The sequence below is a fragment of the Moschus berezovskii genome, chromosome 11 (genome assembly GCF_049115385.1).
Source record: "Moschus berezovskii isolate FMDL1 chromosome 11, NW_MosBer_1.0, whole genome shotgun sequence".
NCBI classification, from domain to species: Eukaryota; Metazoa; Chordata; class Mammalia; order Artiodactyla; family Moschidae; genus Moschus; species Moschus berezovskii.
Genome location: NC_142470.1, coordinates 28,260,981 through 28,405,159, shown reverse-complemented (window position 1 = coordinate 28,405,159; position 144,179 = coordinate 28,260,981). Strand labels below are relative to the sequence as shown.

The 144,179-nt window shown below is 38.6% G+C and overlaps 1 protein-coding gene across 8 annotated transcripts; it reads left to right on the top strand.

Moving 5' to 3' along the window:
- The first annotated feature begins 24,288 nt into the window (after positions 1-24,288).
- On the top strand, positions 24,289-127,290 carry PUM2 (pumilio RNA binding family member 2). Of its 8 annotated transcripts, none has more exons than XM_055400873.2 (21): positions 24,289-24,313; positions 50,172-50,240; positions 57,784-57,892; positions 60,671-60,858; positions 61,417-61,586; positions 64,549-64,819; positions 65,065-65,158; positions 74,039-74,164; positions 77,420-77,562; positions 79,034-79,163; positions 94,837-94,980; positions 95,094-95,384; positions 99,430-99,666; positions 113,543-113,810; positions 114,653-114,782; positions 117,318-117,452; positions 120,999-121,136; positions 121,771-121,896; positions 122,139-122,260; positions 122,979-123,171; positions 124,343-127,290. In XM_055400873.2, the coding sequence occupies exons 2-21, from the start codon at positions 50,190-50,192 to the stop codon at positions 124,472-124,474; spliced, it is 3,198 nt and encodes a 1,065-aa protein (XP_055256848.1). In that variant the 5' UTR covers positions 24,289-24,313; positions 50,172-50,189; the 3' UTR covers positions 124,475-127,290. The 8 variants fall into 8 exon arrangements, with proteins under 8 accessions (XP_055256848.1, XP_055256849.1, XP_055256851.1 ...); XM_055400874.2 differs by lacking the exon at positions 24,289-24,313 and adding an exon at positions 24,410-24,428; XM_055400876.2 differs by lacking the exon at positions 24,289-24,313 and adding an exon at positions 24,492-24,646 and having other exon boundaries at positions 117,318-117,446.
- Positions 127,291-144,179: the final 16,889 nt, after the last annotated feature.

Below are 144,179 nucleotides of genomic sequence, written 5' to 3'. Positions count from 1 at the left end.
CTGCCAAACAGATGCATTTACCTTTTGAATCAGAGAACTGTGAAGAAGTAGGAAACCCATTTGGTTTATTAGTGGTGACAGTTCTAGGGACAGTGTCAGTATCATTGGTGTAGGCAATGCAAACTTCAGAGTTTCTCCCAGTATCATCATCACATAATTTCTATGTTATGATCTGGAATATTGTCCCTGTCTTCAGATCCTTCAAGCCTAGTTTTTCAGTCTTCTCTCCTTCCTAACACACACAACAATCCTACCACCAGTTCTATAGAGTTTAATGGGCACAGAGAAGCTCTGTGGTCCAACTGCCTGGGTTTAAACCCGAACTTTATCACTAATTGGCTGTGTGACCTTGAGAAAGTTCCCTAACCTCTCTATGCAATTTTTCCATCAAAATGTGCGGTTAACCATAGTATCATAGTACCTACCGTAGGATCAATCACATACTATCAATGTGGGGTTAACCATAGAATGGTAATACTATGGTAATAGATATATTACCATAAAATACATAGTAATAGACACTATGACAACAGCTATTATTGTTGTCATAAAGGTTGTGGTAAGGATTACATTGGTTTCATACAAGCAAAGAATTTCAAATGATAGTTGGCAAAGTTTAAATGCTTAACAAATGTTGTGTGTGTGCTCAGGTCACTCAGTGGGGTCCAACTCTTTGCAACCCCATGGACTGTAGCCCACCAGACTCCTCTGTTCATAGAATTTTCCAGGCAAGAATACTGGAGTTGCCATTAATAAGTGTTAATAAAATGAATAAAAGTTGCCACTAATAAATGTTAGTATTGCTTTATTACTTAATGTCATAGCAATAAATCCTTTTATGTATGAATCAGTTTCTGTTGCTTACAACTAAGAATGCTGCCAAAAACAATGTCGCCAATAGAGAGTTTATATTATACCTTGCTAAACAAGAGTTGTAAGATGCAGCTATTTATTAAGTTTCAAGTGAGCCACTTGGCTGCTGAATGCTCTCTTGACAGGGGGGATTCACTTTGTCCAGGTCCTCCACAGCCATTGTTGGGATCTGCTCTGTCTTAACAGCTCACCTGCTATTGCTGCAGGCGTAAGAAGCATGGGGAAGGCTTTGATACTCCAGCACTGCTCTGGAGCCACAGGGCACCAGAGAAGATGTCTTGAGGCATTTTGCCTAAATGTCTCATGCTGGCATTTCTACATTTCTATGCTGAATCATGCTGTCTGCATGATGGGGGAATTCTATGACTTGATGTGCTTTCATGGGCCTTCCCCATGGAAGTAAACACAAGTTCCTCCACACTCAGATCCTCAAACATATCTGGAGTTCTCTTGTCTCCACATGACTCTGGTCCCAATATGTGCATGTATGTGTTACTGTAGGTCCTCCAAGGAACAGATATGAAAATGAAATGTACAGAAAATTTATCAGAAGAAATTTCTGTGAAAGAAAATGAGGAGGAAGTCAGGAAAGGTGGGAAGAGATGTCAATCCATGATATATGTCTGACCTGCTGTGAAGGAGAAAGTCAAGGAAGGAAGAAAAGTCGGGAGGAAGTTTGCTGTTCAGTTAGAAGGAAAGTTGAGTGGGGATTTCTCAGACCACAGTCCTGAGGAGTCCTTCAGGAGTCCTCTGCCTCCCAGGAATGGGCCTGAACTCCAGCTTACTCAGTAATTGGCTGGGAGAAGCTGTGAGAAGCACCGCTCCACGGACCTGCAGAAATAGATATTAGAGGAAGGGGGAACTTTACAATATAACATCCTGCTACAATTTCCAGTACTCTTGCCTGGAAAATCCCATGGGCGGAGGAGCCTGGTAGGCTGCAGTCCATGGGGTCGCACAGTGTCGGACATGACTGAGCGACTTCACTTTCATTTTTCACTTTCATGCATTGGAGAAGGAACTGGCAACCCACTCCAGTGTTCCTGCCTGGAGAATCCCAGGGACGGCGGAGCCTGGTGGGCTGCTGTCTATGGGGTCTCACAGAGTCAGACACAACTGAAGCGACAGCAGCAGCAGCAGCTACAATTTGCTAGACATAATGAGAAAAAAATCTAGTTCCTTTACTATATGTGGGGCTTCCCTGGTAACTCAGGTGGTAAAGAATCCACCTGCAATTTCAGGAGACCTTAGTTCGAGTCCTCCTAGGGTGGGAAGATCCCCTGGAAAAGGGATAGGCTACCCACTCTAGTATTCCTGGGCTTCCCTTGTGGCTGAGCTGGTAAAGAATCCACCTGCAATGTGGGAGATCTGGGTTCGATCCCTGGGTTGGGAAGATCCCCTGGAGAAGGGAAAGGCTACCTACTCCAGTATTCTGGCCTAGAGAATTCTAGAGTTGGACATGACTGAGTGACTTCACTTTCACTTTACTCTATGCCATTCATTAAAAATCCAGATGGATTAAAGAGATAATGCAAAAAAGTTATAAAAGAATGTGAAGAAAATTTGGAAGAATTAAAAGACAGAAATATATGGGAAAAAAAGATGTCTGAATTCTAAATAGAAAAAAGAAGACATAGCTATTAGAGTCAAAAGTGATTCTGAGATAGAAGTGAGAGGAGTGGGAAGGAGTGGAACCAAGATCTGTAATATTTTGACTTTTTAAACAATTAAATAAAAATAAAGTTAATTCATGGACTTCCCTGGTGATCCAGTGGTGACTCTAGGCTTTTAATGCAAGGGGCACAGGTTTGATCCCTGGTCAGGGAACTAAGATCCCACAAGTGGCATGGCAGAGCCAAAAAAATTTATTTTTAATTTAAAAACTAAAGTTAATTTTTTAAAAAAAGAGAGTAAGAGGACATTACATACTACTTTTTCAACAAATTTAAAATTTAGGGAAAATAGATGACTTAAATGCTAAACCATTAAACAAATTAAAGCAGAAGTTTAAAAAATTATAAGAAAAAAGGTCTAGGTGGCTTTATAGCAACATTCTGTCAAATTTCAAAGAATAGATCATTCTAACACAAATTATTAGAGAAAAGGGAAAACTGGAAACATTGCCCAAATTATTTGATGAGGTTAGAATAGCCTTACCACCACGAGATGAGAACAGGTCAAGAAAGAAAAATTTTCAAGTTAATCCCATCTGTGAACACAGATGCAAATTTTCTGAAAGTAACGTTAGAAAATTGAATCCAACATGTGTCTTTTATTTTTTTGGTTTATCATGATAAAAATTGGTTTATCTCACCAATGCAAAGATGTCTAAATTTCAGAAAACTTATTATAATTAATTTACCATATTAACTCATTAAGTGAAAAAAAATACTATCTCAACAGTTGCAGGAAACCAACATTTGCTAGAGTTCAATACTGTAAACTGGGGCTTCTCACAACCCCTCCTCAAGTTTGATAGTTCGCTTGAACAGCTCACAGAATGCAGGGAAGCACTAGTTTACCGGTTCATAATAACGAACATAACAAAGAGCGCATATGAACAGTCGGCTGAAGAGGTACATAGGCAAGGTCTGGAAGAGTTCCCAGTACCAGAGCTTCTGTCTCCATGGAGTTGAGATGCACCACCCTATCCCAACCCAGGAACTCCCTGAAGCCAGTACCTTAGGGATTGTTATGGATGCTTCATCACCTAGGCATGATGGATAGTTCACTCAATCTCTAGTCCCTATCCCCTCCCTGGAGAATAAGGCTTGGGGCTGAGTTCCAAGCTTCTGATCATGCTTAGTCTTTCTAGTGACCAGTTCCCACCCAGAAGCTCACCCAGAGTTCACTGCATTAAAACAAAAGATGCTCCCATCACCCAGGAAATTCCAGGGGATTTGGGAGCTCTGCTAAGAGGCTCTTATCAACCCCCATCACTTAGGAAATTGCAAGGATTTTAAGAGCTCTGTGTCAAGAATGGGGTCAGAGACCAAAGAATAGCACAAAAGATGTTCTTCACACCTTTACCACTCAGGGAATGACAAGGGTTTTAGGAACTTTGTGGAACTGGGATCAAAGACCAAATACTAGCAGAAGCTGAAAGCTGAGACCAATACATGTTTTTCTTAGTATTTCACATATACCATTCTTCTTTCATCCTTACGGTGATTTTATGTAGTTGACAATCCTCCATATTTACTTTCTAATTATTTCTTCTTTATTTATTTTTATTATGTATTATAATTATTTCTTTCTATTTATTTCTAGTTACTGTTAATAAAATTGCTGTGTGGTTTCTGTCACCTGATTGGCCTCTGACAGACAATCTGGGACTTGCAATTGATAGCTGGAATGGGAGGCAGTCTTGTGGAACTGAGCCCTTACCCTGTGGGGTCTGTTAGTGTCAGAATTAAATCAAAGGACACCCAGTTGGTGTCCACCAAAAACTGGAGAATTGCTTGGTGTGGAAAATCCCTCACCTTTGGGGTCAGAGGTAGTATAAGTAGTAAAGGAAACAGGAATTTTTTTAGCATAAAAAAAATTACTTCCATTATGAAATTTCATGTTCAGCCAAACTAAGAGACATAAAATCCACAACTCTAAAATGCATAAATGCTACCAAAAGCTGCTAAATTTACTTCAAAATCTTTATGAAGGTAATACACTGTGAAAGCCTCTAGAGTATGGAAGTGAAATGCAAACCAGCCCCAGGGTAACAGATCCCAGAAACCCCAGCATGAAGATTTCCTTTAGGTAAAAGGCTCAACGTGAGGTGAGGAGCTGGTATCCATCACACACAAGAGCTATGATACTTACAGGCTTCCCAGGAGGTGCTAGTGATAAGGAATCTGTCTGCCAAAGCAGGAGACATGGGTTCAAAATCTGAATTGGAAAAATCCCCTAGAGAAGGAAATGGCAACCCACTCCAGTATTCTTGACTGGAAAATTCCATGGACAGAGGAGCCTGGCAGGTTACAGTCCAGGAGGTCGAATAGAGTCGGACACAACTAAGCATGCACACATGCATGGTAGTTAATGGGGACAGGAGAGAAACTTCTTTGAGACAAGTGAAAAACCTAGTAACAACTAACACGAGAAAAGCATTAACAAAACTTTGTCCCTTGAAACAACCTCCAACAAATAGGTCAACAAGGGAAGTTCAAGGGCTGCTGCTGCTGCTGCTAAGTCACTTCAGTCGTGTCCGACTCTGTGTGACCCCATAGAGGGAAGCCCACCAGGCTCCCCCGTCCCTGGGATTCTCCAGGCAAGAACACTGGAGTGGGTTGCCATTTCCTTCTCCAATGTGTGAAAGTGAAAAGTGGAAGTGAAGTCGTTCAGTCGTGTCAGACCCTTAGCGACCCCACGGACTGCAGCCTACCAGGCTCCTCCATCTATGGGATTTTCTAGGCAATAGTACTGGAGTGGCTTGCCATTGCCTTCTCCGAAGTTCAAGGGCAGCCAGCATTAATTCGAAGGACAAAAAAAAAAAAAAGACAGGAAATTGCAGCAAAACTTACCAGCTACAAGGAATCACCTGTTTGCCAAGAAACAGGTGAAAATTTTGACCAAACATGTGGCCATTACTTTCAAAGACTTAACAAAGAAATAGACTCAATAAGGAAGAATGAATAAAATAAATATGTACTCCCAGAGAAGAAATGGTCAGAAGACAAGAGAAAACGATCTGGCACATTTGCAGAACTCAGAAAAGAGGCACAAGAAAAAAAAAAAAAATCACAGAAATCAAAACAAAAGCAGAGACGTAACAGGGGAGTGGGAGTAAAAATACAGGAAAAGTGCTTGAGAATAGAGATCAAACAAGCATAGAAAATGTGAAGAAATAATTTCTGGATAAATCCTAAAGACACTGATACACAGAGAAGACAGTGGAGATGCAAAAAGCACAGAATTGGAGTCCCCAAAGAAGGAAAACAGTATCAGCGAGCTGGACAAATTGTGCAAGAAGTTCCTGAAATAAAAGGCAACTTGACACACTGTGCACCAGGGGAAGTATACACAAAGTGGTCAGTAAGTGCTGGGACATATTCAGTTCAGTTCAGTTCAGTTCAGTAGCTCAGTCATGTCCGACTCTCCGCGACCCCATGAATCACAGCACGCCAGGCCTCCCTGTCCATCATATTACACATTAAAAATAAAGTAACAATCCCTCTTCCTCTTTCTTTTCCCTTTCCCTTCTCATCAGTTGGGTCCAGAAGTCATTTGGTGGCACTGAGCAAAACAGGCAAGCACAGTGGTGGTTGGGGGTGGTGGGATAGGCCACTGCAGCAGTAGCGTTGGAGTATCAGCTGAGTAAGGACATCTGGGTGGAACAGTGCAGTAGACAGTGTGTGTCCTCCCAAATTCATATGTTGAAATCCCACTCGCAATGTGGTGGTATTAGGAGCTGGAGCTTTGGGAGGTGGTTAGGTCATGAGGGTGAAGCCTTCATGAGTGGGGTTAGTGCCCTTGAAAATAAAAGGGACTCCAGAGAGCTCCCTCCCTCTGTTTCCATGACACAGTGAGAAGCAGGCAGTCTGCAGTCTGGAAGAAGTTCCTCACCAGAACCAACCCTGCTGGTACCCTATCTCAGACATCCAGTTTCCAGAACTATGAGAAACTCGTGTCTGTTGCTTACATGCCACCCACTCCAAGGCACTGTGGACTTCGAAAAAAAATATTCACAACCTAAAAGTTGAGAGTTACATTGCATTCAGTGGGAATTTTTAGGACTTTAGCCCAGGAAGTAGCATCTCAAGCAACCCTGAGAAAACTGATCTGAGGAGGTGAAGGGGGGACATAGGTTATTTAGAAGTTTTGCAACAAAGGGCAGGTAGTCTGAACATCAAAAGATTATTGCTAATTAAAGAAAATGGGATATCCCAGGTTAAGGAAATTAGCACTTTTGTACATATGGGGAAAGATGCAAGAGTCTGGGTTCACTGAAATCATTCCTCTGATATGCACTTCACCTGTCTGAGGCCAGTATCCTGTGTTTTCACATCCTGAGTTTCCTCAGGGCTCACCATAGGTAGTGATTGCAATCTGATGGCTGCTGCTGCTGCTAAGTCACTTCAGTCGTGTCTGACTCTGTGCAACCCCATAGACGGCAGCCCACCAGGCTCCCCCATCCCTGGGATTCTCCAGGCAAGAACAGTGGAGTGGATTGCCATTTCCTTCTCCAATGCATAAAAGTGAAAAGTGAAAGTGAAGTCGCTTAGTCGTGTCCGACCCTCAGCGACCCCATGGACTGCAGCCTTCCAGGCTCCTCTGTCCATGGGATTTTCCAGGCAAGAGTACTAGAGTGGGGTGCCATTGCCTTCTCTGCTGATGGCTGCTAGATAGCAAGTATTCTGTTCCTTCTTGAGTGTCCTCAGGGCTCACTGGCTTACATTCGGTTCAGTTCAGTCACTCAGTCATGTCTGACTCTTTGTGACCCCATGGACTGCAGCACGCCAGGCCTCCCTGTCCATCACCAACTCCTCGAGTTTACCCAAACTCATGTCCATTGAGTCGGTGATGCCATCCAAACATGTCATCCTCTGCTGTCCCCTTCTCTTCCCGCCTTCAATCTTTCCCAGTATCACGGTCTTTTCCAATGAGTCAGCTCTTCACCTGATAGGTGCTTACATTGGAGGGTTACAATCACTGATGACTGTGATATCCCGTTTACCAATATGGCAGGAAATATTGCATTTCTCAGCACTTTGTTATAGCAGCCTGATCTAAGACAAAAGGTGACTAGTCCTGGGAGGTTTGAGCCTAAGGAAAGAGCCACACAGGGAAGAGCTGTGGAGTAAGGTGAGGGTCCATGCTGGAGCCTAAGTAGATGTGGTGGGACAGCTCAGCACTGGGTGTTGAGCCCGAACAGCATGAGAATGGCCTCAGCAGAGATGAGAGGCAGACAAGTATCATATGTTTTGTCCTGCCCGGGGCCTGGGGCTATGAGGCGCAGGCGGGGTTAAAGGGCTATGCATACTCAGCAAAGTGCACACATGGCAGCGCCAACGTGTAGGTGACAAGAAAGGCAGACGTGGAGCCATGGATGGGGAGATGTAAATGGACATCACCTCTGACCCCTGGACTCAGGAACCCGGGTGCCTAACTCAGCACAGCACATAGCGCCCAGCGTGACCAGGAGGCCACAGACTGCTCAGACCATGGGGCTGGATCAACACAAATGCAGAGACATGAAGGTGCCAGAGTTGATCAGGAACGCTGCGCTGCAGGCCAATTTCCATCCCGCCCCAGGGTCCCACCCCCAGGCTCTTGTCTGCCACCCTCTCACTTTGATTTCTCCTCCCCATCCTAGGACTTCAGTAGAAATTGCTTTGGGTTGATCAGAAGCAGATGATTTGAACCACCTGCAAGAGTTAATGACCACAGCAGCCCAAGGGCGTTTGAATCAGAGATAAGCAGGTGACTCTGAAGACTCTGGTTCCTGCTCTCAGGTCTGTGTCTGGCACCTCACTGACTCAGACTTGTGTAAACTCAGCACACAGGTTCCCAAGACAACTCAGCCAAGTTCCAGAAAGGAGAGGTTTTCATACAAGCTCCCAGGAGTCACTCTCTATAAAGCCATTGGTGAAGAGCTCCTTGAAGAGGATTTTGAACTTAAAATGTAAACTCCAAACAATCACAGATGGAAGGACAGAGTTCTTTGTAAGGGCAAATCAGCAAAGATATTAGGAGGCACTCCTTCCGGGTCAGATGGCATGGAATGAGGGTCGCAGGTGAGAAAGCTACAGACTCAGTGATGAGGAAGATATGGACAGGACTGGAAAGGGATGTTTTCATCACCCGGATAAAGGTTTCAGCCATTTCAGAGATTGGAGGATTCCAGAACAGAGCGGTAATAAATTTTCTCTGCCATGGTGGAAATGTTCTCTGTCTGCACTAATACAGCAGCACTAGGAACACGTAGCTAATGAGCACTTGAAATGTTACTGGTGCAGCTGAGGATCTGTATTTTTTATTTTATTTAACTTTCATTCATGAAAATATTTAAATAGGCCCATGTGGCTAGTGCCAACCACAGCAAACAGCTCAGCTCTACTGCATTGGTGACCATTGTATAATTGACTGCTGGTGTACTAGGTGAGTTATTTTGGTTATTTTCAATTGTCTCAGATAATAATAATTTTTAAAAGTATTTCAGATACAATTTTTACTTAAAGAATCCTTCTTAATTCGTACAAGTCAAGTCTGCAGAGCTCTGGAGTCACCTGTAGGCAAGTTAAGTGAAGTCATCTGCTGCTAATGGTCCAGACGGTGGTGTCCAGAGAGGGGGGAGTAAATGAGGAAGTGCTCCCCAATGGGCATTACTGGAGCACAATGATGACCAGTCCCTGTCTTGAGTAACGAAGAAGCTTGGTAAATAGGTAAAGTGCCACGGAGACTCCCCAGTGGAGTAGAATTCCCCAGGGATCCTGTCCCCACCTACACCTGCAGCGAGGGTACCTCTCCCTGGCCTCAGTACCAGTGCCCCTCGTGCAAAGGCCACAGCTCCCAAGAATGTTCTCCCGTGTCCAAAGCTGCTGCCTGAGGTCTTGGAGGAGCTGGGTTCCAGGCACAAACATCCCTGATTTTGTGAAATACTTTACCACCCCAGCCCTGGAGCAACCCTACTTGTTTCACCCAAATGCTCAGACTTCAGCAACTTCTGGATGCCATGAAAGGTTACTAAAAACAAAAAAATCAAACTAATTTTTAACAATCATGAGATCTTCCTCTACCTCCACGCTTCCCTCCCTCTCTCTTAGGTGGAAGCCCTTTGGGTAAGCCTCCCTTCAGGTATTTTGAGGCCCTCTGGAATGCCTTATTGTCTATGGTTTACCCTTCCTATCACTCACTAGCTTCCTTCATCTGGAGCACTGAGGTTCAGGCACATCCCCAGTGCCCAGATTCTGAAAATGCCAACCTCTGGCCAGGCCTGTTACGGATCTGGGTTCTTGCTGAAGAATCATATATAAATATGGCTTAAAAAAAACAAAGTGCTGTGCCCAGAGCTGAGTGTTCTTAAAGAGAAACGGAAAAGGCCAAAAGCCCAGTAGACGCCTCTCTCCTCTCTGAAGTCAGAGATAGCAGGACTGGAAGCTTCCCCAGAGATGACCCAAAGTAATGCCATTGTTCTCCTTGTGAGGACAGCCTCAGACTCACTGGGCTGGTCATTGTCAGAACTCAGGATGGGTTGCATGGGCCCGGCAGGGAGTGCCATATTCTGGAAACCAGATCCACCAGCCATGGAGTGTTCTTAGTCTCACCATCCGGTTTCAGACATCCACCCAAGTGTTTACACCTCCTCTCGCTACCAGGGAGAAGACAGTTATCACACAAGTGCTCTCACCCCCAGAGTCCTACAGAAGTCTGGGCTGATCCCGAGGCCCCGTGCCTGACGGTGAATGAGTGAGGCCAGCCTGTGACACCTCAGGGTGGTCACGCCCTGCTGGAGACTCTGTGGATCTCCCACTGCCTTCCAGGCCTGAGTCAGGACTGGGTTCTGGGTGTCAGCAACTAGGCACCATTCTAAACTCCCAACACCATTGACTGGTTTATAAGAAGGCTCCCGAGATATCCTCACCCATGACCAGCACCCCCAAACCTCCTGCCCTGAAGAAACACACCTTGTTCCATTGTCTGTGTCCCCACCAGGCACATGCACGCGTGTTTAGTCACTCAGTCATATCCGACTCTTGCGGCCCCATAGACTGTAGCCTGCCATGGGATTCTGTCCATGAGAATCTGTCCATGGGATTCTCCAGGTGAGAATACTAGAGTGGGTTGCCATTTCCTTCTCCAGGGGATCTTTCCAACCCAGGGATCGAACCCAGGTCTCCTGCACTGCACTCAGACTCTTTACCGACTGAGCTACGAGGGAAGCCAGCAAACCACAAATACAATGCCAAGGCCAGGTTCCCGGGCAGTGAGGGGAGAGTCCATCAGCAGGTGGAGCTCTGTGTACAACACAAAGGGCAGCAGGTGATGAAGCTGACCCTCTGGCATCCGGGGGTGAGCAGCAGTTAGGGGGAGGGGCCGAGGGGTCCTCCTGGTGAGGAGCACTGCTAGGAACCTCCAGAGGCTGCGTGGTGCCTCCTTGGGTCAGCAGAGCCTCGGTGACCCAGGCAGCGCCGATCCCTGCTGGAGGAAGGGAGCCAGCCATGATACCTCAGCTGCTTCCCTCACAGAGAAAAGGGAGACTGAGGGGGTCTGAAACATGAAGGGGGTCTAGGCACTCTCCTGAGCCAACTTGGGTCCCTTCCTGTGGTTCATATCCCAGAATCTTCAGCTCCTAGAGCAATCCTCCAAGGCAACGGTTCTCCACCTTGTTGGCACCAGGGACTGGTTTCGTGGAAAACAATTTTTCCATGGATGGGGTGGGGTGGGGATGATTCAAGTGCATGGACTACAGCCCTCTAGGCTCCTCTGTTCATGGAATTCTCCAAGTAAGAATACTGGAGTGGGTAGCCATCCCTTCTTAGGGGATCTTCCCGACCCAGGGATCGAACCCTGGTCTACTGCATTGCAGGCAAGTTTTTTGGTTTTGTTTTTTTTTTAACTGTCTGAGCCACGGGGGAAGCCCCTATTATTACATCAGCTCCACCTCAGATCATCAGGCATTAGATCCTGGAGGTTGGGGGGCTCCTGCTCTAAGGCTTAAAATCGTGCTTGGCGCATAGCACATACTCAGGAAATATTTGCCCAATGAATGGGTGACTCTGAAAGTTAGGCTCTACTCACCTGCTGCTGCTGATTTCCTGGCAAAACTAGGTTGCAGCTTCTATCTTTGTGTGTTGGGACAAGGTCTTGTCCCCTCATTGTCTCAATCCCTGGTCCCTGGGCCTTTGCAAGAACTCTGGGACCATCACAGTGCCCTCTCTGCAAGTCTCACTCGGCATGGACAGAATCGGGACTTGGGAAGCCCCCAAGATTCTCTAGTGTGGGCAGAATTTTGACAAGTCTGGGCAGAATCCTGGCGTCACCCCTGTCAGACAGGTTTAGATGACTCCGTTTCACAGCACCTGCACTCTAAAGAGTGGCATAAACATCTCACAGACCTCCCTCATCTCAAATGCCCTTTCATGGGACAGCTGCCAGCTGCAGTGAAGACAAAAGTAGAGCCAGACAGCACCCTCCTTGACGGCTTCCCTTCAGAGGGTTGGGAGGAAATCCCCATAAAAGCTTTCTCCCAAGACGCTTAGGTGAGCATGAGCAGACACTGCCTACGATGAATTCATCCATTCACTCCACACACTTTGCTCATGAGCCTTCATGTCAGGCACAATCCCAGGAGCTGGGGTCCAGCACTGAAGACAACAAGGTCCCCACCCTCATGGAGCTTACATTCTCGTGTGGGAAGACCGATGATAAATAATTCTTGGGACAGTGCTGTGCTACACGCCAAGAAGAAAAATCAATCAGAGTAAGGAGATACAGAATGGCTGCATGGGAAGTGTGTGTGTGTGTGATCTTAGGAAGTGTCTTCAGAGATCTTCCAGAGAAAAGTGAATTTGAACAGAGACCTGGAGAAAGTGAAGAAGTGAGCTATCAGTGTATCTGGGGGGAAATGGTCCAGGCAGAGGAGTTAAAAACACAAAGACCCTGAAGCAGGAGTGTCTGGTGTGTTTTAGGACCAGCCCAGCATCCAGCGTGGCTTAAGTGAGGGTGAAAGGAGTAGGTCTGAGACGTAGCTGGGAGCCAGATTACGAATGGCATGGTGAAGATTTTGGATTTATTCCAAGTGACACAGGCAGCTATTGAAGGGTTCTGAGTGGAGGAGAGACATGATCCGACTTGAGTTATGAAAGGGACACACTTGCTGCTGGGTGCAGAATAGACTAGGGCAGGGCAAGGGTGAGGGCAGGGAGATGAGGTTTTGTAATAATCCAGCTGAGGGATGATGGTAGCCCAGACCACAGTCGTTAGCGGTCATGATGGAAAGAGTAAAAAATGGGTGGAATCTGAGTATATTTCAAAGGCAAACCGACAGGATTTTTCTGATGGATTGTGTGTGTGGTATTAGAGAAAGATAAAACTCAAAGATGACTCCAGGGATGACTCAGACTGTTGATCTGAACAAAGAGGAAGAAGGAAGCTGCTGCGAGGAATTGCCTTGCATCCTGCGATCTTGTATTTCTCTGAGAAGGAAATGAAAATCAGGACATGCCAAGGGTCTCGGCTTAGCGATTTTAGCCCACTGAAGGTGATGACCCTGCAAAGGTGTTGATGGGCATGCAAGTGCAGTAGCGGCACAGTGAAGACAGGACACTGCTGGTGGGCACACGGGTGCAGACGCAGGTTAGCACATGCACACGGGTGTGTATCATGAGATGCATGTACCGTAAGGCACACTCAGAATCTCATTAAAGCAGGAGCCTGAAAGAGCACTGACTCATCTTAATTTTAACCAATGTATGCACTAGCCTTTGACTTGAACAGTCCGATAAGATTCACTCCCAGCTGTGTATTATCTACAGCAAAATCTTGAGATTATGTGAAACTGTGTGTAGACACTAAAAGGATTAGCTGAAAGTGAGGAGCACAAACTGCAGAATGAGAACCACAATCCATTTACTCTAGATTCCCATGGACATTGAATTATGAATACTGACCAGAAGGTTCTGATCTTTGCCCTCAGTTTCTCCTCACTTAGAAGCTGGTAAAAATGTGTAATTAGTGGCCAAGAGATTAAGTTCTTCCCCTCAGGTTTCCTCCATGTCCAACTTTGGGCCCACTGGATGTAGTTTGCTCCAGGGTGTTTTACCTGTTTTTTTTTTTTTTTTTTGCCACACTGCATGGCATGCAGGATCTTAGTTCCCGGACCAGGGAGTGTCTGGGGTCTGGCTCCTGGTGTCTGGACCGGAGATCCAACCCATTCCCCACTCCCCTCCATTCCCCCTGTGCAATGGAAGGGTGAAGTCTTTAACCACTGGATTGTCAGGAAAGTCCCTGGGACGTTAACTTCTTGCTTCAAACCATTTGTTACTATTCATGGCCAGGGATTCCTGGTTTTTGCTTATGTATGTATTTCCAAGGGGAATTTGTTTCTTTCTAATATGTTGTACGAAATGCTGAATGTTGGCTCTATTTATTGACCAGGCAAGACAATACAACAGGGTAGTTCGGTGTTGGATAAACTCTCTAGGATCAGCTCTCTCTGTGAGCATCAGAGATGTGGGTGGGTGCAGGGGGAACTTAAAGCCCCTTTGACAAAGGCAGCACACAGGGGACCATGAACACTGAGGATGAGTGAATAGGAAAAATTCTTTGTTTCCTGTGCGTGTGTGCTAAGTTGCTTCAGTTACATCCGACTCTTTATGACCCTACGGACCGTAACCTGCCAGGCTCCTGTCCATGGGACTCTCCAGGCAAGAATACTGAAGTGGGTTGCCATGTGCTCTGTCAGGGGATCTTCCCAAACCAGGGATTGAACCTGCATCTCTTATGTCTCCTGCATTATCAGGCTGGTTCTTTACCGTTAGAGCCATCTGGGAAGCCTTTGTTTCCTTTATGTACCAACTAATGAAAAAAACTCTTTTCTCCCTCTGTTACTCTTAATATTTCACTTCTTGTCACCAAATATATGTGTGTGAGGTGAGGGGTGTAGTTCTTACACCAAGCAATTCTCCAATTCTCTCTGGATGTTAACTGGTGTCTATTAACATAATTCATTCAATTCTTACACTCTCTACCCAGTGTTAGGGCAGACTGTAGGTTAAAGGCCAGTCCCAGAAGACTTGCTCCACCCTCCCCCACTTCAGGTGTCAATCACTGGTCCAGGTTGTCACCTGTGTTTCTGACCTACTGGCTACAAATCAGAGGTTTCCAGGTTTCCACAATGATCTCCTTGGCTTCGATAATTTGCTGGAGAGGCTCACAAAAGTCAGAAAAATAGTTTACTAGTTTTACTAGTGATTATTGGTAAATAGAATACCAGTTTATTTATAAAGGAATAATTCTCAGAAAGCCAGATGGCAGAGATGCCTAGGATGGGGCACAGGGAAAGGGGTGCAGAGTTTCCACACCTTTTCCATGTGTGCCATCCTCTGGCACCCCAACATCTTCACCAACCCAAAATTTCCCCAAACTCCAGTTGTTTAGGGTTTTTGGAGGCTTCATATGTAGACAAGATTGCTTAAATCATTGGAGTTGGTGATTGAATTCACTCTTCAGTCCCTCCTAGTTCTGCTGGAGATCAAGCGGTGAGGTTGAAAGTTTCAATCTTTTATCTTGATTACCCAGTCAGTTGCCCTGGAAACCAGCCAACCTCCACCCTTAGAAGTTTTCCAAAAGTCACTTTTGTAAATGTAAACTCACGTGTGGTTGAAAGAGACTTGTTATGAATAGCCAAAGAAACCTTTCTCTTTTCATGTAGAAAATTCCAAGGGTTTTAGGAGCTCTATGCCAGGAATGCGGCCTACAAGCAAATATATATTTCTTATTATAAATCACAATTTCACAGTGAGCCTGGTGTACTACTAGAACGTTCTCAATAATATTCTGTATATGTTTTTTTCTCATGGAAATGCATCTCTTGTTTAATGACAAAACGAGAAAATACAATCTACTTTCAAAATCTCCATCCCTGGCAGTCTATAAAGCAGAAGATTCTAGTAGATTTTCATAGACAGTATGGACAGATGGTTATTTATTTTTGAATTTATGAGCATAGTTTGACTCCCTGACTCACCTCACTGCCTCAGAAATCACCCCAATGGAATGCAAGTCAGACTCTGGGAATTATGGAAGTCTGAGATAGTACAAGGTCTCTTGTTCCAGTTCTGCCCTGGCCTTGGTCAGAGACATTGGATAAAGTCATAGATCTCACAGTCTCTAGGATCTACCCTTCTTATTTCAAGCCAAGAAGACTGTTACTCTCCACGATGCCCAAATGGTCAGGATTTCCCTCTGAAAAACCATAAAAAGCTGGGAGAACCCCACCCTATCCAGGCATGTTTATATGCAGGGATATGCTTCTGGCTCTCCTTCTAATATTCAGTTGGCCTCTCCTTCAAGGGCAACAAAATGCATGAGATCACCACAGCCTTGGCTTTAGGCACAAACATTTAGAGAACACAAGCGAATAAACTCATAGCCACCACAGCTTATCCAAGCTAGAACAAGTGTTCCCAGAACCCAAAACATACCACAGTCCAGATCTCCATTGTTTAATTGCCTGTCATGGAAGAGCAATTGGCAGTCAAGGTTTAGTTGACAGCAGCAGTGGGGGTGGGGGGGATGGGGGTGCTGTTGGGGGCTTGAGGGGGGAGCATGGAGTGTCTTTATTTATTTTGTACCAGCTTTAGAGCAAGGAGTGGAATTCAAGCCACGTGTTCCTTAGAATACCACTGTGGAAACTATTTTGAGATTGGAAATAAAAGCTTTGGAGAAATGCTATGCTTGAGACTGGAGGCTTCACTTTGAGAGCAAGGGATTATTCCATGCTATGGAAATTCACCAGATAAAGAACATCTAGGAAAAATTGCTCCTCATAATTTTGAAAATTAGAAATTTTTGTAAACCATGCCTCTTGCTTGTGTACTCATGCTTAGTCACTCAGTTGTGTCCAACTCTTTGTGACCCCACGGACTGTAGCCTGCCAGGCTCTTCTCTCCATGGAATTTTTCAGGCACGCATACTGGAGTGGGTTGCCATTTCCTTCTCTGGGGGATTTTCCTGACACAGGGATTCAACCTATGTCTCCTACATTGGCAGGCAGATTCTTTACCTCTGAGCTACCAGGGAAGCCCAAACCCACACGTCTACAACTATACAATTCCTTAAGAAATTGGGCTCTGTCCTGGAAGGGGAAGGTGGCTTATTTCAGCTGTGCATGGGCTGGTCAGGGTCTTACTCCACTTTAGTGGTGAGACAGGACTCTAATAGATGAGGATGTAATGATGGGGCAAGCCAGGAAGCAAAGTGGTTGTCACCATAGGTCACCATCTTCGGGACACTCTTAATTGACAGAACAAGCTGAAGCCGAGTGGAGTGGAATAGACCTCTCACCCAGCGTCAAGGGCCTTAACAGAGAACATTCAAGAGACTCTCTACTGAGTAACTGGAATCTAGATCATGCAGCAAAAAAAAAAACAAACATCAACTTAGTGCTGACTGAGCTCTCCCACCATGGTTTTATGGGGCTACAGAAAAGTGGCTTCAAACTATACCCAGTACTCAAACTAGTTTTGAAGGGAAGACATCTTAGTCCCAGATGAGTGAGAACAGTATCAGAGATTTTACTGACAGTCACTCAAAGCAAAAGAGAGCCTGCCAGGTGTGCCCAGGGTGAGCATGAATAGCAGGAAAACAAAAGTGGTCTTTCCATTAGGCAAATATACCACAAGGGGGCAAGGCAGGGAGGAATACATCACACATTATGTAACCATAATCAAAGAACAGAAGCACTACTTAATAAAAACTTGTACATGAATGTTCACAGCAGTGTATTGATAAAAGGTGGAAACAACCCAGATGTCTATCAATTGAATGGATAAATCAAATGTGGTATATCTGTGCAATGGAATATTCAGTTCAGTTCAGTTCAGTCACTCAGTCGTGTCCGACTCTTTGCAACCCCATGAATCACAGCACGCCAGGCCTCCCTGTCCATCACCAATTCCCGGATGGACATGTCCATCAAGTCAGTGATGCCATCCAGCCATCTCATTCTCTGTCATCCCCGTCTCCTCCCACCCCCAATCCCTCCTAGCATCAGAGTCTTTTCTAGTGAGTCGACTCATCGCATGAGGTGGCCAAAGTATTGGAGTTTCAGCTTTAGCATAAGTCCTTCCAATGAACACCCAGGATTGATCTCCTCCAGAATGGACTGGTTGGATCTCCTTGCAGTCCAAGGGACTCTCAAGAGTCTTCTCCAGCACCACAGTTCAAAAGCATCAATTCTTCGGCGCTCAGCTTTCTTCACAGTCCAACTCTCACATCCATACATGACCAGGGGAAAAACCATAGCCTTGACTAGACGGACCTTTGTTGGCAAAGTAATGTCTATGCTTTTTAATATGCTATCTAGGTTGGTCATAACTTTCCTTCCAAGGAGTAAGCGTCTTTTAATTTCATGGCTGCAATCAGCATCTGCAGTGATTTTGGAGCCCCAAAAAATAAAGTCTGACACTGTTTCCACTGTTTTTCCATCTATTTCATATGAAGTGATGGGACCAGATGTCATGATCTTCGTTTTCTGAATGTTGAGCTTCAAGCCAAACTTTTCACTCTCTTCTTTCATCAAGAGGCTTTTTAGTTCCTCTTCACTTTCTGCCATAAGGGTGGTGTCATCTGCATATTTGAGGTTATTGATATTTCTCCCGGCAATCTTGATTCCAGCTTGTGCTTCTTCCAGAACTACTGCACAATTGCACTCATCTCACACGCTAGTCAAGTCATGCTCAAAATTCTCCAAGCCAGGCTTCAGCAATATGTGAACCGTGAACTTCCAGATGTTCAAGCAGGTTTTAGAAAAGGCAGAGGAACCAGAGATCAAATTGTCAACATCCGCTGGATCATGGAGAAAGCAAAAGAGTTTCAGAAAAACATCCATTTCTGCTTCATTGACTATGCCAAATCCTTTGACTGTGTGGATCACAATAAACTGTGGAACATTCTGAAAGAGATGGGAATACCAGACCACCTGACCTGCCTCTTGAGAAACCTGTATGCAGGCCAGGAAGCAACAGTTAGAACTGGACATGGAACAACAGACTGGTTCCAAATAGGAAAAGGAGTACGTCAAGGTTGTATATTGTCACCCTGCTTATTTAATGGAATATTATTTGGCCATAAAAAGGAATGAAGTGTTGACACAGGCTACAGCATAGATGAACCTTGAAACATTATGCTAAGTGAAAGAAGCCAGCCACACACACACACACACAAAAACCCACAAACATTTATATAAAATATCCAGAATAGGCAAACTATATACACAGATAAAAAGTGAGTTAGTGGTTGCTTAGGTCTAGGAGGTATGAGGGTGTGTAGAGTGGTAGACTAAGGGTATGTTTTATTTTTAAAGTGAAGTAAATATCCTAAAATTGACTGTTCTGATGATTGTAAGTATCTGCGGATAAACTAAGATCTACTGAATTGTACACATTAAACAGGCAACCTGTATGACCGGTGAGTCGTAGCTTAATAAAACTGCTTTAAAAATAAGAGCCAGCAAAGTTTCTAAGAAGAGACCCTTTAAAACAAAAAATAAGATTCAGAAAAAACTGACAATGAAGGCATGAGAAAAAAGAGTGTTAGAAAGAAAAGAAACAGCCACATTTTCTGTAAATGTTTATATTTTAATATCAGGACTTCAAGAAAATAAGTTCCAGATGATGTATCAACTCAGGCCCAGTCAGGAAAATAGAGACCACATTAATTACTTTAACAGAGAGAATTTAACACAGGGAATTGGTTAAACTGGCATTCAAGAGCTGAAAGGGTGAGTGAGGCAGTACAGAGTTATAAATACCAGGGGACTTGGACCTCCTTGGAGGGTGAACCCCAGTTACTCCTACTGAGGAGTTTAGAAAAGAGGCCCCGGGAACTGGACCTTAGACCTCTGTCTGAGGCGGGGCCCTGACCAGTGGCTGTGTACAACTTTGAAGGGTGAACTGTCCAGTTCCGGGAGTGTGCAAAGGAGTTCAAAACTAGAACCAACTTCTACAGTTGAACTGAAGTGCTCTTCTGAGATCATTCTGACAGGAATAACATGAGAACTGGAAGGGGCAAGAAGCCTCTCCTTTCTCTGACCTTCTAATCTCTCTCCAAGTGCCCACAATTGGCAGTGTCTACCTGGGGGAGCCAGCTGGTAAAGAAGTGCTGTTTGCAGGATCCCAGCCTAAGCATCATAAAGTTTGGAGCTGAAAGACAATAGATTAACACTCAATATAGATGAGGATAACAGTCTAAAATGAGATGAAAAGGAAGACTGAAGGGTTAAGGAAACCCTGAAACCAAAACAATACTGAAACACTGCACCATTGTACCATTGACTGAAAGCTGAATTAATAACTTGATGAAAAGGCTTGATTTAAATATAATGGATTTTCAAGAAAAAGACAAAGATACTAAAGAAATTAGTAAGGAGATGATGCATGTGGAGGACAAAAAGTTTTTATTTATTTTTCAAAAATTCTTTATAGGGAATTCCCTGGTGCTTCAGTAGTTAAGATTCAGGGCTTTCACTGCTTGGGGCCCACGTTCAATTCTGGTTGGGGAACTAAGATCCTGCAACCACATAAATTCTTTTTAATAGTATCTTTACATGAGCTTTACAATAGTAGTGGTACAAAATGTTTCAGATAAGAATAATCATTGTCCCTGAAGTAGAGAATCCATCAAAGATCACAGAAATAATATTCAGAGCTACTACACACAAAAATTTCCCTGAAATGATTAAAAAATCTCAACTTCCAAATATCAAGGTTATGTTTTAATATCAGGAAAATATGTTAGAGACTGATTGACACTGAAACACACTGTTGTTAAGACACTGAAGTTCAAAAGTACAGAGAAAAATTTTAAATAGGTTAAAATCAAATCAGCCTCAGGTTTTCCACAAGACTTGTCACTAAAAGCAATGCTTGCAAAGTCCTGAGGGGAAAAACAGCAAGAACCAAGAATAGTTGTTGCTTGAGTTTAAATAAAACAGGAAGACATTTTCAAGCATGAAATAACTTAGGGAATAGGAAACTATCATGAAAAATTGAAAATGGACACAAATTCTTTGAAGCTTCTCTCATCAAAAGGTAAAGTCTATTTCTTTATCTTTTAAATCCATGCTGGCTTATAATTTGCTTTGACCAATAACTTGGAAGAGACACTATATAAGGTCCAAGCCTAAGCCTCAGGGGACAGTGCCACTTCCAAACTCCCTCTCTGAGGGATGAACATGTCTGAGCAAGCCAATGGAGGGGCTACAAAGGGCCTTGGCTGACCACCAGATTGGAGCCCAGGTTCCCTGGTCAGCCACTAGCCAACCACAATCACATAGGTGAGTCCAGGAGACATCAGCTGAAACTCCCAGTTGAATGCAGCCCATCTGACTAACCCACAGAACTGGGATATAGGAAAAGGTCATTGAGGGTGGTTTATAACCCAAGGAGAGGCTGATACGGGCTTCCAAGGTGCCTCAGTGGTAAAGAACCTGCCTGCAATGCAGGAGACATGGGTTTGATCCCTGAGTTTGGAAAATCCCCTGGAGAAGGAAATGGCAACCCACTCCAGTATTCTTGCCTGGGAAATTCCTTGGACAGAGGAGCCTGGCATGCTACAGCCCATGGGGTCGCAAAAGAGTCAGATATGACTTAGAGACTAAACAACAACAACAAGAGGCTGACCCATGACAAAATCCATACTACTACATCAAAATGAAGTCAGAAATGAAGAAGCAATGAACAATAAATACATTTAACTGAAAAGAATGTAGAAACAAAGGAGCCCTCTTAAGACTGTTGGTAGGAATGTAAATTGGTGTAGCCACTAAGAAGAACAGTATGGAGATTCATCAAAAAACTAAAAATAGAGTTAGCATATGATCCAGCAATCCTGCTCCTGGGCATATATATCCAGAGAAAACACTAATTAAAAAACATACATGCACCCCAATGTTCATAGTAGCACTATTTACAATAGCCAAGATATTGAAGCAACCTAAGTGTCCATTGACAAATGAATGGGTAAAGAAGATATAGTATATATGTACAATGGAACATAACTCTGCCATGAAAAAGAGAAAAATAATGCCATTTGCAGCAACATGGATGGACCTAGAGATTATCATATTAAGTGAAGTAAGTCTGACAGAGAAAGACAAATATCATGTGATATCACTCATATATAGAATCTCAAAAAGATACAAATGAACTTATTTACAAAGCAGAAACAGACTCAGAGACATCGAAACAAACTTACAGTTACCAAAAGGGGGGGGCAGGGGGGAGAATAAATTATGAGTTTGGGATTAGCAGATACATACTACTATATAAACTAGATAACAGGATCCTACTATATAGCACAGGGAACTATATCCAGTATCTTGTAATATACTATGAGGGAAAAGAATCTGAAAAAAAAAAAAAAAACACAACATATACATATATATAACTGAGTCACTTTCTATATACCAGAAACTAACACAATATTGTAAATCAACTATAATTTAAAAATTAAAGAAAAATACATTTAAATGCTGAAATTAAGCCAGCATGGAAATGATGGATTAAAATAGCATGTCATTGTTATAAACCCTGACAAAGTGAAAAATCATATAAGCAAAAGATTAGGAAGTGCAGGACAGAGGTAGAAGGAACTGAAATGTGCAGATCTTCTTTCACAGCAGGGAACTCAGTAGTGACCAATATTGAAGCGTGTAGTTCGAAAAAGTTACTCTGTCCTATTAATGATTTTTATAATTGTGCTTAACCTTTGAGAAACTTCTCACGAATCAATTTCTCGTGCAGTGAAGAAACATGCATCTGAGTAGATCCTTCAGTTAAATTCAAGTTAAGACTAAATTCAACACTGGACTTTAAAAACAACATGCGCAGATTGAGCTCACCCCTGTTACAGTCACTCTACATATGTAGCTCTCTATCCACCTTTCTATCTGTATTTATCTATGTAATAATGGCGTTCACCAACCGTGGTTATTTGTAGTATTTCTGCGATATTAAAATTGGGGTGATTTGAGATTTTCTTTAGGCTTCCCTGATAGCTCAGTTGGTAAAGAATCTGCCTGCAATGCAGGAGACTCTGGTTTGATTCCTGGGTCGTGAAGATCCGCTGGAGAAGGGATAGACTACTCACTCCAGTTTTCCTGGAGCTTTTCTTTATTTCTTGAAGCTTCTATAAAAGGCTTAAATTATTTTTATTAAAACCACAAAGTTATAAAAGGAGTTTACAAGAAGTTTCTTGAGTGAGCAGTCCCACTGGAAAGCAGGTATTTGCATAGGGAATACTGAAATAGCATTATGCTGTAAAATGTGATCTAAGCTGGTGGTTCTCAATGGCTACACAGCATAACCACTGAAGAGCATTTTAAAAACATCAGTGTCTCCGCTCAGACCCATTAAATAAAAATCTCTGGGATTGGGCCTGGAAATCGAGATCTTTAAAATGTTGACCAGGTGATTCTGACATGCAACTCTGGTTGAAAAGCACCTGTCTCAACAGGCCATATAGACATAACCCTTAGATGCAATGTATGTGGCTGGAAAGCGAGGGACAATTGTTGATCCGATGCCTCCTCTGTCCCACCAGAACGTCCACGGGATCTGTTAGTTACTCAAAAAGAGGAGAATGAACACTCTTGAGTAAGCTACTTGACCCCAGTCTAGGTTCCCTTGTGGTCATAAGATGCCTGACAGCAGGAACTGAGGCAACATGCTTTCTAGCTGTCTTTTTTACATTCCGAAGGAGGGACTGACTCCTTACAGAGCACTCCCCGCCAAAGCTCTGAGTTGGCACCTGTGTGTCTCACTGGCTTTAAATGGATGACACACCTATTGCAGAAACAGTTCCTATTGAGATGGAATTATTGTGACTGGATCTTCTTCAACTTCATTGTGTAGAGGAATTGCCTGGGTATCTTGTTAAAATGCAGATTTTGATTCACTAAGTTCTGGAGTGGGGCCAAGATTCTGCACTTCTAACAAGCTTCCAGGTGATTAAAAAGTGTCAGGCATCACTGTCGGTGACACGTACAATGAACACCTTAAATATCAAGCACACCTGATATTTACAGCAGCTGAGGCTGAACACAGGAAGGCTAATAAAAGAGCCTGCTACAGAAATCCAGACGTGGGAAGCAGCCGCGAGAGAGAAGCCCTGGCCTAGCAGAACACCCGAGTTTCCTTTGTGTTTACCGGGCCAAACAGAGGCTACAGGGGTGGGGGGCAGCGCCCCGCGTAAGTCCACTTAGGGGTTCACTTTTCCATACTTGTGTCCCCGCCCCTCGCCCGCCACCGTCTTCCTTCGGGGTGAGGATAAGGGTGAAACCTAAAGGCCTGGGTTACTGGCCCGGGTCTTGTGGATGCCGGCAGCCCGAAACGAAGTGCGAGGACTACACCGCGGTGGGGAGGGCGCTGACACCCTCACAGGCAGTCGGGGTCGGGGGGCGGAGAACAATGAGCTGCGGGACAAGAAGCGCAAGGCCAGCGAGTTCGGAAGACTAGGCCCCACGCGGGAAGACGGACACGAAAGCAGCGTTCCAAAACACCACGCCTGCGCCGCCCGAGCCCGGCGCGCGCTCCCGCCCGGCGCACCAGCCGAGCTCAGGACCAGCCGCGAGCCCGCAAGGTGAGGGCGGGGACGCAGACGCTTGAGAGGCGGCCGAAACGCGCGAGCGCGGAGAGCGTGCGCAAGCGCAGAGCTGCCGCCGGCGGGCGCCTGGAGCGCGGGAGAAGCGTCGGAAGCCACTGAGAGGAGCGGCACCTTGGTGAGCACTCCCCTCGCCCCGCCGCCGCCGCCCTCCCATCCCTTTTCTCCCGGAGTGCTTTGCGCGCGCCCGGCGGGCGGGGGGGAGGGGAGGCGGCGGTGGCAGCCATGTTGTTGTGAGTCTCTGTGTCTCACCCTCGGTACTTCGGTGGTTCGGAGGAGGAGGAGGAGGGGGAGGAGAAGGAGGAGGTGGGGTGGGGGGGAGGGAGGTAGGTGGAGAAAGAAGATCTTGCCGCCACCGAAGGCGGAGGAGGGGGAGGACGGCCAAGAGCGGCGCCGCCGTGTGCCCAACGGTCGGTGTCCCCGGCTGAGGCAGCGCGGCCGCAGCAGCCCCGTAAGTCAGTCGCGCTTGCACGCCTCTCCCCGTGCTCTGGCGCCGCGGGGCGGCTCCCCGGGCTTTGTGTGGCGGTCTCGGCTGGGGGCAGCCCGCCGGCGGGAGGGCGGACGGGGCCCGCGGGCAACCCAGGACGGCCGCGGCCTGCGGCCCGCTCGCACAATGCAGGGGGAGGAGGGGTGCCGGAAGGGGTGTGCGCCCGGCGTGTGTGTGTGTGGGGGTGCTCACGCCTTTCCCGCTTCCTTTTCTCCCCGCGTCTGAGCCTCGCGGAGCCTGCCGGGGGGCCCTCCCGGCTCTTTCTTGGTCCCGGCGCGCTTGGGGTTAGAGATCAAGCTGTCCGCCTGCCCAGCCCTTAAAGGCTCGGAACGTGAGGGGGGAGAGAGGCCGGGTGGATCCCGAGAAGCATGCGAGTTGGAAGTGGGCGAAGAGGAAGGAGCGGGTTTATGAAAACAAGTGTGGGGATGAATGCTTGAGGTCCCGAGCGTGTCCAGGAAAAGCTTCCGGTAGACAGGTGTAGGAACGAAAGAGACGGCGGCTTGGGTTTGTTGTGTTCGGTGCCATTGGTGAGGCGTGTTGTGTTTTTGTTAACTGGAACTGATTTCGAGACTCGGGGAAATGTGTAAACATTAAAATCGAAGAAGAGATTAAAACTTCACACATTGTAGCCATCGTTTTGTATCTGAACTGGGCCTAGTTTGGGAAACATGTTAAAATTTTTTTTGCCCAAACACACGTGTAAAAGTTAGTGTTAAGTTCCGAGACCACAACTAGGGAAAACCAACTTTTCTTAGCTTTTCATTCTGACACATTTAAACGTTTGAATGGGATGGGAATTGCGGGGTTAATCATGTATAATAAGACAACCGTGTTAAAATCTGGACTTAGTACTTTGTGCGATTTTAGCTTAAAAATTGGTGACAGACTTAGGGGCAAAGGTTTTTTCCTGTGGGGGGAATCTGTACTAGAAAGAAGCTTTTAAATGTTTGAGAGAAATGTAGTACTTGGAAAGGTATTGTATATCAAGAAAATTTTAATAAAGGGTGTTACCTAAGAATTTCAGAAGACTTGTTTACTGCTTAGATTCGTGTTTAAAAAAGGTGACTCTTCACCATGTGACCTGGAGCATTGGAGGATGATTTAAGGATTTCTGGCAAAGAATCCGGTTAAAAACACAAACATAAATATTTTAATTGGCTAAGTTTCTATTCTTAGTTTTTTAATACCCTGCTTTTTAAAAAATGATTTGCTTTATCTGCACAGTCGTCTTTAAATAGTTACTGGCATTTCCCTTATTTCAAGCATGTCTTTAAAAGTCCAATTTCTGGTGACATTGGGGTGTTTAGAATTGTCTTTTGGTGTCCCGGAGGGCGGGTTTTGTATGAAATAAGCCATATTTTTTTTAAAAATTTTAAAGTTATATTTCAGAATCCTGGTTCTTCAGGTTTTAAAGTTCATTTTTGTTATTTGCACAATAACTTTCATCTTCAAGTTACATTTGCAATTAAATATCCTCAAACAATTTAAACTTTAATTTTAATACATAATTTTCTTATTTTGAGTCTAAAGTTCTCTTAGATGTTTGATATTAATAAAATTTCAGCTTTTTAAATTCTAAATACTGCCATATTTAAATTGGTCATACAAGGTTGTCACTTTAATAGGTCAATTTTTTTAGGCATTACAAGTATATAATAAGTCAAATAAGCAGTCTTAACACAGATACTAATATTAGGATTTTGTTTCCCTAAACCTTCCATACTTGTTTATAAATCTTTCCGGTGCTGAAAGATAATTTATATTCCTATATAGTTACTTCCTGTGTAGGTACTATCCAAGTTAACAGAAGTCATTACTTTCAGAGATTAAGGCCAGGTGTGACATCCAAAGCCAATCTTCTCTGTGACCAGACTGCTTCCTTTTTATTGATACTGATAGGATCTTCATAGTTTTAAGTGGAGGTTGGTTCTGTCTTCTGGACTCAAGTTCTTTGTACTTCGTAATTCAGCGACCTTTGAATTTGTTGGGTTTCTAAGACAAGGAAAGCACTCTGTATTTTTACATGTTTTTAAAACTTTTGCATACATAAACTTGAAATATCTGAATGGTTGTACCTCATGGCTTTGTTCAGCTTGCATTCACAGTTTGAGGCCATTTTACTGACAGGTATGATTAAGATAATAATTATACCTGTAACATTGTAAATTGACTCGTTACATACTAGATTTTTTCCTGTTTTTAAGAAAGCATAAAAATAGTCTGACTTGCTCCTATTGTCCCACCTTCTCACTCTTCCTTTGGATGGGTTTGTAAGAAGGAACTGATCAAGTATGGCTCAGCCCCTTTCCTCTTTCTCTTTGGGAGCCGGTCCCTCCCAGAAAGCACTTTGCTTCTTCCTGAGGCCACCAGTGATAGACTCTGTCCCTTTCTGGAGGAGGACTGTGGTTGTACAGTGCTACCTGTGACTGCTGCTGCTAAGTCACTTCAGTCGTGTCCGACTCTGTGTGACCCCATAGACGGAAGCCCACCAGGCTCCCCCGTCCCCGGGATTCTCCAGGCAAGAACACGAGTGGGTTGCCATTTCCTTCTTCAACCTGTGACTGGGTTAGGATAATTATGGAGTGTGGTTGTTAGGATGCTGTCTTGGTCTAGGTTTAGATTTTGCTTTTCAGAAATAAAGGAGCTATTTGGATTACCATCAGTCTTTCCTATGTCTCTCCTGAATTCTGATGTGGCGGGAAAAAGGTTTCTTCAAACCCTATTATTTAGAAACTAATACTTAAATAGTGATTTTTATATTTAGCAATATAGATAGAAGACATTTTTATTTAAAAGTTGTTGCTTTTGTAGTAGAAAAAGTGAATTTACAGAGAAATAATATTTTCACACTTTTCCAATGAAATGCTGTATAGAATTACTACATAGGTAGGTGCATGATACATGCTGCTGCTTCTCAGATTTTCACATAGCCGTATGCTTAGAGACATATCACAGATTTTCACTTCTTATTCTGTTACTATTATCTTGTGAAGAGATAAAAGATTTTACAGTACTGGAAAACATCCAGATTGTGTCCACCTTACATACATATTCCAGAATTTTACCGTAGCTGCTAGATACAAAAGCAGGTAAGAAGTATGAAGGGAAAAGAGATAGTTAGGGTGTCAGACACTTTAACTGGAAATGGGACAGAAAAAAAAAAGGGCAGACATTTTCACCTACCTGGGATGATATGTGTATTTGGATTGCAAAATTCTGCTTCCTGGAAGAGTTCTGGTGAAATTGACTATAAAGTGACAGTACAAAACCATCTACTCAGTGCCTGCCTAGGAGAATAAAATCTGTAGCTGACTTCCAGAGTACGTAAAAAATAGTGTGAGAAGGGGTTGATTTTTTTTTTTAAAATCCCCCCAAAAAAGTATGTGAGACTTAATTTTAGAGATGTCTTTGTGGTGTCTGTGGGATGTTTTATGTCAAGAGTAGCAAGTTCTAGATCTCTGATTTTACGCACTGTTTCTGAAAGGCTTACTAGGGAATCAGTGGGAGATAGTCTTTAACTGTATAAAATGGTTTTCTTCATTCTGACATTAAAAGAAAGTAAATGAAAAGCTTCCCGGGTGGCTTAGTGGTTAAAAAGCAAAAACAAAAAAATTTTGCCTGCCAATGCAGAAGACATGGGTTTGATCCCTGGGTGGGGAAGATCCCTTGGAGAAGGAAATGGCAACCCACTCCATTATTCTTGCCTAGAGAATTCCAGGGACAGAGAGGAGCCTGGTGGGCTGCAGTCCATGAGGTCGAAAAGAGTTGGACACGACTGAGTGACTAAGACACACACACTGTATTAGCACTTTTAGCGTGATTAAATGCAAAAACATTACACTTTCCATGGCAAAACCTGAGTCATTTAAAACTGATTCAGCATGACCAGAATTAAGATTTGAAATGTAGAGAATTTAGAAATTCAGGTTTTCCTACGATGTTTTCTTGGACCCCCTTGCAATAGAAATATGATTGATTGCTTTTCATCCAGTTTGTGTTTGTGCATGCTCAGTCTTTATTTAAACTCTTAAGTTATGTGGTACCTGTACAAGCAAAAATAGAAGTACTCAAAGATAAATCATTTGCTGATTTTTGTCCTAAGTCTGGTTAAGAAGGTACTCATGGAGTATTAGTTCCCATTCAGTCCATTTGTTATTCTGGATATTCTAAGTTGTATCATTTCATCAAGCTAGAGTATCAGAAACTTGCATTCATTTTTGAGGTTTGCATGCCTGTCATATGCCACAGTGTTTAGATGTTGGTGGGGCAGTGGTCTCTGTCATTACTGTTTTACTTCAACTATAAGGTTATGTTTATAGTGGAGAGGAAGTTGATAAAACTCATGTTTACATAGTGCAGTACACTAAGTGCCACCCTAGGTGGTGTTGCAAAAGTGCTGTGGACTCACGTAGGTAAACACTGCAGGGGGTCAGGAAAAGCTTTCCAGAAGAGGTAAAGTGGACTGTAAAAAGACTTAGAAATGTTAATTTAGTCAAGAGATGGGTGAAATGGCATTTAGCCAGAGGGATTAGTGCGTGTAGTGACCCAAATAGGGACAATGGCAGAGCTAGAAGGGGCGGTAGGGAGGAGAATTGAAAAGATTTGACTGCAGATATAGGTAGAGACCCACTGGATTTAAGGGCCATTTTAAATTTGAACAGTTCTATGAAGACTTTGGAGATAATATCTTGGAAAGATTTAGACCATTATTGTCCAGGAACCCTTAACATAATTAGATGCTTTCTCTGGATTGTGTTAGAGGAGTTAGACACATAACTTTCTTTGAAGGATTGACTGAAAAATGAGATTATGAAACCTTGCATCTGCTAAGTAAGTCGTTGAGTATATTTTCTATTACAACTAATACTGTATATAACAATTTTCTTTTAAAACTTAGTGTTAGAAATAAGGTTATCTCTTAAAAAAAAAGGAAATAAGGTTGCCTTCAAGGAATTGGATGCTAAGAATTTCATTGTAGTGTACTGTGTCCCCCCATCTTTATGACTTTAGAAGTTAAACTTGAGTATACTTACTATTTTTGTTATTTAATATTTGCTTAGGTATTTTCCTAAGATTAGTTTTTGTTGTATACATTTCCTGTGAGTCACTTGAGAGTGAATTTCATTTAGATTATACTTGACTATTTTCTACCACAGGCACTTTTTTTGGTATGTACCTTCATAGTCCTTGGGGAACTTCCCTGGTGGCTCAGACAGTAAACCATCTACCCGCAATGCGGGAGACCTGGGTTCAATCCCTGGGTCAGAAAGATCCCCTGGAGAAGGAAATGGCAACCCACTCCAGTACTCTTGCCTGGGAAAATCCCAGGGATGGAGGAGCCTGGTAGGCTACAGTCTACGGGATCGCAAAGAGTTGGACGTGACTGAGCGACTTCACTTTTGACTTTCACTATTCATAGTCCTTGAAACTAACATACATTTGGTTTCTCTTTTCAGACACTACAGTGTAGGTATTTTTGAGTTTTTGTTGTTTTCTAAGTGAGGGCTTAGGTTTTTTGTTTTGTTTTGTTTTTTAACTTTTGTATCTTTAGGAAATTGGTATGGTCACCTCAATTTAAAGTGATTGGGAAGCAGATCACCAATTCAGGGCTTGTTCTTGAATATTTGAGGAACCTGTGAAAAATCACAATTCATACTCATCACCTAAAAGATTTCCTTATATTTAGTTCAAAAATTTGTACTGCTCATAATTTTCTTACACTATTCATTATAGTCATAATAAACTGAACATTTTAAAAACTTAACTGTCACGGGTTATGACTTTTCCTAGAGAAAAGTTAAGAAAATTGAAATAGATAACTTGTTCATTTTTCTTTTTTTTGGGCTAGACTAGAATGACTGGTTCTCAAAATATCATCTTTTGTGTTAACATGTTTATAGAAAGTTACAGTCATACTAGGTTAAAGTGAAGCAGATTTATTTATTTATACATGTGTACATGCCACACTTCAGGGCTTGTGGAATCTTAGTTCCCCAACCAGCGATGAAACCTAGGCCCTCAGCAGATAAAGTATGGAGTTCTAACCACTGGACTGCTAGGGGATTCCCAGTTAAGCAGTTTTAATTGTGGAACATCTCAGAGCCTTTACTATGCTAATATCACAGAGAGTGGATTCCAGAATAAGCATGTGCTCTGAACGCTGGGCTGGAAGAAGCACAAGCTGGAATCAAGATTGCTGGCAGAAATATCAATAACCTCAGATATGCAGATGACACCACCCTTATGGCAGAAAGTGAAGAGGAACTCAAAAGCCTCTTGATGAAAGTGAAAGAGGATAGTGAAAAGGTTGGCTTGAAGCTCAACATTCAGAAAACAAAGATCATGGCATCTGGTCCCATCACTTCATGGGAAATAGATGGAAAAACAGTGGAAACAGTGTCAGACTATTTTTTTGGGCTCCAAAATCACTGCAGATGCTGATTGCAGTCATGAAATTAAAAGACGCTTACTCCTTGGAAGGAAAGTTATGACCAACCTAGATAGCATATTAAAAAGCAGAGACATTATTTTGACAACAAAGGTCCGTCTAGTCAAGGCTATGGTTTTTCCCGTGGTCATGTATGGATGTGAGAGTTGGACTGTGAAGAAAGCTGATTGCCGAAGAATTGATGCTTTTGAACTGTGGTGTTGGAGAAGACTCTTGAGAGTCCCTTGGACTGCAAGGAGATCCAACCAGTCCATTCTAAAGGAGATCAATCCTGGATGTTCATTGAAGGACTGATGCTAAAGCTGAAACTGCAATACTTTGGCCACCTCATGCGATGAGTTAACTCACTGGAAAAGACTCTGATGCTAGGAAAGATTGGGGGCGGGAGGAGAAGGGGACGACAGAGAATGAGATGGCTGGATGGCATCACCGACTCTGTGGACATGAGTTTGAGTGAACTCCGGGAGTTGGTGATGGACAGGGAGGCCTGGCGTGCTGTGATTCATGGGGTCGCAGAGAGTTGGACATGACTGAGCGACTGAACTGAACTGAAGCTTGCAAAGATGTTCAAGCAGGTTTTAGAAAAGGCAGAGGAACCAGAGATCAAATTGCCAACATCCGCTGGATCATGGAGAAAGCAAGAGAGTTCCAGAAAAACATCTATTTCTGCTTCATTGACTATGCCAAAGCTTTTGACTGTATGGATCACAATAAACTGTGGAAAATTCTGCAAGAGATGGGAATACCAGACCACCTGACCTGCCTCTTGAGAAACCTGTATGCAGGTCAGGAAGCAACAGTTAGAACTGGACATGGAACAACAGACTGGTTCCAAATAGGAAAAGGAGTACGTCAAGGTTGTATATTGTCACCCTGCTTATTTAACTTCTATGCAGAGTACATCATGAGGAATGCTGGGCTGGAAGAAGCACAGGCTGGAATCAAGATTGCTGGGAAAAATATCAATAACCTCAGATATGCATATGACACCACCCTTATGGCAGAAAGTGAAGAGGAACTCAAAAGCCTCTTGATGAAAGTGAAAGAGGAGAGTGAAAAGGTTGGCTTGAAGCTCAACATTCAGAAAACAAAGATCATGGCATCTGGTCCCATCACTTCATGGCAAATAGATGGGGAAACAGTGGAAGCAGTGTCAGACTTTATTTTTTTGGGCTCCAAAATCACTGCGGATGCTGATCGCAGCAATGAAATTAAAAGACGCTTGCTCCTTGGAAGGAAAGTTATGACCAACCTAAATAGCATATTAAAAAGCAGAGACATTACTTTGCCAACCAAGTTCCGTCTAGTCAAAGTGGTTTTTCCCGTGGTCATGTATGGATGTGAGAGTTGGACTGTGAAGAAAGCTGATTGCTGAAGAATTGATGCTTTTGAACTGTGATATTGTAGAAGACTCTTGAGAGTCCCTTATACTGCAAGGAGATCCAGCCAGTCCATTCTAGAGGAGATCAATCCTGGGTGTTCATTGGAAGGACTGATGCTAAAACTGAAACTGCAATACTTTGGCCACCTCATGCGACGAGTTGACTCACTGGAAAAGACTCTGATGCTGGGAGGGATTGAGGGCGGGAGGAGACGGGGACGTGAGAATGAGATGGCTGGATGGCATCACCAGCTCGATGGACATGAGTTTGTGTGAACTCCGGGAGTTGGTGATGGACAGGGAGGCCTGGCATGCTGTGATTCTAGGGGTTGGGAAGAGTCGGACACGACTGAGTGACTGAACTGAACTGAAGCTTGCAAAAGAACAAGTGGGTGCTGGGGAGCAGCGTGTTCTAGTAAGTGTATTGGACAAGGAACCTCTTATTTTAAAAGAATACTGTGCATTGGTGATTAAGAAACACACTTTGGAAAATTTTTGTCTGAAGAAGAAAATCTTTTAAAAATTGCAGTAAAATCTGCTGCTTAAAATGGTTTTTGCTTTTTCCAGTTGTCTCATACCATGAATTCAAATGATTTCCTTTAATTCTCTGTTACAACCTAATTAAGATTTTTGAGTTATTTCTCCTTGGTGTTATGTCACTTCTAATTGATAATGTGTAACAATTGAAAATTTCTAGATTGGAGACAGGTCTTCATTTGTTGGGCATTCAACCTAGTACTAAAATGAAAATAGCACAAGATTGTTTGTACTCTGTTTTGTGATAAAGTTTCTAAACTTTAATAGATTTAAATTGTATTAATATAGAACCTTTTTTAAAAAAACAATTTATTTCGCTAACAAGCCTTAGAACATAGAAATAAAAAAGCATGAAGCTGGCAGTACCCAGTCTCCTACCAAACTTGGGTGTTTATTTTTTCATATTCCACACCAGCATATACATTGCCCCTCTTTGGTTAAACAAAGCTTGGATCAGATTACACACCTCAGGCAACTTGGTGTCTTTAATATCATGGATATTGTATTGTATTAGTACATGTAACTTTAATTTTAATAACTATAATAGTGCATAGCTTTTTATTTTTGCTAACCCATTTTTTTTATTTAGGTTCTATTTTTGAATTACTGCAAGCAAATGTTGCAGTAAATAACCATTATTCAGCTCATCCTTCTATGTTGTTTGTGTAAGTTAAATTACCAGAAGAGAAATAACTGTGTCAAAGGATTATATATTGATTCTCAAACAGAAAAAAAAATATGTTCACTTATTACTATGAGTTAATACACTCAGTTCAGTTCAGTTCAGTCGCTCAGTTGTGTCCGACTCTCCGCGACCCCATGAATCACAGCACGCCAGGCCTCCCCGTCCATCACCAACTCCCAGAGTTCACTCAAACTCATGTCCACAGAGTCGGTGATGCCATCCGGCCATCTCATTCTCGGTCGTCCCCTTCTCCTCCCGCCCCCAGTCCTTCCCAGCATCAGAGTCTTTTCCAGTGAGTCAACTCGTCGCATGAGGTGGCCAAAGTATTGCAGTTTCAGCTTTAGCATCAGTCCTTCAATGAACATCCAGGATCGATCTCCCTTAGAATGGACTGGTTGGATCTCCTTGCAGTATAAGGGACTCTCAAGAGTCTTCTCCAACACCACAGTTCAGAAGCATCAATTCTTCGGCGATCAGCTTTCTTCATAGTCCAACTCTCACACTAATACACTGGAGAGGACTTATATTGCAGTTTTACATGTTATCTAGTCTCCACAATAACCTTGTGAGGGAAACATTGTTACTCTCATTTGCAAATGGGGAAACAGAGAGTTCAAGTGCTTTGAGTTCATTTAGCTACTTAGAGGCAAACATGGTGCCATATTCTAGATCTTTTAGTTCTGGTTTCTGTTTCTGTTATGCCATGATGAATGATACAAAACTTTTAGTTGGAAAATCATTAGGGTCCCTGTGAGTTAAACCCTTGTATAAAAAAGATCTTCACGACCCAGATAATCACGATGGTGTGATCACTCACCTAGAGCCAGACATCCTGGAATGTGAAGTCAAGTGGGCCTTAGGAAGCATCACTACAAACAAAGCTAGTGGAGGTGATGGAATTCCAATGGAGCTATTTCAAATCCTGAAAGATGATGCTGTGAAAGTGCTGCACACAATATACCAGCAAATTTGGAAAACTCGGCAGTGGCCACAGGACTGGAAAAGGTCAGTCTTCATTCCAATCCCAAGGAAAGGCAATGCCAAAGAATGCTCAAACTACTGCACAATTGCACGCATCTCACATGCTAGTAAAGTCATGCTCAAAATTCTCCAAGCCAGGCTTCAGCAATATGTGAACCATGAACGTCCAGATGTTCAAGCTGGTTTTAGAAAAGGCAGAGGAACCAGAGATCAAATTGCCAACATCCACTGAATCGTGGAAAAAGCAAGAGAGTTCCGGAAAACATCTATTTTTGCTTTATTGACTATGCCAGAGCCTTTGACTGAGTGGATCACAATAAACTGTGGACAATTCTGAAAGAGATGGACTTACCAGACCATCTGACCTGCCTCTTGAGAAACCTGTATGCAGGTCAGGAAGCAACGGTTAGAACTGGACATGGAACAACAGACTGGTTCCAAATAGGAAAACGAGTACGTCAAGGCTGCGTATTGTCACCCTGTTTATTTAACTTCTATGCAGAGTACATCATGAGAAACACTGGGCTGGATGAAGCACAAGCTGGAATCAAGATTGCTGGGAAAGATATCAATAACTTCAGATATGCATATGACACCACCCTTAGGGCAGAAAGTGAAGAGGAACTAAAAAGCCTCTTGATGAAAGTGAAAGAGGAGACTGAAAAAGTTGGCTTAAAGCTCAGAATTCAGAAAACTAAGATCATGGCATCTCGTCCCATCACTTCATGGCAAATAGATGGGGAAACAGTGGCTGACTTTATTTTTCTGGGCTCCAAAATCACTGCAGATGCTGATTGCAGTCATGAAATTAAAAGATGCTTACTGCTTGGAAGGAAAGTTATGACCAACCTAGACAGCGTGTTAAAAAGCAGAGACATTACTTGGTCAACAAAAATCCGTCTAGTCAAGGCTATGGTTTTTCCAGTAGTCATGTATGGATGTGAGAGTTGGACTATAAAGAAAGCTGAGCGCTGAAGAATTGGTGCTTTGGAACTGTGGTGTTGGAGAAGACTCTTGAGAGTCCCTTGGACTGCAAGAAGATCCAGCCAGTCCATCCTAAAGGAAATCAGTCCTGGCTCTTGATTGGTAGGACTGATTTTGAAGTTGAAACTCCAGTACTTTGGCCACCTGATGCGAAGAGCTGACTCATTTGAATAGACCCTGATGCTGGGAAAGATTGAGGGCAGGAGGAGAAGGGGAAGACAGAGGATGAGATGGCTGGATGGCATCACCGACTCGATGGACATGATTTTGAGTAAGCTCTGGGAGTTGGTGATGGATAGGGAGGCCTGGCGTGCTGTGGTTCATGGGGTCGCAGAGAGTCGGAGACGACTGAGCGATTGAACTGAACTGATACAGGTGGTGTGGTATGTATAAGGGTCTCAGCCCTGTCTGCAAAGGGAAGCATTACTTGGAGAGTGGAAGGAAAGAAAGGAAGAAAGTGAAGTTGCTCATTCATGTCCGACTCTTTGGGACCTCATGGACTGTATAGCCTACCAGGCTCTTCCATCCATGTGATTCTCCAGGCAAGAATACTGGAGTGGTTGTCATATCCTTCTCCAGGGGATCTTCCCAACCCAGGGATCAAACCCTGGTCTTCCACATTGCAGGCAGACACTTTACCCTCTGAGCCACCAGGGAAGCTCCCCCAAATCTATGCTTGTCTCCCTTCTAGAACTAATTCAGATTAGTCTTAGATAGGTGGGATGTGTTTTTAGTTTTCAAACCTTCTATCTAGATTCTCATGCACTATGAGAATTTGATAACCAGTGACCTTAACATTGAGATGCTCATATCCCTGAGGGGTACATGAAGAATTTTCAAAATGTTAGTACATTTGGTTTTCTGAGGGTCAGTTAACAGGTCCTTGCTCTATGTACTGAAAAAAGCACATCTTTGATCCATCCCAGATCCTAATGTGGTGTATTTTACCCCAGGTGGGCTTCCCTGGTGGCTCAAATGGTAAAGAATCAGCCTGAAGTGCAGGAGACCTGGGTTCGATCCATGGGTTGGGAAGATCCCCTGGAGAAGGGAATGGCAGCCCACTCCAGTATTCTTGCCTGAAGAATCCCATGGACAGAGGAGCCTGGCAGCCTAGTCCACGGGATCGCAAAGAGTAGGACACAAGTGAATGATTAACACCTAGGTAATTAAACCTTTGAGACTCCAAACTTATAGCTAGCTTCCTGTAGTGATTAACCTTACTGATTCACATTGATGATAGAATGAGATAATAGCCAAGAACTTGGAGTGTTTTGACTTTCTTTGGGAATTTCTGAATTAGATCAGTGATAGTCTTGAGTGGTAGGAGTAATTGTGAATTTTTTTTAAGCCAGTTTCCCTCTTCTTCCCTAACGTTTTGTCAAAGAATACTTACAAAGCAAAGAACAATACTGTGAAATGTTTTGAAAACTAGAAATATGTAAATCAGACTGTAAAATATGTTGAATTTAAATGTAAGGATTTTTTTGCTCAATTTTTTTTTAACACTTTGGAGGAGTATATCGAAGAATTAGGGTAAAAAAATAAGTTCTATCCAGAAGTACAGTTCCTTTAAATCAGATGATAGAATATTTAGATTTACAAATTGGGTTTCCTTTTTTTTTTTTAAACCCAAAATGTCATGACGGTGTGTCTAGAGGTAATTGCTATAGCAAGTATGGTTATGCATGTAAATTGCTTCATAACATCTTTAAAACCCTTAGAGGTTTACAGATAAGGAGTGGGATTGAACTTGGGCCCCAGATCAGTGAAAGCACCAAGTCTTAACCACTGGTTCTTCAGGGAATTCTGGAGAATATTTTCTTTTAAGTGATGCTTAATTTACTGAAAAGATGTTTTTCTGTTACATTTCTTTATAACTCATGATACCTTTTTCATGTATCAGTTCAGTTCAGTCGCTCAGTCATGACCGACTCTTTGCGACCCCATGAATCACAGCACGCCAGGCCTCCCTGTCCATCACCAACTCCCAGAGTTCACTCAAACTCATGTCCATCGAGTCGATGATGCCATCCAGCCATCTCATTCTCTGTCGTCCCTTCCTCCTCCCACCCCCAATCCTTCCCAGCATCAGAGTCTTTTCCAGTGAGTCAACTCTTCGCATGAGGTGGCCAAATTAGATGTATGTATATTTGAGTTTTACCATATAAAACCATTGATTTCCAAGCTAACTTACCTAGTGATTTTTAACATGTATATATTTTAAACATGTTTAAAATACAGGTATTCAAGGCGTATAGAACTATAAAAATCATGCGTATCTCTTTCCTGACATGACCACTGTTAGCAGTTGTTTCACTGTATTTTCCATGTATACATATGTATGCGTGTGTCCTGCTTTTACAGAAGTGGAATATCACTGGTTTTTACTTTGCCTTTTCACTTAATAGTCTAAAATTTTTTTCCATGTATATATAAATATACCCATCTCATGCTTTTAACGGGTGTATAGTTGATAATTTTATCGTTTTCTTTCCTTCCTTATTACAGGATTTAGTATCCTTTTGGTCTCCTCCCTCATGACTGTTAACATTTCACAGAACACTGGCACAACCAGACAGTATGCAAAATTTTGGTACCTAATTCTGATGAGGTTTTAAATTCTCACGAATAAGATGATATTAATACATTGAAAAATACAAATTAAATGTCAGGACAATTGAGAAAAAGATTATTTGGAGGAGGTTTTAATGGAGAGAGTGGCATTTGAGCCAAACAAATCCAAAGGAATTTGTTGGATTTGCACATGAAGAGATAAAATGACAGAGCTGTCCAGGGGACCGGAATAGTTCAACAAAAGGAAAGTTGGGGAAGAGGGTGATGGTTTATGATTGGTTGGTGTGGAAAATAGCATGGAGCTTTTGGAGTCTTCATATTACTGAATCCTCTGCCATTTTAGTAGATTTGTCTACTAGGGTAGGGACGTTGAGCACAGTTTCCTTGTTAGTAATTAATACAATACCTCTTTTGCTGGATTGTAGTGAGAATTAAATATAACATGCCTACTGTGATCACTGGCATAAAATCAAGTGCTCAGTAAATTCTGTTTTCTCTTTAAGAGATGGTGTCTGATAGAAATTAGTCCAGAGAGGTTTATGCTCATTTGGAAATTGTTCTTTGTTGTTGTTTTTAATTTCATATACTCCTTGTCAAAACTATGTTTGAGGAAATAGGTGATACTAGGTTTAAACAACAACTTGGATCATAAGTCAGTTAACCTTGTAGAGAGTAACCGCCTTTACAAGCTGCAGTTGATAAATGTTTTGTTTCAAGGTGTGTGGGAGGGTGTCCAAAACTTGCCTATCCCTCAGAGCCCAGCTTAAATGCTTCAGTTCAGTTCAGTCGCTCAGTCGTGTCCGACTCTCCGCGACCCCATGAATCACAGCACGCCAGGCCTCCCTGTCCATCACCAACTCCTGGAGTTCATTCAAACTCATGTCCACAGAGTCGGTGATGCCATCCAGCCATCTCATTCTCTGTCGTCCCCTTCTCCTCCCGCCCCCAACTTTTCCCAGCATCAGAGTCAAGGCTCCTGGTCATATTGTTTGTTATCTTGTTAAACTTACTATGGAAATTTTCAAACTCAAGTAGAATAGTATAGTACACCTTGGAGTACTAGATCATCCATGTTCAACATTGTGTGAAATCTTTATACCTATATTTTACTTTTTTAAAGTATTTTAAAACAAATCCCAGACAATAGCTAGTTTAAGCATAAATTCTCATGCTTATGAGAACTTAGTAAAAAATACAATCTTACTATTATTACTGCTAACAAAATTCCTTAATATCATCTAATATGATATTCTGTATCTAGAATTTATATCTAATTCTATATCTAGATTTCTCTTGATTTTCTCAGAAGTCTTTTTTGTAGTTGGTTTGTTAGAATCAGGATTCAAGCAAGATTTATACAATATATTTGACTTTTAAGCCTGTAATTTATATAATAGTGCTTCCTCTCCCCTCCTCATAACAAAATTTCATAGATAGTTAAATGAGGTGAATTTTTTTCTTTTTTCCATATTCTGGATTGGGCAGTTGCGTCCTTGTGTTATGTATTGATTTTGCATGTTCTTTTCTCGTATTTCTAATAAATGATTATTTAGATCTAGCAGCTTTCTTAGATTGATGTTCACTGATTTACTTGTTTTAAAAGACTTCTTCATTGATGGTGGTGCTATTTCTTATTACATATATCATGAGGTGTATAAATGCTTGTTCCACTTTCAGAATTTATATTGTATATAAAAATGTTAACTTAGAAATACTGCTTTTTTGAGGGAATTCATTTACTAATTTACACTGGACATTTCACATGTATCTTGGACTGATTAGAACCACTTTTAGTTATCTAATAGTTATCTTCATTTTCTATCTAAGTTATTTGACCTGCTGCTCACAGGTGATATGTAAAAGCATCAAAAACTAGCATTGAGTTTGTTTTAGTGTGATTTTCTCTGAGCAGTATTCTGTTTTTCAAAAAGAAATTTCAGTAATCAATGTTTTATTTCTTAACCAATTGAGAGAATGCCTTGTAATATAAGAGACTTTGTAGGGACTATATATAGTGATTCTCCTTTGGGAGAATTCTAAGGAAAAAATACCTTGCCTTACAGCTGCAAGTATGTAAGTATGTATTTATCCCCATTATGTCTCCTTGAGAGTATATCTGAGATTGCGCCTCAAAGAGCTAAAAGTATTCTTGCACATAAATGGTAAATTTTTATTTAATGTTTTAATGCTTGTGCTGGAACAATCTTATTTTCTAATCTTAGAAGATTTAAGCTAGGGTCTTTGAAGATTTCTAGTTTCTGGGAGTCTGTATATTGATAACACATTTTTTTGGCCAGGTTTTATTCAGAACGTAAAATTTGACTTTTCCTTAATATTTTTGAGTCAGTTATACAGTACTGTTCTTAATGGCAGTAAAACAAGTATGTCATTCCCCCATGAAATACATGGACAAACGAGTAGCATATATAAAGAAAAAATCTGTGACTCTTGGCTCAACTACCACCTAAGTGACTTGTTCAACACCACTAGAAAAGTGTGTGGTTCAGTTTGTTCCCCCAGATAAATAACAAATGACTAGATGTTGATGGTGATTCCTAGAGACTTCAAATGTTAAGTTGGTGAAAGCTAATAGTCTACCAGAAATAAACACAAATCTGGATTTAGTTTATTTTTGTCATATGGATAAAAGGAATTGCTAAACTAATTTTGTTGAAAAATTTGCAAACGTGATTTCCTATGCTGAAGAGACTAAGGTATTCTAAAGGACTTTAGTACCTGTTTTCAATGCTCAGACGCTCATTTGTGTCCAACTCTTTGTGACCCCATGAACTGTATAGCCCACCAGGCTCCTCTGTCCACGGAATTCTCCAGGCAAGAATACTGAGTGGGCTTCCATTTCTTTCTCTCCTGTTTTCACTGGATACTACTAATTAAAGCTAAATGATTATGTTTGTTAAAATCAGTCCAAGGAGTTTGACTACTGTAGGAATATTTTTATAAGCAGCTTAAGTTACTCTTTGTGTATGTTGACTTATGTCAATCAATTAAGTTTTCATGTACTTTGTTCTTGTAGTTGATTCTTGGGGTAGCTTCAGCCTCTCTGTATTAGAGGACAATTTGGAGACGTAGTGCCAATGGGAAGTTGTACTAATTTTATGTTGGTAAATGTTTTTAGTTGTACATAAAGTCTGAGGAAGAGCCTTGTTCATGTCTCTTAAAATGAACATTGTGTATAAATGAAGGCACGTAAACAGTCACTGTCCAGATATTAGATGATTTCATGATCTGAATTTTGGGCTTCCAAGGTGACGCTTTATTTTTTGGGCTCCAAAATCCCTGCAGATGGTGACTGCGGCCATGAAATTAAAAGACGCTTGCTCCTTTGAAGAAAAGTTATGACCAACCTAGACAGCATATTAAAAAGCAAAGACATTATTTTGTCAACAAAGGTCCGTCTAACCAAAGCTGTGGTTTTTCCAGTAGTCACGTATGGATGTGAGAGTTGGACTATAAAGAAAGCTGAGCGCCGAAGAATTGATGCTTTTGAACTGTGGTGTTGGAGAAGACTCTTGAGAGGCCCTGGACAGCAAGGAGATCCAACCAGTCCATCCTAAAGGAAATCAGTCCTGAATATTTATTGGAAGGACTGATGTTGAAGCTGAAACTCCAACACTTTGGTCGCCTGATATGAAGTGACTCACTGGAAAATACCCTGATGCTGGGAAAGATTGAAGGCGGGAGAAGGGGATGACAGAGGAAGAGATGGTTGGATGGCATCACCGACTCAATGGACATGAGTTTGAGTAAACTCCTGGAGTTGGTGATGGACAGAGAGGCCTGGAGTGCTGCAGTCCATGGGGTCGCAAAGAGTCGGACACGACTGAGCAACCGAACTGAACCGCCTGCCAATGCAGGAGACAGAAGAGATGTGGGTTGGATACCTGGGTCAGGAAGATCCCCTGGAGAAGGGCATGGCAACCCACTCCAGTATTGTTGCCTGGAGAATAACATGGACAGAAGAGCCTGGCGGACTGTAGTCTTTAGGGTCACACAGAGTCAGACACGACTGAAGCGATTTAGCAAGCATGCATGATGTGAATTTACATTTACTAAAATGAAGACTGATGCTGGGAGGGATTGGGAGCAGGAGGAGAAGGGGACGACAGGGAATGAGATGGCTGGATGGCATCACCGACTCTGTGGACATGAGTTTGAGTGAACTCCGGGAGTTGGTGATGGACAGGGAGGCCTGGTGTGCTGTGATTCATGGGGTCGCCAAGAGTCGGACACAACTGAGCGACTGAACTGAACATTATCTTAGGAGCTTCCCTGGTGGCTCAGCGGTAAAGAATCTGCCTGCACTTCAGGAGCCTCAGGAGATACGGGTTCGATCCCTGGGTCAGGAAGATACCCTGGAGAAGGAAATGGCAACCTACTCCAGTATCCTTGCCTGGAGAATCCCACGGACAGAGGAGCCTGGTAGGCTACAGTCCATGTGGTTGCAAAGAGTCGGATACGACTGAAGCCACTTATTATCTTACATGTAAAATATATTCATAATGCTTTCTTCAGGATTGCAGAATAATGAATCCATTTTTATAACTGTTTCCATCCTAAGTAACAAAAATCTTACATTTTTTGGACCTAGTGGAATAATTAATCTTAAAAAGGACAGTCTGTTCTCAGAGGATACAGATAAGTAAAATGTCACATAGAAGTTTTTTTTTTTTAATACCTGTAATTGGTATGGTATTTGTGTATTGAGCCCAGACTTCAGGGCTTAATATCATTTAATATATGTTCATAAATTGAATTATGAAGTCAGAGTTATATGGCTGCATTGTCATATTGGTAGGATTTAAATGGAAGCATTTCTAAGAAGTTAGAACACCTCTTTGGGTGATTGAAAATACTTGATTCCTGATAGTATGTTAGCAGTATCCCGAAGCTTTCAGATGGTTTGGGAAACAGTTAATGCTTGGAAGAAGTTGAGGCTGTAATGGGATGGGAGATCTGAAAATAAAAGGTCTGTAAGATACATGGTATAGGAGAAAGTAAAATCACAAATGTACCACTGAGTTTAGGGCTATGTGGAGATCTTAAAGAAGCACTTGCAAAAAAATAAAATGGACCCTTCCCCAATTTAGGAAATTTTAAAGAAACAGTGGAACTCAAAAGATGGTTTGAACAGACCATAGTAGACATTAGAGTGAATTGTTCAGTTCGATGTAGAACTTTGATTGCATGACTGAGAATTGTAGGACACATTTGGTCCAAGATTCCCTTTACTTATCAGATAATTGGGGTCCCTCCAAAATATGTTTATAAATGTACAGTTGTTCATCAGTATCTGCAGGACATTGTTCCTGGGGTCTCCCCAGCCCAATACCAACTTCTGAAGATGCTCAAGTTCCTTATGCAAAGTGGTGTGGTATTTGCATATAATCTGTGTTCACACTAGGGTGTACTTTAAATAATCTCTAGATTACTTATAATATGTTACAATGTCAGTGTTATGTAAATAGGTGCCAGCCCTCAGGGAATTTGATTTTGGGAACTCTCTGGAATTTTTTTCATACTTTGAATCCCTGGTTGGTGAAACATGCAGATGTGGATGGATATTGAGGGCCAGCTGTAGATGTTGGGTGATAAAAGAGTGCTTTGATCTCGAACTTCTGTTTTAAATCCATGTCATGATGGTATGGCTAGAGATATTTATTATAGTTAGGTATTGGATGTGCGTGTAAATAGTTCATCTAACTATTATCAAACCCATAATGAGATTTTTGCTTTAAGTGGGGATATATATTTTGAAAAAATAAAGAGGGAAAAAAAATAGTCCTTTGTACTTATGCACATACTTAGCATTTTTGGTGCTCTTCCTTCCTGATGATCTGAATTTCCGTCTGATACCCTTTCCCTTTAGCGTAAGAATTTTTAAAGGATTTTCTGAGATGGAAATCTGTTTAGCAGCTTTGTTTCTTTTTATCTATAAATGTCTTTTAGCCTTTATTCTTAAAGGATATTTTCACCAGATAAAAATTCTAGGTTAGCATTTTTTCTGTTTTTAGCCCTCTAAAGTCTGATCCTTTTTATTCTGGTTCCCATTGCTTCTAGTGTGAAGTCAGTGGTCATTCATCATTTTTTTCCTTTTTGTAGTTTTTTTTTCTTCTGCCTTCAGGATTTTCTCTTTGTTCATCACTTTTCAGTGCATAGGGGTGAGGTCTTGTTTTTGTTTTTCCTATTTATTTTCCGTGGAGTTCATTGAGCATCGTGAATCTGTAAATTTTTCTTTCATCAAATATAAGGGGATTTCTGGCCATTATTTTTTCAAAAAATTTTTCCACCTCATTAATTGTTTCTCTTTCCTTTTTTTTCCCCCCTTCTTGTCAGATTGGAAATCACTATTGATCTGTGTTCAAATTCACTTTTTATTTTCAACTTACTGTTAAGTGATCAGTCCTAAAGGAAATCAACCCTGAATATTCATTGGAAGGACTGATGCTGAAGCTCCAGTTCTTTAGCCTCATGATAGGAAGAGCTAACTCAATGGAAAAAACCCTGATGCTGGGAACGGTTGAGGGCAGCAGGAGAAGGGGGTAACAGAAGATGAGATGGATAGCATGTTGAATAGCATCACCAACTTAATGGACCTGAGTCCATTAAGCAAACTGTGGGAGATAGTGAAGGACAGGGAAGCGTGGAGTGCTGCAGTCCATGGGGTCACAAAGAGTCGGACAGAACTTAGCGACTGAACAACAGCAACTGTTAAGTGCATCCAGTGAAATTTTTAAAAGATATTTTTCAGTTTTAGAAGGTCCATTAGATTGTTTATAGTTTTGCTTTTTTCTTTGCTGGAATTTATGTTTTCATTTATTAGTGTGTTTTTCCTTTCATCTTTGAGCACAGTTATAATAGTTATTTTAAAATCTTTGCTAACCTGGAGGTCATCTTGGGGTTGGTCTTTTATTAGTTGACTTTTTCCTTAGTCAAGGTCACATGTTCCTGTTTTTCTGTGTGTCTAGTAATTTTGGATTGTGTGTTAGTCTTTATGATTGTTTTTGTTCTCATGGAACTCAAACCCCAAATTTCCGTAACTTCTGTGGACATCAGCAGCAGACATTTCTGCTTAGTCCTCTTATCCATAATTGGGCTGCTTGGAGTCAGCCCCACACAAATGCAGTTCAGGGATTGTTTAAACATCTGAGTTGAATTTATGCACAAAATTCAGTTCTAGACTATCCTCCAGTTTGTTGTTTTCCATTGCCTTCAATTTGTTTTTATATTTTTTTTAGTTGTTATTTATTTACTAAGTCATGCCCAACTCTTGTGACCCCATGGACTATAGCCTGCCAGGCTTCTCTGTCTGTGGGATTTCCCAGGCAAGAATACTGGAATGGATTACCCTTTCCTTTTCCAGGAGATTTCTGACCCAGAGATTGAACCCACGTCTCCTGCATCGGCAGGTGGCTTCTTTACCACTGCCACTAGGAAAGCCCATTTTGTCCAGAGTTAAATGCAGGAGGGTTTGGCCTGATAGGAGCTACTCTTCCAATTACCAGAAAATGTGACTGATTTAAATTCTTTGAGGACAGTGACCATATTTAATTCATTCTTTTTCTCTGTAAAATCTTGCACATTGAATATGCTCAGTAAAAGCTTATTAATGGGAGGATGAATAAAGTTATCACTTTCTAAGAACTGTTAATGAATCCAGCTCTTCTAGCAAGTTAAGAGAAAAGGATGGCTTATTTGCTTTCCATACATCTTCCATGTATCTTCTTTGATGTAATACCTGTTTAGATCTTTTGCCCATTTTTTAATTGGGTTGATCTCTTATTTTTCTTAAAGAGTTTTAAGTATATCTTGCACACAAATCCTGTATCTGACATGATTTGCAGATATTTTCCTCCTATCTGTAGTTAGTTTTTTCTTTATCAGTATCTTTTGTAGAACATTTATTGTTGATGTCAAAATTTTAGACATAAATTTTTCTTTTGTGGACTCTGCTTTGATGTTGATCTAAAAACTCACTACCAAATGCAGGGTCACACAGCTTTGCTGTTTTCCTAGAAGTTTGATAATGTTAAGTGTTGCGTTTAGGTGTATGATCCATTTTGAGTTAATTTTTATATCATGGTGTGTGTTGAAGTTCATATTTTTGCATATGGACATCCAGTTGTTCAAGTACCATTTGATGAAACAATTGAAGAATTTTCTAATAGCTAACTTTTGAATGTTTACGTACCCAGACTTTTGTTTTATGTTACCTAATTCACTTTTCACAGCGTGCCATGTGGAAGCAGCTGCTGCTATTTTTCCATGCAGAAATTGAGAAAAAATAATTTAGGTTAGTTGTTTAGAGTTACAGAACTACTACCTGTTGGAACTGTAATTTGAATCCAGTTCTCTCCCCTTCTAAGCCACATTAAAGAGAAGTTAAGGATTAAAATATGAGATTGATATGGTCAGAGTACAATTTAGAAAAATGGTAGTTTATTACATTTTGGAGATTAGATTGTAGGGTGGGAAGATAGAAGTTTGCAAGAGATGGTAGTGGTCTGACCAACCAGACAGCTGAAAATCAGATTTAAAGTAAGTAGGAGGTTGACTTTAGTGATTGGATATTGGTGTAAGAAAGGAAAGAATTAATTTATAAGTGTAGAATACAGAAGAGTAAGATTGGAATTTCCTATGGTACCTCCAGGGAATGGGAGAAAAAAATACTTGGAAAAACTGAAGAGGAGAGAGATTTGGTTTATAAATACAAACTGGGAGTGAGGTCCTGTGGATATACCATTTAAGTATCAGAGCACTTAGACTGGATGAGATTGCTTGGGCTAAAGGATAGAATTCTGAGGAACACTGACATTTATGAGTTGAGTAGACAAATAGGAGTTTGTGAAGAAGCCTGAGAAGAAGTAACTAGACACATAAGAAAGTAAAAAGAATTGTAAGAGAATGCCTAACAACAGAACAGCATTATAAGAAGAGAGGAAGTGCATTGTAATGTCAAATACTATGGAATTGTAAAGAGAGAGAACTGACTGGGAAAAATACTAAATAGGATTACATTGTAAGGCTCCAGAGTTTGAAGGCTGTGAATTGTAGTGGCTTCAGTTTTGAATGGTTTTCTCCAGCAGTACTTAACATTAGGAGGCAGAGAGACTATGGCTTAAGAACAGATTGTCACATGAAAGGTAAAAAGCAATTTAAACTGTTAGAAATGGAAAAAGAAAAATATGCTGTAGTTTTAGTTTGAGGAGAAGGGAAAAGAATTATTCTTGTTTTAAATTATGGTTGATTTACATTAGTTTCAAGTATACAGCATCAGTTCAGTCGCTCAGTCGTGTCTGACTCTCTGCGACCCCATGAATCACAGCACACCAGGCCTCCCTGTCCATCACCAACTCCCAGAGTTCACTCAAACTCATGTCCATAGAGTTGGCGATGCCATCCAGCCATCTCATTCTCTGTCATCCCCTTCTCCTCCTGCCCCCAACCTTTCCCAGCATCAGAGTCTTTTCCAGTGAGTCAACTCATCGCATGAGGTGGCCAAAGTTTCAGCTTTAGCATCAGTCCCTCCAGTGAACACCCAGGATTGATCTCCTTTAAAATGGACTGGTTGGATCTCCTTGCAGTACAAGGGACTCTCAAGAGTCTTAAGTATACAGCATAGTGATTGATTATTTTTATAAATTATACTCCACTGAAAGTTACTACAAGATAATGACTAATTGCCTGTGCTGTACAGTATATCATTGTTGCTTATCTGTTTTATCCATAGTAGTTTGTATCTCTTAATCTTACACCCCTGATTTGCATCCCCCCTTTCCTTTGGTAACCAGTAGTTTGTATCTGTGAGCTTGTTTCTGCTTTGCATATATATTCATTTGTATTATTTTTTAGATTTCACATATAAGTGATATCATACAATACTTTGTGATTTATTTCACTAAGCATAATACTCTCTAGGTTCATCCACATTGCTGCAGATGGCAGAATTTTGTTCTTTTTATGATTGAGTGATATTCCATTGTGTGTAAACACCACATGTTTTTAATCCATTTATCTGTTGATAGGCATTTGGGTTGCATCCATGTTTTGGCTGTTGTCAATAGTGCTTCTATGAACATTGGGATAATGTATCTTTTCGAATTAGTATTTTCTAGTTAGATACCCAGGAGTAAAATTGCTGGATCACACTGGAAAAGACTGATGCTAGGAAAGGTTGGGGGCGGGAGGAGAAGGGGACGACAGAGAATGAGATGGCTGAATGGCATCACCGACTCTGTGGACATGAGTTTGAGTGAACTCCGGGAGTTGGTGATGGACAGGGAGGCCTGGCGTGCTGTGATTCATGGGGTCGCGGAGAGTTGGACACGACTCAGCGACTGAACTGAACTGAACTGATGGTGGTTCTATTTTTAGTGTTTTGAGGAACCACCATACTGTTTCCATAGTGGCAGCTGTACCAGTTTATGTTTCCACTAACAGTGTACAAGGCTTCCCTTTTCTCCACATCCTCCAACATATATTATTTGTAGATTTTTTGATGACAGCCATTCTGATAATTGTGAGGTGATATCTCATTTTGATTTGCATTTTTCTGATAGTTGGTGGTATTGAGAATCTTTTCATGTTAACCATCTGTATTTCTTCTTTGGGAAAATGTCTATTCAGGTCTTCTGCCCAATATTTGATTTGAGGTGTGGGGTGTTTTTTTTTTTTTTTGCAGGGGGTGGGTTTTGGTGTTTTTTTATGTGTGGTGTATGAGCTGTTTGTTTTGGATATTAACCCCTTGTCAGTCATATTATTTGCAAATATTTTTCTCCCATTCTGTTGGTTGTCTTTTCAGTTTGTCAGTTTTCCTGTACAAAAAGCTTTTAATTAGATCCCATTTATTTCTGCTTTTATTTTGTCTTAGGAGACAGATCCAAAAAGTACTGCTGTGATTTATGTCAGAGTGTTCTGCCAGTGTTCTCTTCCAAGAGTTTTATGGTTTCAAGTCTTACATTTAGGTCTTTAATCCATTTTTAGCTCATTTCTTATGTGATGTGAGATAATATTCTAACCTCATTGTTTCATGTGTAACTGTCCAGTTTTCCCAGCTTGTTAAACAGACTGTCTTCTTTCCATTGTATATACTTGCCTCCTTTGTTGTAGATAATTGGCTATAAGTGCATGGGTTTATTTCTGGGCTCTTTATTCTGTTCCATTGATCTCTGTTTATTTTTGTGCCATTTCCATGCTGTTTTGCTAATTGTAGGGGAAGGAATTGTTTTTAAGGGAACCTTTGAATATTAAAAAATATCAAAGCTGATTAATTTTTTATCATTGGTATAAGATCTACAAATAATAAAATTCTGAGAAATTTTGAGAGCTGAAAAAAGTAGTACAAAGTAATAATTTTGTAATAGGAACTACAACATTTTTTTTTAAAGAAGATAACTGTTGGGACTTCCCTCATGGTGCAGGGAAGATTCTGGGCTGGTTAAGACTCTGTGCTTACCCTGCAGGGGGTCAGGGTTCAATCCTTGATCTGGAAACTAAAATCCCACCTGCCTCATGGCACAGCCACAAACAAAAAAGATAACTGTATTATAGTACTCGAGCTCACTTTTTCTGTTCTTTACTTCCCAAGTATTCCTTTGCTCAAGAAACTAGTAGTGATTTCTTTTGGCACACAGAATAATCCAAGAACCCTTGAACCTCCTGGTTTTCTCACAAATTTTAGGGTTGATTGCTGTGATGCTCTATTTAGGAAAACCTATCTTTATAGAGAAACAGATTCTTGTCCATCTCAGCTCATGCTGTAACATCAGTAATAGCAGGATGAAGAGTCGGACACAACTGAGCGACTGAACTGAACTGAATATAAAAATAGTTGATGCAGTCTAAGATATTTTTTTCTAATTTTGTTTTTCTTATTCAACAGGTTTGATCTGTGGATGAAATGAATCATGATTTTCAAGCTCTTGCATTAGAATCTCGGGGAATGGGAGAGGTAAATATTTATGAATACTAAGGATGTGTATCTCACTTTGAGTCTTTGAGCCATTGAAACTTGTTTATTAACCATAAAATCTTTTGAAAATAGTGGTGATATCTTCCAAATGATGTGGGCTTTTAAAATCTATAGTTATGGAGATCTCAGCCTTTTTTTTTTTTTTTTTTTAACTTTTAGCAGTAATGTTAGTGGGATTATTGTGTCTAGTTGATTTGATTGACCCGGTTAGATAATGTTATATTTGGTAATGGACTGTAATAACTTTGATCAGAAAAGAGCTCTCCTTGATCTTTGTCCTGCTGTTTTATATATGTATGCTATGTTTGCTTTAGCCGCACTTAATTGTTCACTATTCTCTCACAAAAATTTTTCCTTGTTCATTGTTTGCTTAATAACTTCTAATCCTCTGCAGGACTCTACTGTAAAAAGGCTCTTTATCGGTTTGCTATTTGCAGTAACATTAATTACTTCATCTGACTTCTCATGGATCTTTATACATACTTTTATTATAATACTGGTTACAGTTTATTCATTTTATATTAGTCTCCTCTGTAGATTGTTAGCTTTGAATGACTAGCACACAGTGAGCACTTCTAATACTTTGGATTTTATCAGTCCTGTTTTATGATTTTCATTGGAGTATCCCATTTAACCTCCTCATTACATAGTTTAAGGCATCAAAAATACTTAGTTTTCCATATACCTAAATGAATATTTAGAAAACTTTAATTGGTTATGAAAACCCTTGTTGGTCACATTTTTGATTTGTCATGTTCTGTAGTACTAACACAGTGTGAACAGACCTAAGATGTGTAATTAACTGCTTGCTCCTGGAGATTATTTTACTTTGGTAGACCTTCATGAGACTCACTCCATCCAATGCTGTGCTCTTCAGATGCAGAAAAAGAGTCCAGTCACTCCTCTGGGCCACAAGAGGGCACCCTGCACTAGCTAACCCTCCCCTTCTTCAGAACAGCGTTTTCCAAAGAGTTTGTCATTTTCAGAGGACTGATTTAAGGGTGAGTTAAGGTGCTTAAGCATAAGTATTGCCAAAGTAAACTTGTTAGTCCAGTGCTTAAGGTAAAACTCTGGGCCCTAAGAAAATTTGAGAGAGGAAATAATTTTTTGGTTAAAAGAAGACCTTGCAGCCTCACTGCAGTGCAGTGGCCGCTTACACATTGTTTATACTCTGGGTGAACGAAAAGAAACAGTTCAAAGGGCTTTTGTTTTTTTTCCTTGTTACTTGTTTTCTTTGGTCTTTAGAAAGTAGGATAACATATCTTAAAAGCAAGTTTGAACAGTGTTTCAGCCTAGTCTGTAACAGACTTGAACTTACTTTTTTTTAGTACCAAAAAGAGTCACACCCTTACCTTAATTCTGTTTAGAGCCTACAACACTTTACTTTCCAGATCTACATTATGTGTTTACAAATTGACTTTTTTCCTCCCTTTCTAAGGAGTAGTTGATAAACCCAAAGACATCTTTGCAGTTTTAAAAGGGTGTCATGATCAGAAGTAGTACAGAGAGTTCAGTTATTTGGGGGATAAGAGGAGGGGTATTTGAGGTTTCTGGGGAAAAGAGGCTGGGTTTTTTTAATGATCTAAAGCTTAAATCCAGGCTTTTCTTAGTTGAAATGTCAGATATACAGAGTAAAAGTGGTTAGGGTTAGGCTCTCTGGTTTTTTGGCAGGTAGTTAGAAGGTCATGCTTCTGTGACCATCTAGTAAAAATGTATTTTTTTTTAATAAGCTGTTATTCACTAATTAAGTTTTTTTCTTAACAGTTTACCAGCTAATTCTGTTACTCTAAGAGATAGTGAGAAACCTTTTGAGGTTTCTGTCTTTGGGTTCCCTCTCCCACAAGCCTTTCTATCTTTCCTCATCTCACAGGCAGCAGGGAACCTTCTGGGATTTCCTTCTTTGCCTGTCTCTCTCTCACCAGTCTTCTCCTTTCCTGACAGGTGAGGCTTGTTGTTTTATCCCAGAATTCATTCATTTTAATAAACTAAAAGCAGGCTTGAGTTTTCTAGAATTGCTTATTTATTTTTTCAATGCAAAATTCTTTTCTAATATATTGCTCTATCTTGACCTTTTTTTTTTTTTTTAAATAAAGCTTTACTTATTTATTATATCTTAAGTTGTAAATCTAATGTACAAAGCACTGCATTGCATATAGGGTTATTTTCAAATGTACTGGGTTATGTAGACCATGATAGCTTTTACTGACTCATCATCAGAAGGACAGTTTCTTCTGGTTGTTCATCCAAAATAGGACTAGATTTGTAATCATCCATTCATAAACTCTTCCTTTCCAATTTTTTCCATAGCACGTTTTTGCCAGAAGGCCTACCAATTTGTATTATGTCACGTGGCTTAAAAAGAGCAAAGCTAACCCATAGGAGGTTGAACTCATTTTCATTAGTATGTTGTTTTAAAACTATACTACAGAGACACATACCTACCTGTTTTTATATATAAAAATTAACAGGAATTCGGTGTGTGGGTGTGTATATATACATACACTTTAAAATAAGAAAAAGAGGCTCCTGCCTGAAATTCTTTAGGGAACCCAAAATTTAACTTTAAATCATTGAGTTAATGTGTTTTGGGGGAGTATTTCATGGCTTAGTATGGCAAAGCTCTCTCTTTTCTGACACAGTAATATTTAAAGAAAACGTTAAAGAAAATTTGTGTAGTAAGATCCTAGATAGTATGGTGAAGTGGAAAACATATTGGAGAGAACATTAAGGAGACTTCTGTTTTCTCTCAGGTCTATCACTAGTGCTATATGACCTTGAGAAAGATTGACTCTTTGAAGGTAGTGATAAGAATAGTATTTGTATGAGTCACATATGTCTCTCAAATGCTCCGATCTGTTAGGGATAACTGGAGTGGAAACCAGCTGATTATAGTAATGTCTGTAAATTCCTATCTTAGCCATTCTGTCTTAAATTTTATCCACTCTAATGAATACCCACATTATATGGTCTGAATATCATGATAGTATCTTAAGCTTTTATTTTTTTCATTATGGTTATTGTGGCCTAATAACTGTATATTTTTAGAAATACTGATAAATTAGACTATGATTGGAAAGAAACATCTTCTGTGGTAGTTAAGTGTAAAGAATATGGGCTTTGTAATTAAGCAGTTATGGATTCAACTCCTAATGCTGCCGAACTAACTATACATGTATGTAATATTATATGTAATCTTGGACTGCTGCTACTGCTAAGTCACTTCAGTCGTGTCCGACTCTGTGTGACCCCATAGACGGAAGCCTACCAGGCTCCCCCGTCCCTGGGATTCTCCAGGCAAGAACACTGGAGTGGGTTGCCATTTCCTTCTCCAATGTGTGAAAGTGAAAAGTGAAAGTGAAGTCGCTCAGTCGTGTCTGACCCTTAGCGACCCCACGGACTGCAGCCTACCAGGCTCCTCCATCCATGGGATTTTCTAGGCAATAGTACTGGAGTGGCTTGCCATTGCCTTGTCCTAACTCTTGGACAGTTATACTTAAACTCTGATTCTGTGTCCTTATGCAAAATATAACTGCTGGGCAACTGTTTTTTATAAGTGTAGTTTCATGGTCCCCCTAGGATACTCAAACTAAAAAAGAAGACAAACAGCTATAGACAAGTTATTTGTAATGAATATTATTATAATCATTTAAAATAATGAGCCAGTTAAATGTTACTGGACAGCATGTTATTCATGTTTGGTAATATTAAGATTCATACTTCTGGTTGTGAAGATATTTACTACTTATTTTGTCATATGCTCGATGCTCTTCTAAATAATTTATTTATGTTCTTGTATTCTAACCTCATAGAAACTCTAAAACAGTAGCTTTATTATTATCTACTTTTCAGATGAAGAAACAGGCTGAGTTAATTATCTGGCCCAATACAGTGTAATAGTGCTTTAACAACAGATTGAACTCTTGAGTGCCTTGACTGTTTACAGTACTGCTTCCCACTGGAAGTGATGACATCTAATACTATTTGCTGTGATATTAAGGGGTATTGAGAATGTAAAAGATTTGAGAATAGTGTGATTTGAAAACATTAAATATTGATATCTTTTATTAACAGAGAGGACTAAAGTCTGGAAAAGCACCATTCTGTAGTTCTAGAGAACTGTCTTGTGGCTTTTGTTTTCTACATGACAAATTGTTAGCATCTGTACCTTCTTTAACTTCCATTGTAAATAGGGTCACCTTATATCCTGATTTGTTCACACAGTCCAGATACATGTTTTCATGGCATAATTGTTATTAATACTCTCTTTCTCAAAGCTGTCCCAGTTTGGATGTTATATGAACACTATAATGTAGACATAGAGCCTTCAGTTCAGTTCAGTCGCTTGGTCGTGTCCGACTCTTTGTGACTCCATGAATCACAGCACACCAGGCCTCCCTGTCCATCACCGACTCCCGGAGTTCACCCAAAAAAGTTCTCTTAATTCTTAGAGTTATGTTAATTTTTTTGGTTTGGTGATTTTACCTGACAGTTTGTATTAGAAAAATGTAAAGTGTAAATGCAACTCATAGTATAAATTCTAGCAAGAATTTTATTTATTTATTTTGAAGTAGTATAGTAGTTTACTAGAGTGTTGACTGATTTCTTTCCAGATGAAAAGGGCAAGGCATAAGTCCTTCTTTAAAGAAAGAACTAATGAAATGGTGGATAGTGGGGATTTGAATCTGTATGTCCATCTAATCATTTCTGAGTTGGAAGGACAGGGGAGTATTTTCTTGATAAGAAATACCAAGTTGTTTGACCTGGTTTAGAGCTTTTGAGAATTAGGGAAGTAATATAAAGCAGTATTGGATAATGTATTTTACAGATCTTCAAGGTCTCTTAGCCTTTTCTGTAATATGCTTTCCCATTTCTGCTACAGTAAAAGAGTCTCCAGGGGCAAAACGCTATTTTTATTACTATTGTAACCACTGTACCCTTTAATCTTTATTTTTTTTAAGCTGTTCTATTTATTGCCTTCCCCTGTATTTAGTCCATTTTAACTTAATTCTTGGCTAGTAGTTTCTCTGAAAATATTTGAAATCAGTGTCTGCATTGTCACAGCTGTCTGGAATGGTGATAAAGGCCTTTGTTAGGAGAAGTGTTAATTTTATTAACTACTAAATTGTTTGTCCATGGTAATTTATAAATGGTTGCAAAATGAAGAGATAGTCATAGCACAGTGCTTGGCAGAAAGTAGGCACACTGAATAAGTCCTTGGCATAGACTCCCCTCTAGGTTTTATAGTTTGGGTGTCAAAGCAGTGATCTGTGAACTATTACAGTACTACATGGAATCTTACCCCAAAAGACTGGAATAGTCTCCTCAAAAAATTCTTATTTCTACTACTTCACAAGATTAGATTAATTTGTTTCAGCTGCTTCTATGTCTAATAAATGCTTCTAATTAACTTATTATGACTTAATTTTTGATTACTTGTTATCCTTATTTTGATATTAAAACACTTATCTTTATGAAATACAGGATAAAAGTCTTATTCTTTCAGGAACCATTTTCTTCTGCCTGAAATGCCTTATTTATACAGTACTTTAAAGGGATTAACTTGGGTTTCACTGTGAATAATTGTTCAATAATTTAAGCATATCAAGAGCAATGTTTTAGTATTGTATTATCATCTTTACATTTTGTTTGAATATTTGCATGAAACTTTATAGAGATATTTTTTTTAAAATCGGAACAACCAAGGTTGTATTTTACTGGAATCTTTGTTAGTATAGATTATTGTTTAAAATGCCTATACTTTAGGGAATTCCCTAGTGGTCCAGTGTGTAAGGCTCTTACCTGGCCTCGGTAAGGTTCAATCCCTGGTCAGGGAACTAGAATGCCACAAGCCACGTAATTGTGGCCAAAATAAATCAACAAAATCTCTTAAAATAATAATAGAAATAAATAAAATGTCTGTACTTTAAATACAAATCATTTGCAGTTCAGGAAGATCCTAACATGCAAAAAGTTTTTTTTTTTTAATAGAGAATTAAGTGTCCTTTAAAATTAACAGTGTTTAGTTTAGCAAAAGATCCATAGATTAGGCATATACCCAAATTGAATCCACCCTGCTCCCCGCAAAAGCTGCTTATCCTATTTTTGTGTTTGTTTTGGTTGGTAGTACTATCATTTACCTTGTTACCCAGATTGTAAAGTTTTATTCTTTTTAATAAGCCTCTTATTTTTGTTTGTATTCTATTGACTCTCCTGAATGTTTCTGAAATCCATTTTATTTTTTCAGTTCTTTTTGTCAGTGCCCTGTTTCAGTTCTTGTCGTCTTGACTCTTGTAACTCTGCTGAATGATTTCCTTGCCTCTGGTCTAGAATACCCATTATTCTTAGAACTTTGAGGTTCCTCATAATCTGTCTAGCTAGCTTTCACAGCATCAGTTCCCACATCTGTTCCTCCATCTCACACCCTGTTCTACAAACTATGTGTTTTCTCAAGTTGTGCCTTTGTTCATCACTTCTTGTGCCCTCCCCACCTTCCATTCACAGTTTAAACCCCTGACACACACACACAGTCTTATCTTTCAAGACCCCATATAAGTTTCACTAAATTCATTTTATTATGGGTGGTATATATTTGTGAACTCTCTGAAGATAAGGTCACCATGCCCTTAGGGAGGCAGATACAGGTAATTTAGTATTTTAAGTGTAGCAATAGAAGTATATACAAGCTTAATTATGAGGACCTAATTATGGGCTGAGAGGGATGAGTGTCTTACAGATGCTTACTTAAATATCACATGCATGGTTTAGAAAACCAGTCTATTCTTTTCAAACAAACATACCCTCAGTCTGGTTCTTCTGAGTGTCAGGAAAGGTAGACAGGAGAGACCTGGATGAACGCTAAAGTCTCATTAGGAATTGACCAAATGTGCATTTTTATTAATCATCAAATGATTATACCAACACAGTTTTTATATTCTTGTGTGTGTTACAACATAGGATTGGACACAGGGCTTTGAGATTATCTCAAAAAGTATTTAAGGGTCTTCTTAATATATCTCTTCCACCATCCTACTTCCTGCTTTAATCAGTAGATTGCTACTGTTGAGAACATAGGAAGAATTGTGAAGTTCGCTTCCATTGAATTGCTAAGAAGAATTGTCTGTCATTGAAGCTGTAGGATAGGAGATATTCCAAGGGCAGTACTTGGAAGTAAAGAGAAAACTTTAATCATTTGTATAAATATTTTTATTGTAGTATCTGTTTTAAGAAATTTAGTATGTCTTTTGAAAGAATTCATTAAAAATACCACATGACAGTAAAACCATTTGAAAAATGGAGAAGTATGAAGTTGACTTTTCAGGTCTAGAGTTATTAGAACCAGTATCCAAGCATAAATGGGGAGTTATTATTAACTAGACAAATTAGGAAACAGGGCACTCTTAAATTTTTGTTAGCATTGAAAACTAACTTGTACCTATTGATGGTAAGTTTGCTTTCTGCTGTGTTTTTGCTTTTTGTAAATAGGATGAAATTTAAATGTAATAATTTTTTTCCTTCCAAATAGCTTTTGCCTACCAAAAAATTTTGGGAACCTGATGATTCAACAAAAGATGGACAAAAAGGCATATTTCTTGGGGATGATGAATGGAGAGAGACTGCATGGGGAACTTCTCGTAAGTTATTGGTATATGTGTGAGAGTTCTGGATTTGTTGAATACTTGAATTTTTTTAAAACCCTACTGCCCCCAAATGATACCTGGAGAAACTTTGTATATCTTTGAGGATTTCATGTGTCCCCGTAATACACATTTTCTAATGTAAAGTAAGCCATACCTAATGGTCCACTTATTGATTAGAAATGTTTGTCACAGTAAGATTTTATTAAGTTTTATTTGAGGTTAAACTCTGATTATAAAATTCTGAATTCCCATTAAAATACAAGACACAATTTAACCATAGGAATTTTTAAGCTTGAATTGTATCAGTGGATAGTGATCTATTAACTGCAGCTCAGACTAGCTTTATTAAACATTAGCCACACCCATAAAGGAAATAAACTCCCATAGTAAGATAGAATTCCCAGAAAGGGAGCAGACTTTGAATGTTTTTGATATCCATAGGTAACAAACACTGAGGTCCAAGAAATTCTTAAGGGAAAAGGAACTAGAATGTAAGGAGTATAACTCACGGGGGGACAGTATTTATTGGTAAATTACAGAGCATACTTATATTCTTAAAATACTACTGATTATATTTTTAAATGTTTCTCAGTAAAATTTGAGATGTACATGTGAAACTTTCAACATGTATTTAACAAATAAGTTTCCGCTTTATAACTAAAAGCAGCTTATTAAAACTACACAAGATGATCAAAGTAATATAAAATCAAGTTTCTGGAATTAACTTTCTGAGTGTAAACTGCTAGGTACTTTTTTTCCTCTCCAAATCATTAAGAAGATTTTTAAGTTCTTTACGGTTTTAAATTTTGTTCTCAAAGGTAATTGTTAAAAAGTTAGGAAAAGCTGAAAATTTTTAGTATTTATAATCAAAATGGAAACAGATTGAAAACTTTGCTAAATACTAAATTAGACTAAAATACTGGGAATTTGATTTGCGTTCAACCAATATGTACCATAATGTGCCAGATTTGGAGAATACAAAGATAAATGAGATATATGATCCATGCTCTCGAGGAATTTTTTTTCTGGATTTGTATTAACCTATATAGATTGAACTTACATAATTTAAGTTATTCAGTTATTTGGGCCAGGATACATTTTCTACACAAAAGGCACTTTCTTTGCTAAAACAGCATGCTTGAAAATTTGGCTGATAAGCATGTTTTGATTTTTGTTTTGAAAGTTAAATGGTTAATTGCTTTATTTATCAGAACCGAATATTTTTTAAAGCATTCCAAAGCAAAACATCTTAAGCACAACATGGTAATGAGAGATATTTTCAAGATGAATGTTAGGGAGATATTTTTGGTATGTTGTATTTGGAAGACAACTGGTACCAACAGTAAAACATTTAAGCAACTGTTTATATATTCCTGATATATCTTTTTAGTGTCAAGTTTATAATTTTAGTTAATTCCTTGTATCACTCCCTCTCCCAACTTTTTTTGTTGTACGGATAAAATTTTGAAGATGTATATAAGTTTTTACCAGGAGACTTGAGAAAATTAGAAATGGATGGATTACTTTGTTTACTGAGTAAACATTTATTGAGTGCCAAGCATGTACAAATATGAAAATGACATTCCTTGTCCTAAAAGAATTGTCATTCTACAGTTCTTTCCATGACCACAGGAGATTTTTACCATACACATATTTCCTTCTCAGCTAAACTGAATTATTTGTGATTATTAATTTCATTGTGTTCTCCTGGCACTTTAGGCCTTTGAACATACTGGTTTCTCTAACCAGAGTGCTTTCCACCCCCATTTCCACCTATTTTTTGCTCTCTATCCTTCATATCACTTCCTTTGGGATTCACTCTAAGACTGGGAAAAAGTGATGAATACGCTTTCTCTTCCCCATAGTATACTGGATTATTTTTATTGAAGTGCTTTTAGTCTTATTATGATCTCTTCCTGTTAAACCTATAATCTCTTAGAGTTCAGGGACTGTTGTGTTCTTAGATCCCATATACATACCACAATGCTTAGCATATTGGTTCAAAATTTTTTTCTGCAAATCTAGGTGAGTCTTGCCTCAAATGTTTTTATGTTTGTATTTGCTTTCAGATCTTAAGTATTGCCTTCTTTATCACAAAATATGTAGAAAAGGTATTTGTACCAGATGGATAATTTTTTTTGTTAAAAATTGATGGAAAACTTTTAGACTAGAAGGATTTTTTTAATTAAAAAAACTTTTTTAATCTTTAAAAAAGGAATCTTTTTTAAAAAAACTTAAGTGATACCTAGTCTTTACACCAAGAATAGAAAATTCTGTGATATTGGCTTTTTTGAATGAACTTAGTCATCTATGTTTATAGCAGTACAGCCATGTATTCTGAATCTGTCCAATACATGACTGTGAGCCTGAGAAGTGCCTTCATCAATTTAAGAGGAGTTATTTTTATTTCAGGTTTTATCTGTAAAGTTTTTTGGCTTGAGTTGTTGTGAATTGACAATAGAACTTTTTAATAAGAGGCTTAAAGGCAGTGGAGACCCCAAATTGTTTCTATTGCCAATAACTTTTGAATTGGATTATTCTTCAGATAGCCTTTTACCTGCTTTTTACCAAATGACTTTCTTAATCTGTATTCTCAAGAAATGTCCAGAGGGCAGTGAGTCTAAACAGATTGAAGATGTCTTTATAAAGATTACAGTAACATTCAAAATAAAACAGTATGCTGATTTTTTTTTTTAGTGTATTAATTGATGTGAATACATTTTGGTTAGCTTAAAAGTACAAATTTGTAATTGTTTTCTTTTTTCCAAACAGACCATTCAATGTCCCAGCCTATTATGGTACAGAGAAGATCTGGACAGGGTTTTCATGGAAACAGTGAAGTAAATGCAATATTGTCTCCGCGATCAGAAAGTGGAGGCCTTGGTGTGAGCATGGTAGAATATGTATTAAGTTCTTCTCCTGCTGATAAACTGGATTCTCGATTTAGGAAGGGAACTTTTGTAAGTATTTTGAATGAAGAAATGTTTTTAAGTTGCTGGATGGTTATTCGGTTGTCTTTAAGTCAGTTTCTTATTCTGGCCCTTCCTAGAATTAAAGGTAATTTTATAGCTATTGGTGTGCTTGTTTTCGTCTCCTGGCCACTTCTTGAAATACACGAAATGGTAGAACCACTGGGAATACTTATAATCTTAATCATGTTACCAAAAAAATCATACTAATTAAAAAAGTTTGTAAGATTAAAATTGCTTATTCATGGTAGTACTTGATATGACAGTTAAAAAAACAAAATCATCTTTCATTAAGTAGAATTTAATTTCACTTGTGGTGTTACTGCTTTTCTAGCACCGCTATAGTTAAGGTTGCCTTAGCCCTTCTGTTATAAATCACTGGTTTGTACTCAATTTTTTTGGCCTTTGATAAATTCGTTGACTACAAAATTAAAATGATTCAATGTTTTTATTGTTTACATGCACTATAGTGTAGTTTTAGGTCACCTTGTGGTGCCTTTTTTTGTGTTCTATTAAATATTCAGAATCAAACAGACTCTTTTTCCTCAGGGCACTAGAGATGCTGAAACAGATGGACCTGAGAAAGGAGATCAAAAAGGCAAGGCTTCTCCATTTGAGGAGGACCAAAACAGAGATCTTAAGCAAGGAGATGATGATGATTCTAAAATAAATGGCAGAGGTTTGCCAAATGGAATGGATGCCGATTGCAAAGATTTTAAGTAAGATTTTCACTTTCTCAAGAAGAAAACCATATCTCTTTAGGGATTATTGCTAGTTGCTGATATGACTGATTTAGGTATTTTTCCAACTTTGGGTTTTTTATTTCCCTCTGTACCTTGTATTAATCTGGAGGAAGATTTAAATTTTTTATAAGGAGTATTAGTTAATGATTATGTGCCATTAAAAAGATAAGTCTTCAAAATTCTCTAAAACAATGCATTCCATTAAGTAATGTTAGAAATTGCGATTACCTTTCTACTAATACGGTAGTCTAAATTTTAACTGTTTTCTCCCTGCTAAAGTTTAGTGAATTTAAGGTTTAATCTGTGATTTTTCTTGGCAAACTCTTCCTGAGTTTGCTCTTCAGACCTTTCTGTAGAGTTTCCTCTTCCTTCTATCTCTGTATTGTATCCTATCCCCCCTTTTCTGAATTTGTGCTGATACTTAATCATATTCTTGAAATGAGGACAGGAGGAACATACCAGACTTCTAAAAATTAGTGTTAAGTTCAGAATTTAAGTTCAGCTGTAGATATTTCGTTGTCTCTTGATGACAAGTATTTCTTTTGTTCTAGCCTTTGGACTTATATTAGGCAGTGCACATACATCTAAATATTAGGGAGTTGTTTCTTCATATCCTGAACTTTATACTTCAGTAATCAGATGCTTTGGGGCCTGTACCTGAAAATAGTTGTTTCTTTGCTATCTCATGAACCATGAAATATCAGTTAGTTGTTAGGTACATGTTTTATGTTTATTATCTTTAATTATCAAAAAAACAGAGGAACAATACTTCTTAAAAACAGTGCCATTTAAATCTGTTCTAAATGCAAAAAAGCATCCAAAACCAGTAAACCTCTTTTGACAGGAAATAAATTTAATGCTACTCAGTTTGTTTTAGAACCTTATTCTGATTTTGCTCTTCTGCTATTACCTAATTTGTGTTTCAAGGGCATGCATTTAAACTGAGTTGATTATAAACCCTGCAGAGCATACATTTATAATCGAAGTGTTAATACACCATTAACTATAGCAAGAAAATAGCACCACTCATAAATAACATAATGACTTTTTCTTTTGAATCCTCTACTTTTTTTTTTTTTGCTGAATGAGTTGTTTTGTATGAAAGACTATATTTCTCCATATTAATATGAACTTTACATTCAATAGCATTCTAATTCCGTTAAGTTTGCAGTACGTTTTTTAAATTGCTTATAAAATATTTCTGATGCAAAATTGTCTTCAACAGTATAAAAATATTTCAGAGTAATAGCTGTGGTCATATGGTCACTATGGTAGCACACCATTATTACATACATTAACTGATACATCATCTGTTGGAATAGAACTGAAAAGAATGAAAGAAATATAACAGGCTTTCGTTTTCTGTTGTTGTTGTTGGAGTATAATTGCTTTACAATGTTGTGTTAGTTTCTGCTATACAATGAAGTGGATCAGCTATTTATACACACACACACACACACGTACTTTCTCTCTTGGGCCTTCCTCCCCCCTCTTTCTTTTTTCAATGGACTGATCTTAAAGAAGATCCTTTCAGTTTTATATTTTCTTCCCATGTATTCTGAATGAAAAGCCTTTGGATTATTCACATGAAAATTTTAATTGTGGATAAAGGGGAAAGGAGTTTGAAATTTCTTCTGATGTTGCAAGGACAGTGGTTAATTTTGAAATAAAATGTAAGTCCACAAACCTAAAGTATCTGGAAAACAATTCTTGTAATTAATCAATTGCTTTGTGAAATGTTCTGTACGTGTTAGCAGATTTATTCCATTGTAAAGTACCTAAAGGTGGGGCAATTACATACGGATAACCGTTGACATTGAAAGAAAGATTATAATAGTTACTACCATTTATTTAACATACTTACATTTGAATATGCTATGAAATGATAGTTCCTCAGAACGAATTTACTTCTTGTGAAGGGAAAGATCTTATATAAATTATTTCCACAGAAGGAAGGAGACTGTTAATAAGGATCAATTTTGTCCAGAAATAAAATGAAAATAGTTTAGACTGTAAAGGAGTTGATAAAAAGAGAAGAGTCGGTGCTTAAAATTTAGTGTTAATAAATTTCTTCAGAAAATTAAGAGTAATCAGTAGAGAAAGTTGCTCTTTTGTATATAGAATTATAGTTTTCATTGATGTGCATGCTTAACTTTTGATAAATATTCATTTTTATTTATTTCTGATGATTTAAACTGAAACAATTTGGAATGAAAAAGATTGCTTTTGGAGAGCTCATAGAGAGTTTTTGCAAATAGTTTTTGTTATTATAGAACTACAGTGTCACCTCCTGTGTCTCAGGGAAACTGAGACCTGGATATTGAAATGATTTACTCAGAATAATGTTTTAGAGTCAGGAGTCAGCTTTCTGTCTTGGTTCACTGCCTTTTTCTTTTGTATTCTGTATTATACACCCTTCAGTTGTGAAGGCCATATAATCCTTGCTGGCCAGTTTCCCCCCTCCCCCCATCCCCAAAGTATTAGGGAAGATATTAGGACAACTATGCTGGTAGACAGGATGGGAAGTATGGTGGGTAGGTTTTGGTTTCGAGTCTTCTCGTATTTGTTGCATGGTTGTCTGCTGTTTGCATACGTACTGCTCATTTTGTCTGTGATGTGAGACAAAAGTTTTGAGTATCCTAAGCCTAAATCGTGATACTGGACAATTTCCTTATCTGTAAAATTGAATTATATCTTTATGCTATTAAAATTGGGGACAGTTGCCACTTAATATTTTAAAAATGAAACCATGTCAGCTTTTAAGTGTAAGCTGGATTAAACAGAAAAAAAAGGTGAAAAAGAGGAATGCTTAGTGACCTAGGGTCCCTAATATGCCTTTTGTGTTTTACCACCATTTGTTTTCCATGATTTTCCTACATTATGATTTCACCTTTTGACATACTTGTTACTTTTACTCATTTCTGTTTTCTTTACATAGTCGTACTCCTGGAAGTCGTCAAGCCTCTCCAACTGAAGTAGTTGAGCGCCTGGGCCCCGGTACTAATCCCCCAGAAGGATTGGGGCCTCTTCCTAATCCTACAACTAATAAACCACTTGTTGAAGAATTTTCAAATCCTGAAACTCAGAATCTGGATGCCATGGAACAAGTTGGCCTGGATTCCTTACAGTTTGACTATCCTGGTAATCAGGTACCAATGGACTCTTCAGGAGCTACTGTAGGCCTTTTTGACTACAATTCCCAGCAGCAGGTAAAGAATACTCCTCCTTTAGCGATGTTCCTCTTAGCTAGTAGTAGTATAGCCTGAAGTGCTGTGAGATGTTGACATAAATAATGGGGTATTTTTTGTAAACACTTTAATGTTTTATTGAATAAAATGTCCTTATAGTTGAGGAAGTGATTAAAATATGTATTTGTAATATTCCATTCTTAGCTTTCTAAACAAAAATGAAATGCTATGAGACTAATCTCTGTATTCAATATTTTTCTTAATAGCTCTTTCAGAGGACTAATGCACTAACAGTTCAGCAGTTAACTGCAGCTCAGCAGCAGCAGTATGCATTAGCCACAGCCCAGCAGCCACATATAGGTGAGTCTTTGTAAGTTACCATTTTAATTACAGTGTTAGAAAATATTGTGTTAAAGTGTTTAGATCTTATTTAATGGTGTTATTTCATTACTTTCTGAACCATCCCATTGAGATAAACAGTAGTAGATTACATGGCAAGAGTAAATATTAGGAAAGAACAGTTTGGCTTTTACTTGTATTCTTGGTGAAATAAAAATCTGTAACTTGATGAAAGCTGTCAGCACATAAGTTTTTTTTCTTAATGTGAAATGGAGAGCCTTAAAGACTTGGAAACTCAAGCATCGTTTTAGGTGTTCATATCAATTCAGAGTGTTTGTTTTTAAAATTGGTTGGGAGGAAGAATCCCAAGAAAATTTCTTTAAATTTTTTTCTTCCTTACCTCATTAAGCTATTTAGTCTTTGAGCTTTATAGTAAAAACTATGTGAAATACTATGATTACATATGTCTTACTGGTAGAAGTTCAGGCATTAGTACCTATTTTTCTGTTGAGGTTGTTGGGTTTCTTTTTTTTTTTAAACTTACTTTGAAATAATTACTGATTCACATGAGGTTGCAAGGAGAGTACACAGATTCCCTACCTCGTTTTCCCTAAATGACTACATGTTAACATAATTATAGTACCACAGCTGTTGGTAAATGTGTGTGTATAGATGTGTGTCATTTCATCATGTGTATAGATTCGTGGGAACCATTCTTACACCTAATTTTGGCTGACCTTGATTTATTTCCACTCTCGGAACATCAGGATGTTTGGGGACCGGGGATGAGATATACTAAGTTAGTTCTATTCCCTTAACTTTGTATTGTTTTGGGTCAATCCAAGAAGTCTTTCCAAAATTTTATTTTCGGTTTTAATCAAAGGTGACCACATATTTCTAGATGACTTCTAATAGCAGCATGCACTCTGGACCTGTTTTTTTATACTTTTCCCCAGTCTTCTTAATCGCTGTATACAGTGCTTCTTCACTCATTGTTAGAAACATTGATTCCTGTCTACTCGTGGGCCATTACAACACCTTTTATTTCTTGACACTTCATTGTATGATTTATATATGGTAGGCTGGGATACCCATTATTGCTTTTCCTTGTGGTAGTTTAAATTTTCAGCTCTTGCCTTTTCTTTCCTATGAGCTTTACAATCCTCTTATTTACTTCCATATGTATGTATGCTCAGTGTCCGACTCTTTGCAACCCCATGGACTGTAACCCACCAGGCTCTTCTGTCCATGGAATTCTCAAGGCAAGAATACTGGAGTGGGTTGCCATTTCCTCCTCCAGGGTATCATCCCTACCCAGGGATCAAACCCATGTCTCCTACATTGGCAGGTGGATTTTTTACCACTGAGCCATCTGGGAAGCCCCTGTTTACTTTCAGATCAGGTTAAAATCTTAAATTAACTTAAGAAAATTAACATCTTTATGACATTAGGTATTCTTCCAGAACCTAGTGTGTCTTTAATTTTGTTGAAGTTTGCTTTTGTGGTGTTTATGAGTGCTGTAAAGTTTTTCTCATATAAATTTGCGTATTTTTCAGTAGGTTTGTTCTTTGGTATTTATCTTTTACTATCATTGTAAATGACTTCCTATCTTTGTATCTTTAAACTGGTATCTGTGAAAGCTCTTGATTAGTGTTTATTAAATTTTATTAATGCTGTTTTCTAATAATTGAATCATTCCTGTGCTCTTAGAATTTAAAAGAATTGTATATAATATTGAGCTCTTTTAATTTGCTAATGTTTTATTTAGGATTTTTATCAACATATAAATGAATTTAGCCTGTGTGTGTATATGCATTTTTTTGTTAGATTTCGGTATCAATATACTTGCTTCCTAAAAATAATTTTAAAATGTTTCTTTTTTTAATGCCTTGGAGTATTTTCAGTTATATTTGACCTTATAAAAGATTTGGCATAAGTTACAACTTCTTTTTGAAACCAGGGAAACTATGCAAATCTGAAAACTTGAATGGAAATTTCTAAGAAAGCGTAACTTACCAAAATGGATCCCATCTTTGTTCCATTGTTAAATAGAGAAGAGTTCATCATTAGTCCTTTTATCCAGGTTTGCTGAGTCATCTCTTAGCTGGCTGATAGTTCATTTAGATTCAGTTCAGTTCAGCCACTCAGTCTTGTCCAACTCTTTGCAACCCCATGGACTGCAGCACGCCAGACCTCCCTGTCCATCACCAACTCCCAGAGTTTACTCAGACTCATGTCCATTGAGTGATGCCATCCAACCTTCTCCTCCTCTGTCATCCCTTTCTCCTCCTGCTTTCAGTCTTTCCCAGCATCAGTGTCTTTTCCAATGAGTCAGTTCTTCGCATCAGGTGGCCAAAGTATTGGAACTTCAGCTTCAACATCAATCCTTCCAATGAGTATTCAATCCTTTAGGATTGACTGGTTTGATCTCCCTGCAGTCCATGGGACTCTCATGAGTCTTCTCCAACTCCACAGTTCAAAAGCATCAATTCTTCTACACTCAGCTTTCTTTATAGTCCATTCTGTCGTTTTTGAGATTGCATCCAAGTACTGCATTTTGGACTCTTCTGTTGTTGACTATGATGACTACTCCATTTCTTCCAAGGGATTCTTGCCCACAGTAGTAGATATAATGGTCATCTGAGTTAAATTCACCCATTCCAGTCCATTTTAGTTCGCTGATTACTAAATTGTCTATGTTCACTCTTGCCATCTCCTGTTTGACCACTTCCAATTTACCTTGATTTATGGACCTATCATTCCAGGTTCCTCTGCAGTATTGCTCTTTATAGCATTGGACTTTACTTCCATCACCAGTCATATCCACAACTAGGTATTGTTTTTGCTTTGGCTTCGTCTCTTCATTCTTTCTGGAGTTATTTCTCCACTGAGCTCTAGTAGCATATTGGGCACCTACCGACCTGGGGAGTTCATCTGTCAGTGTCCTCATTTTGCCTTTTCATACTGTTCATGGGGTTCTCAAGGCAGGAATACTGAAGTGGTTTGCCATTCCCTTCTCCAGTGGACCACGTTTTGTCAGAACTCTCTACCATGATATTGTACCAGTAGAAATATGTGCTTCATAGAATTTAAAATTCTATAGTAGCCACATTTTAAAAAGTAAAAAGAAGTATGTGAAATTAGTTTGAATAATATTTTATCCTTTTATATTGAAAATATCTCAAATGTAATCAATATAAAACTTAGTAATAAGTTCTTTTTTTAATATAGTCTTTGAAATTGGGTGTGCATATTCCCACTTGCTGCAGCAAATCTCAGTTTAGACTAGTTTCATTGTAAATGTTCAGTAGCTATGTATGGTAGTAACTACCATAGCAGACAGTGCATGTTCTAGAATGGAGGTTGACAGACTTTTTTCTCTAAAGTCCCAGATAGCAAATATTTTAAATTTTGCATGCCATATGTTTCCCGTCACAACTGCTCAACCCTCCTCTTATAGAACAAAGCAGCCATAGACAGTACATAAATGAGTACAACTGTGTTTTCTTCAACTTTACTGTGGGCACTGTTACTTGAATTTTGTATAATTTTCATTTGTTACAAATTTTCAACCATTTAAAAATGTTTAAATCATTCTTAGCTAATTTATACAAAAATAGGTAGTAGGCTAAAACTTGGCCTATGGACTGGACCAAAAAGAGGTGATAGATATAGTATATTTTATGTTTTAAAATGTACATCCACACTCCAAAGAGGGAGAGAAAGAGAAAAGAAAAAGATGGGGTTGTTTTGATGGTTGGGGAGTTTCTGTAGGGTAGGAAATTGAGATGTGATCCGTAGGAGTAAACTGGGAATAAACTATGAGGCCTGAAGAGGGCTGCAGGAGGGATAAATAAAATGGCCTGCTCATCCCAGGACTGGGGTTGAGAGGATTAGATTCCCAAACCACTAATAAAATACTTGATTTGGAGACTTCACCCTACAGTATTTGTCAATTGGAATGAATAAATGTAAGAGAATCTCTCATATAAGATAGTATCTAAAACAAATTATAATGCAAACAACAAAGAGTAGTCATATAATAGAGTTTATACCCATGATGTAGAAATAAGAGAAATTTAAAGTTGTGAAAAGAATTTTTAAATGTTTATTTAGAATATTAAGAGATAAAGGATATAAGTCATCAAAGATCAGAGGTCTTAAAACATCAAAATGATGTGAAAACAAACCATTTCAGAACCTTGTAAATAAAAACACATGAGATAGACAGCATAATTAACTAGCTATCACCTAGGAGGAAATAGACCAGTAGATAAAACTTAGGAAATCTCTCAGAACACTGAGAAGTTACACATAGTCATCAGGATGTGGGCTGAGGAAGGAGTAACTAAACTAGTGCATGGCTTTTTCTGAAGCCTTGACTAAATGGGGACACATGCCCTTTGGGGGAAACTCAATACCTTAAAGATGTCAGTTCTCCTTAAATTGTGAATTTAATATTGATTGGAATCCCAACAGGACCTTTCTTTTTAACACTAAAGTGAGAGATGAACTTAGCCATATTTCAAAGTAATTATTATCTTCAGTGGTTAAAACATTGTGGCACTGGCTTAGAAATATATAACTAGATCAGTAAACAAGAATACTCTTAAGTGAGGGTGTATGTGTGTGTTAGGGGTATGGTGGTAGTGTGACTTTTAACCTTAACATTGCAAATTATTTTTATAAAAGAGTATTTTTGGAGAATGACTTGGAGATAATTGGGTCATATTCTGATGGATAAGAATTTAATGAAAAAATAAAAGTATAAAAGATTTGATATAGTTTGTCTCTTTGATAGCCAAAGAACCACAGATTAAAACCAACAAATTTTAATACTTTATTTTGCTTCTCACATTGTCAACTTTTAAAAAATTCGATAATACCCTATTTCATCTGAGTGTCAGTGGTATTCTCATATACTCATGGTAGTAGTATAAATTGGTAAAACTTTCCTAGAGGGTAATCTGAACAGGTGGATGGAGATTAAATGTATCTGTTTGTCCATTTAAGTGAATTTTCATAAGGATACGATGATAATGTACTATACTTGAATAATAACAGCATTATTAATAGCAAAAAGTGAATCATCTATATATTTGTAGTGAAAGTGAAGTTGCTCAGTCGTGTCCGACTTTTTGCAACCCTGTGGACTGGGGCCCACCAGGCTCCTCCGTCCATGGGATTCTCCAGGCAAGAATACTGGAGTGGGTTGCCATTTCCTTCTCCAGGGGATCTTCCCGACCCAGGGATCGAACTCAGTTCTCCTTCATTGCAGGCAGACACTTTAACCTCTGAGCCACCAGGGAAGCCCTGTAGTAGACTAGTTAAATCATTTTCCTTTTATGTAGTGGGATCCAGAACTCTGTAGCTATAAATATTACTAGGAAATTCCCCAGCAGTCTAGTGGTTAGGATGCATGCTTTCACTGCCAAGGGCCAGAGTTCAATCCCTGGTTGTGGGAAACGAAGATCGTGCAAGTCAGGTGGCATGCATCACCCCCCTACACACACCACCAAAAAAATAATAAATAGGTATCCCTTGACATGGAAAGGGAGAAAAGCATATTAAAGTACCATTTTACCCTATAATATAAAACGTATCAGAGTGTTTGTATGTATATATTCATTTAAAAATTTAGGACATGTATTTATACATATGCATATATAAACATAGATTCAAACACATGTATGTATATACATGCAAACATATGCATTTATGTATACACACACATAATAGGCTTCCCTATGGCTCAGCAATAAAGAACCTGCCTGCAGTACAGGAGATGCAGGTTCAATCCCTAGGTGGGTAAAGATCCCCTGGAGAAGGAAATGGCAACCCACTGCAGTATTCTTGCCTGGAAAATCCATGGACAGAGGTGCTTGGCGGACTACAGTCATGGGGTCGCAGAAGAGTCAAACATGACTTAGTGACTAAACAACAGGAACACACACAAGCATATGGCTGGAGATCTCATATGTTGTAAGTATTTCTAAGTGAATCATGTGAGCTTAAAATAAGTTTTCCCTTTTTTGGCAGAAGTTTCAATATATATACATTGTGCTAAGTTGCTTTCAGCTGTGTCTGACTCTTTGTGACCTGATGGACCATACGTCACCAGACTCCTCTGTCCATGGGATTCTCCAGGAAAGAATGCTGGAGTGGGTCGCCATTCCCTCCTCCAGGGGATCTTTCCAACCCGATCAAACCCACATCTACTGTTCCTGCATTGGCAGGCGGGTTCTATACCACTGGTGCCACCTGGGAAGCCCTAATATATCCATTAGGTCAAAGTAATTCCTTCTTTTTCAAATATTTGAAACCTTCCTGCTTTTTGTCAGCTTTGTTGTATAAATATGGAGAGGCCTATATTAAAATCATTTCTGAAGTCAAAAAAGAAAATTGAGAAGGCTATAAACTAATGGTCATTCAGTAAAGGTTACATGAGGACTTTGGCTTTCCACTTTATATACTTAAATATTAATAGTATTTTGAGTTTTTAAAAGCAGTCTTTTTAAATCATAAAAATATAGATTATAAAGTTAGGTCCTGACTTTTTAATTAGTAGTTATGGGAATAGACATGTATATCAAAACATCTTTATTCTTGTTGTGATCATTGAAAAGGCAAGAGAGTTCCAGAAAACATCTATTTCTGCTTTATTGACTATGCCAAAGCCAAAGCCTTTGAATGTGTGGATCACAATAAACTGTGGAAAATTCTGAAAGAGATGGGAATACCAGACCACCTGACCTGCCTCTTGAGAAACCTGTATGCAGGTCAGGAAGCAACAGTTAGAACTGGACGTGGAACAACAGACTGGTTCCAAATAGGAAAAGGAGTACTTCAAGGCTGTATATTGTCACCCTGCTTATTTAACTTTTATGGAGAATACATCATGAGGAACACTGGGCTGGAGGAAGCACAAGCTGGAATCAAGATTGCCCGGAGAAGTATCAATAACCTCAGATATGCAGATGACACCACCCTTACGGCAGAAAGTGAAGAAAAACTAAAGGGCCTCTTGATGAAAGTGAAAGAGTGAAAAAGTTGGCTTAAAGTTCAGCATTCAGAAAACTAAGATAATGGCATCTGGTCCCATCACTTCATGGCAAATAAATGGGGAAACAGTGGCTGACTTTATTTTTCTGGGCTCCAAAATCACTGCAGATGCTGATTGCAGCCATGAAATTAAAAGACGCTTACTCCTTGGAAGGAAAGTTATGACCAACCTAGACAGCATATTAAAAAGCAGAGACATCACTTTGTCAGCAAAGGTCCATCTAGTCAAGGCAATGGTTTTTCCCGTGGTCATGTATGGATGTGAGAGTTGGACTGTGAAGAAAGCTGATCGCCGAAGAATTGATGCTTTTGAACTGTGGTGCTGGAGAAGACTCTTGAGAGTCCCTTGGACTGCAAGGAGATCCAACCAGTCCATTCTAGAGGAAATCAATCCTGGGTGTTCATTGGAAGGACTTATGCTAAAGCTGAAACTGCAATACTTTGGCCACCTCATGCGACGAGTTGACTCATTTGAAAAGACCCTGATGCTGGGAAAGATTGAGGGCAGGAGGAGAAGGGGACTACAGAGGATGAGATGGTTGGATGACATCACCAACACAATGGATGTGGTTTTGGGTGGACTCCAGGAGTTGGTGATGGACAGGGAGGCCTGGCATGCTGCAGTTCATGGGGTTGCAAAGAGTCGGACACGACTGAGCGACTAAACTGAACTGAGCTGAATGACAGTAGAGGCACTCGAGGGAAATCTCAAAAGCCTTTGATCTAGGGCATAACTAAGAATGCAACTTTGAGCAAATGATCTTTTAAATAGTGCAAGTATTTGATTGAACCCTCTGCTTTATTCAAATGGCCATGTGTTACCTGGGCATGAAATCAGTATTGTAGGTTGTGGCTATTGTTTCTTAAAATTGGCAATTTAGAGTGCATTGAAATTTCATAAGGGTAAACATTTTTTTGAGATTTTTGTTCGTGGCATTTGCGTGTGTGGATGCTGGGTCCATGTGAAATAATATTTTACATTGTGCATCACAGTCCAGAAACATGAAAACCACTATAATATAGTAAACATAAAAGTTATTTTATGTCTACTTGTTTTTTATGCCTATATCCACCCCCCCCATCTTTTCAACTTGAACCTTTTTGAGCTCCTTTAAACATGTTCTCTTTAGCTATTTCCTAGCTTGTACTTTTCACATTTACTTTCCAGAAGAGGATATTCTAGCATAAATCTTCCTTAGCCTCCTTTACCAAATCTATATTGGCATATATTAGACTCAGAAGTGGGTTTATTCTGTTGCTTAAAACTCAGTTTTACTTTCAGAGTAAAGTCCCAATTGCTTAACATGACCCAGGAAACTCTTCATGAGTCTCATTCTGATTATGGCTCCAGTTTTATCTTACCACAACTCCATACCATCCTACCAAAAGCTCCTTTGATATCCTGGCTCTTTGTACTCAGAGCACTTACACTGTATTCTACATGTTTCTCTGACTGGATTGTGATTTGTGAGGCACGTCATATCTGTCCTCCTCAGTGTTGAATCCCTAGCTCATATTGACTTAATAAAGACCGAATGAAAAACCATGTTGAACAATAGTGGTTCTGACTCTAAACATGCATTGTGTGCCTGTTCTGTGCTAGTGCTGTACGACGGTTTATGTTTAATTTGAACAGAAACTACTGGTTATGTACCTGTTTCATACATGGAGAACCCCAGAGCCAGGTTGCGTTACATGCTCAAGGTCACTTAGGTAATAAGAGTTAGAACCATCATATACTCTCTCCTCCCCAACCCCAATTTCAGAATAGAAATTTTTTTTTCCTAATGAAGAAAATCATGCATATGTTTTTATTATTTCTCTCTCTTTCAAATACAGCTGGTGTATTTTCAGCAGGCCTTGCTCCAGCTGCATTTGTGCCAAATCCATATATTATTAGTGCTGCTCCTCCAGGGACTGATCCATATACTGCAGCAGGATTGGCTGCAGCAGCTACATTAGCAGGTAACTTACTGTTAATACTTGTTGCTTGTTCTGGATTTAGTTTTAATTTGGGGGTAAGCTTTACTTTTGTCTGTTGGGGCAATTTGAAGTTCCTAGGCTAGGGAAAACTGAAACATATATCTAGAGTGAAATGAAATTTCCAGAGTTAGTTTATTTTTCAACTGTAACGCCGCAGGAGAAAACCTAAGTCTCATAAATTTTTTCCTCCTATGCATAGTTGGTTTACATTTTAGTTTTATAGTTTCAAAAATCTTACTTTCAGTTCAGTTCAGTTGCTCAGTTGTGTCCGACTCTTTCAAATCTTTATTCTTGTAACTGATCCCATTTACCCACAGAGACAATGCAAATAAAGTTACTTCTCGGAAAATAAGCTGGACACTCACAGGAGTCTCTGTCGCAACTACCCCCAGGTCAGGAATAGTAAATACCCAGGTCAGGAATACGACAAGGGAAAGAGGTGTTCAGTCTTGCGTGAATGAGGATCTAAAAAGTAAACTTTAATTAGCTATATCAGAATAAACAGGCAAGCTGAGGGATGAAAAGATGGGATTGAGTTGGAAAGAATATATTAGTAAATGTCAAAGCCTGATAACTACCACTCAAAATGTGGACTAAAAAGCAAAAGTACACAGTGTCACGTGTCAATTATATTGCACCAAAGCTGGAAAAAAAAATTTTTTTTAAACCAAATTGTATTTCCTGTTTAAGTAAGGAAGATTTGTGTACTGGTTTGGCACAATATTATTGAGCAAAGTGATTTGTTGTTTAGGGTTTGGAGGGAGAAGTTGTTTTACATTGAGTCAGTTATAGAGACAGGAATGAATTAGTCTTAAGCGTAATTTATGTTGGTTACCAAGACATGAGCAGGTAGATATCAACCATGGAAGTGTGTTTCCTTGGTTGAGGCTGCTGATTGACTAACTTTTCATAACTTGAAGCTGTCAGTGATAAATTCACTGAATTACCACTGGTCAATTAATGTTAAATCCGCTTCTGGTAGTTATTTATTATCATGCCTGCAGAACAGGTATTTTTTTCTTAGGCATTTGTGGGTTTCTTAGGTATCTGTGGACTTTTACACAAGAATTTTAAGATGTGGGGGAAAATGTTAATTTCAAATTCCTGCTGGATTCCTTAGTTAGCCCACTGAAACTAACCTGTCACAATGAGTACTTTTGGTGTAGATCTGCCTGTGATTCCATAAAGGATGTGAGCTTTCGTGGTACCATTTAACTGGATGTTAATATGTAAAGTGCTGGTATATCTTAAATACAGAGAATCATTAATCTGTGAATCTATGGAACCTGAAAGAATCAACTTTAAGTGATCATTAGTTTCAAGATAAGGATTCTTGGCATTCTGGACTTACTTAGACTTTCTGAGATCACCACTGTTTGGTAGAAATAGAATGTGAGCCAGATAATGTAACTTAGATTTTTTTTTCCTAGTAACCATATTATAAAAGTAAAAAACATGAACTTAATTTCAGTGATCTGTTTAACTATTGATTATTGATAGTTTTTATTGATAAGTACTTTTTTATTGATTGATAGGTACTTTTTTTTTAATGCTAAGTCTTCAAAATCCCCATAGTAAGTATGTATTACATACTTGGAACACATCTCAGTTCAGGCTATTCAACTTTCAAGTGTTTAGCCACAGGTGACTTCTGGCTACTTTTGGACATAGAAATATTAGCTGGATGTCTGATTCTTTTGTTTTGTTGTGACAGTGTAGTCTTTCTTCATAAATCCTTTTCTTATGTTTTAAGAGTCTTTAATGTAGATTTTGCTTAAACTGTGTTTAGATTTTCTTTTTTTAAGCTTTTCATGTTAGTGGTTCAGTTAACACTGGGCTTTATTTTCTTCTAAAAGTGAAACCAGGAGTTTGACTTTCTAAAATACACGTTAGATACACTAATAGGTAATGCTTCCCTCATAGCTCAGTTGGTAAAGAATCTGCCTCCAGTGCAGGAGACCCAGATTCAGTTCCTGGATTGGGAAGATCCCCTGGAGAAGGAAATGGTAATCCACTCCAGTACTCTTGCCTGGAGAATCCTATGGACAGAGAAGCCTGGCAGGCTACAGTCCGTGGAGTCGCAAGAGTCGGACACGACTTAGCGACTACACCACCACCACCACCACCAGATACGCTAAAATCATATCAGTGGAATTTAAGACATATTTGTTCTATCAGCCAGGAAACATGACGTGTTAATTATTAATTTAATGGTAGGTCTTATTTGTGTGATACTTTTTGGCCACCTCATGCGACGAGTTGACTCACTGGAAAAGACTGATGCTGGGAAGGATTGGGGGCGGGAGGAGAAGGGAACGACAGAGGATGAGATGGCTGGATGGCATCATCGACTCGATGGCCATGAGTTTGAGTGAACTCTGGGCGTTGGTGATGGACTGGGAGGCCTGGCGTGCTGTGATTCATGGGGTCGCAAAGAGTCGGACACGACTGAGCGACTGAACTGAACATACTGACCAGAAATTAAGTTTTATCTTGGATAAAATAGATAGTGCAAGAATTTACTCTCTTTTTCATGGGTTGCTTTCTTATGTCTGTGTCCCTTTATGATTATATGATATCGTTCGTTCTTAACTCACTGGTTCCAGTTTCCTAATCACATAAGCACTGACATTTCATTTGTTTTTATGTGATTTTCAGTTGCTTTGTGAGAATTGTAACGAATTTTGTTTCAGATATGAAAATATTTTAAAATTCTGTTTACAAATAAAATATACTTTTAGCAAGCTTAGTACCAAAATGTTCCCTAGTTTCATGTTATAGTTTACAAATTAAGAGCCAAAATGTTTTCAGTTAAAAAGTATTCCTTTTTAAAAAGAGTAATGAATTGAATATAGGAAATCTTTATGTTGTCTAATGCTTCTATTTGCCAGTGTCAAGTGCATAAACTAGCATACAGTAGCTGTTGAAAAGGTGAAAAGTTGAAAAGTGTCCTGTCAGTTCATTTGTCCCTCTTGAGTTTAGTTTCATATCTTTTCATTAATACCACCTCTGAATACTTTGTTTTTTTTAATAATCCATGCCTCAGTAGACTTTGTCTCTAGTAGAATTGGGAAAGGGGAAAGCGATTCCATGTGGATATAGGATTGTAAGGACATCTACTCTTAAGTCTTATTCACTATTCCTTTTTTATGATCTAATGGTAACTGATCAACCTTATTCTATAAAATGTAGTGACTTTTTTAAAATTTTTTTGGGGGGGTGGGATGTGGGGTTTAGGTCCGGCAGTGGTTCCACCTCAGTATTATGGTGTTCCGTGGGGGGTGTATCCAGCCAATTTATTTCAGCAACAAGCTGCAGCTGCGGCAAACAACACAGCAAATCAACAAGCAGCATCACAAGCTCAGCCTGGACAGCAACAGGTATAGGCTTGCCTTCATTAAATAATACCTAAAGAGTCTTTGAAGTTGTATGAGCACCTTGCATTCAAGATCTGTGTTTTTTCTTTGTTTATTTTTCCCAGTGTTTATTTTTAGCACAGTACCTATCATATAGTTGATACACAAGTATTATGGGTTTTTTCCCCTCTAGTTGTAATTATATGAATTTGAATATTTAGTTGTATTCCACTTCTACATTTCCGTTTTTGAAACTGTCTTGAAATCTCTTTAACAGTTTTTAATTTTTTCTTCACTTCTTAAAATATACTCACAATATTTCTATTAAAATGATTGTCAGTTCATTTTCTTCTTGGTATTTAAATTACTATTTTAAATATTAATATATTTCTGACCAGAAAAAGGAGGTTACTGGGTACTTTGTTTTTAAGCAAGGAAAGATGAAATATTTTCAGTAAAGGTTAGATTTAATTTCTTAAAACAGAAAATGTTTATCTTGAAGATTTTTTTCCTGGTTTCTGCTTTCCTGAAGCTATTTTTGTAAATAAATGTCAAAGAAAAATTTTGATAAAAGTGCCAGAATTCTGGTTGTCAAATTTATCATACTTATTCCAAAGAAGCAACTTAATGACAAGTACAGTGTTTGTTACTTGGCAGTTGAATTTTCTTTTTAAACTATGTTGATGTTCTGTTAAAGCTGTCCTTTGACTCAGTCCTTGTAGAGTATACCATAGCACCATTTTATACTCTTAAAGTCTGTTTTCTTTGGCTAAATTAAAAAAAAATCACATTGCCTAAATAGTACCCATACTTGTGGCATGATGCTTGCTTACATGGTTGTACTTGAGATGAATCCCCCCTTGTCCTGAACTGTTGAAGTATTTGCCTTTGTGAAATTAATGCGTATCATGGTTGTGTATTATCACTGCAAGAAGAGCTGTGTATTATGAAGTAGTAAAGTTTGACCATTCTTAAGAGTTTTCACATTTTTTGATGAAATCTTTGTTCCTTTTTTCACGCTAAGATTTTACAGTAAAAAGCAGCTTTTTGCTCACTTTATTAAAGCTTCTAAATCCTAAAAACCTGGTTAAATTAGAAGTTTTCACTCTGCATCACAATCTTGTAAGAGACTAATTGAATCATCATATTTATAGTTTTCAGTCTTAGAAAATTACAAAATTTAAACTTTTTTCTTCAGCTAAAATTTTGCCCCTCCCCCCAAATCTCTCTCTCATTTTAATGCTACTTTGGTAAGTTAGAAAGCACAAATACTAGAAATAATTTTTTGTGAAGACCTTCTAAAATCTTCATGTTGCTTAATAGATTATGTTCTTGGATTACATAATTTGTACTTTTTAATGGTAAACTGACATTTCTTTGAATGTAAATTTCTTCAAAGAATACCCAAAGGCTATCTGCAATATAAAGTTGTCCAGGATAAATTAATTTGTTATTTTCTAATATCATTTCTAAGGAAATCATTTGTCCTTTGTAGGTTCTCCGTGCTGGGGCAGGTCAGCGCCCTCTTACTCCCAATCAGGGCCAGCAAGGGCAGCAAGCTGAATCACTTGCAGCAGCAAATCCAACTTTGGCTTTTGGTCAGGGTCTTGCTACCGGCATGCCAGGTATATAGTTGGTTAATTGTGGAAACTTGGATAGATTTAAAAGGTTTAAAGTAGATTGTCACACCAAGGAGTGAGAAAAATCAACACGCCTTAAAATCCTGCACTGCAATAAATTATTTAGAACTCAGGTGCCAATAGGTGAAATCAATATCTTTTGTGAGACTTAATGACAGGGAGGACAAATGTGCATTAGAATTCTCAAAAACATTTTTTATTAGTCTGTTTATAGTGTGAATCATAGCATCTTTCTAATGGAGCGGAGCCCAGAATTCTTAATGCAGTGCTTTAAGAAATCATTTGTTAGCATGTAAGACAAAACCTATTTGCCATTCCTGCCTTACGAGGTTACTCATTTAATTAGTTAATGTTGAGAAATGTACAGCTAACATTTTCCACTTAGGACTTAGTTCATCTTATTGAGTACATTTATAGTATTTTAATCTGTTGGTATTTAAAACCTAATGGCATCAGTATTTAGTAAAGTTTCTGCCCGTTGCTGCAGTACAACTTTTAGAAAAGACCAGCAAAATACATTTTTTGTAAAGTTAATTTGTGTATAAATTACTACTTTAGTAGTAGTGAAAGATGGAAGGTCTTTTTCTTAAGCTAATAAAGTGGCACTTGTTATGTTTTTAAAGTGAAATTTAAAGGTTACATTTGAATGTCTGTAGATAACGCATCACCTCTTGTTCTATTCCTTCATTATCTCCACACTCCTAAAGACCCACTTTTAAGCATGCACATGATTGAGGGTTTTTTAACATGCTGCTAAGTATTTCTTTATATGGTTTTGAGGGATTCTACCCTTTAACTATGTAGAGTGCAGCTGACCCTTGAACAGCCACTGGTTTAAACTGTGTGGGTCCACTTGTACTTGAATCTTTTTCAATAAAGATGTACTATAGCACTACATAGTCTGTGGTTGATTCAGTCCTGCAGGTGCAGAATAGTGGGTGGGTAGGGTTGACTGTAAAGTTACATGCAGATCTTTAGTTGCACAGAGGGTCAGTGCCCCTAATACCTGTGCTGTTCAAGAGTCAACTGTACTTATTAATGAAATACATGTTCCAGTTTCATTTAATTGTGCTGTAGATAAATTTTCTCTTCAGATCATGTAGGAGATGTGTTTAATGCATTGGAGAAGGTCCTGACTTACATGATTGAGGCTTTTTTTAACATGCTGCTAAGTATTTCTTTATATTGTTTTGAGGGATTCTGTATCAATTACATTCATTATGTTCTCTGAAATTCTAAGGTCAGAATTTATCGTCTTGTTTAGTCTACTGAATGCAAAAGGATGTTAATACTGTCTCTGAAGTACAGATGATAGTAGAACTGGGCTGTTCTCGTTATTTTCCGTTTTTACCCCAGCTATATCCTTGCTTCATGGAAGCGACTGACCCAGAGCTGCTATAGATTAGAGACCTAGCAAAAGCAGCCCTTTGTGAAATGGACTGTGAAGCTGAAATTATAGGCACATGGAGGGATGGAACAAAGCTAAAAAGAACTGAACTGGGAGTTTATGAAAGCCCCTGCTAAGACTATTCTGGGTCCCTCTTGTTTCTTAGCCATAAATAGGAAAGGGAGAAGAGTCACAGAATACCATAGTCCTGCCTTACTAGATTCTAAGTAGGACTGTGATTTAAGAGAATGCTTCTGGCTTGTGTATATTTGCTACTCCCTTTTACTGTTGCTTATTTTTTTTAGACTTTTGATGCTGGTCCTATTATTTACTTCCTATAAATGCCTTTGCTCCTGTTCCTCATGTTCAGCTCATGTTCTTGTTGACTTAAAAACATCAAGGTATTTTGCTATTAATTTTATTAACTTTGATCTTCTCAAGATTTATTTTTATGTTCACTTCCGTTTTATAACAAAGCAGTTTTTTGCTTTTTTGTTTGGTTTTGTTCACCAGTGAACTCTATGTTGGTAATCCTAACAGAAAACCACATTTTTACAGTATATTTGTCTGTAAAGAATTGACTGTCTTTGGAGTGATGAGAAGTTTAAAAGCAGGTAAAACTTTTAGGAGGAAATCAGGTTATTTTACCTAATCTTCTGAGCCACGGCATTTAGTTCCTTTATGACTATAAATGTAAAAATCCCTCTCATAAAAAGGGCTTTACTAGAATTAATATTGGTGTTCCCAAGTGACATGTTGATTGTTTATATCATTCTCTCACTATGAAACTTTTTTCTGTCTTCTGTACTTCATTCTGCCCAGGACTATGATGAAATAATTCTCCTTTATTCAAATAGTTACGTAGTTATAAAATTTTATGTGCTAATAGAGGAGCTTGCTTAAGAAAATTGGTGTTTGTTTCTTCAAATCGCATAGAGTTCTTAGCTTTTCCACATTCTGTGTTTCACTTCTCATCCATTAAATCCCTGTTCCTTGTACTATGTTGATTATAGACTTTCAGTCCTTCTGCATGAATATATATGCCATCCATTGTTTCTTCGTCTTATATTTTCAGTCTTTCTCCCTCTGCCACCTCCTTTTCTATAACCACTATGATACTAGTCTGTCTCCTCATCCTAAAATCTTTCTCTCTTGTGTTCGTCTTACTCTATTGATCCCTTTCAGAATTTATATTCTATCTCATACTGCTTTTTTAAGCCCTGCCTCCATGATTCTTTTTCAGTAGTTCTGCCTGGCGTGCTGTGATTCATGGGGTCGCGGAGAGTCAGACACGACTGAGCGACTGAACTGAACTGAATGTAACTCAGTGCCAGAGTATGACTTCCTTTCCATCCTTATTTTTCTTCATTCTTCAATTCTTTGTTGTATGTCTAACTTTCTGAAACTCCTCTCCCCGACATTTGTGTGATATTTCACTCTCCTGGGTTTCCCATGTTTCTCATGCTTTTTGTCAGTCTCCCTTTCTTCAGTATATCAGTTAAATGTAAATGACAGTCTAGTTTAGTGACTAGATGGTTTTGGAGTCAGATCTGTCATATTACTCTGCCACTTGATTGTGTGACCTTGACCAATTTGCTTTCCTCTTTGAACCTCAGTTTCCGTATTGGAAAAATAGAGATGCTTTATATACCTTCTGTGGGAGAATCTTAACTGGTTTCACTTTTCACCTATTATTCCTGTGCCAGTACACCAAGTGAGTTTACATCTGCACCTTGGATTCTTTTCTGAACATGTAACACATTACTACCTTTGTACAAAATATTACCATGTATATGTTCCTGCTATTCTTTAAACTGAAAATGTCCCAAAATGAGCTCACTTCTCCAGATTTGTTTATCTATTTACCCTATTTCACTATTAACTTCCTTCTCTACTTGAGCTAGAAATTTTTTACTTCATCCTCAGAGTCATCTTTAAGTCTTAATTTCTTCTATGCCCACTGTCAATGACTTGCCAATTCTTAGTTATTCTATCTCATGTTCACTTCTTTTCATCTCTGCTATTCTTGTTCAGCCTCTCCTATGTCCTCCCGCTAACTCTGTAAGCCTCTAGTCTCTTCAGTTTATTTCATCTTTTTATTCTTTCGGTTACCTTTCAAAATTCTAGGTTAGTTTATACCATTCTGGTTGCTAACATTTCCATTAACCTAGCTCCAAACTACTTTTTAAACTCATCAACAGTCTCCTGGTTCTATACTTTAACATACTAGACCGCAGACTGTTCCACAAACATCCTTTTATGCTTTTAGCCCTAGCCAACATTTTCCTTTAGAATACCTTTTTATACATTTTAAGCAAAATTGGGATATAAAGTTTTGCATTTTCCTTTCTAAAGCCTTGCTTTATACTTGTGATTAACTTTCCTTTTCGTCTTTTAATAAGATCCTTTTCATGAAGCCTTTCTGAATCTTTCCCAGTGCTTGTTCATGAATAATTATTCCTTCTGGGACTTCCCTAGTGGTCCAGTGATTGAAGACTCAGTGTTACCAATGCAGGGGGCGTGGGTTCAACCCCTGGTTGGGTAACTAAAATCTGCCTGCCATTTGGCATGGCCAAAAAAAAAAGGAACAAAATAATAATCATTTCTGCTTTTGTCATTCTTGTGGCACATAATTTGCTCCTTTCTTTAGTACTTCTGTCTGCCTTGTGTTTCATTTAGCTATTTGTGACTTGTTAATTATTTTAGCACGTTTGGAGGTGGAAAGTGTCTTAAAATTAAAGTGAAAGAGCTACAGATTTCTTCCGAAGGGAAGTTATTTGATCAGTGTCAGGTCTGCAAATAAGTGGCATTTTAGGATTGAGAATATAGTACGTTGCCTTCTCTATGAATTGTGCAATTCTTGAGTGTGGGGAGTGTGTCTTTTTTAATCTCTTGTGTTTTATCAAGCTCTTTAAGTAACAAAGATATAATAGAAATTAGAAACTTTTGAACTGATTATGAAAATGCTGCATATTTAAACTTGTTTCAGTTCAGTTCAACAAAACAGAAGAGGAGTACATTGGCTTTTTCTTTTTAATTGATGTACAGTTGGTTTACAGTGTTGTTAGTTTCAGATATACAGCAGAGTGATTCAGTTATATGTGTATATTCCTTTTCAGATTCTTAAAGGCTATTACAAAGTACTGAGTATAGTTTTCTGTGCAACACAGTCGGTCCTTGTTAGTTATCTTTTTGGTATGTGGTGTATATGTTAATCTGAAACTTCTCTGTTCCATCCTTTCCCTTTTGCAACTGTAAGTTTGTTCTCTGTGTCTGTGGATCTGTTTTTGTTTTGTACATAAATTCACTTGTCAGTTCAGTCGGTCAGTTCAGTCACTCAGTCGTGTCCAACTCTTTGCGACCCCATGAATCACAGGATGCCAGGCCTCCCTGTCCATCACCAACTCCCAGAGTTCACTCAAACTCATGTCCATTGAGTCGGTGATACCATCCAGCCATCTCATTCTCTGTCGTCACCTTCTCCTCCTGCCCCCAATCCCTCCCAGTGTCAGAGTCTTTTCCAGTGAGTCAACCCTTCGCATGAGATGGCCAAAGTATTGGAGTTTCAGCTTTAACATCAGTCCTTCCAATGAACACCCAGCACTGATCTCCTTTAGAATGGACTGGTTGGATCTCCTTGCAGTCCAAGGGACTCTCAAGAGTCTTCTCCAACACCACAGTTCAAAAGCATCCATTCTTCAGTGATCAGCTTTCTTCACAGTCCAACTCTCACATCCATACATGACCACGGGAAAAACTGTAGCCTTGACTAGACAGACCTTTGTTGGCAAAGTAATGTCTCTGCTTTGTAATATGCTATCTAGGTTGGTCATAACTTTCCTTCCAAGGAGTAAACGTCTTTTAATTTCATGGCTGCAATCAGCATCCGCAGTGATTTTGGAGCCCAAAAAAATAGTCTGACACTGTTTCCACTGTTTCTCCATCTATTTGCCATGAAGTGATGGGACCAGAGGCCATGATCTTAGTTTTCTGAATGTTGAGCTTCAAGCCAACTTTTTCACTCTCCTCTTTCACTTTCATCATAGGCTTTTTAGTTCCTCTTCACTTTCTGCCGTAAGGGTGGTGTCATCTGCATACCTGAGCTTATTGATATTTTTCCCGGCAATCTTGATTCCAGCTTGTGCTTCTTCCAGCCCAGTGTTCCTCATGATGTACTCTGCATATAAGTTAAATAAGCAGGGTGACAATATACAGCCTTGACATACTCCTTTTCCTATTTGGAACCAGTCTGTTGTTCCATGTCCAGTTCTAACTGTTGCTTCCTGACCTGAATACTGTGGCTCAGATCATGAACTGCTTATTGCCAAATTCAGTAGGGAAAACCACTAGACCATTCAGATATGACCTAAATCAAATCCCTTATGATTATACAATGGAAGTGAGAAATTGATTTAAGGGACTAGATCTGATAGGTAAGAGTGCCTGATGAACTATGGACAGAAGCTCGTGACACTGTACAGGAGACAGGGATCAAGACCATCCCCATGGAAAAGCAATGCAAAAAAGCAAAATGGCTGTCTGGGGAGGCCTTACAAATAGCTGTGAAAAGAAGAGAAGCGAAAAGCAAAGGAGAAAAGGAAAGATATAAGCATCTGAATTCAGAGTTCCAAAGAATAGCAAGGAGAGATAAGAAAGCCTTCCTCAGCGATCAGTGCAAAGAAATAGAGGAAAACAACAGAATGGAAAAGACTAGAGATCTCTTCAAGAAAACTAGAGATACCAAGGGAACATTTCATGCAAAGATGGGCTCAATAAAGGACAGAAATGGTATGAACCTAACAGAAGCAGAAGATATTCAGAAGAGGTGGCAAGAATACACAGAAAAACTGTACAAAAAAGATCTTAACAACCAAGATAGTCATGATAACGTGATCACTGACCTAAAGCCAGACATCTTGGAATGTGAAGTCAAATGGGCCTTAGAAAGCATCACTACTAACAAAGCTAGTGGAGGTGATGGAATTCCAGTTGAGCTATTTCAAATCCTGGAAGATGATGCTGTGAAAGTGCTGCACTCAATATGCCAGCACATTTGGAAAACTCAGCGGTGGCCACAGGACTGGAAAAGGTCAGTCTTCATTCCAATCCCAAAGAAAGGTGATGCCAAATAATGCTCAAACTACCGCACAATTGTACTCATCTCACACGCTAGTAAAGTCATGCTCAAAATTCTCCAAGCCAGGCTTCAGCAATACGTGTACCGTGAACTTCCAGATGTTCAAGCTGGTTTTAGAAAAGGAAGAGGAACCAGAGATCAAATTGCCAACATCCACTGGATCATGGAGAAAGCACAAGAGTTCCAGAAAAAGATCTATTTCTGCTTTATTGACTATGCCAAAACCTTTAACTGTGTGGATCACAATAAACTGGAAAATTCTGAAAGAGATAGGCATACCAGACCACCTGACCTGCCTCTTGAGAAATTCATTTATGTGGTGTTTTTTTTTTTTTTCCTTAACGATTCCTTGTCTTTCTCTATCTGGCTTACTTCACTTACTATGATAATTTCTAGGTCCATCCATGTTTCTGGAAATAGCTGTAGTATATAGGCTTGAATACATACATTAGAAAATAAGTTTCTATCTGGGAACCATAAAATGAAGAAATTAAATTCTAAGAATTAGGAAGTGAAATAATAAAGATCAAAACTGATGTAGATGAAATAGATGACACACATACAATTTAAAAGGTCAAGTTATCCCAAAAGTTGCTTCTTTTAAAAGACTAATAAAGTTGATAAACCTCTTGCTGCTGCTGCTAAGTCACTTCAGTCGTGTCCACCAGGCTCCCCCGTCCCTGGGATTCTCCAGGCAAGAACACTGGAGTGGGTTGCCATTTCCTTCTCCAGTGTGTGAAAGTGAAAAGTGAAAGTGAAGTCGCTCAGTCGCATCCGACCCCTATCGACCCCATGGACTTCAGCCCACCAGGCTCCTCCAACCATGGGATTTTCTAGGCAAGAGTACTGGAGTGGCTTGCCGTTGCCTTCTCCACGATAAACCTCTTAGAGGTTCATCAAAAAAAAAAAAAAGATAGAGAAGACATAAATAACCAATATTGGAAAAATTGAATAATCATAACAGGATATTAGGAATCAATCTCATGTTAGGAAATTGGAAATTGTAAACAGAACTATCAAACAGTTTCAATGATACATAGAAAATCTAAAGCTCATTACTCTTAAGTCAATTGAGTAATCAAGAAGTCTTACAAGAAAATTCCAGGCTAACACAACTTTTTTGCTGAATGATACTAGGCATTCAAGGAAGAATTAGTTTAAATTTTTAAAACTGTAGAGAATAGAAAAAGACTGGTCTCCCCATGCCATTTTATGGTGCTAGCTTAATCTTGATATTAAAAAAAACTATCAAACGTGCAGAAAAGAAAAATTGTAGGCTGATCAGACTTATGAACATGGATTTAGAAATCCTGAAATACTAGCAAACCAGATCTAGCAGTATAAAGCAGGATGATACACTATGAACAAGTTGGATTTTATCCCAAGAATGCAAGATGAGCATTAGTAACTCACACAGTATAATTTTCCACATTAAAAGATTAAGAGATACAAATCTTAAGAATTTCTCAAAAGATGCAGGAACATTATAATAAATTTATATGTTGACTTACAGATATGAATCAGAAGATTTAATTTGCTGGGAAGTCAAAGAGAATTAAACAAACTATCCCACTCCAAAGGATGACAGACTTCCTATTTATACTCAGTATTTGAAAGTTTTCCATCTAGGATTGGGAAAAAGACAAGGAGTTCTGCTAACGATACTTCTCTTAAATGTTGTATTAAAGATCCTAGCCAGTGCTATATAACTTGAGAGAAATTTGAATAAAATGAAAAAGCTGTGTAAAGAAATAATTGTCATTTGGAGAAAATATGATTATAGTAACTAAATCTGCAGATAAAATAGTAGAATTAATGTGTTTTTGCTAAGGTTGTCAGATATAAAAATCAAGCATAAAATCTTTATTGTAAGCCAACAGCATTTTTTTTTTTTTTTTTTGGGTCAGGTTAGTTCCCCACCAGGGATTGAAACAGGCCCACAGCAATGAAAATACAAGTCCTAAACAGTGGACAGCCAGGGAACTCCCAACACTATAATGTTTTGAAATGTAAAATTTGAAGATTATTTACAGTAGTAAGTACCTAGGAATAAGTCTTAAAAAGTGTACAGTTTCTTTGGGAAAACAGCTTTGTTTAGACATTTAAGTTCATTTGAGTTCAGTCGCCCAGTTGTGTCTGACTCTCTGCGACCCCATGAACTGCAGCACGCTGGGCTCCCCTGTCCATCACCAACTCCTGGAACTTCCATTGGTTGGTGATGCCTTCCAGCCATCTATCCTCATCCTCTTTTGTCAGTCCTTTGCATCAGGTAGCCAAAGTACTGGAGTTTCAACTTCAGCATCAGTCCTTCCAATGAATATTCAGTACTGATTTCCTTTAGGATGGACTGGTTGGATCTCCTTGCTGTCCAAGGGACTCTTAAGAGTCTTCTCCAATACCACTGTTCCAAAGCATCAATTCTTTGGCACTCAACTTTGTTTATAGTCCAACTCTCATATCTATACATGACTACTGGAAAAGCCATAGCTTTGACTAGATGGACCTTTGTTGGCAAAGTAATATCTCTGCCTTTTAATATGCTGTCTAGGTTGGTCATAACTTGCCTTACAAGGAGCAAACGTCTTTTAATTGCATGGCTGCAGTCACCATCTGCAGTGACTTGGAGTCCAAAACAATAGTTGTCACTATTTCCATTGTTTCCCCATCTATTTGCCATGAAATAATGGGACTGGATGCCATGATCTTAGTTTTCTGAATGTTGAGTTTTAAGCCAACTTTTTCACTCTCCTCTTTCACTTTCATCAGGAGTCTCTTTAGTTCTTCACTTTCTGCCGTAAGGGTAGTGTCATCTGTGTATCTGAGGTTATTGATATTTCTCCCGGCAGTCTCGATTCCAGCTTGTGCTTCATCCAGCCCAGCGTTTCTCATGATGTACTCTGCTTATAAGTTAAATAAGCAGGGTGGCAGTATACAGCCTTAACATACTCTTTTTCCCAGTTTGGAACCAGTCCGTTGTTCCATGTCCACTTCAAACTGTTGTTTCTTGACCTCCATACAGATTTCTCAGGAGAAATTTCTCTTGAAGAATTGTCCACAGTTCATTGTGATCCACACAGTAAAAGGCTTTGGCGTAGTCAGTAAAGCAGAAGTAGATGTTTTTCTGGAACTCTCTTGCTTTTTAGACGATCCAACAGATGTTGGCAATTTGATCTCTGGTTCTTCTGCCTTTTGTAAATCCAGCTTGAATATCTGGAAGTTCATGGTTCACATACTGTTGAAGCATGGCTTGGAGAATTTTGAGCATTACTTTGCTAGTGTGTGCAATGAGCACAATTGTGCAGTAGTTTGAACATTCTTTGGCATTGCCCTTCTTTGGGAGTGGAATGGAAATGGACATATTCCAGTCCTGTGGCCACTTCTGAGAATTCCAAATTTGCTGGCATATTGAATGCAGTGCTTTCACAGCATCATCTTTTTAGGAGTTGAAATAGCTCCATTGGAATTCCATCACCTCCACTAGCTTTGTTCAAGGATATCTAAATACCATTGGGCAACTCAATGTTTTAAACATGCTGGTTCTTCCCATATTAACCTATAGTTTCAATGTATTTCCAATCATAACCCAGTGGGTTCTTGCTGTGGGCTTTTTTGACAGCTCATACTAAAATTTAATGAAAATGCAGAGTCAAGATTAGCCATAATACTCTTATTAAAGGACAAAAATGAGTAGAAGGCTATTCTGACTTATACTCTAGGGTAAAATTTTACTCTAAAGCTGCAGTTGAATTATTGCACAGATAGACATAGAGACCCCAAAAATGAGATCCCAAAAGGAATGGAAACCTACCTGATTAATAGCAAAAAAACCCCAGCAAAAAGCGATAGGGAGGAAGAACTTGTTTTATAAATAAGGTGAAATAAAGAAAATTGATTCTTTGAACAACAGATTGTTCAAATTGGGATCTGTGACTTATGCTGTGTTCATTAATCCTTTATGTTTTAGATTTTAAACCTGTGTGGGAAAGTGGAATTTTAAAGGTTATTAGATGATAATATAGGGAAATTTTGTTATGAAAATAAAGGAAATAATAAATTTTGAACCCATTACTTCAAAAGTCACCAGAAGGAGAATGACAGGTCGGGCTAGGAATGGAAGAAGAAACTGTGGAACACTTGAATACAGCATACAAAAATTATAAATCAATAAGAGAGCTTGCCTGGTGTCTCATTGGTAAAGAATCTGCCTGCCAGTGTAAGAGACACCGGTTCAGTCCCTGATCCGGGAAGATCCCATATGCCTTGGAGTGCCTCAGCTCCGTGCATCACAGCTGTTGAGCCTGTGTTGTAGAAACAGGGAGGCACAGCTGTTGAGCCCTTGAGCTGCAACTACTGAAGACCTCATGCCATAGAGCCCATGCTCCTCAACAGAAGCCACTGCAAAGAGAAACCCTCACACCACTAGAGAAAAGCCCTTCCAGCAACAAAGACCCAGCACAGTCAAAAATAAAATTATTTTACAGAATAAATAAAAATAAATCAATAACAAAAGACAGCTAGTAGGAAAATAGGTGAGAGAAACTTTGAACAGTTGTTTTCCCAAGAGGAAAAACGAGGCACAATTAGCATATGAAAAGACACCCAAATTCCTCATCGGGAAATGCTTCTGCCTGTCTTTCAGATTGGCCAGTTTTTAAAAGTCTGATAGTTTATCAAGTATTTTTAAAGTCACGGAGCAATCAGTTCAGTCCAGTCGCTCAGTCGTATCCGACTCTTTGCGACCCCATGAATCACAGCACACCAGGCCTCCCTGTCCATCACCAACTCCCAGAGTTCACTCAAACTCATGTCCATTGAGTCGGTGATGCCATCCGGCCATCTCATTCTCTGTCATCCCCTTCTCCTCCTGCCCCCAATCCCTCCCAGCATCAGAGTCTTTTCCAGTGAGTCAGCTCTTCGCATGAGATGGCCAAAGTATTGGAGTTTCAGCTTTAGCATCAGTCCTTCCAATGAACACCCAGAACTGATCTCCTTTAGAATGGACTGGTTGGATCTCCTTGCAGTCCAAGGGACTCTCAAGAGTCTTCTCCAACACCACAGTTTAAAAGCATCCATTCTTCAGTGATCATCTTTTTCACAGTCCAACTCTCACATCCATACATGACCACGGGAAAAACCGTAGCCTTGACTAGACGGACCTTTGTTGGCAAAGTAATGTCTCTGCTTTGTAATATGCTATCTAGGTTGGTCATAACTTTCCTTCCAAGGAGTAAGTGTCTTTTAATTTCCTGGCTGCAGTCAGCATCCACAGTGATTTTGAAGCCCAAAAATTAAAGTTTGACACTGTTTCCACTGTTTCCCCATTTATTTGCCATGAAGTGATGGGACCAGAGGCCATGGTCTTAGTTTTCTGAATGTTGAGCTTCAAGCCAACCTTTTCACTCTCCTCTTTCACTTTCATCAAGAGGCTTTTTAGTTCCTCTTCACTTTCTGCCGTAAGGGTGGTGTCTTCTGCATATCTGAGCTTATTGATATTTCTCCCAGCAGTCTTGATTCCAGCTTGTGCTTCTTCCAGCCCAGCATTTCTCATAATGTACTCTGCGTATAAGTTAAATAAGCAGGGTGACAATATACAACCTTGACGTACTCCTTTTCCTATTTGGAACCAGTCTGTTGTTCTACGTCCAGTTCTAACTGTTGCTTCCTGACCTGCATACAGGTTTCTCAAGAGGCAGGTCAGGTGGTCTGGTATTCCCATCTCTTTCAGAATTTTCCACAGTTTATTGTGATCCACACAGTCAAAAGCTTTTGCATAGTCAATAAAGCAGAAATAGATGTTTTTCTGGAACTCTCGTGCTTTTTCCATGATCCAGCGGATGTTGGCAATTTGATCTCTGGTGCCTCTGCCTTTTCTAAAACCAGCTTGAACATCTGGGAGTTCACTGTTCACATATTGCTGAAGCCTGGCTTGGAGAATTTTGAGCATGACTTTACTAGTGTGTGAGATGCGTGCAATTGTGCGGTAGTTTGCGCATTCTTTGGCATTGCCTTTCTTTGGGATTGGAATGAAGACTGACCTTTTCCAGTCCTGTGGCCACTGCTGAGTTTTCCAAATGTGCTGGCATGTTGAGTGCAGCACTTTCACAGCATCATCTTTCAGGATTTGAAGCTCCACTGGAATTCTATCACCTCCACTAGCTTTGTTTGTAGTGATGCTTTCTAAGGCCCACTTGACTTCACATTCCAAGATGTCTGGCTCTAAGTCAGTGATCACACCATCGTGATTATCTGGGTCGTGAAGATCTTTTTTGCCCAGTTCTTCTGTGTATTCTTGCCACCTCTTCTGAATATCTTCTGCTTCTGTTAGGTCCGTACCATTTCTGTCCTTTATCGAGCCCATCTTTGCATGGAATGTTCCCTTGGTATCTAATTTTCTTGAAGAGATCTCTAGTCTTCCCCATTCTGTTGTTTTCCTGTATTTCTTTGCACTGATCGCTGAGGAAGGCTTTCTTATCTCTCCTTGCTATTCTTTGGAACTCTGCATTCAGATGCTTATATCTTTCCTTTTCTCCTTTGCTTTTCTCTTCTCTTCATTTCACAGCTATTTGTAAGGCCTCCCCAGACAGCCATTTTGCTTTTTTGCATTGCTTTTCCATTGGGATGGGAACTCTTAATACCAAGGTGATTAAGTGTGTACATTTGCACAACCACTTTGGAGGCAATTTGGTATTATTACCAAAGTTTGAAAATACACATACCCTTTAGCTCAGGGTGTCAGCTGCTATACATCTTAGGTTAGAGAAATATGTACACATTATACACCAGCGTACACATATGAAAATGTATATGGCAGTACTGTTGGCAGTGGCCCCAAACTGGGAACAGTGTAAATGGTAGAATGGATAAATTTATCTTGGTGTTTATTTAGTGAGGTGCTACACAATAGTGAAAATGGAAACAAAGTCTGTATGTAACAACATGGATGAATTGTATGTAAAATTTTTTAAATAATTCAAACCAAAGGATTGTTTAGAGAGAGACCGTTTATGGGAAGTAGGATGTTGTGTAACTCTGAAGACCCCCTGGAGAAGTGGAGAAGGAAATAGCAACGGGCTCCAGTATTCTTGCCTGGGAAATCCCATGGACAGAGGAGCCTGGCGGGCTACAAGTCCAGGGGGTCACAGAGTCAGACATGACTTAGCAATTAAACCACAAAGGGAAAGAGAAGACTGGTAGAGCAGGGACTTACAGGAGGCAGGTGCAGGCAGTTTTCTATTTCTGTTCTTGACTTGCATGGAGGGTATACTTTTTTGTGTTATAATCATTATAATGTACTTTTGATTTTTGCATTTTTTTTTATTTTTGCACTTTTTATGTTTTATTTCACGATAATATTTTAAACACTTAAGAAGTATCATGCTCTGCTAAACAAGAACATTTTCTGTTTAAGAAAAAATTTCTCAGCCCCTTTTCTGTAGCTCCCCCTGGTCCTTTTTAATGCAAAATTCAAAAGCATTTCTGTATTTGTTACAGTTCTTCCATTCTTTACTAAACTCACCACACTGACTGCCATCCTTACCAGAATGACTTCCATATTGTTAAAATCATTAATCTGGTTCTCAACTCTTAATGCTTTTTTGCAGCATTTTGCATTGTTAATCACTCAGTCTTCATTCAAATTCTTTTTTCTTTGGCCTCCAGGAGGCTGCTGCGTTCCGATTTGGTTTTTTTCTCCCTGGCTGTTTCCTCTGAGTCTCCTGCTTGGTTCCTCCTTTCTCCAGCCTCTTAATGTGAAGTACCCTCCAGGCCATAGGCCCTACCCTTTTATTTTCTTTGTGGTTGGATTGTTTTTTAGCTAATACCATGCTTATGTTGACCACTCCCTTATTTGTAAATCCAACCTGAACCTCTATTAAACTCCAGACTTGCATATTCTATATGACAGTTACAGTTGGATATCTGATAATCTTCTCAAATTATCATGTTAATTCTGTGAGGAGAGGTCTTTGAAAATTATTACCAATTAGTTCTCCTGAGAGGAGAGGTCATTCCCTCCTAGATTTTGCCCTGTGCAGCCCTTCATTTGGCTGGTCCTCCTAATTCATATCCATTGTAATAAAGCTGCAATTGTGAATCAGAGTTGCTGCATTTTATTAAAACCGCCTTTACATGTGAAAATTTTGGTCCTAGTTTGGAAGGTGGTGTTTAAATTTAAAAATATCCGAAGTTGCTAGTACATTTTTGCAAGTGGTCCGCACACTTTTGAGCCTGAGGCTTTGTTACTATATAAGACATTCTCAACCTGAGTCCTGGGAGAGAATAAACCTATTGCCTAAAGTATCCACTGTATATATGTATGTATGTGTATATATATAGAGAGAGATAGTTAACTTCTCTCTCATGTGTCTTGAATGATATTTGTCATTTTGGATCATCTTTGAGAAAATTGGCCAAAAAGTCACTTTTCTGTTCAAAATAATCATTTTCAGTCCTGTAGTTCAGATGAGGAACTGAGAAAGTCTGTGAAGAGAGAAACTACCCTTCCTATAGTTCTGAACAGTGCAAATTATCACCTGCCTTGTGATCAAGGCTGTAATACAACTAATGCCTATGTGATTTTTATTCAGACTCTAGCTTGAGACCCTATACAAATTGACTGTTAAACTTTATGATTTTAAGTTACCTGTTTATATCATGGTTTTATCATTAAAGGATTGCTTGCAAATGAAAATCTAAGGGAATGCTGTCAATGAGGCACTTGGTTTAGAAATTTACTAAAATTGCCTAGTGAATCTTACACTGTTTTCCCTCACTTCCCTTAGTCTTTATCCATTCTCCTCTCAGGAGAACTAATTGGTGGTAATAATTTTCAAGCATCAGCCCTTGATTACTTACAGTTTCAAAAGCAGAGACTATATCTCATCTTTCTGTAGTCCATAAACAAGAAAATTGCTGTCATTATTTAGGGAAAACATTTATTTAGGCTTTGTTAGATTTTCATTTATTTAGTAATACCTTCTCAGATGTGTTTGCTTTTTATATAGTAACTAATGGTTTTATATTCACAGTAAAAATAGCTGTGTTTGCTGGTTGATAAAAACAACTAGGAGAAAGTAAATAACATGCTTTCTATATTAATGTTTTCATTGGTAAACATTTATTTTGCTATTATCTAGGCTATCAAGTACTAGCTCCAACTGCCTATTATGATCAGACTGGTGCCTTAGTGGTTGGCCCTGGAGCAAGAACTGGTCTTGGAGCTCCAGTTCGATTAATGGCTCCAACACCTGTTTTAATTAGTTCAGCAGCAGCACAAGCTGGTAAGTGTAACTGACATTTTCTGGGGTAATAATTTTCTGGTGGTGTTTGAGATATTTTAAAAATAGAAAATGGTTTTCTGGGTAGTTATAAGTGTCTGAAATTTATTTTATAGCAGCGGCAGCAGCAGCTGGAGGAACTGCAAATAGTCTCACAGGCAGCACAAATGGTCTATTCCGGCCAATTGGCACTCAGCCACCACCGCAGCAGCAGCAGCAGCAGCAGCCAAGCACTAATCTGCAGTCAAATTCATTTTATGGGAGCACTTCTCTGACTAATAGCTCCCAGAGCAGTTCTTTATTTTCTCACGGACCTGGCCAACCTGGAAGTACATCTCTTGGTTTTGGAAGCAGTAGCTCTTTGGGTGCTGCTATAGGCTCAGCCCTCAGTGGATTTGGTTCATCAGGTAAGTTTCTTTTTGAGATGAGTGTACTCTGCTAAGTGGACATGAGGTACATGTATTTGTTTTTAACATTAACATGAACAATAGCTAGTAGTGTAGAAAGGACAGGAATTTACTGGTTTATTGGTTTAGCTTTGTAGACAGAAAGAAACCTCTTGCAGTGTTTATGAATGTTTAACCCGTTTCAAGCAGCCCATTCTTTACTCAAATATATTTTCCCCTGGCCTTAAGAATTATACTACTGTAATTTTTGTTTTAGTAAGATTTGTTTGGGCTAATATATATTATGCTTGTTACTAGCTCTTTCCTTTTCCCTATAATATTAATGTTTGAGGCAGTGAAAACTTTGCCATTTTAAGTTTCTGATATTTTAAAATAATAATTATCTGTGTGCTCATCAGATGATTTATTCTTATTAAATGGTTATGAATATTTATGGTCCCTATTTGGTATAATATATGGAAATAAAATATAATGAAATGTTATAAACAGAAGCCCCAACAATAAGAATGCCTGTCTTTATTTTAGGTTAAACAACTTAGCCTTTATCACTAAAAATACATTTAAAAAGACTTCCCCCCACCCCGTATCCTAGTTTTATACATAATACTTAAGAAATCCAAATTTTAAATAGCTTCAAAAATAAATAATGTACCCACAGAAACTGATTTTGTAACTGAGAAAGAGCTGAAATCAGAAGAGGCCCACATTGACACCCTGTTGACACATGTATTGTCAGTCTCTGGTGTTTCCAGAGTGTTCAGGAAACATTAGGAAAAAAACAGCTTACTCTCATTCTCTTGGTATAATTGACAGCCTTTTCTTTATAAGGGACATTTATTCACACCTCAAGAAATGTTTTATTTCTCTGGTGTCCTTGAGTCTTAAAATCTGCTTCTCATCTGTTTTCCCACCGCATGAAATTATATTCTTTTCTGGTGTGAAAAAATGGCCAAACTAACTCATGCCAGTCATTACTAACTATTTTTGCCAGTTTTCTAAGAAAGAATCTTCTTAACTCTTTGAACGTTTTTAATAGGGATGGTCCAGAACACCTATTAACTTTTAGGTGCATAGTTCTTTTTTGATATAATGAGATACAAAAAGGAAATATCGTATTTGCCTAATAAAAAAATTGCCTAAAGAATGGGCATGGGAACTTCTCAGGAAAAATCTAGTGAACATAGAGACTATTCAGTCTTTTAATTTTCCTATTTGATTTGTTTCATTACTTTTGAAGCTTACTATTTTAATATGTAGCCCAAGCACTCTCATAGACTCATTTTTTGTTTCTAATAGTTGACAAGCAGTTGCCCCAAATAATCCTAGATTGCTGAAGAAAATCAAAAGAACAGATAACTTAAAAAAAAAAAAAACTAGTTTCTGTAGATTTGTAGGCCCTAAATAATACAGGAAAAATAGAAAAGATAAATATCCTGTTCCCTTTTTAATAATAAAATGTCACTGATAGTCTGGTATACTCCCAAATTCCCCTGTCTCTTTATATTTGTTAAGACCCTTCCCCCTGTATTCAGGAACTGATTAGTCATCAACATTTTGTTCTCTATAGTTGTCCCCTGCAGATGCCTCTGCCACAAAAATTGTCATCTTCATTCTCCCTTATTTATGAGCAGTGCTTTACTCCATTCTGATTTCCAGCTTGGGGTACCTCTGTTTTACCTTGCTTCAGAGGACATTAACGATTGCTATCCCTAAATACCAGTAAAAAACCTATCATCTCCCTCCTCTTGGACGTTTTGTGAGCATTCATTCAAGTGCTGCACTTACGTACCCTTCAAAATCTACCCATTATCGTTTGACATTATGGCAATTCCATACCTATATGAAATCTGAAATATGCTTATATGCACATGTACATATATAGTACCATATACACAGTCATTCTCTTACCCATATGGTGAAATTATTAATGCTTAACAGTGTTAAATACCCCAGTTTATAACTCAGATCGCCAGGAAGCTTAGCCATTGTAATATAGAGATTAAATCACCATTTCTACGATCTGTTATTTAGAATGTTCTTTTACAGTGGAAAGTTCGTGATTTAACATTTTATCCACAGTTGCTATATGATTAGTGACTCCATTGTCGTTGTCTAGCCTCTTAAATATTTTAGGTATATTTTGTTTTATATTTTATAGTCATACTGTTGCATATAATTTAGGCAGATAGTAAAATTTAAGAAGCCAGCTTGTTTATGTTTAAAGTAAAGCTATTTCTGAATTACTTTTAAATGTTTTGCTAGGCTTTTCCTTTTTAAAGGAAAATGATATTGCATGTGTCAAAACTATGGTTTCTTTGATGATTTGCCAGGGGAATGATAGTGCTGCTGCTCTCATTTAGAGGGCTTTTGTCTTTTTCCTTGTCAGTTAAATGCTTTCTGAAATAAATAGAAATTACAAATGTAGCCATGTTTTAGAAAAATCACTTTGACAGTGTCCTTTTAAATTAGCATAGTTAATTTAGCATACATTGACAATTTTGCCAAAACCATTATAACAGTAGTATTTATTTGTTGTATTAAAAATGCATATAGTTACTTAGTATTTCCCTATAATATATCTTAAAAAGTGAGAATTTCATTAAAACCTGATCAGTCCTTCAGAAACTGCATTCACTGGTTTAAAAGGTTGAATACTGTTAATTTAATATTTTGCTTAATACAGTAGTATAAGCCTAGTATTTTTCCTTTATAGGATTTTTGTTTTGGTAAAACCAGTGTAATTAAGTTTTCTGTCTGTATTAATAAGCTTAACCTTGGTCTACCATCATGTGCTCTGCTTAATTTTTCTCTTTAATCTATACCCTTATGACCTATTTATAATTGACCTATTAAAATTTTCTTTAAAAGAATTAGCCATATTGGTCCGAATATAGAGCTTGTCCTTTAAAAACTTTACAGGTTAAAAAATGTAATGTGATATTATCTTGAATATAAAAGGATTTACTTTAAAAAGCTTAGAGACAGTTTAAAAAAAAAAACGTACTTGAAAATACAGGCTCTAAGTGAGACTTCAGAATTGGGAGTTTTGGACAACCCTTTAAAAACCCTTTTGTAAAGAATTTGATTATCCAAATATATGTTGATTAATAGCCAGATCTCGGGTTGCGTAGCTACATGGTAATGTGAACCTGCCATTCTTTTATGATTTTATCAAATACAAAAGGAAAAAAGACTAGAAAGTTAATAGTTGAATTGGGGATTAAGTTAAAAACAAAAAATTGGTATGTAGTACAGTAAGGGATATAATATCTTTACCTGAGAAAGCAGTTCACGAGGCCAGACTATCATCTTAAGAATGGAAGATCTCGAGGGGTAAGTGAATACATATCTTTGGTTGAAAACAGAGAGCTAGCAATTAAAGTTTGCTTTTTCCATATGTATTTTGTAATTTAGCTGTTGAAGAATCAGGAGAATGTGTAGTGTGAAAAGTACTGAGGAGTAAGCTGCCACTGTATTTCACAGTTGACTAATATTCGGGCCAATATGGACTTAAAGGACTGTGGTTTGAACACAAGCTGGAACCCAAATCAAATGTAAATGGCAAGGGAAATGTATTAATATTCTGTTTATCAGTATAATCTTTTCTTGGCATTGGGTTGAAGTCTAAGACCTTGGTTCCAAAGGTTAGGATACTACCAAAATATAACCTTATTGGAATTTAATCTCTAGCATAGCAGACAACTTAAAATTTCAGGGTTTATAAATCATACCAGGGTATTAAAGCACAGTAATCACATGTGTCAGTGGTAAATATGTGTGAAATAATGAACATATGACTGCTCTTAAATATTTGGTCATTTTCCTGGGGTGCATTTATACCCTTTTATGATTAATAAGTTAGTATATATAGTTATCACAGTATATATAGTTATCACAGTATATATAGTTATCACAGTAATTATCTTCTCTGTTATGTTTCTAAAAATAATTATTGTGATCACTGTTATTTCCCAGCAAGAGTTGGGGATAGGTTTTATTCAGTTAACACTGTATGTAATTAGGGTTTTTTTTATTTCTTCTTCAGTTGGCAGTTCTGCAAGTAGTAGTGCCACAAGGAGAGAGTCTCTATCTACTAGCTCTGACTTGTACAAAAGATCTAGTAGCAGCCTAGCACCCATAGGGCAACCATTTTACAATAGTCTGGGATTTTCCTCCTCTCCAAGTCCAATAGGCATGCCTCTGCCAAGCCAAACTCCAGGACATTCACTTACGCCACCGCCATCACTTTCATCACATGGATCCTCATCCAGTTTGCATTTAGGTAAAAAAAAAAACCAAAACCCTTTTTATTCGTATGTATACATGTAAGTGTTTTTGTGTGTATGTTTTATGATGTGTGTAAAATATTTAATGTTGGATAAAACATGCCAAATTGCTTTTGCTTTTAGATATTATCCTTTTGAAAAAGTTCTACTTTTGTGAAAATTCAAAGTGAGGGTCTGATGTACAGTAAGGTAAAGACCCCTATTGTATTTTTTATTCCTTTTATGAAATACAGTGGTGTTTTTTCTTGTCTGTGCTTTTGATTTGTGTGTGTTTTAGTTCATCTGAAAAGTCAGTTATTTATATGTGATAGTGAAATAAATTTCACCATCAAAAGTTTGTTCACACCAAAAGCAAAATGTTAGTCACATAGTTATTGAACTTTAAATAGTTCAGTATGATGGTCTTTGCTTTGGCCTTTTACCAAAGGGTTATATCAGGGTATATGGATTGAGTATGTTTGTGAGTTAGAGAATCTTACTATGTATGGGTTTGGTCCATGTACTTCTGTTACTTTTGAATATGTTGTTTAAGAAAAAATGTTCTAGGCTTTTTGTACCCTTGTAATTGGGACATTTAGAACTTTGGTTTATATCTGTATATTAAAATTGCCCCCAGCCCAGGATTATTTGAATTGGTAGTAACCTTTTTCCTGCTCCAAGAAGTATTTAACTGTGTAGTTAACAGCATATTTTAAGGGGTTTTTGGATATCAGAGGCTGTGTATGAATCCCTGTCTCTTCAAAGTATTTTATTAAAATTAGGTTTTGCATTTTTCTGATTCTAGTCATTTCAACTTAAAATTGAGGAGTTCTATTGCTGATTTTTATATATGCTTGGAAGGATATTAATCATCTTGTGAGTTAAAAAGTAATGCTTGCTTTTGTAAGCAAATATAAGTTAGTGATTATGTTTGAGCCTCTCCTCCAGTCATAAGGCTATAGCTGTTTTTTCCGAAAGCTCAGTAATGTAGTTAAGTGTCCATGTAACAAAGGAATCTTTAACAGTGATCATCATTTAGGTTTATGTTATTACAAAGTGGGCTAGATTTCTTTTTTAAAAAGATTGGTCCTCCACCCCAGTTCTGAGCTTTTCCTTTTTTGGGGATATTAACTATATGCAACGAATTAATTTATTTGAGAGGGGTTCTGAGACCTGCTTTGTAACACTGTTTGTGTAAACTTACCAGTTTTTAGTCTACCACCTTCCTTCCTTTATCTTTCTCAGTCACAGGAACTGTTCAGTTCTTGATTTTTATTATTTCTATTCAGACCCACTCCTACTACTCCCATTTAAAACATGCCTTTGAGACTTTGAAACTGACACCAAAATTTGGAACAAAGCATACCTAAGAATAGCCATTTCATAGTAGTTTTGTGTTTTATTTGTTAAGATTATATTTGTCATGTCCTGTCATTTTTTTCATAGGTAAGTTTCAGATCAGGTTTCTGTCAGCTGTTAACTGCTTATGTTGTGCTTAATGCCTGTGTAAATGGCATTATTATTCTACATAACTTGCTTAGAAATTGGATTATATAATGGCCTTTTAGATGTCTCTAATTAAACCACAATCTAGATTTTTTTGACTATAAAGAATCCAGGCATATAAATGCTTATGGAATGAATTGTAGTGAGTTATGAGAAGTAATCATGTGGGCCAGGAGTTCTGCATTGAACTCTGATACTTTTGTACCCATGGTTTAAGCTTAACTCCTTAGGTTAGCTTCACCTTGAAATCTGGTATTTTAATACACCTCTAATTGAAATTGTCTGTAGATTATTTTCTTTTGAGATTCCCTAGTTTCTTTTAGCTTTAGTCATATTATAACTAGCAGCCTTGTTTGGTAACAACGAATAGACCCTGCCAAGTTGAAATAATTCAGTAGATTTCATAAATTTGCTCTTCCCCTAGTGTTCATGAAAATAATCTGTCCTTCACTTTCATATCATTGACACATGATGGCAAGACTTACAGGCGCTCTTGTCTAAAAAATATATTTTAAATTGTGTATTCCTGAAATGGATTATGCCGTAAATTAGGCTATCAAGGCTGCTGATTTATAAAATACCTAAGGAAATGAATTTGCATAGACATTTAAAAAATAATCTTACTGTGGTCACACACTAAGAATATAATACTATAAAATAGAGATAAATTTTCCATTTCATTAAAATTGACTGTAATTAATTAGTTCCAGTTGATTTTCTTACAAGATGTTAAGACATGTAACCATTATAGTTATTGGTAGGTCTAGATATCTAAGCCACCTATCCTATGCCTTTGCTCATGCTAGCTACTTGATTCACAGAAAAAGCTAATAACAACATAGTGTGCTTCTGATTTTCCAGGAGATGTTTCATTTTTTAAAAATAGTTGTAATTTCATCAACATAAATATTTTTAGTAGGATAACTAGTACTCACTTTGTGATTGAAGAATCAGATTTCAACTGATAGATTTTGGTTGTTCCATTTTTTATAACCTAAAACATTTTTGTTAAGATTTGCAGCCTTTTTAAATATACTGAGGTCAGAAGCATGAAAAAGTAATTTTATATTCCATATTATAATGTGAAATTTCTAAGAGATAAACATAACCACAATATCAAAATCATACCTTTTAACATTTATAATTCTCATTACTCTAATTTCCCTAATTGACTTAAATGTCTTTTTACAGTTGTTGTGTTCACATCAAGGTCCAAATAAAGGTCCATTATTTGATATGTCTTTTGATATGGAACCATTTTTCCATCCTCTTTTTTTTCTTCTTCTTCTTCTTTACATGTATTTGTGAAAGAAACTGTCCTATTGAATAATCTTGACTGATGAATTCTTCCTCGTGGTGGTATGTAATTTTCTATAAAATGGAATTAAATTTAGTGGTTTGATCTTGTTGTTTGCTTGCTTTGTTATTTGGATATATAGTTCTGCTGCACCATATCAGGAGACACATATCTGGTTGTTTCCATGTGAGGTTGTTTCCATGATCTGGTTGTTTCCATCATCCAGATCCACTTAACAGCTTAGCAACCTTTCATTATCACCTGAATATTTCTTCAGAGATTGCAAAATGGTGATTCTCTCTGTCATTGCTTTTGCATTGGTTAGCTGGAATTTTTCTGTTGAAAAGAACTTTCATGATTGTGAGGTTACCCTGAAATACATAGTTCATATAGGAATCAGGATAATGCTTTTTTTTTCTTCTATATTTTGCAATTTTATTAAGTTGATGCCTTAGCAACTTCTGAAGGTGACTTGTAGGGGTTTTTTGTTTTTGTGTTTAAATCATCGTACACTACAGGTAACTGTAGTATAAGCTGATAGCTTTTAGGATTGTTGATGTTTCAGTCCATTGTAGTCTGGAAGATAACACTTTTTATACCTTTTTTTGATCCTATATTACTATCTTTAGCCATTTGGAGTCCCTTCAGATTGGTACCTGCTTGACCATAACTTGTTAAAAGCACTTAAAACACTGGTCAGAGAAGCAAGTGGAAAAGAACAAGCAAAGAGAACAGCTTTAAGATTAGTGGTTTCTATTTTGAAATGAAAAGAGCTGTGTCAAATTCTGGGCTTTACGTTCAGCATTGAATATTAAATGAATTTTTTTCTCATGTTACATTGATTTATAGAGTTGAGGAAAATATCTTCTACCAGTAATTGTGTTTTAAATTATTCTCTATGATAGAAGTCAGTTTCTTATTTTGAGATAGTTTACTCCCAGTGAAAGAAGATGAAATATTTCCAGTCTTATTTTGTCTACCTGGAGCTAACTAACTAGTTGTTTCCTTTCTTGTTTCCTTTCTTTTTCTTCTTTGAGTAAATGTTCACAATACATTAATGATTTCTTATTTAATCTTTATTCTCATAATATTTAGATTGATGTGGAACTTAAGTAGTATTCTGTATTTTTATTAGGGTTTGACGAACAAATGGCTTTCTTCTCTGTATCTCTTCATTTTTGAACTGGCTTATTTTTTTTCCTTAAGAAAAAGGTGCCAAAAAGTATAATGACAGCTGTGAGCTCAGGGAAATTAGTTAATTTGAAGGTAACTATTAAAGTTTTGTTAATGTCATGTATTCTGTAATCAATTAGTGTATTCAGCAGTCAAATAGTACAATAGATTTAAAAGCTTTGTAACCTGTCTTCTATCCTAATCACAGAAAATTTTATATGAGATGTAAGCAGGGTAATTAATATTAACTTCTAAGGTCATTTTTCCTGGTTAGTGGTAGTGTATCTGTTGAAATTGCTGACCTTTAGCAAATTTGGTCATCTACTTTTCTCAGAATGAGATGTTTAAGAGTTAAAACAAAAATGGCCAAATCGGTTGTTAAGGCTATGTGCAGATTTGCTGAGTTTCATATATGGTCCTTGAAGCAGAAAACTATATGAATTATTTTGAAGTTTTCACTGAGAGTACTCTTTAAGTAGCAAGTTCCCTGTATCTGAAAAGCTGCTGCTGCTGCTACGTCACTTCAGTCGTGTCCGACTCTGTGCGACCCCATAGACGGCAGGCAGCCGACCAGGCTCCGCCGTCCCTGGGATTCTCCAGGCAAGAACACTGGAATAGGTTGCCATTGCCTTCTCTGAACTGAATAGTTTATGGTAGTTTTCTAAAGCACCTTCATATTCATGATTTCATTTCATTCTAATTGTTAACATAGAGTGGCTGAGTAATATGCCCATTAAAGAGACACTTACAGGTCATGTGAGCCCAGGAAGTTTGACCAAACCCATAAATGACAGAACTGAAGCTGGAACATTGTTTTAACTCCTGTTACTATGATGGACATGAGTTTGAGTGAACTCCGGGAGTTGGTGATGGACAGGGAGGCCTGGTGTGCTTTGGTTCATGGAGTCGCAAAGGGTCGGACACGACTGAGCGACTGAACTGAACTGAACTGCTGTTCTTTAATCAGCTGAACAATATGCCAATAACAGTATGCCAATAGCAGGATTCTAATCAGCCTCTCAAATTGTATTATGACCAACCTAGATAGTATATTAAAAAGCAGAGACATTACTTTGCCAACAAAGGTCTGTCTGGTCAAGGCTATGGTTTTTCCAGTAGTCATGTATGGATGTGAGAGTTGGACTGTGAAGAAAGCTGATCGCTGAAGAATTGATGCTTTTGAACTGTGCTGCTGGAGAAGACTATTGAGAGTCCCTTGGACTGCAAGGAGATCCAACCAGTCCATTCTAAAGGAGATCAGTCCTGGGTGTTCATTGGAAGGACTGATGCTGAAGCTCCAGTACTTTGGCCACCTTATGCGACAAGTTGACTCACTGGAAAAGACTCTGATGCTGGGAAGGATTGGGGGCGGGAGGAGAAGGGGACTACAGAGAATGAGATGGCTGGATGGCATCACTGACTCGATGGACATGAGTTTGAATGAACTCCGGGAGTTGGTGATGGACAGGGAGGCCTGGCATGCTGTGATTCATGGGGTCACATTCACAGCCATCTTATCCTGTGTCATCCCCTTCTCCTCCTGCCCCGAATCCCTCCCAGCATCAGAGTCTTTTCCAGTGAGTCAACTCTTCGCATGAAGTGACCACAGTATTGGAGTTTCAGCTTCAGCATCATCCTTCCAATGAACACCCAGGACTGATCTCCTTTAGGATGGACTGGTTGAATCTCCTTGCAGTCCAGGGGACTCTCAAGAGTCTTTTCCAACCCCACAGTTCAAAAGCATCTATTCTTCAGTGCTCAGCCTTCACAGTCCAACTGTCATATCCGTACATGACCACAGGAAAAACCATAGCCTTGACTAGACGGACCTTGGTTGGCAAAGTAATGTCTCTGCTTTTTAATATGCTGTCTAGGCTGGTCATAACTTTCCTTCCAAGGAGTAAGCGTCTATTATAATTTCCTGACTGCAGTCACCATCTGCAGTTTTTTTGGAGCCCAAAAAAATAAAGTCAGCCACCGTTTCCACTGTTTCCCCATCTATTTGCCATGAAGTGATGGGACCAGATGCCATGATCTTCGTTTTCTGAATGTTGAGCTTTAAGCCGACTTTTTCACTCTCCTCTTTAACTTTCATCAAAAGGCTTTTGAGTTCCTCTTCACTTTCTGCCATAAGGGTGGTGTCATCTGCATATCTGAGCTTATTGATATTTCTCCCGGCAATCTTAATTCCAGCTTGTGCTTCCTCCAGCACAGCGTTTCTCATGATGTACTCTGCATATGAGTTAAATAAGCAGGGTGACTAAATATACAGCCTTGATGTACTCCTTTTCCTCTTTGGAACCAGTCTGTTGTTCCATGTACAGTTCTGACTGTTGCTTCCTGACCTGCATATAGGTTTCTCAAGAGTCAGGTCAGGATTATCTACTCTTTGAAATAAGAATATGTGTTACTCATAAGGCAGGTGACCCAGGAACTGAATATATTGTACAATATAGGACTGAATAGATAAGACAGCATATTCAGCTTGAAATGGAATGTTATTTACAGGTTCTCATGGTGGTTTAAATGAACACATTGCTTCAACCCATTGGTGTGTCTAAAAGTCACTTATTTGTTGATGAATATAAAATATGTTGTGAAGAAATTCTATTAATTATTACTTGTGTAGAAGAATTTATTATTTTTTGTTTCATTTCTGTATACAAATTCATTAGTCTGAGTTCTGGTTTGGGGTCCCAGTGATTACGTTTTGGCCTTATGTTTTGTTCATTATCCTTTCATATGTTATCTGTGACTTTGTGCTTCTAATGACTGAAAAATGTTTTCACCAGTTAATTCAGTTAAGATAATGTCAAATTTGAGACTAGAACATACTTGATGATCCTATTCAGTGGTTTACCATATCAGAATCACTTGGGCCTGTTTAAGATACTTTGAATGAGGAGGTGATTGATTTGGAATTGTATGACAGCAGTTTTTGCTTGTCATGATGATTATGGGAATTCTGTTGACATTAAATACCTAGCAGCCAGATGCCAAACTCTTCATTTTAAAATGATTATCCCACAGAAATTTCCAGTAGTACCCACCTGGAGAGAGAGACCACTTTGGAACAATTCATAGTTTACATTAGGGGTTACTCCAATTCACACATCTTTTTGACTCATAATTCCTGGATCTGGGTTATATGAGCCTTTGATGTTGTCTCCTGTCATCTCACTGATGGATTTTTTTCTTCCTGCCTTCTTTTCCTTCCATTTACCCAAAGTCTGCTTACCATTACATGTTTTAATTTTGGGGGGAAAAAAAAGCTTATGGAATGAGAGAAAATAGAAAAGTCTGATCTCTTATTGTATGTATTTTAAAATACTGTTTCCCTTGATACGTATTTTGCAAATTGGAGCCTTTTCTTTAATTTTCTTGGCTATAATTCTATATATCGTTATTTACTATCATTTGGTTGTCTTTTTATTTATTGCCACTAGCTTTCCTTCATATTTACATTTCATCTCCTCACTCAGTTGTTTCTCTACCTTTCCTTCTTACTTATATCAAATAAGTCTTCATGTGTCTTAAAAATTATTGTAGTTTATCAATAATTTACCAAGAACTTATGTTATTTCACTGTTTATACACTAAATAATGTACTTTAAGTAAACGTAGGATCAGGAAACTAACTCTTAAAATATAGACAGATGTGCTTCCTGAGAAACCTGCAGCTTTATTAGCCAAATAAACTTTAAAAATGAAAGTAGCATGGGTCGCATGGGGTGATATGGAGAACTGACTTACATGTTTAGGGTATTTTTATATACAAGATTGTTTCCTTAACCAGAAATAAGTCCAGTGGAAGAAGGGCAAGATCTTTACACTGTAAACTATAAAGCACTGACTGAAGTTGAAGAAGGCAAATAAGAGGACATGTCATGTTTGTGGTTTGAAAGACTCAGTATTGTAAAGATAGCAACTGTCTTATAGTTGATATACAGATTTAGCACACTCTCAGTAAGAGCTTTTCAGCTTTTTAAAGAAACTGACAAGGTGATTTATTTAATGTAGGTAGAAAAATAGAGCCAAGAATAATCAAGACAGTCTTCAAGACAAATTTAAAATTTTAAATAGATTGGTGAAATAAAGGATCCAGAAATAGACCTGCTTGTTTGGTTACCTGATTTGTGGCCATGGTGCCATTCTAGTGTGTTTGGGAAGGATGGTCTTTTCAGTAAGTTGAACTGGAACAATTTAGTATCCAGACAGGGAGAGATTAACTTTTAACTTCTCTTTCATACTACACACACAAATAAAACTTCCTTCTCAAAGCGCTCAAATAATTTGCTTGTAGTTGTCAAGTTAATAAGGAACAAAAATTTTGAGCCCAGGTCTATCTGGTTTATTCCAAGATATGACACTGCTCCTTGAAGAATGCTTTTATTTCTGTCTACTGCTTCTCTGACTAAATAAAGGATCTTTTCCTATTTCCTGAGTTTAGAATTTTTGTGAACTTCTTATAAAGTTGTGGTAAAATATATAACACCCTATTATGAGCTGGTGGTGAAAGTGACTTTGAATGTCAGTATATTGGCATTTTTTACTTGCTTGCAATTGACTTAATCTCAATTAAATACTTTTTACTTCAAGGATCTCTTAATATATTAATAATTTTGAAATTTAAACTGATCAGATGCTATTCTAATTAATAAAATAGTAATAAGTTTAATTATTATACTGAAACTAATACCTATTTTGTTTCTCTTTTATGTGTAGTTGTGTTTTGTTTTGTTTCTGGCCTCCATTTAAGAATTTTGAGGTCTGATCAAAATTTTTACCTAATTTATTTTACTTAATTTACTTGATAAATTTATTCAACCAGTGTCAAATACCTACATGGCATACTGTACTTGACTTTAGAGACACTGGTGAAGAAAACATTCTGCCCACCATCATCAAATTTGACTTTTTTTGTGGTAAATACAGACAAGTAAACCAGTGATTGTAGTGTAATGATTGTGATGCTGTTGACTTATTTATTTAACATAGTGATTCTCTCCCTTAGAATTATTATCTTTCCTTTATGGGTTTTTTTGTACCAAGTTAACCACAGACTAGATTATATTAGAGTTGTTTGGGATTTTTTTTCTCTCCACTGAATTAGAAATAAGAAAGCTGAGACCATGCTCCACAGCTTTTAAGAGTACAGTTGACCCTTGAACAACACATGTTTGAGCTGCCCAGGTCCACTTATACATGGGTTGTTTCTGTTGAAATCCTAGAAGATGATGTTGTGAAAGTGCTGCACTCAATATGCCAGCACATTTGGGAAACTCAGCAGTGGCCACAGGACTGGAAAAGGTCAGTTTCCATTCCAGTCCCCAAAAAAGGCAATGCCAAAGAATGCTCAGACTACCACACAATTGGACTCATCTCACACACTAGCAAAGTAATGCTCAGAAGTCTCCAAGCCAGGCTTCAACAGTACATGAACAGTGAAATTCCAGATGTTCAAGCTGGTTTTAGAAAAGGCAGAGGAACCAGAGATCAAATTGCCAACATCTGCTGGATCATGGAAAAAGCAAGAGAGTTCCAGGAAAAATATACTTCTCCTTTATTGACTACACCAAAGCCTTTGACCATGTAGATCACAATAAACTGGAAAATTCTTCAAGAGATGGGAAAACCAGACCACCTTACCTGCCTCCAGAGAAATCTGTATGTAGTTCAAGAAGCAACAGTTAGAAGCAGACATGGAACAATGGACTGGTTCCAAATTGGGAAAGGAATATGTCAAGCCTGTATATTGTCACCTTGTGTATTTAACTTATATGCAGAGTACATCATGCGAAATGCTGGGCTGGATGAAGCACAGGCTGGAATCAAGACTGCCGGGAGAAATATCAATATCCTCAGGTATGCAGATGATACCACCCTTATAGCAGAAAGTGAAGAGTAACCAAAGAGCTTCTTGATGAAAGTGAAAGAGGAGAGTGAAAAAGCTGACTTAAAACTCAACATTCAGAAAACTAAGATCATGGCATCTGGCCCCATCACTTCATGCAAATAGATGGGGAAAAAGTTGCAACAGTGGCAGATTTTATTTTCTTGAGCTCCAAAATCACTGCAGATGGTGACTGCAGCCATGAAATGAAAGGATTCTTGCTCCTTGAAAGAAAAGCTATGACAAATCTAGGAAGTGTATTAAAAAGCAGAGACATCACTTGGCTGACAAAGGTTTGTTGTTAAAGCTATAGTTTTTCCAGTAATCGTGTACAGATGTAAGAGTTGGACTGTAAATAAGGTCGAGCACCAAAGAATTGATGCTTTTGAGGTGTGGTGTTGCAAAAGACTCGGACAGTCCTTGGACAGCAAGGACTGAGAGTTCTTGGACAGCAAGGAAGTCAAACTGGTCAATCCTAAAAGAAATCAGCCTGGAATATTCATTTGAAGGACTGAAGCTGAAGCTCCAATACTTTGGCCACCTGATGTGGAGAGCCAACTCATTAGAAAAGACCCTGATGCTGCGAAAGATTGAGGGCAAGAGGAGAAACAGGCGACAGAGGATGAGATGGTTGGATGGCATCACTGACTCAGTAGACATGAGTTTGAGCCAATTCAGGGAGACCGTGAAGGACAGGGGAGCCTAGCATGCCACAGTCGATGGACTCCCAAAGAGTCAGACACAACTTAGCAACCAAACAACAAAAAATATACTTGTGTACATGTGTCTGTCAGCTCTTTATGTTGCTGTTAAGGCTTCTGGTCAACAGCAGTCTGACTGTTAGTAATTAAGTTTGAAGAAAGTCAGAATTGATATATATGTTTTTGGTGGGGTCAATGCTTCCAGCCTCTGTGTTGGTCAAGAGTCAGCTGTATCCTGATCTCAACAAAATGAGTAATTTGAGTGGCTTTGTTTCTTTCTGTTTTACAGATAAATTTATGTTTGAATACTAGCTACTTTCTTGTTTAAAAAAATTGTTTTAACATCCTACATTTTTACATTAAAGCATTATTTGACTGTACTGTATTGTCTGAGGAGTGTTTTAAGATCATACTCTAGAACACTGCACTTCGAAAAGTTTTATGATGATTATGAGTTCTTATTTTTGCATGTGTGTGTTTTGTTGGGGTAGGGGTAGGTTTTAAGAGTGTCCTCATGTTCAGTAATCACAGATAATTTAGTTTTCACTAAAGATGTAAGATTCAGGCAGTCTTGAAATCATACAGGGCTTTTTGATGGAATAATGGATATTGGCAAGTTGAATAGAGATAGGAATGAGATATAATACTAGTATGAACTGTATAGTTAAAAACAGGCTTTTTAAGTGCTCTTTGATGAATGAAGGTAGATTATCTTCTGTGAAGATGGTCTCCTTCTTACCTTTGTATTTTTAAAAAGTTTGAAGCACTAGATGCCAAAAGATAATTACTTAGTTGGTTTTAGAAAAAAATTACTGGTTGTAGAAATGGAAGCAGCAGATATTTATTTTGGTTTATAGTTTGTTCCTTATATTGTTTGCATACTTATTGTCATAAAGTGTGTAAATTTAAGGTAGCACACTTGACAGTTACGCTTTTTGCCTTTTATGTTTGTTTGTTAAGAAGATGTGGAAGATTATACTGTCAACTAGAATTATGTTGGTTTTAAATTCATTGAAGGCTTGATTTCTTTCCCCAGTAAAAATTCTGTCTTTATATGGCAAATATATAGTTAAAATTTTATAGTTAAAAAATTTGCATGGTTTATTTCCCCATGTAGCCTCAAACATATCCCAGATTTATGAACGGTATATGGCATTAAACATTCTTCATGAGGCAGAATATTACTGAAAGCTTTAAGTGAAGTATTCAGATATAATAGTTTATTTATAGTTAATTGGAGAAGGAAATGACAACCCACTCCAGTATTCTTGCCTGGAGAATCCCATGGATGGAGGAGCCTGGTGGGCTACAGTCCATGGGGTCGCAAAGAGTCGGACACGACTGAGGGAGTGACTTATTGAAATCTTTAGTTCATTAAAAATAAAGAGGTAGGATTAGGCCTTATGTTTCAGGTAATGATAAGCAGTGGTACAGACATAGTAATGAGTAAGAAGGAGAGAATTGAACACTAGGGTACTGTTAGGAAATTTATGTGAAAAATAGGTCTGGAATATAGGTTTGAAAAGTAAGCTGAAGAATGTAGAGCAGGTACTATAGCAGGATGCTGTAGGATTTTAGTGTAAAATGACATCACGGTAGTCTTTGAATGGGAAGACATAATCATTGTTTATAAAAACAAATTGGAATGATAAGCAGAGTACCCCTTCCCTATGAAAAAGTTAAAGAATTGTTAGAGACTCTAATGGGCTAATGATCAGTTATTGCTGTGAACAACTGATAGTACTATAAACAGATTAAAATAGGAAACTAGAAGGATTAATAGTAGTGAAAAGATGGTGACATTATTAACACTGAATTACTTTTTAGAGTTTATATGAGCACAAATTTATGGTAGAACTGGAATGAACTTGAGAATTTGTTGTTAATGACTTTGGTGCATAAAATTACACACTTTTAAGGTATTATAGAACTAGGCCATAGGCAGTCGATACTACATTTAATTTTTACAAATAGTGTGTACTCACCATGCATCAGATGCTGTTTTAGGCACGAGGTATCTAGCATGTAGGTGAATATAGCCCTGTGGCACTTGACATTGGAAATGGGGCCGAGGATTCAAATAAATAATGAATGTGTATAATATCCTGGATGATGGGAAATTTAATGAAAAAAAAATAAAGCTAGAATAGTGGGAACTGAAAGTTAAAGAGGAATTTTCTAAACCACTTCGCCCTCCAGGATTATAACTCTTTTACTGTTCCTTATCCCTGTAAATCTTTTTGGCCTTCAATGCCTTTCTATAACTTTGCACTGACAGTGTGTCCTTGGCACCATCTGTATTCTGGCCTGGATTGTACATACAACACTACTCTAAATAGAAGTAATATGCAGTAATATAAAGCTGACAGTGGATTTTGTTTATCTGAACTAAGTATGCATTTTCCAATTTTCTATACGTTTTTCTTTTTTAAAAGGACACTGTCAAGTACTTTTAAGTGGTTATTTGTCATAAGAACTGTTACCTGCTTCTATTTATTTTCATTTTTATCAATTGCCCTTTAGTATTCTTTGGAATGGGATATAAGTTAAAGGTTTTTTATTCACTTGTTTTAAATGACCGACGTTAAAACTCTAGAAATAATAAATATGTTTTACTGCTCCTATTTTTCGTCTGTAAAACAGTGTTTTATGGAGAGTGTTTAAATTAAAATTTTTAATAATTAGCTTGTAATTTAGCTTTATTATGTTGTGGGTTTTTTAAGTTTGAATTTTAATTAGGTTAACTGAGAAATCATTTTTCTTTACATACAAGTGTATATGACTTAATGAATTTTTATATATTCCAAAAAAGTAGATTTAGTTGTTGGTATTCCGTTAACATTGTGGATAAATTTCAATCAGCCTTTATTTTAGTGACTTGAAATCTAAGTTGGCTCTAGCTATTTGTAATTTGTTTGTTAATATAACTGAAAATTTTGTTAGTGGTTTCAATATTCTGGTATTGACATAGTAATGTCACTACTATGTGTGACATTAGTTGTTGTAATTATGTTTTAAATTAAGCTTCCAAAAATAAATACAGGTTTTGTGTATGATGTTAGATGTTTTTAAACTAAACTGCCAAGAACAAATACAGGGTTGGTTTTTTTTTCCCCCCATGTTTTCTAGTTTCTTTTTTCCCCCATATATTATAGCCACACACATTAAGTAAATGTGTGAGAGTTCCCCTTCAACTTTATGTTATACCATATAGGAATTAGTAGGATGAATATTTCTTTATTGAATGCCTTTTTAGTTTAAGTGACTTATTTGAGGAATGACTTTGTAAAAAATATTTGCTGACCACAGTTGCTTTGTTATAGGAGGACTGACAAATGGTAGTGGTCGATATATCTCTGCAGCACCTGGAGCAGAAGCAAAATACCGAAGTGCTTCAGGCACTTCCAGTCTATTTAGCTCCAGCAGCCAGCTGTTTCCTCCTTCTCGGCTTCGGTATAATAGGTCTGATATTATGCCTTCTGGCCGAAGTAGATTATTAGAAGATTTCAGAAACAACCGCTTCCCAAACCTTCAACTTAGAGACTTGATTGGACACATAGTTGAGTTTTCTCAAGACCAGCATGGTTCTAGGTAGGTGATTATGATTTATGATACGTTACACTGCATTTTTGCTTTGAAACAGCCAAGATTTTTCTTGACCAGGATTATTTAACCTGTATAAAAATTGGAATTGTTTAAAAAATAAATATCCAGTGTGAATTTTTCTTTCATATGAGGATAAACTATAAAAATACTGATATTTATTTTTTATGGTTCTTCAGTTTTCTCTAATAAAAAATAGTAATGCTTTTTTGTTGGATTATTTTTATTATATTGGCTGAATACATTTAATTTCTTTAAACTTCCTTTTGAAAATAGTGCTCTGAATTACATTTATGGACTTGTGTCCCTGATGTGTATACTTGTCTAAAAAAATGTTTAAAACAAAGTTAAATGCTTTGTGTTCCTTTACATTAAACAGGATTTGTGTGTACTATAATACTTGAAGTACATGCAAATTAGTGTTCTCAAGATAATACACAGAAAAGAATATAGTATTCAAATTCTAACACATTTGCTAAATTTGAGATAATCTCAGTAATAATATAATTATTAAAAATAAATGAATAAGCAGTAGTATCTTTGTCGTTTTTTTATTGATTGCAATACAACCAGAACTAACTTACGTGTTAAACATCCATATGTCCAGATTTTTGCCAGTCTGACTAGAGGTTTTAAATTAAGGTGTTAACAAAGATACACTTCATAACTTTTGTTCTTTTTATTTTATATGTATAGGATGTATTAATACTGTTTCTGGAAATGACTTTATGTGAATATATGTTGGAGTGTGTTATATTCAAATCAGACACTGATTTTGCAGGAGCTTATTATTAATATACTGTCGTGACATTAAAATGTTTCCCACGTAGATTCATACAGCAAAAGCTAGAGAGAGCTACTCCAGCTGAGCGACAGATGGTTTTTAATGAAATTCTACAAGCAGCCTATCAATTAATGACAGATGTTTTTGGCAACTATGTCATACAGAAATTTTTTGAGGTAAGCATGCGTTCATGTTTGTTCATGCTCAATGCTTAGAAAAGCTCTGAAAGTTTATTCTTCATATAAAAGTATATCCTTGGGAGAAAATGTGTACAGATTCTATATCCAGAATGTATGAAACTCAACAACAAAAAGACAGCTCAGTTTAAAAAAGGGACAAAGAACTTGAACATTTTTCCGAGAAAGATACTCAAATGTGCACATGAAAAAAAGCTCAACACCCTTAGTCATTAGGGAGACACAAATCAAAACCATAGCTAGCTCCTTTTTATGTCTACTAGGATGGCTGTATTTTAAAATATAGAGAACAATAAATGTTGGTGGAGATGTAGAGAAATTAGAACTCTCATAAATTGTTGATGGGAATGTAAAATGGTGCAGCCACTGTGGAAGATAGTTTGGCAGTTCCTTAAAAAACTAAACATAGAATTATGATATAGCCCAGCAATTCCATTCTAGGTATATACCCAAAAGTATTGAAAACAAGCACTTAAATGAACTAGTGTTCATTTCAGCATTATTTATGGTAGCCTAAACGTGGAAACAGTCAAAAATGCCCAACAGATGAATGTATAAACAAAATGTGGTATATACATTGAATATTGTAGAATATTGTTCAGCCATAAGAAGGAATGAAGCATTTCATACATGCTTACTCATGGATGAAGCTAAGTGAAATAAGCCAGGTACAGAAGGACAAACATTATAAGGTTCCACTTATGTGAAATGCCTAGAATAGACAAATTCATAGAGACATAAAGTTGACTCAGTTCAGTTCAGTCGCTCAGTCGTGTCCGACTCTTAGCGACCCCATGAACCACAACACGAAAGGCCTCCCTCTCCATCACCAACTCCCGGAGTTCACTCAAACTCATGTCCATCGAGTCGGTGGTGCCATCCAGCCACCTCATTCTCTGTCGTCCTCGTCTCCTCCCACTCCCAATCACTCCCAGCATCAGACTCTTTTCCAGTGAGTCAACTCGTCGCATGAGGTGGCCACAGTATTGCAGTTTCAGCTTTAGCATCAGTCCTTCCAGTGAACACCCAGGATTGATCTCCTCCAGAATGGACTGGTTGGATCTCCTTGCAGTCCAAGGGACTCTCAAGAGTCTTCTCCAGCACCACAGTTCAAAAGCATCAATTCTTCGGCGATCAGCTTTCTTCACAGTCCAACTCTCACATCCATACATGACCACGGGAAAAACCATAGCCTTGACTAGACGGACCTTGGTTGGCAAAATAATGTCTCTGCTTTTTAATATGCTATCTAGGCTGGTCATAACTTTCCTTCCGAGGAGTAAGCGTCTTTTAATTTCATGGCTGCAATCAGCATCTGCAGTGATTTTGGAGCCCCAAAAAATAAAGTCTGACACGGTTTCCACTGTTTCCTCATCTATTCCCCATGAAGTGATGGGACCAGATGCCATGATCTTCGTTTTCTGAATGTTGAGCTTCAAGCCAGCCTTTTCACTCTCCTCTTTTACTTTCATCAGGAGGCCTTTGAGCTCCTGATGAAAGTAAAAGGGTGGTGTCATCTGCATATCTGAGGTTATTGATATTTCTCCCGGCAATCTTGATTCCAGCCTGTGCTTCTTCCAGCCCAGCGTTCCTCATGATGTACTCTGCATATAAGTTAAATAAGCAGGGTGACAATATACAACTTTGACGTACTCCTTTTCCTATTTGGAACCAGTCTGTTGTTCCATGTCCAGTTCTAACTGTTGCTTCCTGACCTGAATACAGGTTTCTCAAGAGGCAGGTCAGGTGGTCTGGGATTCCCATCTCTTTCAGAATTTTCCAGTTTATTGTGATCCACACAGTCAAAGGCCTTGGCATAGTCAATGAAGCGGAAATAGATGTTTTTCTGGAACTCTCTTGCTTTCTCCATGATCCAGTGGATGTTGGCAATTTGATCTCTGGTGCCTCTGCCTTTTCTAAAACCTGCTTGAACATCTGGAAGTTCACGATTCACATATTGCTGAAGCCTGGCTTGGAGAATTTTGAGCATGACTTTACTAGCGTGTGAGATGAGTGCAATTGTGCGGTAGTTTGAGCATTCTTTGGCATTGCCTTTCTTTGGGATTGGAATGAAGACTGACCTTTTCCAGTCCTGTGGCCATTGCTGAGTTTTCCAAATTTGCTGGCATATAAAGTCGACTAGGGCTTACTATTATACTAGTAGACCAGTAGGGGAAAGAGTGGGGTTATTGCTTAATGAGTATAGTGTTTGTGTTTGAGGCAATGGAAAAGATTTGGAATCAAATTGCGATGACTATTGCACATGGTGAGAATATAGTCAATGCCACTGAAATCAAATGTTGTATTTTTTGGTTAAAATGTTATATTTTGTGGTATATATTTATCTTTTAAGTGTATGGTCTTTACATTAAATGAGAAGTTTAATACCTAAATGCTTTCTCCGTACCTACTTGCCAAATGTAATATTTAAAAATAGATTCAATAGACTGAAAACAGTGAGTTATTCAAGTTAACAAAGTAATAATAAAATCTTTTTTTTTTTTTTTCTATCAGTTTGGGAGTTTGGATCAAAAATTAGCCCTAGCTACTCGTATTCGTGGTCATGTTCTACCCTTAGCATTGCAGATGTATGGCTGCCGTGTTATTCAGAAGGCATTAGAGTCTATTTCGTCTGACCAGCAGGTAATTGTAAGTTAAGACAAAATTTTTTATTATTTTATCCAATTTTTAAGTCTTATCTTACAGTAATCTTGGAGTGAAATGTTAAATATGTCCACAGACTAAAGTATTTTTAAAAATCTGTCTTAATGGGAGTTGGTGATGGACAGGGAGGCCTGACGTGCTATGATTCATGGGGTCGCAAAGAGTTGGACATGACTGAGCGACTGGACTGAACTGAACTGAATACATTATTAATTAAAAGTTATACAACAGATCTTTGACCTGTCTTTTATTTAGTTCTTCAGCATCTTTTCTAAATGAAAATATTTGAGTACCTACTATGTGTCAAGTACTAGGTGGTAGATGTTTCTGCTACCATTTATTCATTTGTTTTTCTATAGTATACGGGGTACATTTTACTATTTCCAGTGTTTATTTGGGTTACAGTTATATTTCTGTTAATAAGAATAAATATTTTATCAACCAGTTGCATTTCTATATGCCAGTTAAAAATATATTTACAGGAAATTGCCTGGCGGTACAGTGGTTAAAACTCCGTCTTTTCCCTGCCAAGGGTGCAGATTGAGTCCCTGGTTGAGGAACCAAGGTCCCATAAGCCACGCAGCATGGCCAAAAGGAAAAAAAAAGTATATATAGAGTTTTAAATGTTTCACTCAACAGGAAAAATAGCCTAAGCATCCTCCTAACAAGATTTACAGTTCTTAACAAGATTTACAGTTCTTAACAAGATTTACAGTTCTTTAAGAGGAGAGCACATATAAATTAATTAAATAGGAAATAAACCATATTCTAGGATGGAAAAATCTTAAGTGTTTTAAGTTTAAAGAGTTAAGTAGTTTAAGTTAAAAAAGGATTAGTGCAATTCCAATTATGTACTCATATGAATTTTTTTGTAAATGATCAAAAGTCTGTCTTGAATTTGTTACAATATTGTTTCTGTTTTGTTTTGGGTTTTTTTGGCCACGAGTCATGTGTGATCTTAGCTCCCCAACGAGGGATCGAACTCAGTCCCTGCATTGGAAGGCAGTCTTAACCACTGGACTACCAGGGAAGTCCCCAAAATAAATGTTTTAATTATTTTAAATAGACAAGGATATTAAGGAGAGTAGGGGATGAGGAGAATTGCTAATCCACTAGATTTTTTACATTGTGAAGCATTAATATGGTTTATGCATTAAAACAGACTTTTAAAATAAAATTCATAACCTCCCATAGATACTGTTTTGTATAAAACTGGTTTATATATTACAGTGAAATACAGTGAGTGAAGAAAACAATTAGTTCTTAAAAGGTATTGGTAATTAGTAAGTTTAGAAAGAGATTGACTTTGACTCTCAAGCTACACATATACAATAAATTCCAGAATTAAAAACAATAATATATATGTATGTGATCACAGCAGTGAACGTCTGTGAGAAAATAACATTATTCCTCTTGAGGAAATCCCGAACTTTAGAGTCATTGAAGTTGTGTCATAATGGAGAAAGATCAGTAGTTTGTATAGATACTTAGTTAGAGTTTCTCTGCTCTTAACTCTCAGACTGGTAAAGATATTTTGGAAACAGTTTCAGAGCTTTCTGAGATGCTCTTCCCAGGTTATAATCCTCAAGTTTGCCTTGAGTAAAATTTTTGAATTCTTTCTTTAAAAAATGATATTTTATGTCTCTTTAATTTGAAAATATAAAGCTTTGGAAGTAAGCTTTAGATGAACCAGTTCATGTTAGGATTTTTTTTTTTTTTTGGTTCGCTCTGCATAGTTTGCAGGATTGTAGGTGCCCAGCAAGGGATCAAACCCAAGCCCCCGGCAGTGAGAGCACAGTCCTAATCTCTGGACCGCTAGAGAATTCCCTCCTGTTTGGATTCTTTACTACATTTGCTTTTGTAATTTAGTGCTCTTATAACTAAACATTTGTGTAATATCTTGAGTTCAAGGATTCCTCTGTGAGAATACAACAGATATTTTGGGTGAGAGAAATTTTAAATATAAATACTGGAAATTCCCTGTTGGTTCAGTGTTTAGGACTGTGCTTCCACTGCAGGGAACAGGAGTTCAGTGCCTGGTCGGGTAACTAAAAACTCACTTGCCATGCAGCATGTCAAAAGGAAAAAAAATGATATACTAGGTGTACTGCATTTCTTCACAATCTTATTTCCTGTTACACTGATTAGGTACACAGATTATTGTGTGGTTACTTACATTTTTTTCCCTAAGGATTAAGATATGTGTTAATGAAGTCTTAGAATTTTATGGGAAAAATAGTTAAAATGCGCTGTAAGTAAGTTTAACCTTATTATTGAAAAGTGCAAGTGAAGTCGCTCAGTCATGTCCAACTCGGAACTGTAGCCCACCAGGCTTCTCCATCCATGGAATTTTCCAGGCAAGAGTACTGGAGTGGGTTGCCATTTCCTTCTCTAGGGGATCTTCCTGACCCAGGGATCGAACCCAGGTCTCCTGCATTGCAGGCAGACACTTTACCGTCAGAGCTTATTAATCAAATATAAATTGAAAAAATGTCATCTTTGCCCATTAAATGAGCAAAGATCTAAAATCTCCTGAGAATCTGTCCCTGAAGAAGGTATAAAATGTTAAAGGAAAATATTAAATCAAGTTGTGACTGGTCCTGTGTCCATCCATTCGCGTGCATGCACTGCCCCCCTCCCCCCCACCAAATTGTGTAGCTTGAAGGGTCTTAGTCCCCCACTAGGGAGAGCCTGGGCCCCCAGCAGCAGAAGTTCAGAGTCCTAAAAACTGGACCACCAGGGAATTCTCTGAATCAAGTTCTTTATTATAAGATTATTAAAAAGAAGAACAAAAGTGCTCAATAATAATTTTTCATAATTGATATAGTACATGAAAATTACACGGCTCTTCAGGGCTCACTCAGCTCCTTACCCTTTTCTGTGTGCTTGATAATCTCAAATACCCATCAACAATAACTACTTGGGGGAATTCCCTGGCAGTTCAGTGGTTAGGATGCCACACTTCCACTGCAGGGGGCACAGGTTTGTCCTTGGTTGAGGAACTAAGATCCTGAATGCTGCACAGCACGGCCAAAACAATGATGATGATGATTATTTGGGGGAAGGGATATGCTTAGTAGAGAAAAGTATAGAATTCTGACATCATTATATTAGTTGTCGGCTGAGAAAGATGAGTGAAAGATATATACAGTGAAGACAGTTTAAATGTAGCAAATTGAGTATCACTAGGTTATATTTTGGACATGAGTTTGAGTGAACTCCGGGAGCTGGTGATGGACAGGGAGGCCTGGCGTGCTATGATTCATGGGGTCACAAAGAGTCGGACATGACTGAGTGACTGAACTGAACTGAGGGTTATATTTTAGCAAATATCATTTACATTATAATCCAAAATATTTTAGTAAATCTGACCTTCAGTGACTTGTGCTTATTAACACTTTCGGGAATTTTAAACTTTGATATATAAAAAAATTACAAACAAATTTTTGAATATACTTTTGTTTCCATCTCAGTGCTTTTACTCCTTTTATGTTGTTTGGTAAGGTAATTTAAATGTCTTCTCTTTTGCAGAGTGAAATGGTAAAGGAGCTCGATGGTCATGTACTCAAATGTGTGAAAGATCAAAATGGAAACCATGTTGTACAAAAGTGTATTGAATGTGTTCAGCCACAGTCATTACAGTTCATCATTGATGCTTTCAAAGGACAAGTAAGATCGACTTTTGTCTTCTACTTAGAATTTGTTAACATTTTTTTTTTATAAATCACAGGATAATACCTAGTACTTTCATACAAGGAGATAAATACCAAATGTGTGTTAATTTCTGCCTCTTTCATAAGAGTGTAAGTGAGTCAATAGATAGCTTCATTTTTGCCCCTGAAAAATGTAGATGAGTTTAATTATATTACTCTAAGAAATAAAGATAACTGCTGTTAGCGTTGGAAGCCCGACAGTGTTTTCCAAATTTCCTGGGAGAGGGGAAATGAGAGAAGAAGACTTAAGATTGTATAATAAAAGACAGAAAAATAAATATTAATTAGTAACTAACACATAATAATTAATAGTGTCTGATATTGCACTGCCACTGCCCCCACAATCCATTCTTTGTCATTATTACGTGCCTTCCTTCTTCTGATTAGGTTCCTTTTGATCAAAATAACTGTTAGCTCCTAAACTGAGTACCCTGTTTACCAGTCTTTGCCAACATGGCAGTTGACATATTAAATGTAAATTCCCTGTTCTTGTATGTTAAATTAACTCAGCATGTTATCAAAAACCTGTATAAACAAGTCTTTCCAAAAATGTCACAGATTGGAAGTTTATTTCTTCTAATTGTTTTAAGGTATTTGTACTTTCAACTCATCCTTATGGCTGCAGAGTAATTCAGCGCATCCTGGAGCATTGCACTGCAGAGCAGACCTTACCTATCTTAGAAGAACTCCACCAACATACGGAGCAGTTGGTACAGGTATAAAATCCCTAAAATTTGAAATGTTAATGTACTTTTGCAAATGGTTCTGATTTTTAAAAGGAAATATAATTTATTTGTTAACACACTATAGAATTAACACACAGTGAAACAAAAACCTTTTGTATTCTCTTGATTGTACTATTGGATTTTTAGAAAAATGATGAACATCTTTTTAAAGAATTACCATTATTCCTAACGAATGACTTTAAGGAAATCAATTTTTAAATGTCTGTACTCAGGATCAGTATGGCAATTATGTTATTCAGCATGTACTGGAACATGGTCGACCGGAAGACAAGAGCAAAATTGTTTCTGAAATCCGAGGAAAGGTCTTAGCCTTGAGTCAACACAAATTTGCCAGGTATTGCATTATTTTCTCATTCCAAGGGAAAGGTCTTTTAACACTCTGGCTTTTTAAGCACAGAAATGCATATAGACTATAACATTGGAATACAGTCTCTCTCTAATTTTTTTTAGTAGAGGCAAAAGGTACATCTAGAGTGTTGCTTTTGTTCTTAAAGAATCTACATGACAAATTGGTTTGCCCACATATATTCCATTTTTGAAATCTGTGTTTGGAAAATTATTTCTTCCCAAGATGTGTGGATAATTGCACATTTAATGTATTTAGTTCATGCTCGTGAAAGCCTCGGACCTTATTAATGACCTAGTTTCCCCCCACCCACCTAACCCCCTTGAATTAGGGGTCTTTGATTTGTTTTTATTTGGCCATACCACATGGCCTGTGGGTTCTTAGTTCCCCAACTAGGGATCAAGCTCATGCCCCCTGCATTGGAAACTCGGGGTCTTAACCACTGGACTACCAGGGAAGTCCCAAAAGTTGAATCTATTATTTAGTTATAATTTTAAGAGGCCTGCCATTAAATTTGGGGATGTCCAGTATGGATTCTTCCATGATATTAATTTCTGTTTTAGAAGTAACTGGATAATTACAAGAGAATCCTATTTTGACTCTTCCGCCTTCCAATGCACTGAACAAGTTCTTTCAAAAGCCAGAGAAAGTTTTATGTAAAAAAAAATGACAAAATAATTTCTGTTTATGTACTTTAATTTTTTAGCAATGTAGTAGAAAAGTGTGTTACTCATGCCTCCCGTGCTGAGAGAGCTTTACTGATTGATGAAGTTTGCTGCCAGAATGATGGTCCTCACAGTGCCTTATACACCATGATGAAAGACCAGTATGCCAATTATGTCGTTCAGAAGATGATTGATATGGCTGAACCTGCTCAGAGAAAGATCATCATGCACAAGGTAGTACCGTGTATAGCTCTTAAAATAGATGATTCAGTTTGTTTAGGCTACTCCTTTAACTTCCTGGGAATGTCTGAACTATGGAAAAAGTTCAAAATCAGTGGAAAACCTTTGGCAGATGTAGGTATGCTGTACCCTTTTGTTAAGTTCTTAAGGTAATCAGCTCAATAAAATCACATTCATTGCTCATATTTACCTACCATTTACCTAATCAATTAAGCTGGTTTCTCTCTATCCTTTTTCTACAGTCTAATGATTCTCAAAGAAATCATTACTTTCCACAGGAAAACTTACTATTAAAATGAACACTGGTGGTATTTTTGCCCTCTTGATTTTGTTTTTAAAATTTGATATTTCTGTTTAAGGATATACACCTGTAACACTTTTTTCAGTCTTATTTTTAACTGCGTTATTTATTTACCAATTTCATATTTAGGGCATTTCAGTTACTTATTTTTTAGTAACTGTTCTTAGCAGTGTTTTATATCAACATCTTTGCATAATTAAATGTTTTTGTAAGGTAAATTCCTAGATGTTTAAATTGGTGGCACAAAGTATGTGAACATGTTACATTTTAATAGATTCTCTCAAATTGCTTTCCAAAAATTTTGTACAAGTTTGCATATCTGTCTGATATTTACCTGTTTATCATTATCTCATAAATGCCATTTATTGCTTATAAACTCTTTTCCAGTCTGGATGGAAAGATAATGATATGATTCTTTTCATAGGTATTTTTAAAACTATTAGGGATATACTGAATATCTTAAATGTATTAGCTCTCACACATCTTGCTTGTTCATGTCTTTTGCTCCATTTTGTATTGAATTTTTGTCTAGTTGCTTAGAGTTACAGAATTCTGCCCTCATAAACTTTGTAAGAATATACTAGCTCATTAGTGATACTTCTCTGCTATGTTTAGAGTTTCTCTGTTATTTGCATGTGTAGTAGTTTATGGGAATAGTGGCTTGTTTTATTCATTAGACAATTTTGAGAGTAGAAGTTTGGAGAGACTGGGTGGAACAGAACTGCTTTTGCAAACAACTTTCTTTGGATTTGAATTTTAAAATTTCAATTATTTCTTCCAAATCACCCAGATTTGGGGGCAGTTTTTTTAGGAATCAGAAACTAAAATAGCTTAGATTTCCTAAACAGATTATTTATTTTTCAGATTCGACCTCACATTACTACTTTGCGCAAATATACATATGGGAAGCATATACTGGCCAAGTTGGAAAAATATTATTTGAAAAATAGCCCAGATCTAGGGCCTATTGGAGGACCACCAAATGGAATGCTGTAAAGGAAAAAAAGAAGATAATGTAACCATGTGAGAGGAACGTTTCTTTTGTGAATTATCAAAACACAACTCAACTATGAATTTCAAATTTTTTTTAAAGCAAAACTATTTATTGACTTTATTCATCCATTTGTAAATTTTTTAAGGTTCTTGTGTATATTTGGGGGTGGGGGTGGTGAATAAATTATATTCAGCCCTGAGTGGAGACCTATCAGATTGGATTGCTGGCAAAGCACAGAATGCCTGTATATGATGTAACTGTATCAAAAAATACTGTCACATATTTTGTAAATTTTTACCTTGTAAAGTCACAAAAATAGTTTTTAAAGGAAAAAGTACAGTATTCTTATAATAAACTGGCTTGCAGTCTGGTAGGTCTACGGACCCCATAGCACAACAGGTTTATAGAGATGTATATAGAAATATAGTCCTTATTTTTTTTTTTTGTCCTTTGTGTGAAGCCTTTTATAACAGATTAACAATCAACTGCATAAATATTATTAATATTTTAAAAAGAAAGTTAAGTTGTATTTTGGTAATTCACAAACTATCATGCAAATAAAAACTCAATAAGAATTAAGTGATTTGAAAGGAAAAGAACTTATAGTATTTACAGTGGGTGTGGTTTTAATACAAATACTGCCCTAAAATGTATCTGGCAATGTACAGAAGTATTGTATATACTTACATATGTAATTGTTATAAGAGGTAGAAAAACAGAATCATGGTGACACTTCCATCCAGTTAAGTATGCTAAATGAAAAGTTAAGTTCCATTTTAACTTTTCAGTTTGGTTTGCGATGAGAAAGAGTGGAGATTTGTATATTGTTTTGCTTATAGAATTACAAGGACATGTTGAGAAAGTGTTGAGCTTTATTTTGCTTTTTCATAGTAGATTCAGAAAGTAGGAACCTGATAGAGGTGAAAAGGGGCCACTGAAAAGTGAATTTGATAGCTCAACATTTAAGCATGATTACATATTCAGATAGCTTTTTTTGCTTCCTTATAAATATATGCATTGTGTGTGTAGTAATAGATGTAAGTTTACACTTTGAAAGCAAATCTTGTTTCAATGTTTATTATAAAAGCCTTGCTAATTTGGTAGTGATGCTTTCTTTGGTTGTACAGGTGTATATTTGTAAACCTCAATGCTGTAAATGGAATTTGTTTTATCTCTTTGGGAAACATTTGCATTTTGGTGTACATTTATGTCCCTGCCCTCTGACCTGGCATATAGTGTTGTATAATGTAAATTGATTTCTCCAAAATGAGAGTGATTTTTTAAAATTTTTTATCTTTATATGGTTTCAGAAGTTGAACCAGCTTTCTTTTTATTATTGTGAAAACATTTTGTTTTATAACATAGTTGTTGACTCTGTTATTATGGACATGCTAGGATTTGGATCACTTTCAAGAAGTCAGGGTATTGTGCATAATAGAAAGTATTGGACTGAGATATTTGATTACCATGGAGGCCAATGCTTTTTCCATCTTATTAAATGTGATGTGACTTTTTTCTTTGTACAGAAGAGTACTGTATTTTTGAATAGCCTACTCCCAAGTAATAGCAAATCTGTATGATAACATTTTTTCTCTGGACATAAGACATAACAGTAACATGATGTACATTTACAAGCGGCCTTATGTACATTTCCCAACGATCTTTTTAAGGCAAAATTGTGACCATATGTGTATAATTAAAATCGTTTTTAATCCTTTGCCTATGAAAATATTTTGGAAAAAACTTGCTTTGTATATTCAGTTTCTGAAAGATAAAGAAAGTGCTTTGTATTTTGTTGAAGTCAGTATTTTGTATAAAACTTTTATGTTGACCCACTTATGTTTAGTGCTAAAAACTAATGAACCATGCTTATCTCTTTCAATTGAATATGTAAGGGATTTTTTTATTGGAAGTCTGCAGAAGAAAACCAGTCTTCTGAGCACAATAGTGAACATAAAGGTTTTTCACATAGCTGTTCATATCATGAACCTAAGAATAACGGCATGAAGTTTGGGGTGCCAGGCATAGTTTTTCATGTTTGATGTTGAGTTATTTTAGTTTTCTAACCCAACATTCCTTGTTGAGGCCATTAAATTTAACCACTTGTCACTGTCCCTTCTCACAGTCACACTTGTTCATCAGCATGTCCCAGCCATAGTGACAGAGCTTTTTTCCCTCCATAGAGGGCTGCTCCCTGCTGCCCTTCCCGCTTTGTTTTGCCAGCCTCAGAATGTCTTGGCCCTGTGTTGAACTTTTGTTCCCAGTATCAGCTCATGGTTTCAGGATCAAAGTTGTCCTTATTGGAGATTGGTGGGGACTTTCCTGGATTTGCACAGTTATATTCCTGCTTTTCCTTTATCTTCTGTTCACACAGAGAAATTATTTCTGCAGATTTAGAAAGTCCTAGAGAACAGCACATTGGGAAACTGGACCATTGTCTTGGATTCCTGATGCTCTTATGTGTCCCATTATTAACAACCCAGTCTTCCCAGTATTTTAGAGCTTATCGTAGAACAATATCTATTACTCTAGAAATTTTGGTATGCCATTTTTGATGCCCACCTCTCTGATTCCACCTTTGAATAAATTGGCATGAGGTTTTGGTATAATCTGAAAATGACATTTTAGAATAAACTTAATTGGGCAGAACCACTTAGGCTTTACTCTTGGTTGTCTTTTGATATGAATTGTTTCTAGACCAGTTTGTCTAAGTCCTGGCTCTTATTGGTTCATATGAAATAATGTTATCTTCAATTCTTTGTATATTATGTATAAATTAGAAAATGAAAAATGTGTGAATAACATTGTATGAAATAAATCTGGTCTCGTGTTTTTCTCTACATAAAATACCCCACTGTACCTCAATTACAATTCCCATTGACCATTCAAGTTTACTCTGATTTAAGGAAAACAAAAATATCTTTATCAATCACATGGATGCTAGTCTGGGGCCAGTGATTGCACTGATGGTATGAATCCTATCTTAACAATATTCATAATTTTTGTCTAACTACATAGAGTCATTACACACTTAATATGATGAAACTTTAACCCTGTTTCTTTATTGATAAAATGACACTTCAAAGTTGTTTTTGAGGATTAAATTAAATCACATATCTTTACCCACAGGTGTTTGTTTCCTTTGCACATACATGCACTTTAGGAGACTATGTTGTCTAAAAGTACAGTCTGGGTTCAGGCCTGTATTTAAAGTTAACCTCACTTTTCACAAACCTTGTGAATTTGGTTGTGTTATCTCAGCCTTCGTAGCTTCATTTTTAGTATGAAGTGAAAGTCACTCAGTCATGTCCGACTCTGCGACCCCATAGATAGTCCATGGAGTTCTCCCGGCCAGAATACTGGAGTGGGTATCCTTTCCCTTCTCCAGGGGATCTTCCCAACCCAGGGATCGAACCCAGGTCCTCCCACATTGCAGGTGAATTCTTTACCAGCTGAGCCACAAGGGAAGCCCTCATCTTTAGTATGGGATGGAGCTATTTTTAAATCCTCAGTCATTTTAAGAATTGAATATATATATATATAACCAGTGCTAATACTGTTTCCATTTTCCTGTCCATTCTGTAGCTGATTTTTTCTATATAGATAATTTGGTAGAATTCAAAATGGATATTTTCATAAAACTAAGTGGGAAAGGAATTTTTCTCATACACATTGTTTATCCTCCATTTTAGTTTTATCCTGGTTTAGTTCTATTCCAAACTGTTAGCCCTTCGGGAGTGTTTCACCTACCCCATTATAGTGATGAAATTAAAGTTCCTACAAGGGAAATAAATGTCACATCCTCCCACCCTAATTTATAACCATCACAAAAGTGTTTTCCTAAAGTGACCTGGGTAGTAGTCTTATTTGCCCTCATAACAATGGTTTCTTCAAAGTTGATGGGGAAGTAGAGGAAAGCGGAGAAAGCGCTAAGGAGGAGTCTTCACTGTCTACCTTACCCATCTGACTTGAAAAGACTGGATCAACATATGGGATTTGAATGTGCAACCATTTGGTAAATTCATCTCTAGACACAGAAGGAATAGAGCTCTCGTAGAGGCTCCAGTGTGCCTCTGGAAGGCACTGCTGAGGGAAAGGAAGGGGTTGGGCCTAGGTTGGGCTCTGAGGTGTGTGATCTGTGTGGTTACCCTTTAGGCCTCTCAAGTTACCTGCCTGTAAGTAGAAATAGCATCCTGACTTCCTGTAGAACCTCAGATCTGAGAGTACTTGATGCTAAGAACCTTATAAGGATAGAGTGGATCCTATGGGAAGCTCAAAATTTGATGGAATATTTGTTGAACTTTTATTATCTATCTACACATGCTGTTGATAATTTCTTGATTCTTTTTGTGCCAGTCATACTTTTTTTCCCCCTAAAGTTTGGTAGTTTAGGAGAGAAATTGGCTACATTTAGATTCAAATTTTCCTGGGCATAAGAGTGTAAATGGGTCAGTGTTTGAACTGTAGAACTAGACTGCCCAGGTTCCTTTCGTTTTACATTTTTAGACAGGCATTTTCATCTTTTAAGCCTTAGTTTCCTCATGTGTAGGCAAGGGAAAAAACACCCACCTCCTAAAATTGTGAGGATTAAGGGAGAATATATGTGCCGTTCAGAGGCAGTGAATATTCAGTGTCTTCTGTTACAGTTAACTAAAAAAGGGGTTTCGTTTTTAATTTGCCTATGTACAGCCTCAAAATATTTGACTTAGAGCTCTTGTTTCTGCAAGTGAGCTCTTGATTCAAGTTGGCAGATAAATCACTAGGAAGAATACTAGAAGAAGACATGAGTAGGAAACTTTATAGCATTTTAATTTTTTTCTTGGTACATTTAGTCTTTTTTTTTTTTTCTTGGTACTAATAGAGGTGTTAGTAGCTTTGGCCTGTTGGTGAGTGGCTGCCAGGATGGAAGCAACACAAAGAAATGAAAGAACTCTGTCTCTCTCACACACCTAGAAAAGCAGAGTAAGAGACTCCGAAGGCACCGAGGTTTTTGGTCTCGACCATTCCTCATGCCCATCCCTTCCACCATTTTCACTGGGTGAGTGATTCAGGAACCCTTTATGCTGGGATTATGCTTCAGTCAGAGCAGTGCTCTGCTAATATATTAATGTTTGGTTGAGTGGTTAAGGAGTCGCTCTGGATCATTTCTGGGTATCTACTTGCTTTGAAAGCTGAGCTATAGTGATAGCCCAGTGTGGAAAAGCTCTCTGTGACTGATGATACCTAAAGGAAGCCACAGTATCACTCTTCAGTAATTTCTGTCAATTTGGCTTATTCTAGCAAGGAAAGCATTTAGTGGAGAAAAATGCCCCTGTTGGCCTTCTAAAAGAATCCCTCCAGCATCTGCCTGTGCAACAAAGTTAAGCGGAAGTCTCCTCTCAAAGAAGTAGGTATGTAGAAATCAGACCAGAGGGTCTCACTGGTCTTGATACCAGTCATGGAATTTAGCCTTCAGGGCCTCCGTGATAACTCCTAGTGGACAGAGCCATCTAACTTCCTAGGCTAATCAAGGGCTGCCTGAGAAGACTGTGATTCTCGCACCTTGGCAGACATTTTAGGAGTAGTGCTGGGGCCCATGCAGTTGAGTTGGAGGTTCTCATTAAAAGTTCAGGACCAGGCCGTTACTGTAACCCAGAACCTAAGTCATGGTCAGGGTTTATGGAAAGATTGATAAACAGTGGAGAAAAAATATACCGCAAACCGTTCCATGATCAAATGATGCTGAGAAAGCATTGTATCTTATTTATTGTTTGGAAAGAGTAAGCCTGAGAAAAAATTAGTTTATACCTCAACAGCTTTAAATTTAGACAGAAATCAAGAATTCAAATATAAACACAGGTGAGAAGCACAGCACAGGATGCAGTGCCTTGGGCTAGGGAGGAAAAGTAGAAATGAATAGACTTGCACTAGGATGAGTAGGTGGACCTGGGAAGTTGGGGTTGAGGCCATGGCATCAGCTACCGTGTTTTCTTACAGTTGTGTTTAATGACTATGTCAAAGAATGAGATCCTTGAAGCAATGCTGTGGTTAACAACAGAGAATCACCTAAATTCTTGAACAAGGAGTGACAAGTGCAGTGCTGGAAAGTACTCACCTACATGATGGACAGAGCTTTGGAAGTAGGAGGAAACTGAAGGGAGGGTGAAGTTAGCACTACGAGTTACAAAGTTAAAGAATTCCCATTGCAACTGCCAACTCCTCAGTCTCACTCAGGCCTTTCATGAGATGCCTTGAAAAGCCAGGAGGTCTCAACATCTGGTGGGCCCTTTTTACAGCAAAGGTTGGGAGGAAAGCATGTGGATCACCCAGAGGAGGAGAGTGATATTTGGGAGCCCTCCCTGCCCCAGCTTCTTTGAAAGTCAGTTCTGAAATCATACAGGGCACATTTCATTGAATGGACTGCAGTATGGGTCACTGAATAGAATTGGAGAAGACCAAAAATATTCTTTAGAAGTTTATTACTAGAAATATATCTTGCTGCTGCTGCTAAGTCACTTCAATCATGTCCGACTCTGTGTGATCCCATAGACGGCCTCCTACCAGGCTGCCCCATCCCTGGGATTCTCCAGGCAAGAACACTGGAGTGGGTTGCCATGTCCTTCTCTAACACGTGAACAGTGAAAGTGAAGTCGCTCAGTCGTGTATGACTCTTAGCGACCTCATGGACTGCAGCCTACCAGGCTCCTCCATCCATGGGATTTCCCAGGCAAGAGTACTGGAGTGGGGTGCCATTGCCTTCTCCAGAAATATATCTTAGGAGTCTTTAAAATACCATTCATTCTTAATAGCTCCTAGGTAAAAAAAAGTCCTACTCTGGAATAAGCAATTTGCACTAACTTAAAAATTAATTATGGTCAGAGTATTGTACAAAGCCTGGAGGATTCGAGCCAAAGGCTATTCAGAGAAGAATGTTTAGCCAAGAAAATCTAATTTACTAAGCAAGTTGCTTAGTAAAACAATGTAATTACCAAAAAAAGTAGAAGAAATTAGTAAACCCCACAAAAAATAGATTCAATAAAAAACAATAATGAATTAGACATGCTTTTGTCAAATTTGAATTTTGAAAAAGGACAATACAGTATCAGAAAATTATTTTTTTAATTATAGGAGACCATTTATATTAGAAGTCTACCTATAAATTAAAAATTGAAATGGGTAATTCTCTAGGGCAATATAAAGTTCAAGAACTGATACAAGAGAAAGACAAATACAGTATCACTTATATGTAGAATATAAAAAATAATGGAAGTGAACTGCAATACAAAGCAAAAACAGACTCACAGACACAGGAAACAAACTTACAGTTACCAAATGGGAAAGGGAGCAGGTGAGGAATAAATTAGGAGTATGGCAGTAACCTCAGATACGCAGATGACACCACCCTTACGGCAGAAAGCGAAAAAGAACTAAAGAGCCTCTTGATGAAAGAGGATGAACAAGTTGGTTTAAAACCCAATAGTCAGAAAACTAAGATCATGGCATCTGGTCCCATCACTTCATGGCAAATAGATGGGGAAACAGTGTCAGACTTTATTTTGGGGGCTCCAAAATCACTGCAGATGGTGGCTGTAGCCATGAAATTAAAAGACGCTTGCTCCTTGGAAGAAAAGTTATGACCAACCTAGACAGTTTATTAAAAAGCAGAGACATTACTTTGCTGACAAAGGTCCATCTAGTCAAGGCTATGGTTTTTCAGTGGTCATGTATGGATATGAGAGTTGGACTGTGAAGAAAGCTGAGCACCGAAGAATTGATGCTTTTGAACTGTGGTGCTGGAGAAGACTGTTGAGAGTCCCTTGGACTGCAAGCAGATCCAACCAGTCCATCCTAAAGGAAATCAGTCCTGAATATTCATTGGAAGGACTGATGCTGAAGCTGAAACTTTGATACTTTGGCCATCTGATATGAAGAACTGACTCATTTGAAAAGACCCTGATGCTGGGAAAGATTGAAGGCAGGAGGAGAAGGGGATGACAGAGGATGAGATGGTTGGATGGCATCATCAACTCAATGGACATGAGTTTGAGTAAACTCTGGGAGTTGATGGACAGGGAGGCCTGGAGTACTGCAGTCCATGGGATTGCAAAGAGTCGGACACAACTGAGCTACTGAACTGAACTGATGGGATTAACAGATACAAACTACTACACATAAAATAGATAAGCAATAAGGATTTACTGTACAGCATACAAGATATTACAAAATGTAATAACCTATCATGGAAAGGAATCTGATATATATATATACACACACACACATATATATATATACACACACACACATCTGAATCACTTTGCTAACACAATATTGTAAATCAACTATACATCAAAAAAAATTGATTTAAGAAGAATAAAAAACTTGAATAGACCAATAATCATAAAAGAAATTAAGCTAGTCGAAGGAACAAAGTTGAAGGAGGGGCTCAAGTGTCCTAATTTCAAAACTTTTAAATCAAGCTACAGTAATAAAAACAATGTTTGAATGTTGACTAACTGTGATGATTATTTTGCAGTATATACAAATCTCAAATCATTATGTTGTATACCTGAAACTAATACATTATATGTCAATTATATCTTAAAGTGACAAAAACAATGTAGGATTTGCATAAAGACACCTGTAAACCAATAGAAGAGAGGGCACAGAAATAAACCTTCACACCTATGATCAAATTATCTTCAACACAAGTACCAAAAACGTTCAAATGGGGGAAAGCACTGTCTTCAACAAATGATGTGGGGAAACAGGATATCCGCATGCTAAATAATGAAGTTAGACCTTTGCCTTACCATGTACACAAAAATGAACTCAAAATGGATTAAAGACCTAAAATTATAAAGCTCGTAAAAGAAAACATATGGGAAAGCTTCATGATGCTGGATTCAGCAATGATTTCCTGCATGTAGGGCTTTCTTGGTGGCTCTTGGCTTTATTGGTAAAGAATCCGCCTGCAATGCAGGAGACTCTGGTTCGATCCCTAGGTTGGGAAGATTCCCTGGAGAAAAGAATGGCAACCCACTCCCATATTCTTGCCTTGAGAATTCCATGGACAGAGGAGCCAAGCAGACTACAGTTCATGGGGTCACAAAGGGTTGGATACGAGTCAGCAACTAACACTTTCACTTCACTTATTGCATCTAACACCAAAAGTACACGCAACCAAAGCAAAAATAGATAAACAGGACTGTATTAAACTTCAAAATGAAAATTTCAAAATGCCTGCATCGACGGGTCCAATCAGCAGAGCGAAAAGAATGGGAGAAAATATTTACAAGCCATGTATCTGGTGAGGGATTAATATCCAAAATATATAAAGAATTACAACTCAAGAAGAAAAAAACACAGTCTTATTAAAAAAAAAAAAAATGGGTGAAGGACATTAAGAAACATTTCTCCAAAGATATTATATGAATAGTCAACAAGCATATGCAGTAAGTGCAAATCAAAATCACAATGAGATATTCCCCCCTCCCATTAGGATGGCTACTATCAAACAGAAAATAGCAGGTGTTAAGTGAGGATGTAAATCCAAAATCACTGCGGATGCTGATTGCAGCCATGAAATTAAAAGACGCTTACTCCCTGGAAGGAAAGTTATGACCAACCTAGATAGCACATTAAAAAGCAGAGACATTACTTTGCCAACAAAGATCCGTCTAGTCAAGGCTATGGTTTTTCCCGTGGTCATGTATGGATGTGAGAGTTGGACTGTGAAGAAAGCTGAGCGCCGAAGAATTGATGCTTTTGAACTGTGGTGTTGGAAAAGACTTGAGAGTCCCTTGGACTGCAAGGAAATCCAACCAGTCCATTGTAAAGGAGATCAATCCTGGGTGTTCATTGGAAGGACTGATGCTAAACCTGAAACTGCAATACTTTGGCCACCTCATGCGAAGAGTTGACTCACTAGAAAAGACTCTGATGCTGGGAGGGATTGGGGGCAGGAGGAGATGGGGACGACAGAGAATGAGATGGCTAGATGGCATCACCGACTCAATGTAGGTGGGTTTGAGTGAACTCTGGGAATTGGTGATGGACAGGGAGGCCTGGCGTGCTGTGATTCATGGAGTTGCAAAGAGTTGGACACGACTGAGCGACTGAACTGAAGTGAGGATGTACAGGAACAAGCCCTATGCCCTGCTGGTAGGAATGCAAAAAGATGCAACTGCTATGGAAAACAGTATGACAACTCCTCAAAAAGTTATAAATTGGGATTAGTTTATGATCCAGGAATCCTATTTCTGGGTATATATCCAAAAGTACAGTCAATCCTAAAGGAAATCAACCCTGGGTATTCATTGGAAGCACTGATGCTGAAGCTCCAATACTTTGGCCACATGATGCAAAGAGGCGAATCATTGAAAAAGACCCTGTTGCAGCGCAAGATTGAAGGCAGAAGGAGAAGGGGGAGACAGAATATGAGATGGTTGGATGACATCACCAACTCAGTGAACTTTGGGCAAATTTCAGGAGATGGTGAAGGACAGGAAAGCCTGGAATGCTGCAGTCCATGGGGTCGGAAAGAGCCAGACACGACTGAGCAACTGAACAAAGAAACAAACATCCGAAAAACAAGAGGATCTCAAACAGATATTTGCATATGCATGTTTATAGCAGTATTATTCACAATAGCCAAAAGATAGAAATCCAGTGTCCATTGATGGATGAATGGATTAAAAACTGTGTTTTATATATATATAATAGAGTATCATTCAGCCTCTAAAGAAGGAAACTGACGCATGCTATAACATGAATAAACCTTGAGAACATTATGCTAAGTGAAATAAGCTAGTCACAAAAAGACATACTGTGTGATTCTGCTTAAACGAGAAATTTAAAATGGATCCTAAAAGCAGAATAGTGGTTGCCAAGAATGGGGGTAGGGGACAGGAAGTAGGGTAGGAAGGGGAAATTAGTTGTTTAATGAATGTGGAGTTTTAGTTTTGCGAGATAAAAATGTTCTAGACATCTGTTGCACGACAATGTGAGTAAATATAACACTACTGAACTGTACACTAAAATTTATATCTTTTATCTATTGAGAGTAATGTGTGTGTGTGCTAAGTCACTTCATTCTTGTCCGACTTTTCACAACCCCATGGACTGTAGACCACTAGGCTCGTCGGATTTCCCAGTCACGAGTACTGGAACAGGTTGCCCTTTCCTACTCCTAGGGATCTTCCTGACCCACAGATCAGATTATGTCTCTTCTTAAGTTTCCTACATTGGCAGGTGAGTTTTTATCACTAGCACCACCTGGGAAGTCCATTGAGAGGAGACTCATAATTAAATTTTTACTGTTTTTACCCTGTCTCTTTTAAGGACATGCTGTTAAGTACATGCAAATATACAGTTGTATTTTCCCGATAATCTATCTGATAAAAGAATGATATTTTGTTTAAGAAGAAAGGAAAGTAAAAAGAGGAAGTTATCAAAGATATACCCTTAAAATAAAGGCACAAGCCCAGACTGTTTTGGGGGCAAGTCTACTATAAACCTTCAGAGAGCATATAATTCCTAGTTTGTATAAAATTTTACAGAGCATGGAAAACAATGAAAAGTTCCCAAGTCATTCTACATAACTGTAATAAACTTGAAAACAAAACAAAATGATAGTACACACACAAGCAATAACCATGGGCTATTTTCATTTACATGTATAGATACAAAATTCCTAAGTAATATGTGAATCTACCAAACCCAGTGAAATCATACTTCATGACCCAGAAGAATTTTATTGCAGAAATTCAGGATAGTTGAACATCAGAAATTTTATTAAATTAATATAATTTTAGTGCATTAATACATAAGCAGGGAAAGTATATCAAATAATAAGGCAATTGATAAATTTCAATACTAATTTCTTTTTAAAAAAATTTTTATTGAAATATATTTGATTTATAATGTAGTATTCATTTCGGATGTACAGCTGGATATTCATTTGTGATAAAAACTCATTACGAGCTAACAATGTTGAGAAGTTTCCTTCAGCTAAAAAGTAATATCTATCAAACATTTAAAGCTAACAGCAAATTTAATGTTGAAACATTAGAAGTAATCCCATTAAAGACAGAAGCAAATAAGAATGTCCACAGTCGTCACTGCTATTCAACATAAAGCTGGGGTCCATAGACAGTGCATTAAGAAAAGCAAAAGAGACTTAAGAATTAAAAAGGAAAAAATGGTAGAACGATCTACCGAAAAAATCCAAGAGGATCCACTGAAAAAAGTTTTAGAACTATTAAGAAGTTCAAGATACTGGCTAGACAGAAGATTCATATACAAAAACTAATCAACTGATTGTAGTTACAGCTGTCTAGACACCAAAAAACTAAAAAAATCATCATAGTAAAAAAAACTTTCAAACAACTGTGGAAAAAAACAAGAAATCCACAATGTGAAGAGAATAATTTTCATTGAAAGATGGTAAAAAAAAATGGATTAAGTAGTGACAGCATATTCCCAGATAGGACGAATCAATGCTATGAACTGTTATTTCTCCCCAATTTAATCTGTAAATTCAATTCACCCAAAGAATTCAACTGAGGCCTTCAAGTTCCATTTCTCATTGGCTAATTGCAAATCTAGGGTAGGAGGTATCCAGGATGAGCCTGGAACGTTGTGTCATCTCCTAATGTGTCTTACCTATCTTTGCTGTGAAATAAACCACCCCCAAATCCAGCAGCAGAAGCTTCGTCTTTCTCTTCCCCTTCTTTTTTTTTCAAACTCATACATTAGTAGTGTGGGCCAGGAGCAGAAGGCAGTGTGTCTACACCCAGTGTCAGCTGGGGCGGCCTGAAGGCTGGGAGCTGGAATCACAAGACAGAGAGTTCGCTCACATGTCTGGCACTTGACGCCAGCTGTCAGACAGCTGACACCCCCAGAACACCCACATGCGGAGGCCTCTCCTGGTAGCCTGGGTTTTCTCACTTTGTGATGACTGGGATCTAAAAGGAGCATTGAGGGGAGGGAGGCTGGGAAGGGAAGGGGATAAACCCCACCACCACCATCACTGGTCACCCTCACACCTACAGTCAGGCAGGCCAGTATTCTTGACTCTCTTCCAAGGGCCCATAGGACTTGTGTGTGTTCCACAGCTTCGTGCTGTAAACTCCAGAACAAGTCACTTACATCCTAGCGACACACTTTCCTCGTTTGTAAACTAAGGTATGCCCAGGATTAGGGTGCAGCATTCGTGTTCTATGTAGCGTGTGCGTGTTATTCGCTCAGTCGTGTCCGACTCTTTGCGACCCCATGGGGTGTAGCCCACCAGGCTCCTCTGTCCATGGGATTTTCCAGGCAAGAATACTGGAGTGGGTTGCCATTGCCTTCTCCGTTCTATGTAGTGTTGTTCGATTTTTTTATGGTGTGACTTTATTCATGTATTATGAAGTTGAGTCTTACTATATGATCCAGTAATTGTGCCCCTAGATATTTACCCAAATGAGTTGAAAATTTATGCCCATGCAAAAAACAGTACACAGATACTGACAGCAGCTTTATTCATAATTGCCAGAATTTGGAAGCCGCAAAGATGTCGTTCAGGAGGTGAGTGGATACACAAATTAATGCATCCAGACAATGGAATATTATTCACAGATAAAGAGAAATGAGCCATCCAGTTATAAAAAGACAGGGAAGAACCTGAAATGCATGTTATTCAGTGAAGTCAGTATGAAAAGGCCATGTGCTATGTGATTCCAACTGCATGACATTCTGGAAAAGGCCAACCTATGGAGACAGTAATAAGATCAGGGGTTACCAGAGGTTGGGTGGTGGGAAGGGATGAACAGGCAGAGCAGACGGGATTTTTATGGCAGTGGAACTACCTTCTGGGATATTATAATGGCGTGTACATGACCATATACATTCATCAGAACTCACAGAATGTACAAGGCCAAGAGTGAATCCTAATGCAAACTGCAGACTTCTGTAGTAATCATGTATCAATATTGGTTCATTGGTCATAACGGATGCACACCCCCTAATGCAAGGTGTTAATAATGGGGAAACAGGGTGGATGACTAGGATATGGGAACTCTCTGTACTTTCTCCTCAATTTTCCTGTAAACCTAAACCTGCTCTTAAAAATCTATTAATTAGAAAAAAAGGAAGGAAGGAGGGCAGGAAAGAAGGAAGAGAGGCAAAGGAAGTCGGCCCTTCACACAGGGCCTGCTTCATGGTGGGCTCTCAGCTGATGGCAGTTGATGCCTTTTCCCCTTCCCACCCTCCTGCATCAGCCTTGACCATGTGCTTGTGGGTGAGAGAGAGGTCAAGCATCTCTGCTTAACCCCCTGTGTGACCATCCTCAGGCGATAGTCACTCTCCTAGCTTGGCATCACCTCCAGCCACTCACATCCCCCATGGCCCTGAGCACTAAGGGGACAGCGGCACTCACCAGGGCATGGCTGACTTTGGCCCTCCTCCACTTGCTGCTCTGCTCAGCAAAACTGTGTTCCTGGAAGCCCTCCTTGCTCCCCTCTGTCCCCAGTCCTGGGCCCCCATGGCTCACTCCATCATAGGACCCTAAGACTGCATCCCTGGCTCCCTCTCCTACCAGCCAAGAGCTGTGTCAGGACCCGGCTCAGAATAGGCACTTGGGGCCATTTGAGAGCCCTGGGCAGGAATGTGGAAGCCCAGCCTGGAGCAGGCACAGTTCAGCAGGGTTCTCAGAATCTCTTGGGCCGCCCCTCCACTTCCATCCCAGGCGAGATTTATTCCCTCCATGAAGAAGCCCAGGTGAGTATATTCAGTGGCATTTTTTTGATAGCAAAGTTTTAACAAAAACACCCATCAGAAGGGAGATGGTTAAAAATCAACGTAGAGCCAAACCAGGGAATCTCCACACAAGACAGTCTGATTATAGACACTGACATTTCTAAGACATATTAAGTCAAAACGGTGAGTTGCAGATGTTAGTATAAGTACTACTTATGTTCGTAAATGCAAAGGAAAAGGTCTGAATTTAAGTCTATTGAATCTGTTACAATATTGTTCTTTTTTTTTTTTTTTTTAATTTTGGGGGTTTTTTTTGGCCAAAAGACATGCAAGATCCTAGCTCCATAGACTGGGGATAGAACCTGCATCTGCTGCACTGGAAAGCAAGTCAACCACTGGACCTCCAGGGTTAAATTATGCAGTTAAGGTCACGCAGCTAAAGTAGTGCTAAGAATCTGTCGGAGGACATTGCAAAGAGTTTTTAGCTGGGAGGAAGTCGGGAGGGGGGACGGGGAGAATGGGCTTGGCTTGCCTCTTCCTGGCTCCCCAGCCCTCCACTACTCCATTGATGAGCAGCATCAGTGCCCGTTCCCCACCTGGGGCTGAGTCAGAAACAGCCAGACACACAGGGAGGGAGGGGAGGGACTGGTGAGGGCTGGGGGCAAGTGGCCCCACCCTAGGAAGTGGCTCAGGATGAATCCGCACCGGGCGGCACCTGGGCAGGCATGGCTGGCATTGGCACACCTGCCTGCTGGAGAACTTCCAGTCCAAGCCTCTGACAAAGGCTGCTCCTTCCCAGGTGGCCCAGAACTGAGTCAAGAGCCACAGCAGGGTTCAGTGGATGACCTCAGCAGCGGTGCCCACTTCACACAGTGACTTGGGCTATTTACAGAAACCAGGTGGAAAGATGCCCATCACTGATTTTCAGAATCACCCACTTCCCTCTCCCCCATCCATCACACCACAGTCCATCTACTTCCTCCTAATTTTCCATCCTGCCCCTTTTCTCTCTTCAATGTCACCCTCTCCAGGCAGGCTGGTCATCTCTCTCTGCTGTCTTTCCCTGTGTCTCAAGCAGCAGCCTCCTCCCCTTCAGCTCGTCCTTCTGTGCAGGGGTCAGACGATCAGAAAGGTCAGATCGTCTGACCTTTCTAACACGTGACCCCATTGAATCCCTCCTCTGCTCGGTGACTCCTCTGGCCTAAGCGTGACTGGGGAAGCTTTTCCAGCTCTGACCTCTGACCCACCTCTCCAGGGGGCCTATGCTTTGGCCAGTCCAGACTCCTTCCAGGTCCAGAACACTCTGAACCTCTTTCTTGCTTCCCTGCCTATTCTTTGCAGGGTTCCCCGAGTTGGAACCAGGTTGGGAATGTCCTCTATCAAAATTGCTGGAACTTGTGAATATTACTTTACCTGGCCAAGAAAAAAAATCGGAGAGAGACATCTTCTGCAGATTTGGAGATGTGATTCAGTTAAGCTTTTTGAGATGGGGAGCTTATCCTGGATCATCCACGTAGGCCCTAAAGGCAATCAGACACTTGTATCCTTGTTGTTAAGTCACTAAGTCGTGTCAAATTCTTTGCCACCCCATGAGGAGCAGCACACCAGGCCTCCCTGTCATTCACTAGCTCCCAAAGTTTGTGCAAACACATGTCCATTGAGTCGGTGATGCCATTCAACCAACTCATCCTCTGCTACCTCTTCTCTTGCCTTCAGTCTTTCCCAGTGTCGGGATCTTTTCCAGTGAGTCGGCCAAAGTATTGCGAGTTTCAGCTTCAGCATCAGCCCTTCCGATGAAGGTTCAGGGTTGATTTCCTTTAGGATGTAAGAAGGAAGTGGAAGGCAATTTTATTATACTGAGACGAGAAGGCAATGTTAAGACAGAGTGGAGAGAGCCCTGAAGACTGGAGTGAGGCAGACACAAGCCAAGCGATGTTGGCAACCACCCCTTTCTTGGAAGAGGAACAGAACATGTTCCTTTAGAGCCTCTGGAGGGAGCTCGGACCTGCTCTGAGTTGGGAGCAGCAATTGGGAGATTCAGCCCAAAGAAACTGAATTGGGGTTTTTGGCTTCCAGCATTATAAGAGAATAAGTATGTGCTATTTTAAGCAGCCAAATTTGTAGTAATTATTACACCAACCACAGGAAACTAATAAACTGCAAAACCGTCTTTTCATCTAAAGACAGGTTCTAATGGCTTCCCCAACCCCCAGTTCTCACCCATGAAACTTTTGAGAACCTCTTCCTTGCATTCCAAATTGTTTCCCTTAAGCTATCAATAAACAGGCTGACAGGATAGTTCTTCTTTGCTTTACAATGATTATTTATAGCTGTTTCTGCCCCCAAACTAGGACCCCCTGGAACTTGAGAACCTTATTTGGGGGCTGGTTCCAGCAGGCACACCTACAGCTGTTGCAGTGCTGTGCTGCCCAATTCCACGGGACACCATTCAGGCCAGATGTGAATCCCCAGGGACCCTGTTTACCTGGGAGGCACCGGGGCTGGTATTTCCTGGGAGTTGGGCAACATTGCTACTTTGAACACATGTATCAAGTGCATGAACTATTACACCCCACGCTCCTCCAAAAAAAAGCTATTCTCTTAGACAAAGAGTCTTTAGGCCTCCCTGGGGTGATGGGATGGGTAGCAAGGTAGCAACAGCATCAGGTGATAAGCAGGGTCTCTGGAGGGGACCGCTTTGGGGAAGTAATACTCTGATTTGGATGGGTAAATTCCAATGATATTTACATAGGATGGATTTAGTCTCTCTCTTCCCTACTGACATTCTATCAAATATTACAAGCAACTCAGAAGGCAAGGGATTTCCCATCAAGGGATATGCATAACAATATCTTTGAGCTGTTTTGCAGATACTAAAACCTCCAACAAATGGGAGAAGTTAATTGTATGCTGTCCATAAGCAGGTAGACCCCACACTGGTTGGAACCTGAAAGTCAATAACGCTGACTCCCACTTACCTCACCACAGAAGGTAACCAGAAGAATGTTCAACCAATCAGAAGAATGTCCACCAGCCAATCACATCTTCTTTGAATTATTACTATAGAATCCCTCACCACCCCCTCCAGGTCTGGACACATAATTTTGAGGGCATTAGCCCCCCGTGGCCCCCTTTGCCTGCAAAGCAATAAAGTTGTTCTTTCCTACTTCACCCTCCCCACCCCCCCAAAAAAAAGAATGCAAGGGAGACTATAAATTAGAGATAGATCGGTAGTGAGGTAGGCGTGAGGATGGTATCGGAGAAACAGGATGTTAAGTCCAATATACTTGTAATAACCCAGTCACCCGTTGTTCTGTTTCAGTAAAAACAGAACACACGCAGTCACACAGTCCTCACTCTCTATGAGAACAAGCACACTAGTTGCTTAGAAGAAACAAAAATGCCCCAAGGTTTTTATTCTTCATGTCTCCCAAAGGACTCAAGCCCAGCCCCACAGCAGGTGTGGGCAAGGAGTTACACGCTGAGCCTCCGTGGAGGTCGGGGTTGTGCCTGCCACCTCCTGAGACCACCCTCCAGGAGCAGTTCCCTTGAGAGGCAGAGGGGGCCGCACAGATTTCAGACTCTGAAAGCACTGCCTCACTCCAAAATGGTATTTCTGGTCTAGACTTCTTCTAAGGAAGGATGTTAGGTGACTGAAGTCGCGTCCAGAGTTTAACTCACAGTCCAGGCCTGGGAAACTGGCCGGGCTATAGGGATGCATTGGTGCTTCCTCAGAACCACTCCTTTCTCCGTCCTCCCCAGACACACACAGGTCCTTCCTTGGGTGGTGTGCGTAAGACTGAACTGATCAGTGTATTGTTAGGATTGGATTCCTGGTGAGAGATAGAAAATATAGGGTAGCAGTGTCTGAAGCAAAGCAGAAGTCTCTTTCTCCATCATGAGTATGTCTGGGTGGGCAGTCCAGGGCTGGTGCGGTGATTCATGGGTCATGGGTCCACCCAGGTTCGTTCCTTCTAACCTGTTCCTCTGCCACTCATGCTTTGGTCTCCAAGTTCACTTCATCATCCAAGATAACTGCTCCAGCTGCAGCCATATCTGCATTCCAGCTGAAAGGGAAGGAGAAGGGAAGGAGAAGGGCATGCCTCCTCCCTTTGACACTTCCCTGAAGGTGCACAGCCTCAGTTCAGTCTAATCAGCGAAACACTAATCACTTGGCTACACATAGTTATAAGAGATGATGGGAAGGGTGGTCTTTATTACAGAAGACCATAAGCCCAACTGAAATTTAGGCGTTTTTTTTTTTTTTTTAACGGAAAAGCGGAGTAAAACAGCTGTGGGGAGCAAACAGTACCATCTGCCCAAACAGTCAGCAAGAAAAGGGCTCAGCAAAATGTTTCATAATAAGAGAGCCATTCAAAATCAAAATGACAATGAGATATCATTTTACCTGCATCAGATTGGCACAATCCAAAGGGTCCAATGAATGTCAGGTCACAGAATGTAGAAAAATGGGAACTTTCATAATTGCCGCTGGAAGTGTAAATTGCTGTAAGCCCTGAGGACAACTTTGGAGATTTGTTTAGAAAAATTGCTTAGAGCAATTCCAAAGAAAGTCAAAGATATTTATACCTACTGCCCAGGAGCTCCATCTATTGATCCTTCTAGAAAAAAACCTCACATGCATTTACAGAGAAAAATACAAGAATTGACTGCTGCGCTGTGAGTAACATGGAAAAACTGAGCACCACCGCATGTCCGTGGATAAATGAACTGCTGCAGATGCATGAATGATAATACGGCAATTAAGATAAATGACACAGAGCCACATGTATCACACAGATGGATCTCAAAATGTAGATTGAGAAGATCCAGTTAAATCTACAATGTTTCGTTTCATTAAAAAGAAGAGGAAAAAAGACCGCGTGCAGATTTGATAAACTAAGTGTTCATTATATTACTCTTTTTTCAAGATTACGTTGAAGGATTTTTTTGCATTCTTTTTTTACTGTAAAATATACATAACAAAATTTA

Coding starts and splice junctions, on each gene's coding strand:
- PUM2 (XM_055400873.2), top strand. CDS start 50,190: ATGAATCATGATTTTCAAGCTCTTGCATTAGAATCTCGGGGAATGGGA. Junction 50,241..57,783: donor AATCTCGGGGAATGGGAGAG/GTAAATATTTAT, acceptor CCTTCCAAATAG/CTTTTGCCTACCAAAAAATT. Junction 122,261..122,978: donor AGTCAACACAAATTTGCCAG/GTATTGCATTAT, acceptor TTAATTTTTTAG/CAATGTAGTAGAAAAGTGTG.